At 45.7% G+C, this 144,179-nt stretch overlaps 1 protein-coding gene across 1 annotated transcript; it reads right to left on the reverse strand.

Moving 5' to 3' along the window:
• Positions 1 to 33,140: 33,140 nt before the first annotated feature.
• On the reverse strand, positions 33,141 to 81,359 carry LOC146869728 (uncharacterized). The gene is made up of 4 exons (XM_085640217.1): positions 81,347 to 81,359; positions 41,612 to 45,208; positions 35,461 to 35,567; positions 33,141 to 33,335 (listed from the first exon to the last, which is right to left on the reverse strand). The coding sequence occupies exons 1-4, from the start codon at positions 81,357 to 81,359 to the stop codon at positions 33,141 to 33,143; spliced, it is 3,912 nt and encodes a 1,303-aa protein (XP_085496343.1).
• Positions 81,360 to 144,179: the final 62,820 nt, after the last annotated feature.

Raw genomic sequence — 144,179 nt, forward strand, 5'->3', positions numbered from 1 at the left:
TGTGGAGTCCCACAAGGATCGGCTTTGTCCCCGACGTTATTCAACATCTATGTGATGCCGTTGGCTAGACTTGTCAGGAAACATGGTTTCACATTTGTCTCTTATGCTGATGGCTCACAACTTGTGATATCTATGTCAGATAAGCCAGAGACCACAGCTGCTAGCATTTACACCTGTTTAACAGATATCATGAATTGGATGAGCCTAAGTTTCTTGAAGATCAACACAGAAAAAACTGAAGTGATAGAGTTTGGCAATGGTAAATCCTTGTGGAACAACTCCCGGTGACCGTCAGAGGCAGGTGAATGTCCCCACCCTGTCTCGAAGGTCAGAAATCTTGGAGTCTTTTTTGACGACAAGTTTAAATTCTCAGCGCAGGTCAATAGGCTAACGTCTGCCAGTTTCTTTCAATAAAAGACCTTACGTAAGATCTTTCCTTTTATCCCTCCCAAACTACTGAAGACGGTAATGGTGGCCCTCCTTCTGGCCAAGCTGGACTGTTGCAATGTGCTGTTCTTGGGTATCGATAAAGTCCAGATAAAAAAACTGCAATCTTTACAGAATGCCGCAGCACGATTACTCTTGAACCTTCCCAAGGGCCATCCTACGTCGCAGGGTATAAGGGCATTACATTGGCTCCCTATCCAGCAGCGAGTAGAATTTAAGGCTCTCTGCCTGTTGCACAAGGCACTTTATGGAGGGGGCTCAGATGACATTCAGGAAATGTTCACACTTTACATTCCTTCCCGAATCCTCCGATCAGACAGTCGCGGCCTGATTTGCACCCACAAGACTCAACGGGCAAGATGGGGTGGCAGGACCTTGTCCAGCTGTGCAGCAAAGCTGTGGAACAAAATGCCAGTGGCTTTGCGACTGCAATCCAACCTATTACTTTTCAGGAGAGCTTTGAAAACTCGGATATTCGATGGTGTTTTACTAATCCAAAGCTGTAATACTGTGTTTGGAATGGTGGATGGCTATTGCAATTATTCCATCTGGCGTGGATGGCAATAGCTAATTCTGTGCTTTAATACTTTGCTGTGAAAATGGCACAAGGCTTAGTTGCTTTCTAGCTTAGCATGGAGGGCACTTTGCTAATCCTATGCTTAAAAACTCTGCTCACAGACATTTGAGGTAAACATATTTGGAGTGACTGTGTTGTTGTCGAGTGCACCATATAAAGGAGCCGCACCCCACCTTAAAATTTGAATCTACTCAGTGTTCCCTACTTCCTTCTTTGCCCCTAAAAACCACCTAAAGTGGCCAAATGAGGAATATCACAGTCATTGTTTAACTTGTTAATCAACTTGCATACTGACACCTGGATCCAAATAAAGTTGGGAAATGGATCTGGCACCAACTCTTTTCAATCTGTTCCTTGCCGACCTTGTTCCGCTACTAAATGCAAGCAACTCACACGCCCCAAGGCTAGGGAACTCAGCACTACCATGCCTACTCTACGCAGATGATTTACTTATAATTAGCCAGATGAAAGTGGGTTTCAACACCACATTCGAATATTCCAAAGTCAACAGTTTGAACATCAATCTGGAGAAAACTCTGGGCCCGATTCACAGAACTAACTTAAGACAAAATCCTAAACTTACTACCATTTCGGTATTCACAGAAGTTAGGAGTCCTAACTTTACTACTCCTAAACTGAGGAAAATCCTAACTTTAAGACTTTAGGTATTCACAGAAGGCATTTAGGAGTCCTAAAGTTAGGACTCCTAACTTCTGTGAATACCGAAATGAGTAAGTGCCTTCTGTGAATACCAAAATGATAGTAAGTTTAGGATTTTGTCTTAAGTTAGTTCTGTGAATCGGCCCCTAAGACTATGGTAATCAAAAATAATCTAAAGGAATCACCGGTTCTGGGGGCATACCCGCATTGACTCCGTATCAGAATATAAATATCTAGGAGTGGTTATCGATAAAGGCGGCCAATTCACTGCTCAAAGGTGTCAATTGGGAGGAAGGGCACAGCCCAGGCAGTCTCAATAAGGAATCTCAACTCTAAACTAAATGGCCCATCACTCCTTCCATTAGTCGAAGTCATACGGGCAAAACTCTTACCGATAATAACCTATGGTAGTGAAGCACAAAGGAGCAGGGACTCTAAACTACTGGATAGTGCGGTTGTAACAGCGTTTCGAATAATCTTTGGCCTACCTAAACACACCTCTCTTGCACAGATCAGACTAGAGTTTGGCAACCAAAAGCAGACCCTGACTAGACAAGGAGCTTATGCCATTTTTTGGAACAAGGTACAAAAATCCAGACCAGGAACACTCAACTGGCTCTTGGGGTTAGAGCTACAACAGCAAGCATCATCACTAGCCGCAAAATATTCACAAACAAGTCAGACCACATTGAGCCTAACTCAACTCTGGGAAACACCTACCAACCATTGTCTCTTTAAAAAACTAGTATGGAAAACAGTAAAATATTTATCATGGGTCGAGGATAAAGCATCCTTATCAAAACGGTGACATGGCTGGATGACTTTGAGTACCTACTCAGCTCCTACTGCACAAAAATATCTAGCCTTGGGGTACTCTAGAGCCATCAAAATTCAATTTTTGAAGTATCGATTAGGTCTGCTACCCTGCACAAAGCACTTCCCATATTGGCTGACTCCACCTGCCGTTTATGTGGCACAGCATCTGAGGCAATCAGTTCTAACAGAGAATCCCGGGACCACTCTACGTGAGATGATAACCCTAACTGTGATTGACAGCGGTATCCACAAACTCTCTGAAGCCCATGTAAAGTCACAGCAATGTCACTCTTTTTTGTTTTAAGAGAAGGAGCTGCTTTTCATCCCTCTTGGCCATTTCTTGCTCAAGGGTTTAGTTCCCAAAATGCATTCTGACACCTGGCACCGGGCCCAATATTTGAGGAAGAAGGTTGCCCGGCAGGACATTTCGAGGTATTATTACATTAAGTGCCTCTGGTTATGTTACCAAGCGGTGGAGAGAAAGGTTAATCTTCTCACATGCTGTGTAATTTACACCATTAGTGTTTATTCCTTACCTGGTTTATAGTAACGTGTTACAATGGACAAATCCCACAACTTTCAGGGTGTAAGTTGGCTGAGTTCCTATTACTCAGTTGATTTGAGCAGAATAGGATTATAACATTCCTTCATGGCAAAACTTAGTTTTCAGCCCTTGGCCTGTGTATTTACATTTAGTTTCACTTGGAACGCAGCCTCCTTTGCAGTCATGCGCTGCAATAGTCTCAGCTTGAGGTTCCTTGTTATGCTTAACACCATGTTTAATAGGAGCGAGTACTTCTGTCCTTCCATCCCAATGTCATATCACATCATTCATTTCAAACTGTAGAATATAGTCCTTTGTCTGCTTTCCTGGATTCTGCAACTCTAGTCTGATGCAGGCGCGCAGCACCCATTGGACTCAAAGGGCTTCAGCCCCCCCCCCCCTCCCCGTCGTGTGTGGCAGCCCGGGCTGAGACAGCTTCCGGGCACACACACAGCCGCACCCGAGCACTTCACAGGTCTTTAAAAGACCATTTGTATGTTAACGAGGCCTCGCTGTTGTTTCACCCCTTCTAAGAGCCCCTGCAGCTCCACTCTGCCTATTGCTTAAAGTTTCAGCCCCCCCCCCCCCGAAATTTTTTCTTAGCCCCCCCCCCCCGAAATTTGTCTCTAGTTGCGCCTCTGGTCTGATGGACCTATGTCCTGTTGACACTGCACAGATTCTGCACTTGAATACCTGGCGCAATGTAGTATGCTCTCTTCACCTTCAGAGCATGGAATGAAATCTCAGGAACAGAAGATTCATGAAATGTAGTATTTATTTTCAGAGCAAAGAACCCACGACATATCCCATCAACATCCTGTCTTCATCTGACTTCCCTCAGAGATTCTAGATCCCCTGTAACATTCTACCTACTGCTCACCTAGTTACATTCCATAAAGTAACACTACACATTTAGTATTACAATACAATCTACTTACTACACATCCTCCCCTTTTTACACAAACAGAAATTTAAATAATTCACAAAACATAACAGATGATACATAGAAGAAATAAAGCAAAATAAGATTACTCAAGTCATGACATAATCACGAAAGCGAATAGGTGCTGAACGTAATCTTGCACCGCCAAGATTTCTACCACTACCCTCACCTTCTCCCCTTTCAGATGTTACACAAGGAGAAACTGAAAGTGGTAAAATCTCCCTAGAATCTCCCCTATCACCCTGACACAAATTAGTACAAGAATGATGAGAGAGATCTGAATGTGTACCAATATTGTCACAAACACCAAACCAATTCTGATCTGAAATATCTGTAACAACAGGACTAGTCTTACTTTTCAAAATGATAGCTGCTTGTTTATTGGTAATTTTTATAAGCGCATTTTTGTTCCACCAACCTCTATCTTGCAGCATAGCAGACCCCCGAGACACACCCACAACTTGAACAGGAGATGAAAACTTTGAGTGACCTTTAGAAACCTTAATGGGTTTCCGAATCAAAACCCAATCACCTACAGACAAAGGTTTCTCAACAACATGAAACCTTTTGTCATAGTTTTGTTTGTAACTACTTTGTTTCTTCATAACACAATCTCGAATCTTATTCAAATCTAGAGGAACATGAGATTGTTTTTCAAGCAACCATGAAGGATTAAGTTTGGAAGTTGGTATGCGGCCCCTTAACAATGTGAAAGGTGAAACACCAGTAGTAGTGTGTGGTGTGGTATTGTAATTCCAAATCCTCTGAAATAAGAAAGAAGGAATATTTAACCCATTGCTGACTGCAGTTTGTACTGCATCTTTCAGCACTCTGTTGGCACGCTCAACCAACCCGTTTGTAGAAGGACTATATAAAGGAGCAAGAGTGTGCTTGATATCTAACTTTTTCAGAAACAATTCAAAATCACGACTAATAAAATGAGATCCATTGTCAGTTACAATATCATCAGGTGTACCTTCTGTGTAAAACAAATGTTGCAAAAATAAGATAGCAGTGTCAGAATCTGCATTTTTGACAATAGAAAAATAAATCCACTTTGAAAAATAATCAACAGCTACAATAAGGTATTTTTTATCTGAATTGAAAACCGAAAATGGCCCAGAATAATCTAAACCAATTTTCCTCCACGCTGCAGAGGGCCATTCAACAGGACACAACGGGGAATTAGATGACTTCCAATGTTTGTCAGAGCACAAGCACTGAGCACACTGGTTCACATGAGTTTTAACCTGATTATCAATGCCAGGCCACCAATATGAGAGTTTAATTTTGTTAACTGTAGCTGTAGTACCAGGATGTCCCTCATGAGCAAGCAAAATAATTTTATCCCGGATACCTCTAGGAGGAACAAATTTATCTTGCCGCATTAAAATTTCATTACAACAAGATAATTCTGAAGCAACCTGTGCAAAATTTTTCTCCTCTAATGATAAACTCCGATCCAGTGGCCAACCTTTAACAAGAAACTTTTTGACATTTTGCAAACAATCATCTTGTTGAAAACTTTGCACCCAATCATCTTGCGTGATCTTGTGAGTTTGAATGACATCCTCCACAGAGAAGACACATTCAAACTCATCATCCGCCTGAAAAGTTTCTTGAGTATGAGGAAGCGGAATACGTGAGAGGCAATCCGCCCGAACGTTTTTGCCACCAGGAAGATATTTAATATCGAAGTTGAACTCTTGGAGTCTAGCTAGCAACCTGACCAACCGAGAAGATGCCTTATTGGAAGAACTATCTGAAAGCATATACATCAAAGGTTTATGATCTGTGTATAACTGAAATCTAGTCCCCCAAATGTATGTGCGAAATTTTTCTACAGACCAAGAACACGCTAAGGCTTCTCGCTCTATGGTGCTATAATTGATCTCAGCACTAGTAAGAGTACGAGAAGCAAAGGCTATTGTACACTCTTGACCATTGATCATCTGACTCAAAACAGCCCCTAAACCTTTTGCACTGGCATCAACCGTAATTATGCTTTGAACACCATAGGTAAATGGCTTTATTGCAGGAGCATTAACTATCAATTGCTTGACTGATTCAAATGCCTCATCCACATCCACAGACCACTCAAACTTAGCATGTTTTTTTAACAAGTTGCGAAGAGGTTGTACCACCAGAGCATACCCTTGAACAAAGCGAGCATAGTACTCACTCAAACCAAGGAATGCTCTTAGTGAGTCCTTGTCTAGTGGGGCAGGTGCATTTTTGATTGCATCCAGCAACGAATTCTTTGGCTTGATACCTTCCTTAGACAAATTATGACCCAAATAGTCTACGTCTTGTGTCAGGAATTTACATTTGTCGATATTTACAGTCATACCATTTTTTTGTAATTTAAATAAAACTTATTCAAGACGAGTGTGATGCTGTTCCAACGTTTCTGAGTGTACCAAGATATCATCCTGAAAGGCCTGAACACCATTACAATTATCAAAAATCGTATCCATTAACCTCTGAAATATACTAGCTGCAGACGCTAACCCAAAAGGAAGTCACTTGTACATAAAAACACCAAATGGTGTAACAAACGTCGTCAAAGGTTGAGACTTAACAGAAAGCGGGATTTGATGATACGCCGAGCGTAAGTCAATGGTGGAAAAGAATTTGCTGCCACCTAATTTGGCAAGCATATCATGAATTTTGGGTAACGGGTGGGCATCTACAACAATATTGCGATTAAGCATCCGCAAATCCGCACATAAACGAATATCGCCAGAGTGTTTATGAGCTACCACAGCAGCTGAAACCCACTCTGACGAATCGACGGGACAAATGATATTTTGTGCACACAATTGATCGAAGTGTATTTTTAGATCATCCCTAACGGAAAGTGGAACAGGGCGAACTTTCTGAACAACCGGGGATACTTTCTCTTTAAGTTTGATGGTATGTTCAAAATCCTTAACCAACCCAATTTCATTGCTGAACATCGATTTATATTTGTTAAACAATTTGTCCAGAACAGGGTCATGTATTTTATCATCATTAACTAATAGTACTGGAAAGTCACCAAGAACTACAGGTTCCGGATGACCCGGTTTCAAGAAAATACCCAAACTGGCTTGATCACGCCATCCCAAAATGTCTCTGCCATCCAAGGCCACATACATTTTGGTATTGATGACTCTACCTTTAAAATTAATAGTGTCATTGAAATACCCTCTCATTATGATGTCGTACTCCCCGAAGGCTTTCGGGTTGACATCAGTGGCTATCAATTTTGTGTTTGACCATAGCCTGTAGAATGTTTTTTCATCTAAAATCGTAATCGGAGAACCCGAATCAGCCATTACTTCCATTTCAACTTGACCTATTAACACCTTACAATTAGGCCCTTTAACCTTATTCCCTTCAAGAGAATTAATATGAATCGATAAGGAAGACACATTTAACGCATCACATATTTCGTCATCATTGTAAATGTGGTTCACCTTACTTTTGTCTTTTGGTAACCGACACATAGTAAAGAAATTACCAATTCTTTTGCAATTATTGCACCTTTTTCCTTGAGCAGGACATTTTGGATTGTTACCAACATGAAACTTGGACCCACACCTATAACAAAAAATGTTATTTTTACGCTCAAACACTTTTGTGTTCTTTAAACGATTTGCAACAGCATTGACTTCTATTTGATTACCCGCATCCATATCTACATTCATGACCTTGGTATTACCGGATGCATTAGAAGTCTCTGCTAAAATCTTGGATGATGTGACAGAACATTCAATACTCTTAGCAATAATTACAACTTCGTCTTTAGTAGGATTTTTACAAGTTAATATACGTTCCTGTATTTTTTTGTTGTAGCAATTAAAAACAAGTTGGTCTCGAAGCGCTGTCTCTAAATAGGACCCAAATTCACACTTTGTAGCCAACACCCTCAATGTAGCTAAGTAATCTTCAATGGATTCTTCCGCAGACTGCTTTTGTTTAAAAAACACATGTCTTTCAACCATTATTGAGGGTTCATCTTTATACTGTTTACCCAAACGAGCTAAAGCCTCTGAATAAACGTTCCAAGAATCGTCAGCTGAAGGATTCGTGACAGTAGGAAGACTATCAAAAACTTGTTGACCAGCATCTCCAAGATGATTAAATAAAATGGCTCTTTTCCTAGACGGAGAATATTCAAGTGCATCAATGGCTTCCAAATAGTTTGTGAAAACTCTTAACCATTTTAGCCAAGGAGTGGGTGGCTTACCCGCAATTTTTAAAAAACAAGGTGGAGCCACAATACATTCATTAGATTTTGCCATATTATAACAGTTTTGTTAATCAATTGAAAGAGAAGAAAAAGAAAAAAAAACTTGAAAATAGAAACACACCTGAGTATTAATCCGTTTTGTAGTCAATGCTGATAGTGATGACAAGTGCAACAGATTTTTTTTTTTTTTTTAAACGAGAGAAAAACGATGTTTTCTTGAAATGCGCGAACAAAACAACGTGGCTGTAATGTTTTGCAATGCAGGCGATCCCAACTTTACAAAATGGCAGCCAAAACGTGATGATGCGATCGCGCATGTACGTCACTTCACTGTTGCCACTTCCGATTGAGCAAGCTGTCGGCAGTTGAGATGCGAGCGCGGACCCCTCAGAGAGTCAACGCGCAGTTTGAAAGATGCCGAGGCATAACGGGTAAGACAGCCCACAAAAACAACTATGTACTGATACTGTCGATGTACTCACTGCCTCGCACTCGAACTTCACGCAGGATATCACCGTCGGTGGGTCTTTTCTTTCCAATTATGACACAATGCCACTTTTTCAAAGTTCAAAATGCTCGATTTACTACAAAGTTTCACCAATCCCATCCTCGTCGCCAAAATATGTAGTATGCTCTCTTCACCTTCAGAGCATGGAATGAAATCTCAGGAACAGAAGATTCATGAAATGTAGTATTTATTTTCAGAGCAAAGAACCCACGACATATCCCATCAACATCCTGTCTTCATCTGACTTCCCTCAGAGATTCTAGATCCCCTGTAACATTCTACCTACTGCTCACCTAGTTACATTCCATAAAGTAACACTACACATTTAGTATTACAATACAATCTACTTACTACACGCAAAGGTCTGGGATCGGTGGCCTAATATAGGCATGCTCTGTCCAAGGTGGCGCCCGAGACTTAAACGACCTCCAGCGAGAACCGCGAGTCTTTGCGTATAGAAGGAACACAGGAAGCGAGATCACAGGTTAGCCCCTTGATCATCCCATAAAATGGCAATTGTGACCCATGATAATGACCACTAACCCTCAGGAAGGTGAATGGTGTTTTACTATGAGCGCATGTTTAACAGTCACAGCGCTATACGTTTAGTAGCTCTCGCGAGAAGGGGACAAGCTAGGATCTGAAGCATGTTGGCCACGCCTGTTGGAGAAGGACAGCATGGAATCTCACATGTATTTGGAGACAGGTCTGGATACTACACATGTTATCTTCACGTGGCTGTTCATGGAAAAAACAGATTGGTAGGGAATGAAGAAGTGACGCAGAGCATTATAGGAAATGTAGGGGCATGTGCAGCAGCAATGAAAGGTTTGTATGGTAAGAGTAAGGGTAGACGGTCTTTTATAATAGAATCATGAAAGAGTCATACAAGCAAGCACGCAGGGGCTGCTGGGACACATTTTCTCTTGAACTTGTTCAGCACCTTTGCAAGTTACTTTTACACCTTTTATTCTATGCGCTGTTACTTCACGAACTTAGTTATTATATTCACTTGCTATAATTTGCTGTTCGTTCCCCTCCCTCATCCTCGCCGCCTTCCTTCCCCTGATCCCTTTTATAGTTTTCGCATTGATTCTAGTTGATATGTGTAGGTATTTAATTTATTTATGACGTGTATTCTAGTTGTTAACTACAAAGTTTTGCATATGCATTGTCACATAATTCTTCTCTTTTAAACTAAAAAAACAATGTTTATAGGGCCATGTGCTTCTGTGGTTCTGCTTATGTTTATACATGAAAGGGAAATAAACTGTAAAGACGCAATGGACAGCACAAGAACAATGCCACGTGTACCCATAGAAAACTCAGAGGGCAACCGAACCCCTGTATTTATTAACAGCCCGCGAGGGCACCTCTCTGAACTCTGAGACTTTCGATAAAATGATTCTTATAGCCCAATATTTTGACTCCTTGGACAGTGAATCTCCTACTGTTGTGAAGGCCTTGGATGGATCAACAATACCGAACTTACGGTACATTTCGACTGTCCAGAAGAAGAAAAAACGATAAAACTTTTGAGAAAAGAATTTTCTTTTACAAATGATTTGGAAGACTGTAGGAAGAGAGCTTGACAGGCACACTTGATGTGCACAGACTATGAAGACACCTTACAACTGCATTCAAAGGAAACTGAAAGCAAGCAGCATTATAAAATGGATGTTGAAGCACAGAATAAGTCAAGTATCAGATTTATTAAATGGTTAATAATTAATATAAATAATGAAAAGGAGGAGGGCGATCAGACCATCTGTCCTTGTTGTAAACAAGACACGTTCTCACTTTACCACCTGCTTGTATTAGCACCGTGTTTGGACACCAAGAAGGAGGGTATTGACTGTTTTCAGAGATCTTTCGTAACTATAATGTTATGGAGCAATACTGGGTTATGTTAGAGTGTGGGTAAATTCTTGGAGGAAGTCACGAATAGCTTGGGTTGATGGAAGACCATACTGTACAATGTATTATGGAATGAGCTATTGTGATATCCCGAAGTCTACTTGCTCAATTAACAGCATTGCTAAGGAATAATACAAAATGGATTGTGCTGTAAATAGTTGAGTACAAGGGCGTTCAGTTGGGTCTGGTTAAGGTTGTCGGATTTCACCTGGGATTTTCACATGGCCGCACTGACAAAGACACTCTGGTCTCTGTTTTGAAGACCTTAAAAAATGTTGATTGGCTTGAAAAATGTTGTTTTGAGTGCCCCTAACAATCCGCCCCCCACTCTCTTTCCACTACCGCTCAAGCCCCCCCCCCCTATTTCCTGCTTCTAATATATTGTGTTTTAACAAGATGACCCAGGGGGATTGCTGTAAAATCTGAAGACCCCCCCCCCCCCATCTTACTGGCCAGGCTGCGCCCCGGAACCTTGTTTACACAGTGCGCGCCATGTTGACTTTGCGCTCTTTGCGACACAATACTTCACAAGGGATATGCGACTCTTGGTCAGTGCCTCGGACCCTGGAGTAAGTACACGCCTCCTTATGTATCTTTACAAATGGTGTCAAACACCTACGTCATAGGTCACCCTTGGAACATGGATACCCACAAAGAGCCGTTTATATATCTTAAGGTGCCCCTAATACCTGTTCTAATGTGACCTCGAGACTGCAAAAGAGGCTGAAACATTGTCAGCACTTAAAACACACCCAACCTCAAATCAGAGATCTAACCGAATGACTCTTCGTCTTATGCCTCAACAAATCAACATAGTGCACTTGTGGGAGGCAAGGTTTACACCTCGTTAACTACCTGTTCACCGCCTCCTTTCTGCATTTGTTCCTTCTCGCTGAGGGCACATTTGCACTTTCTTTCTTAAGTTTCAATAATGCCTCTGGTGTAATCCTCATGTTCCCTTTGCATAATAATACATTAACATCCTTGATTTTTGTGTAAGGCTGAATTATGTGTATGTATGCATTTAGTGTATGCAGTGACATCACTGCCTAAACCGTTTTCTCTAAATGAGTTTCAGGTGAACCATTGAGTATAATTCTATATCCAAGTCCCTATTGCCATATGGGTGACTCTTAATAACATTTGTGTGCAATGGCTTATGTCGCGTTCGATTCTTCACACCGATGAACGGCAAACATATGGAGCAAATATCACATGCGACTTTTGTATGCAAAGGTATACCTCACAGTTTTCAAGCATTATGCATAGCTTTGTTGAAAGGTACCTACATTACACTTGGTAAGAAAAAATGCCTTTTTTGCCAAATGGTGCATTGAACTGAACATTGGCGCACTCCAACAGGTGAGGAGTGAGTGAGCTATGCTTGACGTCTCCGTTGACCCAAAAAGAACATAGACATTGCTTGTGGGCTTAGCAAATCCTGCTTAAGGATCTTGGCATGTCTGACCGTGTTGTCCCATGGGACTCAGTTTAGAGAGCCCCAAGGCTGGTGCATTACATCCCAAGTGGCACAGAAAGCATATTGAGTGGCAAGGCCTGGTTGTAATGGTAGGCAAAATGGTGGCCCTGTTCGAGGGGCAAGAGATTGGAAACTTATCTGCTAAGTAGGCTCTTTTTGTGTTCTTTTGGGAATCTTCGTCAGTTGAGTTGGATTTGCAGAAATGCACATAAGGATTTTCTCTGCACAGAGCTGTGTGCCTTTCCCCCATGTCTACACTCTGTAAACTGTGCTTTACAGATTCAAGAAGTGGAGCTGGATTGGAACAGTGTAGTGTGGCACATCGGGAGAGACAAGCTTTTACAAACATGCCCGGCTCTTGCTTCAGAAAACTTGGGGGCATAGCATCAACGAGGCGATAAAAAATTATCGCCGCTTTTGCGTCCGTTTTTGGGCAAAAAGCGGCGATAATTTTATTGCCAAATCAGCAAGGTCACACTATCGCGTGAAACCTTGCATTAGCGCCCAGATTCTTAACGCCCAGTTTTGCATCTCTAATGAGATGCAAAGTGGGCGTTCCTGACTTGACATGATTGGAGAAATGTCGCTAAGCGACATTTCTCCTATCATCAAGCCCCACGCTAAGAAGCATAGCGGCAAGAAAAGTAGCGATTGCTGGAGCAGAGTTTTCTGTTGAAAATTTATTGAGTTTTAAGCTCCAGTTCTGTCTATCTGTTATGTTTAAAATTACTAATTTATAATCATTAATTATTTGTTTTGTTGAAGGTCTAAATTAATCAACATTACTAATGAGAGAAACTACACGTGGGATGCATATATGTTGCTTAATAATAATGTGCAATTTTATTAAATGAGTGTCGCAAAGTGCTATTTGTTTCGTGTTTGCGCTTTTAAAAATAACGTGTGCTAATGCTTTTCTGTGTTGCAAACGGCTAGGTAATTACATACACATAAGGGTATTAGTGGGGATTAACACTGTATAATCATTATGATGTGGTAACGTTGTTTTGTGTTTCTTTTAATTAAGATGGTCCGTTTTGGCCTAAACAAAGATGGCTGCTATTTACAGCCTGCGCTCGAGTGATTGAATTTTGACGAGAGGCCTTGCTGAACATGGTTGAAAGTCACCTGACCACAGCCTCTTCCTGAATTAAAAGTTTCCGTGAGGACAGCAGCTCTGGGCATGAATCCAATTGTCCTTGGAGAAGGATTAAGCCACAATGAACAATGATAGATGTGCGGTGGCTCTGCTATGGTACCGAGGAAGAGCAATCATAAAAGTATCACTTGCAAACTCGAGTTTCCTTCTTCCGTGTTTTTTATTTTTGTGATTTTTCCTGAGCGGAGGTTTTCTAAATGTTACCAAGTGACATCTTTCCTGCTCGCTCTGCTCAGCGGCTCAACGGATATTCAGAATTTATTTGTAACTTTTATTTTGTCATTTTTGTTATAAATATGCTAGACTAGAGAGGGTCTGTGTTCATTGCGTTCATCGTGTTCATTGCATTCTTTGCGGTCATTGCATTCGGGATTTTGAGGCCACATCTTCCTGAACCTATGCTGAGGACGGCAGCTCGAGAGACTTTACTGAGAGACCTGTCCTGACCCATTTAGCAAGAATAGGTAACTATGAGAATAATGATTTTGCTATTGATTGACTTTCATTTCATTTGAACTAATTTCTTACTGAGAGACCTGTCCTGACCCATTTAGCAAGAATAGGTAACTATGAGAATAATGATTTTGCTATTGATTGACTTTCATTTCATTTGAACTAATTTAGATAAACAATCATTTGTTTGAATTCCAGTGTCGGGTGGTTATTTCTTTGTCATTTATTGAGTTTCTAATGTTTTCCCTATGTTTAAAATCATGACAATAACTTTATGGTCGCATTGACCTCGTTTAGATGCAGATTGGTTTAGGTTTCTCTTCTATATTCAGTGTGGATAGAGTAATAGTGTGAATCATAGTATGATGGGCCCTAGCGTATGATGATTGTATGTGTGTGCGACTGTGGATTTACTCTGTCCGAGGAAGTAGGGAGATTTTATATGCGCCGATCTGCAGCAGTTTCCTGGTAGCAGTATGATGGTTTTAGATTATTGTCTTGATCTGATAGATTGCTTGTACATAGCCTTTTGATTCGTTGATTTATTGGTTGATGTTGGTATATGTACTAATACTATATGTTGAGGTCGTCGTATTAAGTTCTATGTAGTGTGTACGGCTTCTGGAACTTGGGAGCTGGTGACGGTTCCGTAGTAGGGCAGAGGGAAGTAAGTGCTGCTCTCAGGAAAGACGGGATTGTTGGCCCTGTACGTATGCGGGGAAAAACGTGTGACAATTGAAGTTGCGCGTCACATTGTCTGGGTTTGGAATTAGTGGCATCGTCGTGTGTTACTATTAGAGACATATTTTCGGTATAAAAGGAGTGTGTATGGTAGCGAAGGTTATCTGTGAAACTCTGGTCTTAAGTCCCAGGGATCCGTAAGGTTCGCCGTTAAAGCTTATCGCTGGAGAAGTAATAGGTATTCTCTGAGCTTGTCTGAAGGACTGGGCAGAGGTAAGTGCTGCTTGGTTAACGTGTGTAATAATTCTGTAGTGGGACAGACTGTTCGCTGTTCTCGGGAAAGGCAGGATTCTGTGTGGTTGTGCTATATTTTTCTGGTGTGAAAGTGCGTGAATGTATGAGCATTTAGTTGATTGTAAGACTCTTTGGAGCAGTCCTAGAGGAAACAGTTAATGGATGCATGTTAGAAGGGCAGAGTAGAGGGATGTGCTACTGTGTCAACGAAAGTAATTATTCCGTAGTGGAGCAGAGGTAAGCGCTGTTCTAGAGAGAAGCGGGATTCTTGTGAGTAAGATTTTCTGTACTATTCTGTGGTTAACGAAGCAGACAATGGAGATGTTTATATGTTGTAACTAATAAATTTTGTAGAATCTGAAACGAAGTCTACTGAGAAGGCTTTGTAAAGGAGGGGTAGACGAGTGACAGGAGACAGAGCAGAAGCTGCAGTCAGCGACCACTGACGTCATACAGACCGCGCTGTGATTGGGTAGTGGATCAGAACAGTGCTCGCGCTGGGATTGGTGCGTTAGTGTGAGCCGCGCAGGGATTGGAAGGAGTACAGGGTGACGTAGACGCTCCAGGATTGGTGCGTTGGTGTGAGTCGCGCTGTTATTGGACAAAAGATCGTACAGTTGCGGAAGAGACTAGAGAATATTGGTAAACGTTAAAATGTATTACCAACCAGAGGAAAAGAAGAAGAAATCCTTGTTCGGTAAAATTAAAAGATGGTTCGACAAGGAAATAAACATAATAACTAGAGAAGGCGAATTGCTACCTCCAACGAGAACTCCTGCATCCTTCATGGTTGCGAAATATGGGTATCATACCTGTATTTGGTTAGATAACTGGGCTAAGTATACTAAAGAAGATGGTGTCTTAGCGTTCCCGGAACATGGTTCATTTAATCTGGCCGTGTTGAGAAATTTACGGGAGAAAATGATGTGTCTAGAGCCTAGACCAAGGCCGACACAGTTCGAGGCGTTGGTAGAATGGGAAGATGAGGTGCATGAGCGAGAAAAGCAGAGGAGTGGAGGCAACTATAGGTATATGTTCGGGAGGAAATATGATCGTGAAACTCATCATGATCGAATGAGGAGATGGCGAGATGCTAGTATGTCAGAGGGATTATATCCTATGAGGACAGTTGACGAGAAGGAAGAGAGGAAGGGTACAGAAAGGGTGCCTGATGCAGAAGTGAGAAGGTATGGGGCTAATGATTACGAGGATGAGGTCTTGGATGACATGATTTACAAGAGACCACCTCCGTATAGACCAGAACCAGAAGAAAGTACGCCAGTTGCTGCTCCTGTAAGAGATACTTTGCGGATTATTAAAACTGAGGTTGTGACACCTGATCTGAAAAGTGGTAGCTCTTCCACGGAAAGGGAAAGAGAGAGAGAGCGGGAGAGATAGAATCAAATCAGTGATGAAAAAACAAGGGAATTAGCCAGAACGACATCTGAGCTCACTGAGAAAATTAGAGAGCTGACGAAAAATCTAGAAGCTGTTACAGTGCCTGTAACCATAGGTCCGGTTGTGCCTATTTTTGATAAGCAAAGAATGGGTGAAAATGGTTTGACAGTTCCTTATGTTGGAAATGGTTTGGTTGGTACTTGCACTTTGGAGGAATCAGGAATGAGAACAGAAGGAAATAATTTGAGACAGTCGAGACATGACACCTGTAGTGGAGGATTAGATGTGCAGCCTAATTCAGGATTGAATACTGGTTGTTTGGGAGGAACGATATTGGAACCACAGAGGTTGGCAGAACAAGTGGGTGCAGTGAAGAAGTCTTCTGAAATAACAGCTGAGGATTTGAATGATTGGTTGAAAGTTCTTCAAAAGAAGGATAAAGATTCACAGGCAATTGATGTAGCCAGGTTGCGCATAGAATTGGAGGAGCTTATTGCGGGAACAATTCCTACAGATATACTGAAAAACCGTCATGATGGGGAGTTGTTATTTATGTGCAAGAGTATCACCTGGAGGGCTAAGAGTACACATGACAGATTAAGGGCAATAGCGAGTGAACAAGGAGTTGACATGGATAAGGTGAAAGCTTTGCAGAAGTCTTACAGGATGGATTTTACGGATAAGGATATTGAGAATCTAAATGGTGCTGGCAGAACAGGACAGATTAAGGAAATGATTGCCTTATTGCGAAAATGGGGTGATGTGGAAAAGTGGAAGGATAGATGGTACAAGAAAAGGGAAGATTCAGTGGACAGGACTTACTCAGCTTTTCCCATGAGAGAAAAAGAAAAAACAGTGGATGCTTATCCTATGAGAGAGATTCCTGGAGGACGATATGTACATGTCCCATGGACTAGACAGGATATTTTGTCATTTACAAATGATTTCCCTCGACTGAGAGAAAAGCCCGTCGAGTGGTATAGGCAGGTAGACAGGTTTGTGAAATTGTCAAAAGTGCTGTGGATTGACCTGAATAGTCTGTTTGATATAATTGTTCCAGCAGACTTGTGGGCAGAGTGTAAAATAGTTGTAGATTGGCCTGCTAAGGAGTATCCAAGAGATCCGAAAACAGGAGCACCAGACCCAGAGGTGATGAAAAAATATGATCAGGTTATTGTGTTCCTGAAAAAAAAAGTACCCCCGAAAGAGACAGACTGGGTTAAGATAGATCGAACACATCAGGAAGCGAAAGAATCAGTTCATGCTTTTTACGAAAGGCTGATACTGGCTTTTAAACAGTTCAGTGGAGATGAACACCTGGGTGATAAGGATTTGAGTCATTTTGTATACAGATTTGTATATGGCTTGAGACCTGAAATCAGTGAAAGAATACGTGAACATACAGTTGATTGGCAGAGTAAAAAAATTGATGAAATCTTGAGACATGCAAAGTACTTCAGTGATGAGATTGAAGCAAAACAGAGAAAGCTGAAAGAAAAAGCAATGTGGGCACAGGTGAAAGTTGCTGAAAGACAAGAAGCACAGTTGGTGGAACAGGCAAATAATCAAGGAAATAGGCCCAGATATGCGGGAAAAGGAAAGGGGAATCTTGAGGAGGCAAAGAAAAAGTTCCCTTGTAACAACTGTGGACAATTGGGGCATTGGAGATCCGAGTGTACCAATCCACCATTAGTGAGCAATGAAAATAAACCCTTAAATCAACAGGTGCAGAACGAGTGGTGTAATCATCAGCAGCAACAGCAGAAGGTTGTCAGACAGCAGAGTCAAGAGCCAAAACCGCCCTTGCCGCAGAATAGAGGGTCCCAAAAGTATAACCAGGAATCAGGATTCTACAATGATGAGCAGGTAAACAAACCGAGACGTTCAAACCCGGTACAACAGTACTGGTTAAAGAATGAGGGGAGTGAGTCTGAAGGGGACTATTAACGGTGCCGAAGAGAGGAGGAAGAGTTCATACTTGGTGCAACTCTAGAAATAGACCAGGCAGGACCATTTGTAGATGGGAAAATAAATGGGGAGAGTGTTACTTTTTTGGTAGACACAGGAGCGACGAGATCAACTGTCAGGTCAGCAGATATTAGAAATCTTCCTCTCTCGGACGAAGCAATCCAAGTAGTTGGTGTAGCCAATAAACAGATTAAGACTCGTCTTACTGAACCAGTAAGGGTAAGAATAGGGAAATTCTCAGACATGCACAGGTTTGTAGTCTGTGACACTAGTCCAGTGAACTTGTTAGGTAGGGACCTATTGTGCAAGATGAATTGTACAATTTTTTGTACTCCGGATGGAATAGCTTTTGAGACACCAGATGAGGATGTTTTGTACCGGATGACTCTAGATAATAGAGAAAGTGAGATTGTTGGTACATATGCAGTGTTTAACCCAGATGATTTTCCTCAGGAGTTGAGACACACAGTGAAAACAGCAGTTTGGGATTTTACTGGAGAAGATGTGGGATTGATGAATAATGTAGATCCAGTGAAGATTTCAGTGAAAGAGGGGATTGTTTATCCTAATATTCCTCAGTACAGATTGACACCAGAAATAATTGAGGGAATAACTCCTATAATTGACAAGATGATTCAACAGGTTGTTTTGAGAGAGTTACTGAGTAGCCCGTGTAATTCACCGATAATGGGGCTAAAGAAACCTAATGGAAAGTTCAGGATTGTACAAGATTTGAGAAAGGTTAACAAAATTGTGGTGGCATGTTGTCCCATTGTGCCAAATCCTTCAGTGATTTTGTATCAGATTCCTCATGATGCTGAGTGGTACACGGTGATTGATTTGTGTCATGCTTTCTTTTCAATTCCATTGCATCATGACAGCCAGCCGATTTTTGCATTTCGGTTTGGCCAGCGTTTTTTAGCATGGTGTCGTATCCCACAGGGGTATACAGAGAGTCCTTCGATATTCAATCAGTTATTGAAGAAATCATTGGAGAGTTTGATCATGCCTGAAAGCTCAGTACTAGTGCAGTACATCGATGACCTACTTGTGGCATCGAAGACACGTGAAGCTTGTGAAGTAGATACCATAGCTTTACTGAATCATCTGGCAGATGGAGGGTTAAAGGTATCTCCAGCCAAATTGCAATTTTGCAAGAAAGAGGTGCATTATCTTGGACACAATATTGAAAAAGGTCTGAGAAAGGTGACCGATGACAGGATCAAAATTATCAGAGGAATGAGAGCCCCAATGACCCAGAGAGAGGTGAGGATGTTTCTGGGGATGGTGGGTTATTGTTGTCAGTGGATAAGTAATTTCTCCCTGATAGCAAAGCCACTGATTAAGTTGACTAAAAGTGAAGTGAGAGACCCATTGGAACTGGATGAACAAATGGCAGCATTTGAGGAGTTGAAAAGCAGAATGTGTGAAGCTCCTGCTTTGGGAATGCCAGACTATGAGAAAGAGTTTGAGTTGTATTGCAGTGAGAGAAATGGGTGTGCACTTTCAGTGTTAATTCAGAAGCATGGACAACTGAGAAGGCCGATTGCGTACTTCTCATCGACACTTGACCCCGTAGCTGTGGGTTTGCCAGGTTGCCTGAAAGCAGTAGCTGCTACATGCAGAAGTTTGGAACAGAGTGAGGGTATAATAATGGGATATCCTGTAAGGGTATTTGTTCCTCATGATGTGGCAATTCTTTTGACAAGAAGCAGGACTCAGTATATGTCGCATAGTCGGCTGACTAAATATGAGAAAATCATTTTGGGAGCATCAAATGTGACTCTCGAGAGATGTGTGAATGTGAATCCAGCAACGTTGTTACCAGATGCTGAAAATGTGAATGTGGGAGATGATGTTGATCATGATTGTTTGGATGTGCTTGACTACTGCACAAAACCAAGACCAGACATAAGAGATTTGCCATTGCCTGAGAGTGATCATGTGCTGTTTGTGGATGGATCATGTTTGAGAACTGATGATGGTGTACTAAGTGCAGCATATGCGGTGTGCAAAGTTTCAGATGTTATGGAAGCTTCGCCTTTGAAAGGAGTAAGATCTGCTCAAGTGGCTGAATTGGTGGCATTGACAAAAGCTTGCAAGATTGGGAAGAATCTGAGAGTGACTGTGATGACTGATAGTCAGTACGGATTTGGAGTCGTTCATGACTTTGGCCAGCTTTGGCTACAGAGAGGTTTCTTGACGTCGAGTGGGACTCCAATAAAGAATGCTGAAGTGATTGGGAAGTTGCTTGAGGCGATACAGCTGCCTAAAGAATTAGCAGTTGTAAAATGTGCTGCTCATGGACAAGGAGATGATTTTGTTACTCTTGGTAATCGTTTTGCCAATTATATAGCGCAGTATTGTGCAAAGAACAATCATTCGATTAATAGGGCACGAGAAAGGGAAATGTCTTTTTGTTCTGTGATGTTTACTAATGTCCTAGAAACGTGGGATGAAGTGAAACAGTTGCAGGATGAGGCAGGAGATGAGGAAATGAGAGATTGGATCAAGGCAGGTTGTGCCCCAAGAGAGACAGATCATGTTTGGATCTATAGAGATGGTAGACCAGTCATGCCCAATTCCATGCTGTCGACAATGGCAAGAATGTATCATGGCCAGGGACATCTGGGGAGGGATGCAATGATTAGGTCCTTCAAACAAACCTGGTACAATGCAAAGTTCAGGTTAATTGCAGAGAGCATCTGTCAGAGATGTTTGATTTGTCAGCAGTTCAATACTGGAAAAAAGACAGTGGTGAGTCTAGGAACAATAGGCAGAGAAGGAGGTCCTTTTACCAGAATGCAAATAGATTTCATTGAAATGCCCCAAGTGAACAGATTGAGGTATGTTCTAGTGGTAGTCTGTTTGTTCTCAAGATGGGTGGAGGCCTATCCGACTAGGAGGAATGATGGAATAACAGTGGCAAAGTTACTGTTAAGAGAGTTGATTCCTAGGTACGGGTTCCCAGTGACAATTGAGTCTGACAGAGGTGGACACTTCTATAATGAGCTCATTGGTTTAATTTGTGAAGCATTGAGCATACAGCAGAAGCTACATTGTGCATACAGACCAGAGGCTTCTGGCGTCGTTGAACAGATGAATGGCACAATAAAAAACCGAATTGGTAAAATGTGTTTAGCCACTGGAATGAAATGGCCTGATGTCTTGCCTCTAGTGTTGATGACTATTAGGTCTACTCCAGATAGAGCCACAGGTTTGAGTCCGCACGAAATCTTAATGGGACGTGCGATGAGACATGCTTTCGTGCCTGTCAACAAGTTGATGACAATAACTGATGACATGATTTTGGATTACTGTAAAGGCCTGGCTGACGCAGTTCTTTCTGTGTTTCACCAGGTTGGAGAAGACGCTACCACACTTGAGAAGAAGCAAGCCCATGATCTGAGTCCAGGGGACTGGGTGAGGATTAAGGTGCACAGAAGAAGAAATTGCTTGGTTCCAAGGTGGGGAAGGCCAAGACAAGTCATTCTGACTACAACGACTGCAGTAAAGTGTGCTGGTGTGAAAAACTGGGTGCATGCGAGTCATACTCTGAGAGTTCCAAATCCAAAAGATGGGACTGGTAAGGAGTATTTTGAAGAGTCAGATTCCAGTGATGATGCAGAAACTGAACCAGTGAGAAGAAAAAAGAATCCTGAAAGGGGTGAAGGAGAAAGAGAGTCAGGTGATTCTTTTTTCTTTCCAAGAGAGGCTTCAAGAGAAACATTGAGATTCTTTTTTCTTTCCAAGAGAGGCTTCAAGAGAAACATTGAGAGTCTCAGAGGAGAGATCGGATTCTGTAAGAGTGCCTGAAGTTCCAACGAGCAGTGGAGAAGAAAGAAGAGAAAAGAGCAATTCCACAGAGACTACTCCTGAATCAGATGAGGAGGTTGAAAATCCACTTGAGATTACACCTGAAGAAGTAGGGTCCGAAGAAGTTAGAGAGGGACAGTTTGCGGAAGACCCCCGAGGAGGTGTAGGGAACATTCCTGATAAGCCAGGTGAAGGGACAAGTAGACAGCAGGAAGATTGCGTGTCGGAGACCCGAGGAGTGACAGAAATAGGGAAATCTCAATCAGTGGTGGAAAAGACTGTGGAGCGAAAGAAAATTGTTGAAGAACAAGAGGCAAATGAGACAGAATCAGATGAGAGTGAAAATGAGAAATCAGAGGGTTGAGTTCTGAGAAAGAGAACTTGGATCGGAGAAAGAAATAATAAAGAAGTGAGACCGAAGAGGGTTGTAAGAGGAGATCTTTGGCCTAACAGGATAAAGAGACTGAGGTACAGACTGACACAAGCAAGCGCAAGTTCAAATTCATCGAAAGCTGAACAGGTGAACGAAGTGTCGAGTCAGAATCAAGCAAAGAGTGATAAACAAAAGGTCTCAAAAGAACCAGAGGAGATCAAGAGAATCAGAAAACCTAACCAGAAGTATAGGTCACCGGAATGGACGTACGTGGCACTGTCTGAAGGTGAAGAGGCAGAGAGTCAAGGAAATCCAGAGGGGACCGTACGTGAAGTGGTTGAGGAGAAAACTGTTGGAATCCTGAAAGTTATCTTGACTGACATTGGAGAAGAGTCGGATGCTCAGGATGTTGTTGAAGATCTGATACAATTTGATGTTGCTGAAGAAGAAGTGAAAAGTGATGAAAATCCAAATTGAGTGAACTAAAGGAGTCACTTGGAGAAAAGTGAAAAGAAGAAAGTCGGAAATTAGCTGTTTGAAATAATCTAGTGTTCTAGTGTTTCAGTAGTGGAGTAGAAGAGGCTAAGTCAAAAGACACTGCCAAAGTAGTAAAATGGCTAACACAGAAAATAATCAAAGTAGATGTGCCTTCTTGAAAAGATGGTGTAGAATGTGCTGCTGCTGTACTGGATTATTAATGCTATTATGGGGTGTACTAGCTTTACTAGTTACTTTTAGAGTTACAATAGACACTTTTTGAATACATACTGAAAATGTGACCAATATAGAGAAGAGTTCACAGAAAGTAGTTCCAACTAGAATTAGTAACATTTACATACATAAAGATAGGTCAATTAATGATTTTTCTAGCAATGTTTTTTCAAAGTTGTTGTATGAATACGTAAAGACAATGGAAGTTAGGGATTGCTACGTCTGTATGCAATTACCTGCATCCATTTCAGAGGGTGTTACTTATCACCATTTACCAGCTACGTATGGAATTTCATGTAGTGTGTTAAGTAGTGTTTTTTATTTGTTAGGGAAAATAGATTATGAGATGTCTAACAAAGATAACATTTTTGGGCAATTGCCTATGAATAAAAAGCTGAATCCAGCTAAAGAAGCTAACATTTTTGGTGAGATTTTTATTGAGAAAGAAGAATTAACATTGGATTACATTTTTAGAAACAATTTAACTTGCAGTTTGAAAGGAGAGGAGAAGGCTTTCCTAAACATGGTAGAGGAAAGGAGAATGAGCATGCATGAAAAGTCAGGGAAATATAAAGTGAGTGAGACAATATGGGATATTGAGATGGGAAAGGAATTGAGGAATGGAGCTAGTCCAACTTTAGCTTTAGATGCACCACAGAAGGGTAAATTATGCATTACCAGAAGGAAATCCCAATATGATAGGTATTTTGTTGGGACTAGTGAGTGTCATGATACATACTTCATTGCAACAGGATGGGGTTTTAAAGGTGGAGAAGATCCAGTTTTCCCAGGAGTGTATTATGTTTGTGGGAACAAGGCTTATTACAAGTTGCCTGACCATTGGTATGGCACGTGTTATGTGGGCCTGGTCTTTCCAAAGATTTTTCATATAGATAGAATAGAAGATGTAGAACATATTAATTTACTAACACGTTTTAAGAGAGAAACTTGATCAGAAATCGTAGGTGATATTTTTGGAGCTTTAATTCCAGCAGTGGGAATTTCTTTAAATGCATATGGGATTCGGAAACTGTCAACAGTGGTAGATCGCTTATCGACAAGTACCGCTGGAGGGTTTCTTTTGGTAAATACAGAGATGATTGCCGTACGTGCCATGTCTATGCAAAATCGACTTGCCCTTGATATTCTATTGGCCAAGGAGGGTGGAGTCTGCGGAATGCTGAAAGTTCAACATTGTTGCACTTACATTCCTGACGAAAGCAAAGATCTAAAGGTCTATATCAAAAATATTACTGATTTGCATGAGGAATTAGTACCACTGGAAGCTGAAAGTATCTGGACTAAAATAGCTAATAAGATAGTTGCTGTTAAGAGTTTTATTGCTAAGATAGGTAGTACCATTATTGGTAGAGTATTATTTCCATTGACATGTGTAACCGTTGCTTTATTGATACTAAGATTGGTGTGTTTGTGTTGTAAAAACAGGGGAGGGAAAAAGAGAATAATTAGAGGAAATGCTGAAAAGAAACAAAAGAGGTCAAAGAGAGACCCACAAGAAATAGAATTGGAAGAATTGAGGGAGAGTGTTTACTTGGAGTCGAAGAGGGATGATGTGAGAGAGTCTGGTGTTTAATGTTGTGTCATAAAAGACATTTTCAATTTCTCCTAAAAATTGGGACTAAAATTATTTTTTTTTTTTTGGGTTGGTTTTTGTGGTGATAAGATATCACCAAAGGGGGGATTGCTGGAGCAGAGTTTTCTGTTGAAAATTTATTGAGTTTTAAGCTCCAGTTCTGTCTATATGTTATGTTTAAAATTACTAATTTATAATCATTAATTATTTGTTTTGTTGAAGGTCTAAATTAATCAACATTACTAATGAGAGAAACTACACGTGGGATGCATATATGTTGCTTAATAATAATGTGCAATTTTATTAAATGAGTGTCGCAAAGTGCTATTTGTTTCGTGTTTGCGCTTTTAAAAATAACGTGTGCTAATGCTTTTCTGTGTTGCAAACGGCTAGGTAATTACATACACATAAGGGTATTAGTGGGGATTAACACTGTATAATCATTATGATGTGGTAACGTTGTTTTGTGTTTCTTTTAATTAAGATGGTCCGTTTTGGCCTAAAAAAGATGGCTGCTATTTACAGCCTGCGCTCGAGTGATTGAATTTTGACGAGAGGCCTTTCTGAACATGGTTGAAAGTCACCTGACCACAGCCTCTTCCTGAATTAAAAGTTTCCGTGAGGACAGCAGCTCTGGGCATGAATCCAATTGTCCTTGGAGAAGGATTAAGCCACAATGAACAATGATAGATGTGCGGTGGCTCTGCTATGGTACCGAGGAAGAGCAATCATAAAAGTATCACTTGCAAACTCGAGTTTCCTTCTTCCGTGTTTTTTATTTTTGTGATTTTTCCTGAGCGGAGGTTTTCTAAATGTTACCAAGTGACATCCTTTCCTGCTCGCTCTGCTCAGCGGCTCAACGGATATTCAGAATTTATTTGTAACTTTTATTTTGTCATTTTTGTTATAAATATGCTAGACTAGAGAGGGTCTGTGTTCATTGCGTTCATCGTGTTCATTGCATTCTTTGCGGTCATTGCATTCGGGATTTTGAGGCCACATCTTCCTGAACCTATGCTGAGGACGGCAGCTCGAGAGACTTTACTGAGAGACCTGTCCTGACCCATTTAGCAAGAATTGGTAACTATGAGAATAAGGATTTTGCTATTGATTGACTTTCATTTCATTTGAACTAATTTAGATAAACAATCATTTGTTTGAATTCCAGTGTCGGGTGGTTATTTCTTTGTCATTTATTGAGTTTCTAATGTTTTCCCTATGTTTAAAATCATGACTCAGGACAATAACTTTATGGTCGCATTGACCTCGTTTAGATGCAGATTGGTTTAGGTTTCTCTCCTATATTCAGTGTGGATAGAGTAATAGTGTGAATCATAGTATGATGGGCCCTAGCGTATGATGAGTGTATGTGTGTGCGACTGTGGATTTACTCTGTCCGTGGAAGTAGGGAGATTTTATATGCGCCGATCTGCAGCACGATAACCCCTGTTATCGCTACTTTCCTTACGCCTGCTTCAGGACTGACTTAGCCATGATATCCTATGTAAGGTGGATGTCATGGCTAAGTTTGCCTTGCCCTATCATCAAGCTAACGCCAAACTTTGTGAGATTATCGCTGGAGTTCCAGCGATAATCTCACGTTTGGCAGTTAGCGCTTGGATTTTTATCGCTTTTGAGATAAGGGTTGCTAATAGCACGCTATCTCAGCGATAAAAATCCACGTTAGCCGGCGATAATTATCTTAGCGCTAAGTGCGCTTAGCGATAATTATCGCCGGTCCTTGATGATATGCCCCTTGAAGCATTGCAAACCATGAGTATTCCGTTTCCTACTGAGAGCTGTGGACGGTAGCTCGTCTGGTTTCTTCAAGATTGATGCACATTATTGTTGCTTGGGTTTGAATATTTTCTTGTTTTTTGATCTGGCATTGGGTGAGCTTATGTAAGTCTTTTTGCTAATTAGCCCAAGTTTGAGTTAATCGGGAACCCAGTAGGTTCCCTACAGTGTCTTGGACCCCAGCAGGGAAGCATGTTCAGCTTTACCGTTTCTCTTTGAATGTTCAGATATAAATATTATATCTAGGTTTTTAGTTTTGTGCTTTGATCTAGGGGCATCTTCCAAGGATTCCTTCCATGAAGCACCTTTGTTTTAGATCTGTAGAAACAAAGTAAACGCCCCACAGGAGTGGTCCAGGCACTTCAAGATGGTGCAGCGGTTGCAAGTTGGCTTTCGATTGCAGATGTTTCTAGAAACACTTCTTGTACAGCTGAAGTTGACGTTGGTGGGTCAGGTGGGCTATATGTCACTTATAAATGTTAGCCTGTGGATTTCTTTAAGTCTGGTTGGAATCCATTTCAAGGGTTCTGCCGAGACTTTCACCCTGTTGCATGGTTGACCTCAGGAATGGTGCAGGAGCCTCTCGTGATCTGTGGACTATTGTCTTGGGATTGTGCCAGTTTAATAGGTTGCAATGGGAGATGCGAGGTGGTCCCTTATCTGCCTGCTTAGAATTGGTCCATACACCCGCTTGATGCCAGATGGGTGGCTGAGAAGGGGGACATTGGGTTCTACATGATCCTGCAGCTGTCACATTACTGCTTTTACCCACCTTTCTCCAGAATTGTGGCTTCAATGATGGCAAGGGCATCGCTGTTGGCACGCAGCACCCCAGGGTGCCAGGGCACCCACTGTTAGTCACAGCTACTTGGGTGTCTTCAGCTATCCTGCCATGGAACAAGGCCTGAACGACAGCTTCAGAACAGGTTTGTACTTCCTGAGATCCGGACTCTCCTCTGTCTGATTCTTCAGAAGAAGTTCTTGGAGGTGGTTTCACGTGTAGCCCTGCACTTTTTCCGAAGTGTGTTCACTCGTTCTTTGAGGTCCTTGATTTCTGTGCCAAGTGTGGCGATTTATAATATGCTTCCCTATTGTCGGGAAGGATGCCAAGCGCTGTAAATGAATGGTGCCAGTGTAGTTAATTTTTCTAGTAGTTTTTTTTTAATCTTGTATATGTTTTTGCTTTTGTTATTTTGGGATATAACCTGAATTCAGCCTGTTTATCATGGTGCATGGATTGTATTGTTATTGGTTTCGTTTTTTGCTTGTAAGCGGTAGTCATTTGCCCAGGATCTGGAAAGGTTATATGGTTGCTATATTGTGGAGGGCACTGATCCTTTTCGCACCATCTCATGAAGAAATTGGATAAAAGTGGCAGCGGGCTTCCTAAGTGGCGGTGCACCTCACTTGGTACCAGAGTTCTAGGCAGATAATATGTGAGTCACTACAAATCCTACATTTTCCCATATGACACTCGCCATATAAAATGATCTAAAGGTCATGTGGGAGGTACCCTTCTTTGGAAAAGGGATGGGTATATGGACTCAAAAAAACAAAAGAGAGGCCCATGAGGAGATAATCTCTTCCTAATCACATCAACAGCAGAAGGGAACTTTTGTTTTTTTGACTCGCCATATAAACACATCGGCCCCTCATAATAGATACATTTTCCTTGGGGCCACATCTCCAATCGAGCCCTGAGTCAGGACAGCTCGGCATGAAAGCCTGGTTGCACGTGAGCGCCGCGGATACACACGGGGATGGGATTCTGCGGTTCTCACTTTGTTTATCCTGTGTGTATATTTAACACAATGGCATCAGATGCCAGGAAATCTATATGAACACAGTGACCCAGACACACCAAAACATTCAGAATTGTTTTCAACATCTTCACATGTTTGTGCTTTTTGATGCAACATTATACGAGAAGACATCTTGTCTGTCTTTGGAACACTAAAGCGCATAAGGCCCTACCAAGGTGGTGTCCTATTGGCAATAAAGAATAAGTCTCCAAACAGGAGCTGTTGGTGCTTCTGTCCTGTGTGTTATTCCACATTCTGCACCACATCCTTATATGCCTATTCGTAGGCGCACAGTAGGGAAGTGCTCCTAAGATTTGTCACGTGCCCATAGGGACATTGTCGTCTTCACTAAGTTAGCATGAGCACATTGCAGCCTGCCTACTGCTTCGCACACGTTACTACTACATGTCTTTATTTTTCATCAAACCGGAATTCACAGGATCGGTACCTGTGGTGTTCAGGGAAGTGATACCTTCACTCCAAAGGAGCTTCTTGGATATTCCTTGAAGGCTGGAGGTGCTCCAGGGTTCTTGGAGTCCTTTCAGGTTTCAGGACGACACAGCAGCAGAGACTGTGGAGTCCTGGGAGCAGCAGGCAGGATTTGGCACCTTTTTCTTCTGCAGCAGGGGTTCAGTTTGTGTGCAGTGGCCCTTCCTTCTCCTAGTCTTCTCTTGTCCATCAAATCTGATATTCAGGTCTTGTGGTGCCACCTAAATAGTGAATTTAGGGGTGTTACAAGGGGAGACAGATAGTAGCCAATGAGTGACCTACCTTTAGGGTGTCTACACCCTGTAGTGGCCATTTCTTATGGGAAGAGGCACTATGCTGGTAGGTTGTCATTCCACCATCCCAATATTGTGTAATTTCAGGAGAGAGGTTCACCTCGCCTTCCCGCCCTAGGGGTGGTGTAGGCTAAGTGGGAACCCTCCTCCCAATCTAGCTAATTTTCCCACCTTTCCTCCCACCACAGGAGCAGCAAAGGGGGCTTGGCTTTCTCCCCTATCTGGAGGCATTGCCTTTGAAGTTCCATGTTCAGGAAGGTCATCCTGTCATGGAGGTGGTGTCCTCTGAGAGCGCTTGCTCTCACCTCATGGGGTCAGAAACACGCCTGGTAGTGAAAGGCTGGCGAAAACAAGTCAGGAACTACACCAGTGCTTGGTAGGTTTTCAGGCAAACCTCTAAAAGGGTCACCTGTGCAAATGTATTAATAAATCCAACACTGGCATCAGTGAGGATTTATCAAGACAAGATGTTTGGTACCAAACACCTTAGGAATCAGTGAAGTCATCATGGGGCTAGGAAACTCGTGCTGACAGGTATCCAGTCCATGGACTCTGCATGGAGTTGCTGTGCACTTGCAACATCTCAGAACAGACTGGACGTTATAAGGGCTTATCCGCTCATGCTGATCAGCACTCACATAGGATATAGGGCCAAAGTGCAGTAGGGGTGACTTACCTGTACCGTATGCAGTGTATGGGAGGCACGTCACACAGGGTTGTGTGCCATGTCAACTATTTGGTTTCTCTGCACCAAGACATGCAGCCTGAAATGGCAGTGGGCATACCCTTTGTGAGGGGTCCCTGAGGAGGCACAATACATGCTGCAGCCCCAGGGAACCCTCTTCAGTACCCATGCCCAAGTTAACAGGGGTACCATTTAGTAGGGACTTATGGGGATAGCTGAAGTTGCCAATCACGGTACAGTATTTGGTAAAGAGATCTGGCACTGGAAGCCCGGTTAGCAAGGAACCGAGTGCACTTACAGTTCGAAATCACATCAGGCATCAGGTAAAAAGTGTGGTTTAACCCTGCAAAAAGAAGCACTTTCCTACAATTTGACAGAAGCTGCATTGAGGGTTATCGTGGAGCTGCTCTGCTTGGGTACATGCCAAGAGTTGTAGAGCCACAGGTCATGCTTTAGCTTTACCAGTACAAGATAGATAAGATAGATCAGGTTTAGATGTGGCAAAGAACCGAGCTCGAAGTTGTGTTTTTAATCAGGCTGAGGTAATTTGGGTAGAACTCAGCAGGTCGGAGAAGGTTCCCTTGTTGACAGAAGCTCTGATCAGGATGCAAGGTAACATAACAAACAGATACAAATGAGATTTGATGGTATTGGCTGGCAAGAGGTGTAGATGACAGCTGATTGGCTGGAGATGTTTAGTGTTCAAAGTATGCTGCTTTCTGATGTTAGGGGTGAAAGCCCACCAGATGGGGCAGCTCTGAGAGGACGTATTCTGTGGGTGGGTGTTCATCTCTGACATAAGACATATGAAAAGGAACAGACATTCACTGTACGCGTCAGCTCACACAAAAGGCAGGGGAGTGAGAATGGCGTGCTCTTCAAGTGGATGAACTTGGCCTTTGCAGCAAGGGATAAATTGTTTATTACTTCTTCTCAGCGGTTTACATTCTAGGGAAGTGTGGTGGTCTGGTGAGGGAGTGTGACCATTGTAGTCTTCAGTAGGCTGTCACTTTCTCTGGTTATTTACACTTATTTTATCTTGTAGGGAAAATGTCCTCCTGCACCTTATGTTTTGTCACCGCCCTTTCCAAATGTTACAGAAGGGATATAAGAGCCGTAAAGGCTTGGCATGTTGTTGTCTCAAACCAAAGTTAAAATCACCAAACGAGCAGTGCTTAATTTGAGCCGGTAGTCGCAGTGCGGCACTGGCACAGATTTTTGCAACTAAAACTCATTCTTTCTTTTCAGGCTTTGACCCAGAGCATGAGAGAGAAAAACACAAAATGGGTAAAGAAGGGTGAATCGAAAGACAAAAAAATAGTAACAAAGTCAGGAAGATTAGAACCTGTAAGAGTGAGCTAAAGGGTCATGGAGTGTCTGGTGGTGGACATAAAAGGCTTGAGGTGTAATCAAGTCTATGGGCCTGATCTGGAGTTTGTCGGACAGGGTCACTCTGTTACAAACGTGTTGGATATTCTGTCTGCCGTATTACAATTCCATTATATCCCATGGCACTTCTAAAACAAGGGACGGTATTTCCATCATGTTTATAATGGAGTAAATCGTCCGCCTAACTCTAAATTGGGACCTACGTCTGTTTGTTATCCCATCATTCAATAGCGCTGGTCGGGGATTTTGAGCTGAGCTTTGGGAACCGGCACTTACTCTTGTACAAACTGAGAACTTCACACCAGATGTTATTCAAAGACAGTATTTGGTTCATGACAGCGTAGCCTGAAATCTGAGCTATAAAGTCGCTCTGCTCTTCGGTGGATGGTGATTGATATGAAGATATGAGGTGTGAGGAGGAGAGACTGTAATGTCAACTTTGAGACCTTTGGAGGAGTTGGGTGAGGGGTGGAGGTTGTGGCCAGGTTACTGAGAAAGGTGACAATTCCACCCCTTGCATACATTGCCTTCGTGCACCTAGATGATATTGGTAGGATTACCTGTTCACAAAAAAGGTAGTAATGGATCAGCACGGAAGGGAGCCAGTGGTACACCACTGCCACTCACTGTATTGCAGTTCAAGTCTTGTGGGCCAATAATAAATAGAAGTAACATACATTTTATTTTCCTCTTAACAATAAAATGTTTCATCAGAATTCACAAAATATTCATAATCATAGCAATGACATTTTTTAAATACTTTTTCTAAATAAATAACAGTTCAAAATATTGTGTAATGTATTGTTCCACAGAGAAAGTCACTCTCTAGTGGTGTAGCAAGAGTACTTCATGCATGCTATCACTCAGCTGCAGTACACCCGTTCGACCACCAGGAGTGAACTTACACCGCTGCCTTCTTGGCTTCCTATTGAAACCGGAAGCTTCCTTTGTATAACATAACAGGTGTATTTGTAAAGCGCACGATTACCCGTGGGTGTCCTGGCGCTGAATAACTGACGTTTATTGTTACCCAACTCAATGGTACTCATTTTATCGACCTCAGATGGATGAAAGGCTGAGTGGACCTGCCGGGATTTGAACCTGTGACCGTGAGGTCAAACACAGGCCCCTGCAGTGGCTGCTTTAGTCCACTGAGCCACCAGACCCGGCGATATGAGAATACATCAGGCTTCCCTGGCAGTGCTTTCTTTAGATGTATGTAAACCTGATATCTGTTCCAAATACCTCAGATACAGCTCAGTAAAGTCCACAGGTGCTCTGTGCAAAAACAACATATTCCTCTTGCATTAGTGACCGTTGTGAAAGGAGGGATGCAATGCAGGTAAAAAGCACAGATGTAAAGCCGGCCAGTGTATCTTTGACTCTTGTGTTTCTTGTGTGTGCCAGTGTGACAGTTCATGAAAAGGACCCTAGACAATGATAAATTACACTAGCAGAGACTGGATGGAAGACTGAATTGATTGACAGGTGTATGCACTGTTGAATGAATACATAATGAATGTGTTACTCTGTGGAAAGAGCTGCTTAGTGCTTGCTTCACTTGAAAGAAAAAAGTAAGGCGGTCTCCTAAATAGAGGTGCTACCACAGTTTTCAATCAGAACGTAATTGCCACTTTGTCAGGCAAGTCTTATGATGTCAGTGCGAGGGGGTACCCCTAGGAAAGAGGTCCACTGACTCCGCTCCCTGCAGCAGGGAGAAGACTTGGCTGACTGCGGTGACGATCCTGAACCTTTGGACAGTTCTCGATACTAGTCCAACATTTATTTTTGCACCACTGAGGACAGCTTTATCTGCTTCCCATTCAGCGAACGCCCCTCAGTGAAAGGCTCACTCAGTGTGTTCCAGAATAAAGATTGCTAGCACCAAACAAGGTTCAGTGGTTATTCAAAAGTGAAGCTTTCTACAGGGTGAAGGTTGAGGCTTGAAGGTTTTTGATGGATGGTATGGTTTGGGCTCCGGTGAATGCTCCTGATGCTATGCCTCGTAGCCGACACAGATGGAGACCGTGAAGGCACAGGTGTTCCTCACTTAGGTGACTCAGGATATCCAGTCGGAATCTGCACACTGGGCTTCCAGGTTAAGTTTGGTTATTCTATTTTTTTATTGGTGGGCTCCATGAAGCCAGCCTGGGCCCGGGCCTGGACCGGCAACGATGCCATCTCCTGGTCATAATGCCTCTGAGACAACCTTCTCCAGCTCTCACGGAGGCTGAAGGCCAGGTGTGGGACATAGACACTGGTGTTGTAGGTTCCAGTCTTTACAGCTAGCAATGTTGAGACCAGCTGTGGGAAGAAACGAGAGACACTTGTTAAAGGGTGAGAACATAACATGAGTATCAGAGTTAACAACAGAAGCCAATAGAATTTTCTAAGAAACAGTGGAGCGGGGGATGGGCTCGATAATGATCTTTGGTATCCGGGGTCAAGATGGAAGGGACAGGAAAGAAAGTGAACATGGTTCTTTTTGTTAAATAATTTAAAGGGATTTTAAAGAGCTAATCAATACAGAAATAAGACAGCAAGAATTAATTATTTACTAAATAATAAAGAACACATGCCTGTTAGCCATAAATTAAGAAGTCAGAAAGCTGGTCAACATAGTCCAGTCCCTGAATTTATCAACATAAACCTCATGGCACAAAAGGACTTATTTGCTTGTTGCGGGTCATTGTTGTCCTCTCTTCCGCCCTTCATGTTGTGTAGGTGTGATGGCCTGCCCTTAGCCTATCAGCATCCAAGGGAAGGTTATTGAGGGTTTGAAGGGTCAAAGGGCCTGAAATTACACCCCCAGGTAATATGTTGATTTGGACTCTATAGTAGTGGGAGAGCGGGAAGCAATTTGTCAGCAAACGTATTAATTTGATGGGACCTCACATGAACAGTGTGGGCACCGGCACATACAAATAGGGCCCAATTCACAAAGGTTAACTTAGACCAAAAGTCCAAATTTAGACCTGAAGTCTAAGTTTAGGCCTAAAGTCTATCTTGACTAGAAGTAAAGGTGGATTTTTGGTCTAAGTTTGGACCAAAAGTCTAACTTCCACCAAAAGTCGAACTTTTTACTAGTAAATTTAGACTTTAGGTCTAAACTTACTTGTTAATTTAGACTTTTGGTCTAAGTTACTCTTTTTATCTAAACTTAGACTTCAGTTTTAAAATTAGACTTTAGATCTAAGGTTGTTTTTGCGAATCATGCCCATAGTGTGGAACACATACTGGATGGTGTGTGACGCATATGAGTGGGGAAGAGGAGTGTGCTAAAGTGAACCTCTAAGAACAACCGGGCGATCTGAACCCTGGGAGCGGATGAGGTGGATCCCGGCATTCTGTACTAGGGCTTGGGGTACGCTGTGGCCAGAGATTGCTTTAGCACTTGATGTAAACGAGTAAATGTGATTCCTCTTCTGCTTCACTTATGAGAGAGGAGAATGAGAGAGAATGTGCCAGTCAGGCAGCAGCTCCTGAGTGATCTTTACATCTGTTCCCTGGCAATAAACCCCCAGAAAGATATCAATACAAAAGTTTAGGCGGGACATCACTAAGTTGTTGAAGCTCTAAACAAATCTTAATAGAGTCTCTTGTTGCTCAAACTGGTGTAATCTTACATTTCTATGTTTTTCCTACATCTTCATTGCTAGACTTTTGCTTGTGAGAAAGTGTCACTCATAGTCTTTGAATGTCACTCATAATCACACTGAAATTATGAAAATGTCACACATAAGCAATCTGAAACCTTGGCAGCTATGTGCGTGTGTCACCTCCTCCATCAGTGTATAGCATCTTGGCAATGAAAGCCAAAGTGTGTCTTTGCACTAGTGGAACCCCACCAAAATACCCCATAAAGCTGCATCATGGCGCTGTTATCTACAAAGAGAGGCGGCTCAACCACGCCTACAACAGGGATCCACCCCTTAAAGGAAAAGTCATCTATTACCCATATTAAAATATGAAATTATAAGAGAGAAATACTATACTCCGACAAACAAGGAAAATCCAAGATGTTTTAAAGAAAAACTTATATGAAGTTCAGCACAAGAAGAATTTCTTTAAAAGGCCATCACAAATAAATAAACAATTAAGTATTGATAGGTTGCAATTAAAAACTGCTCAAATTTAGATAATAAATTGACAATCGTTGTACTATTATTTTTTTACATTCAACTCAAGAAGAAACGTGTTTTGTTGATAACCACACATGGGACTAGTTTGTCAGGGGATCCATGGGTCAGTGTCACTAGGGAGATTTTTCGCCTCAAGGATGGAAGTGACATCATAGACAACTCAGCGTCACCCAGAACCCTACATTGAAACCACCTCCCACCATTCAGACTACACACCTACAATTGAATAAGCACAGCATGGGTTCACACAAAAAAACCGAGAGCGCAGGTTCTTGGATGGGACTTACCACGCCGGCGACGCAGAGCAGCAGGAATATGCCAAGAATGGAAGCCAGGGCTATAAGGATGATTGCCCAGGCAGGAAGTGCGTCACTGGACTCATCCACAGTCGGAGCTGCAACAAACACAACAGCGACAACTTCATACCTCAGTTTATGACCAGTGTGTACTTACCTGCAACTCTCTGCTAGGTGAACAGAAACCATTGAGACTGCAGGCTAGCACCTCAATTACCCATTTATCTATCACTCACCATCATCTGATAGCTCACCCTCAGGTTTGATGTCTCTGAAAACATTATTATAAACTATGCGTGGCAGAATGCAATATTATCAAGTACCTGAGACTATTGGTGGCCAATGGAGATGGGGTCGGTGTTCTTAATGACCTCATGTGGTCTTTGTTTTTATGGAAATGTGAGGTTATGGCAGTTCTTGATTGCTTTTACAACACCGTTGGCTCTATTCACGAAGGTACTTTTCACTTTTGAGTAACTTTACACTTTTGTGTAAGTTTACCACTTTTTAGTATTCACATACTTCATGGGTAAGTTACTGCTAAAAAGGAAAAACAGTGGGTAGTCCAGCACTGCAGTTGGCCAACCACTGTTTTTGCAACAGCCTCCCATAGAAAATAATAGAGATAGGGAATTCAAAGAAAAAAAGGTTACATGATTAAAATATTTAATATAATTAAACATATAAATAAATACAAATTAATCTAAACAAACATATATCTGAAAACTATTGCATATTAATTGTGTAATTATGCTATATTTCAATAACCTAGTTTGGATTTAAAACAATATAGTAATAAATGTTATAAAAAATAATGACATTAACTTCAATTGCACTATAATCATGTTTAATAATTATTAATGCACATATTTTCTTGTCTTTAGGTGTGAATTTAATTTTTAATTTATACTTCAAAAAATTACAATTAATTTAAAAGGGCTGTAGCATTTTTGCTAGTGTGTTCTACTTCTAAAATTAATACATTCACATTAATATTTAACATGAAAAAAGAAATATTGGTTTTCAAGTTAAAAAATGTTGTTTCATTTTCCCTACACTGTACCATAACAAAACTCCACAGAGTGAAGATTTCTGCATTGTAACATATAGAGAAAAATAAAAAACTTTGATTTAACTCAAAAATAAATAATGAAGATATTTTTATATTAAATAAACATTACTTTTATATATTTACTTCAAATGTAGAGCAAAATAAAATAAGGCTGCCGCACTATCAGATTAACCGTGAATTAAAACTTCAACTAATGTAAATATATTAACTTTCATTTTCTGAAGTTTAAATTAAAATATTAATTCCCACCGAAAGAGTAACAATTTTTTATATGCATTAATAAAGATTAAAAGTAATATATAGAATTATTTAAAATTAATTTTACTATTTTAATCAGCACAGGCACTGGAAAAGCAGAAGGTCTATGCATTATGGGTAGGCAAATACCACCAAGTTAAACAATGTCTATGTACAGCCTTAGTTATCCCTGGAAGCTGAAATATAGCGCTAGATGCCATCCCTGGATGAAAAGGTGGTATTTGTATAAGGGATGGTGACTTCATTCCATAGGTTTCAGGATCTGAGAAGCTGCCTCATTCACTGATGCTCCACTCAATGATGGGGTGAAGAAGAAACCTCTGTGCCCCTATGAGGCTGGGAATGGGCAGAAATGGACTAGCTTGGGGCCACATCCTCAGCCTAGGGACGCTTCCAGCTCTCTCCCTGGTGAGACCGCCCTGTGTGCCGGTGCTGGCAGCATCTCATTTATATGTCCAGGCAGGGAGGCCTGGAAGAGCAGTGTTTGTCCCCTTTTAAGGTCTCTGGCAGAAAGTGATATCCAGGCAGAAGAGAAGCTTTGGACAGTCAGTTTCTTCTTTGGAATAAGGAAAAACATTGAGGTCTGAACAATACAAACATTACCATTGAAATAAATGTAATGAGTACGGGTTGGATCTCAATCCGAAGTGTCAATTACATGAATCAAACAGTTGATTGAGTACAACAAATGGGTACTCCTTAGGTGATCAGTGGAAGTGCTCGTCCGTGTCAAATGATACGATCCAGTAGATGATGTAGTAAATTAACACGCCATCACTGTTGGACTTGAGGCAGGGTCTATTTTTATCATATAGTACCCCAGGCCCGTTCTGCCCACACCTGAGGTATGAGACCCTTATCCTTGCCCTGCCAGCCTAATTTGTAGGCCGTGTTAAATTGAGCAGAGGGTCCGGTTTTACTATATAACAAATGCCCTGGGCCATCCTTGTCACTCAGCCAGTATGAACCCATCCGTAGGCCCTGCCAGCCTAATCTGTAGGCCTTTTGTTAAATTGACCAGAGTTCTGCACCCATTTTTCTGAACAGCAGGCTTTAAGCCTGTCTGACTAAAAATCATAGCCAGCTTCTCTCTGCGAGGCCTCCTGCTCCAAAGCCCCCACCTTTTCAGTGTGCGCAGAAGTTCACTGTCGCAAAGTTCACTGTGTCACTGTCTCTCTTTCTACCCTGTTGAAATATAGCCCACCACATCCTGGTTATGAGAACAGAGAAGTTCCCACCGCAAGGGCGTCAGACTAGGGTGATGGACGTGGCAACCCAGAAGTATAAATATACATATATATATTTTATTTCTTTACATTACATTTTTCCACTTGCCCTATGTAACTTAAGACGAGCGCTTAGCCTGAAACCATAACCTTTCACCTAGTTTATGTTCCGCATCTAGTAGGATAAGCATGACACTTTTGATAAATGTGCGGCCCATTGTGTAATTGATGTAGGTAGGACTGGCGTGAGATGATGTTGCTGTAGGCACTTCTCACTGTGTTAAAGGGTATAAAAGGACACCTCACAGACTTCTTGTCGGACTACCCCCCGTCTGTTGTAGATGGCAGGCGGGTGTGGGTACTCCCCAAGAGCTCTTGTTTTTTTTTTAAGTATATATTCTTTTCTGCTATATAAAATGCCATATCTGCTATGTTATATTAATTGTCGTTTTCTCCTGTTTGAAATTTAAATGTTTATACTGCAGTTGCAAGGCTGTTTTCTTTTAGGTTTAAACGTGAGTATTCTCAGCATTTTAGACCAAATGTATTGTGCATTCTGAGAACGTTTTACTTGATTTAAATTATGTTTTTCATAGTGCATTTATAATTGTGTCTTTGAGGTGTTTACTCTGCATACCTTATATTGCGTTTTCTGAAGTGTCTCTCTCCTAACGATTTCAATGCTTCCATGGGAAAGTGCCTTCTGACTCGTGTGACTATCTGTGAATGCGAGGTCACTATATTTTGTATTTTGTATTTTAAATGCCTTTTTCTTGAAGCTGAGCCTTCTAAATAAATCAGTTAAACCTTTTGGCTTAGTTTCCATGGCTCACATATTTGTTCCCTTCATTTTAGTGTGAGCGTTCCCTTCGCACCCCCCACCCAAGTTAAGTTGCCCCTTGCCCCCTAAATCGCTCCCTCGAACATTCAGTGAAGGTATCCCATGCCCCCTAAAACGCTCCCTGTAACATACTTGGGTTTCAAATGAGCTATTCACGCTGATATTATGGATGCAGAAAAAATTCTCCCAATTAGACACACAGGCAAATCTTTCCCTAGTGAGTCATGTCCACATACATCATCACAACGTTTTCAGGTGTGGTCATAACTAGTCCTGATGAAGACCCACCATGATGCATTAAAAGCACATGAGGGTTCGAAACGTCAACCATCTTATATCCAGCCTGGGCTAATGTATTGTGGAATATGGGCAATTTAAAGACTTATATACTCAGCCCTTCTATGGTGAACCACATATTTGTGCAGATTGGACAGGCGTATGTGAAATCTGTAAGATTTGTGGACAAGTCTTACAGTATTTTCTTTTCTTTGGAGCACCTATTTGTTGTACTTAATCATTGGTTAATTCATGTAATTGTTTGACACTTCAAACTGAGATGCACTCCGTACTCATTAAATTAATTTAATCTTTAATTGAAATTTTTGTTTGTTTCAAACTGAATAATTTATTCTTTACCCATCGGACAGAACCAATTTTCTTAGAATTGTATAATAAATCCAGGTTCTGAGGGACTCAGGGTTACCCCAAGATGTTCTAAGTTGAGTAAATCAAAGAAAGAGTTGAGTTGCCATGTGTAAAGGTGGAGTACTCTGACCTGAGGGAGCACTGCGGAGAGCAGGGAGCGATGCTTTCTCCACTTTCTTCAGGCATGGCATCCCTCCTGCAGTGTTCCTGATTGTTTTGAAGGGGTTGCTAAGAACTGACTGCACCTGCAGGGCAATAAAAGCTATTAATCACCCGGGCCCGATTCACAAAAGTAATCTGAGACAAAATCCTAACTTTACGATTTATGGTATTCACAAAAGGCACTTAGGAGTACTAAAGTTAGTGTTCCTAACTTTACTACTCCTAAACTGAGACAAAATCCTAACTTTACGACTTTTGGTATTCACAAAGGGCATTTAGGAGTAGTAAAGTTAGGATTCCTAACTATACTACTCCTAAATGCCTTTTGTAAATACCTAAAGTTAGTATTTTGTCTCAGATTAGGAGCAGTAAAGTTAGCAATCCTAACTTTACTACTCCTAAATGACGTTTGTGAATACCGAAAGTCAAGAAGTTAGGATTTTGTATCAGTTTAGGAGTAGTAAAGTTAGGAATCCTAACTTTAGTACTCCTAAATGCCTTTTGTGAATACCGAAAGTCGTAAAGTTAGGATTTTGTCTCAGATTACTTTTGTGAATCTGGCATCCCTCTCCTTAGCTATTAGCCATCACCTGTGGTTCGGCCCATAGATATAGGGGGGTAATTAACAGCCATTACAACGCCTAATTATTAACTCCAATGGGGCAATATTTTTGTACATGATATTATGTACTGAACATATATGTCAGATAATAATCAACTAGTGATATTCCAGCAGCAGTCCGAGCCTCCATAAATTGATGGACTGGCTGCCGCCTGCGTCCTTTTACTCTCCAGGCCCACTGTGTAATAGCAAAAGAGGCGAGACATATCAAGGCACCTTTGATACATTTGAAGCCCTCTATGAAGCGCTTTTTGATTCCATTGAAGCGGGGAATTTAAGCGCTATAGTAAGAGCATTGAAATATACTATCACTGCAAGACCTGTGATCCTTGCACCCACACAAGTCAGTTCATCTCACAGTATTTTAACCTGTGTGCTTTACCACGTCATAACTATATAAAGGCCTTCGATTGCACCTAGACCCCAGATGACGGTAATACCACTGCTTTAAATTGGGGCGGTGGTGTCGGGCTGTGAGTACATACACCTATCGTATTTGATTGGTGGAACACCAGCTTTTCTCAGCAGAAAGCAGGTACCCTTAGACGGTAAGTACCTGCACTTCTTACTGTCCATTTCAAGTATCAGGGAGACATTTTGCTTTTATTAACTTCATTTTTTTCTATTCTATATTTTGTGGTTGTAAATACACCTATATTTTTATTGATATATTTATAATTGTTCAATGGACATTATTTGTGTTATTTATGGGCACAGCGGCTATTATTAAAGTCACGCACATTAAAATGGAAGGTTTTGTGGGATTTGGAAGATGTGGTCACTTGTTGCCTACCCAGGCCCTTTTTGGAAGTCGCTTGACCACAGACAGAATGAGAGGTCTCTGCAGTCCCTGCAGTCCCTGCCCCAGCCAATCCTTCCTTGACGCTGATGAATCCTGCCATGCCTGCTTGAGACCAGTCGACTCTGCAAGCCAACCATGGTGCCTGGCACCGCCCCTGTCCTCCCACCTTGCTGAGACAGACTGACATCCTCATGATTTCTGGGAGGTGAGACAGCACAGCTTTCCCTCATCCAGTTCTTGCTTCAGAATATCTTGTGCAGAACACCCTGCAGCTGGAATAGGGACTTTCCCCACACATGCATATGGGTACCAAAAGGGACAAACTTTGAATAATTCTCATATCTGATATGTGTCCCATTTTGGCGCACTACTCATGCGCAGATCTGCTATGCACTGCCTTCGTGTTATACTTGTGTCGCACAGTATCTGAGTTCCAAACCCTCACCCCTTCCTTGGCCGCCTGGACATGTGCACTGTACTTGTAAAAGACATGATTATGTCAGGAAAGACCCACCTGTGCTGCTGCTCTTGGATGTGGCTGCTCTGGTGGCTGTGGCAGCAGATGGAGCTCCTTGGGTCCCTTGGAAAGGTGTGGATCCCCCTGCCACCAAGGTGGGGCCTCCTCCAGGTGCAGAGGTGGTGGTTCCCTCTATGGAAGTGGCTGTGGCTCCCCCAGCTGCAGTGGTGGTGATTCCTCCTATGGCAGTGGCTGTGGTTCCCCCAGCTGCAGTGGTGGTGGTTCCATCCATGGCATTGGCTGTGGTAACCCCAGCTGCAGTGGTGGTGGTTCCATCCTTGGCATTGGCTGTGGTAACCCCAGCTGTAGTGGTGGTTGTTCCTTCTGTGGTGGTAGCTGTATTTCCCCCAGCTGCAGTGGTGGTGGTTCCTCCCATGGTAGTGGCTGTGGTAACCCCAGCTGCAGTGGTGGTTGTTCCTTCTGTGGTAGTAGCTGTGGTTCCCCCAGCTGCAGTGGTGGTGGTTCCTCCCATGGCAGTGGCTGTGGTTCCCCCAGCTGCAGTGGTGGTGGTTCCATCCATGGCATTGGCTGTGGTAACCCCAGCTGCAGTGGTGGCGGTTTCATCCATGGCATTGGCTGTGGTAACCCCAGCTGCAATGGTGGTGGTTCCTTCTGTGGTAGTAGCTGTGGTTCTCCCAGCTGCAGTTGTGGTGGTTCCATCCATGGCATTGGCTGTGGTACCCCTAGCTGTAGTTGTGGTGGTTCCTTCTGTGGTAGTAGCTGTGGTTCCCCCAGCTGCAGTGGTGGTAGTTCCTCCTATGGCAGTGGCTGTGGTCCTCTCATCTGCAATGATTGTAGTTGCTCCTACGGCATTGGCTGTGGTACCCCCATCTGCAGTGGTGGTAGTTCCTCCTACGGCATTGGCTGTGATATCCCCAGCTACAGTGGTGGTAGTTCCTCCTAAAGCATTGGCTGTGGTTCCCCCAGCTACTGTGGTGGTGGTTCCTTCTGTGGCAGTAGCTGTGGTTCCCACAACTGCAGTGGTGGTAGTTCGTCCTATGCCGGTGGCTGTGGTCCTCTCATCTGCAGTGATGGTAGTTCCTCTTACAACAGTAGCTGTGGTTTCCCTAGGTGCAGTGGTGATAGTTCCTCCTATGGCAGTGGCTGTGGTTTCCCTAGGTGTAGTGGTGGTAGTTCCTTCTGGTGTAGTAGCTGTGGTTCCCCCAGCTACAGTGGTGGTGGTTCCTCCCATGGCAGTGGCTGTGGTTCCCCCAGCTGCAGTGGTGGTGGTTCCTCCCGTGGCTGTGGTTCCCCCAGCTGCAGTAGTGGTGGTTCCATCCATTGCATTGGCTGTGGTACCCCCAGCTGCAGTGGTGGTAGTTCCTTCTGTGGTAGTAGCTGTGGTTCCCCCACCTGCAGTGGTGGTAGTTCCTCCTATGGCAGTGGCTGTGGTCCTCTCATCTGCAGTGATGGTAGTTCCTCTTATGACAGTAGCTGTGGTTTCCCTATGTGCAGTGGTGGTAGTCCCTCCTACGGCAGTCGCTGTGGTTTCCCTAGGTGCAGTGGTGGTAGTTCCTCCTATGGCAGTGTCTGTGGTCCTCTCATCTGCTGTGACTGTAGTTGCGCCTACGGCATTGGCTGTGGTACCTGTGGTACCCCCATCTGCAGTGGTGGTAGTTCCTCCTACGGCATTGGTTGTGATACCCCCAGCTACAGTGGTGGTAGTTCCTCCTGCAGCATTGGCTGTGGTTCCCACAACTGCAGTGATGGTAGTTCCTCCTACGACATTGGCTATGGTTCCCTCAGCTGTAGGGCTAGTGGTTCTTCCTGTCCCAGTGATGGTGTTTCCTCCAACTACATTGGCTGTGGTTCTTCCAACTGCTGTGATTGTGGCTGCTCCAGTAGCAGCTGTGGTGGGTCCACCAGTAACAGTGAGGATGTTTCCTCCAGTTGGACTGCTGGCTGTACCTGTGGTGGCTATTGATGTGGTATCTGGGGTCATTGAAAGAGAGGCTGTACTAGCCGAGAGTGTGGTGCCTGAAAATGTGGATCCAAGGGCTGTGATTGCTGAGGCTGTTGTGGATGGGACCGTGGTGGCTGAAGCACTAGTGGCTGAATCTGAACTGCCTGAGGCTGCATTAGTTGAGGACATGGTGCTCATGGCTGTGCTAGAGTGAGCTGTGGTGGCTGAGATGACAGTGACTTGCCCTGTTGTGGCTGGAATTGTGGTGGCTGAAACTGTGGTGGAGGAATCCGAAACTGTTGTGTCTAAGACTGGGGTGGCAATGATGGCTGAGTCCATGGTGGGCTTAGTGGCTGTGGTTGTGGTGCCTGAAGGGCTGTTGAAAGGGGTGGTGGAAGTTGAAGGAATTGTGGGTGATGCTGTGATGGCTGAGGTTGTACCGTTTGGGGCTGTGGTGACTAGGACTGCTATCGCTGATGTTGCGGTGTCTGATGCTGTACTGGCTGAGACCGTGATGACGGTGGCTGTTGCGATGCCTGGGAAGGAGCTACTTGGGGCTGTTGAGGATGAGACAGCTATGCTTGGGGCTCTGGTGGCTGTGGAGGTTGTTGCGTCTGAGACTGTGGTGTCAGAAGATGTGATGGCTGAGGGAGTGGTCCCTGAGTCAGGGGTGGCTGAGGCAGATTTAGATGAGACTGTTGTAATTGCGGATGTTATGGATGAGACATTTGTGGCTGAGGTTGTTAAGGCTGAGGGTGGGGCTGAAGGGTCTGAGCTGACTCTTGTGCCTGAGGTCATTGTGCCTGAGGCTGTGATATTGGAGTTTGGGGCTGTTGTGACTGGTCTCGTGGTGTCTGAGGCTGTTGTGTTGCCAGAGGCTGTGAGGCTTGAGGCAGTTATGTCTGAGGAAGTGGAGTTTGGGGCTGTTGTGACTGCTCTTGTGATACCTGAGGCGGTTGTGTTTCCAGAGGCTGTGATGTTTGAGGCTGTGATGCCTGAGGAAGTGGCGTTTGAGGCTGTTGTGACTGCTCTTGTGGTGTCTGAGGCTGTTGTGTTGCCAGAGGCTGGGATACTTGAGATAGTTACATCTGAGGAAGTGGAGTTTGTGGCTGTTGTGACTGCTCTTGTGGTGTCTGAGGCTGTTATGTTGCCAGAGTCTGTGATGCCTGAGGCTGTTGTGTTGCCAGAGGCTGTGATGCCTGAAGCAGTTGTGCTTGAGGCAATGGAGGGTGAGGCTGCTGTGATTGCTGTTGTGTTACCAGAGGCTGTTGTTACTGAGGTTGTGGTGTCTGAGGCTGTTGTGTTGCCAGAGGCTGGGGTGCCTGATGTAGTTACGCCTGAGAAAGTGGAGTTTGGGGCTGTTGTGACTGCTCTTGTGGTGTCTGAGGCTGTTGTGTTGCCAGAGGCTGGGATGCTTGAGATAGTTACGTCTGAGGAAGTGGAGTTTGGGGCTGTTGTGACTGCTCTTGTGGTGTCTGAGGCTGTTGTGCTGCTAGAGGCGGTGATGTCTGAAGCAGGTGTGCCTGAGGCTGCTGGGATTGCTGTTGTGTTACCAGAAGCTGTTGTTACAGAGGTAGAGTTGTCTGACAATGTCCTTCCAGAGGCCATGGTGGCTGTGTTGATGGAGGTCATGGTGCCTGAGGCTGTGGAGACAGACCTTGATGAATTTCCAGGAGTTCCAGTACTAGTATCTAAAGAAACAAGAAAAGAAAAAAAGAATACTTTTAAAAAGAAAAAGTATCATATTTCAGTCTTAAACACAGATAGGTAAAAAAACATGAGGCCCCAACATCACCTCCACCCACAAAGACAAACTGGTCACCCTGCACTCACACCTCAAATTTTTGGTAGTGAGATCTGCCCAAAAACCTGCTTGAAGAGTGTGAAATTGAGTTGTTGGTTGACTGGGGTGTAAGCCCTGGTCAAGCAGCAACCACAGTCCTTGTGTTCATGGTGAGACTCAAGCCAACCCTAAATTAACCTTTGCTCAATGCTCTGGTAGCTTGGCACAGACTCAGGCTTAACTCAGGGGAATGTTTAAAGTATTTGTGCAACACTTCAAACAGCAACAAAGTGAAAACACCCCACAAAAAAGATCCCACACCAGGTTACAAAAATGTAGTTATTTAATTTTTTATAAATAAAACAAGATCAAAACCAAAAAAATCCGATCAATAGATTCAGAGATATGCAATTTTAAAGGGTTTAGTGCATCTAGCGGCCCAAAGCGCCAACTGTGGATACCGGGTCACTCCAGACTGGAACAATGTAACAAGTTCAGCCTGACCGTGATGGAGTGCGGGCCAGCTACAACGACCCAGTTAGGCTCACTGAACAGAGTACCTTAAATCCTGGTTTGGAGAGTGTTGTGAGGGTCCGCGTCAAAGCTACGTAATGCAACCAAAGCAATGCGTAGTTTTTGAGATGCGGTGAGGCTGCGATACGAGGGCCTGTGTCGCCATCAGTGATTCAGTAAAGGGACTTGTGAAACAAAGACCGTCGTCATGGATTCATTGCACAGTCGAGGAGATACATCGGTTCCAAGGAACTGCACGGCTGCTATGCGGAGTCTGGCATCATGGTCAATGCTGCCGCCAACGAGGGCCTGATCTGAGAATGTGTCACGCAGCGGTAGTTCCGATGATGCTGCAGGCTGTGATGTGGCTCTTTGTGATGGGTGAATCTACGCAGCTGTGGCAATGGGTCGTTCTGGTCGGGGTTGCGCTGTGCAGTAGACGGGATGTGTCAGTTCTGCTGGATGCACAGGAGCTGGCAGAGTACCTTAGGCCCACTTCTAAGAGTCTAGGACTAGGACGGCACCACTTGATAGGGTAGACTAAAAGATAGCTGAGGTTGATGGAGCCTCCTGTCTCTGAGCCTCAGGTCAGAAGGCCAGCCAATTAGCCCTTGGAGTCACTCGGGTCCTGGGTTTTACAGATGCCGGTCCAGTCCTTCTCACCCAGGCAAGACACAGCAGGCAGCAGGTCTGAACAGCAAGGCTGCAGTCCTTTTACCAGCACAGCAGTCCTTCTTCCTGGAAGAGTATCCACATGTCCAGAAGTGTACTGAAGAATTGGTCTCTAAAAGGCAGAAGAAGCTTCTAGAGGTTTCTTGTGAAGTCCCCAGGCATCCCTCCTTCTCTGTCCTGGCTCCAGACGAACTACAGGAGACATGCAGCCCTTGTGTGGAGGCAGGACACAGCCTATTCAAGTGTAAGTAGGGCTGTGCCCAACTCCGTCCTCCCAATCTGCAGTGATGGCCCATCATGGCACATGTAAGAAATACGGTTCCTGGTTGACTGGGGTAAAAAGTCCTGGTCAAGCATTAACCACAATCCTAGTCAGGGTGAATCACACACACACCCTAAATTAACCTATGCTCACTCTCTGGAAGCTTGGCACAGAGCAGTTAGGCTTAACTTAAGAGGTAATGTGTACATTTTTTGTGCAGCACTTCAAACAGTAAAGCAACGAAAACACCGCACAAACAGATTCCACACCAGGTCCGACAAATAGCCCCTAATTTAATAAATAAAACAAGACCAAAATGACAAAAATCAAGTAAGTTGAATGGAAGTTATGAATTTTTAAAGATGAACCTGTAAAATAGCTATTAGAAACAATAAGCGACTCTTTGGGATATCTGGTCATGCCAGACAGGGACAAAGTAAAACTTTCAGGCTAACCATGATGGAGCGTCGGCTGGAAACAGGGACCCCATGAGGCCCACTGACCAAAAATACCTTGATCCTGGTTGTGACAACGATGATGCGGGTTGCATCTGAGCAATGCATCGGTGTCGAATCCGCAGGGAGATGATATGTCGATTTTCTTCACACAACGATGGCTATGGGTGTGTCCTGAGGACAATGCGCCGGTTCCGAGATGCGACGGTTCCAAAGATGATGCACCTGATTTCTCATGTAGTAGCTTCAATCTTCTCCATGCAGTGGCGGCAATGTGTTGGTTCCAAAGTGGCGGTTCTGATAGCGATGCGCTAGTTCCGAGTGCAATGCTCTGGTCCTGTTCCCACAAAAGAGGTGATGCATCGATTCTGCTCTCACAGAAGAGAATGTGTTGATTCTGCTGAAGCAAGCACCTTCGGTACATTTCCAATGGTCCATGTGCAGGAGCAGGGCGGTATGTTGTTCATGGGACTTTAGATAAGGAGGCAAGTGAGCTAGCCCTTGGAGTCACTCTGAGTAAAAGTGATGGAGATCCAGTCTTTACCCAGTCATAGAGAGCGGCAGGCAGTAGGACAAGTCAGCAAAAGGCAGCAGTTCTTCCAGAGCAGCAGTCCACCAGAGTAGCAGCCCGTTAGCACATCAGTTTTTCTTCCTGGCAGAGTGGTTACAGGTCCAAAAGTGTACTGAGCTGGTGGTGTCAAAGGTCCAGTACTTATACCCAGTTGTGCCTTTGAAGTGGGGGGGATTTCAGCGAAGCATCTTTGAAGTCCACAGAGGTCCTTCCTTCCTGCCCTGGCTCTAGACTCACTAGGGAGGGTATGCAGCCCTATGTGTGTAGATAGGACACTATCTCCCAGCTCCTCCCTCCCATCCTCTCAGAAAGACCCATGAAGTCACACCTAAGTTCCCTTTCTTTGTGGCTGTCTAGAGGAAATACACAAAGTTCAGTTGTCTCCCAGCCTGGCCAGGGATCACAGACCGGCAGCAGGCACCAGCAGCAGGCACCAAATGACTCGAGCAGGTTTCTAAAAGTGGCATTTTTAAAATAGTAACAATAAATCGGACTTTGCCATTAAAAAGGATTTATCATTACCATTCCATAGCTACTAAACATGACATATCTACGTTCCCCCATGAGGATTTACAGCTTATTAAATATAATAAGGAATCCTTCTTATGTTATCAAGTGAGATTGGTAGCCCTCATAAGAGTGAAAAAAGAGTTTAGGAGTGCTTGTATAGCAATAAACATGGAGGATTTTTTCTTTCATTAAAATATATTAGTAATAGTTATGTAGTGTTTTCTGGTGTTCAGAAACCTTTTACATTTTCTAAGGTATCTTTCTCTGTGAGCACTCCTCCACCTCCTAGGCTTCCTTCAGGGTCCTTCTTCTGGAGCCAGTTCTTGAAATGAATCTTCTGGAAGTCAGCAAGATCTGCGGTCTGGTGTCTGTGCTTGATGGGTTAGTAAACTTTACACAGCATGGAGTGTGACAGTCGTTGTGTGTTTGTACCCAGCCCCATTCAAGAGGCTGGTGCAGTATTAATGTTAGATTTAAAGTGGAAGTATGAGAGATACACAGAGATATGTAGCTGTCTCCCTCAATATGGTTAGGCCTCAATTATTTAGTGTGCTGGGCTGCACTCCAGGAATCTACTTCTAGGGTACTAGCAAGCAGCCAGTAGGTTTCAAATTGGAGATGCATGCTTGATAACAACAGCTTCTGTGCAGTCACCTTTAAAATGTGTGATGGTGCACCAAACATGCACCCAAGGAAAATATGCCTGTGCAGGCCAAGCAGGGGACCACCAGCCATGCCGTCTCACCTCATCAGAGTACAGATACTTGTACTGACTTAAAGAACAGTATTATTATGTCACTATTTGACTGTGGGCCAGATGTATCAATATCGGGAATAACGATTACCTAATTATGAATCTCTGCGAATCACAATTGGATAATCTATTCCTAATGTATGAAACTAATAGAGTTTCATTTTGCGATTCCTAGTGTGTCTCAAATCGACCTACCTCATGAATATTAATGAGGTAGGTCGCAATTTGCGACCCATTAGGAATCGCTAAAATCACTGGCATGGTGGCCTGCTCGATTCACCAGTCCAACATGTCCGTGATTGCTTTTAAGTAAAGCAATCATTTTTTTTTTAAAGGCAGTCTGTTTTCCTTCAATGAAAGCAGGTTGCTTTTAAAAAAGAAAATGAAAAGTTGTCTTTTCATTTGTTTAGAGCAGGCAGTGTTCCGTGGGACTACTGCCTGCTCTGAAAAAATGTTTTTGCTGCCATTACCAAAGTGGAAGGGGTCCCTTGGGGACAACTTTCCATATGCAAATGGGTTACCACCCACTTGAAGTAGGTGGTAAAATGCAAATGTTTTGCAACCACATTTGCATCGCAAAACATTCTTACATACCGCTGCAATTCAGTATTAGTAAGGAACTCCCTAAACACGCTTATTCCTAATATCAAATCGTTATGTATTCGCAATTTCATATTTGTGATTCAGTAGTAACATGTTACCAAATCACAAATTGGAATTCATACATACCAAAATGCATTTTACCAATCGCAAACGTCCCAATTTGCAGAATCGGGCCATTTGTGACGGGTAAAATCCATAATACATATGGCCCTAAATGTTTATGTGTGCATGTGTGCAAATATGTATACATTTGTGCGTGTGTTGTGTCTCTCCTTGAAAGACATCGTCCCTGCTAGAAGCCATTCCTGCTGTAAGGGAACACCAAATGTATCTAGTGCCCTCAAATAAGAGGTTTATTTCTGCAACATATATACCTACTTCTGGCACAATGTTGACATGTACTTTAAGTTTTACATGTCCTCGTAGTGAAAAACTCACAAACGTATTTTTCACTACTGTGAGGCCTACCTCTCCCATAAGATAAAACTGGGTTTCCTTATTACATTTAATAAGTGGTAACTTTTGTTTGGGTACACGTAGAAATGTCATGTTAATATTAATGTTAAATGTTCTTATAAAGAGCTTGCATGCTCAAGGGGTGTCTTTTTGCTAGCTGAGTGAACAACTGCAGGAATAGGTCGAAGGGAGGTTTGCATGTGGAGAAAAGCCATGGACCTGATTCACAAAGTTAAACTGAGACGATAGTCTAACTTTACTATTCTTAAAAGGCCTCTGTGAATACCGAAAGTCTTAAAGTTAGATTTTCTTCTCAGTTTATCTTTGTGAATCAGGCCGCATGTTTTTAATGCCTTCCTAAAAGCCAAAAGATTAGGCATGTGTAAAGGAAGGGCAATCCATGCTTTAGATGCTCTGAGAAAAAAAAAATCTACCTCCCCAATTCGCATATCTGAATAGGGGTATTACCAGCAATTTGGCTGAGGCAGAGCGTAACGACTAACTTGGTGAGTACTAAGTAAAACTCCCCCTCAGGAAGTTTGGGCCTGTCCTGTGCCATGCCTTAAATACGGTGAACAAAGTCTTGAAGGTGACACTCTGTCTGACGTGGAGCCAATGGAGTTTAGTGAAACATTTTTAAATAGACTGATATTTGGAAAATTTGCATAGCACCCAGGCTGCAGCATTCTGTAAGGTTTGCAACTTAATGAAAGCCTGCTGATGAGCATTAAGATGAAGCCCATTGCAGTAACTGCCCTTTAAGAGAACAAGCGTGATCTAAAATAAGATCTTCTTTAATGGTATTTTAAGTCAGAATTTGGAAATTGACACTTTTAGAAAGCAGAAATATTCTTGTTCTCACCATGTAGTGCAAACTGCCAGTTGGTCTTTGTGTATTCCTCCCAAACTGCCACAAAATAGAATGACTGAGTGTTGGCAGGATCAGTCATCCAAGCAGGATGGTGTGGCGGAGCTGTGCACAGTCTCACTTGCATTTGAAAGACCTGCCTCAGCTCACAAATAAAGAACTTCACACTGCCCTGTAGACCCCCAGGCAGGCTGGGACCACGACAGGGAGGAGGAAGTTCCAGACACTTCTGTAGAAGAAAACTCCAGATGTTTCTTCTGCTTCAAAGCTAACACCTGGTATAAAAATAGGACCCTCAGACCCACTCGTCAGTTTACTTCTGGACCTGCAGAAGGATTCTCAGAGGACTGCCCTCTTGCCTGTGGCATGCTGTGTACTTCAGAGGACAGCCCTGCTCCACCAGGCCAGGATAGTGTCTAGTTTGGCCTGAAGGGGCCACACCTTGCCCCCATCCATGTGGTGTCCCAAATACACCATAGTACCCTGCTCTATCTGGCACTTGCAGGCTTTGGTAGTCAGGCCTGCCTGTTGCAGGGCCTGAAGCACCCTCTAGAGTTGGTACAGGTGGTCCTTGCAGGTGCTACTGTAGATAGCTCTGTCATCCAGGTAGGCAATGCCGAATAATTCCATCCCAGCCAGGACCCTGTTTACCAGTCGCTGGAAGGTGGCAGGACCATTATTTGCTTTGTAAGTTATGACTTTGTCGTAACTTCACAAGGGGTGCTTTCCCATCCACGGGTGATACGGGTGAACTTGGTTCAATGCACTAGCGATGAATGTGAAAGACAGATATTGCAACCCCACAGAACAATGTTAAAAAAGTATTGCCTTTGGGTTACTAACAATCCAGTAAAGGGATCAGGGGCACAGTGGTAACAGCAACTAACCTTATTTTGTTATTCACAGTATCACACACACTGTACCAAGAAGAATGAACACTTTTAAGTAAAAATAATGTATTACTACAGGAATAATCTGTTTCTTAGTACATATAAAACAACTGCACATAATATTATAAAAAGAACAAGAAGTCACGTTATAACCAGTGTGAATAACATGAACATGTCTAACATTGTTAAAATGTGATCTAAAACCTCCTTACATCTACTTCTAAACCCTATATTAAAAGAGCATTGAAGGCAGAGTAACTTGCACTCAAGAGTTTCTTAGGGAGAAAAGAGGCACTGCATATCTTGTTGCCAGCAAAGGCTGCCTTTATCAGAAGAGGCACAAAGACAGTGTTCCCCGTGAAGGGCAAACGCACGCTGTGGTCTTGTCTTTCTCCAGGACTCAGCTTTATCGGATTCGGGCTTCATGCAAGCTGTAGCATCTGTGAAGTGTAAAGTGTGCTCGCAGTAGGTGAGACAGTCTCTGGCAGAAACTCAGGCAATAATCTGGACAAAGGACCTCCTGACAAGTGCTTGTCATGTTAAATTCTAAAACGTATCAGAAACTAGAATTTCTGCCATAAGTTTAGGATTGTCTGATATAGATTATATGCATCAAGGTGTGTGTCCCAGACATATCCTTTTGAACATATAAGGTAAAAGGACATCAATTCAGACTACATTATTTCAACTATAAATCGGTATGGGTTCTTAGTTAGCCTTGACATGGTGAAAAGTAGACATTTGACCCTGATGAATGTCGCATCAGGTGTGGCATTTATGTCATTGGTTGAATGACATGAAACTATCGCAGTTCTTAGAAAGATACAGTCAGACAACATCTGCATCAAACAGCAGACATGACATGAGAAAGATGGTGACTTCCATTGTTTCGGAATTAGAAGATGGCAACCTCCATTAGCCAAGGTGGAGTCAGGCCTACATGAAATGGAGTTGCACCTTAGGGGCTTTACATCACTTTAATCCAAAGAGCGTCACCCGAAATTGGAAGTGGCCCTCTGGGATAAGGAATGCTGACCTCTCGTTTGCCCTCTCAGTCACAGCAATTTACCAGCACCCTGATGTAAGTGGTGCCCTTTGGATTGGTACTAAATGTGCCCAGATAGCCAAAATCCCAAACATGGGACTTAGAAAATTTTCTGTCACAAAAGTGCCCCAGGAACTGAGAGGAGACCAGTTCCTACCTGCTCGCCTTTCCACCCAAGGTGCATCGCCGGGCGGCTTGAGTTTGTGTCAGTTCCCCGTTACGTTCTTTTACGCATTTGCAAATCCTGTTCAGTGGCTCCTCACAGAAGGGGTACCTGGCCTCATGAAGCCCTCGGCAGCTACAGCCTGCAGCTTTGTCCTACTGAAGATTTTTAACTTCCATTAAAAGAGACTAAGTAATAATATAAAAATCTTTACCGTGACTTTGTCCAGAGGCTCCATGAGGACAATGCCTCCTTCTCGGACACTGCCGGCTGCCTTGCCCCACTGAACGTTACCTTCTCCTTTTACCCTCCATGTTGTTTCAACATTTATTATAAGTCCGAAGGTAAGCGGAGATCGGGCCCAATCCACTTCATATCCAGACCGTGCTCCATTGCGGTTGGCCAAAACTTTTGACTATGCCCTGGTCTTGTGTAACTAACTATATGTCCGTTTTTGGGGTTTTAATCTGTTACACAATGTTTTCCCTTTAAACTTAAAAAATCCATAACTCCAGTCCTACTAACTGAACTGTGTCATTTTGGTGTCAAATATTTTGTTAAAATTTACTCTATTTGACTAAATTGATGTGAAATTTTCTTGTATTGTATTTTCACTTCATTATTGTACAAGTGCTGCAAAAATATTTTACACATTGTCTCTAAGTTAAGCTTGACTGTGATGGAAATCAGGACCTGTTTTCAGTGTCCACTACTTTTTGCCTCACTTTAAACCCCTGGATGCTGGTTTTCTGATTCTGAGAGTGCCCTGGGCTCTGCTCTGGCCAGGCCAAGGGCCAATGCTATGCAGTAGACAATTGCATTAGGGTGCAATATGGGTTAGGGCATACCTAAGATTGGCATGAACTACCCTATAAGTCCCTAGTGGATAATAAGGCAGGGGGATTAAAACTGCCTTTAACTCATTAGTACATAATATGGCATGGCAGTTTAGAGGCCAGCAGCCTGTTCTGCACTTGCATGAGTGCCCTGCTGAGAGGCTGAGGTCCGGTTAAAAGAAGCCCTGTGTTGAAGCACTGCTTTTAAATGTAAATTGTGGTCAAACTCGACTTTGGTGGTGGGGGCACTTACAAAGTGATAAACTACAATATTTTAGTATGTTAGTTACCCCCAGGGTCTCCCCTAGGTGTCCCAGGGGTGGGGGGGTCATTTCATTATAAGGAGGGCCGTTATAAAAGATGTTTTATGTGTCCTGGAGATAGAGAAAATGCACATTTCACCTCCCCCTTTAATAAAGTGCCTCTTAAAATCATCTTTGGTGATAGGGTACTGTGGAGTGAGGATATACACCAATTTGGCATATTCAGGACCACAAAATCTCCTTCAGGTGGGGTTTCCTGTACGTATAAGCAGGGACCTTATAAAAGATGTTTATATGCCCTGATGAGGAGAAATTGTGCATTGTAGATTCCCCATTATAGACGACTAGCCTCATAGGATAACATGGCAATAGTTTGTAAATGCATAAATATTTCTAGGAATTAAATTAATATCGTTCAAGAATGTAAAATAATGGTATTGATAAATCCAGCAAGATGCTATTGTTGAATTTATCCTAAATTATACAGAAAATTATTTATAAGGCTTTCTTGTCTGTATGCCACAGTTCAGCCTTTCAGTGGTCTTTCCTGATTGGACAGGATTAGCCAGGCTGCTTTGATGAAGTGATAAGTGGCTCACCCAGGGAGAGGCTATCTGTTAGAGAGGGCTCTGCAACACAGGAATGCCAAAGCAGGGGGAGGGGTCATAAAGCTTGGAGCTTCAAAGGGCGAATGGGACAGGCAGGGAATGCCAGGTCCTTCTACCACCCAGTCCCTGTGATCCAGCCAGATGGCAGGCTTACGGCATGAATTTGCAGATGTTAGTAGGAGGAGAGGTACGGAAATGATCCATACTGGAGGTTGGTTAAACTAGTTCTTGCTCCTCTGCTGAGATTTCAGCCACACTGAAATTTGTAGGGACAGTGCTGTGTGGGAGAAGATTATGCCACACTTTGGAGGAAGTGGTCATGCTCTGGGGTGTTGCCCTGCACCTCATTGGACTCGAGTCCTCACCTGCTTGACCCCAAAGAACACTGAATAAGTATCTGAGAGGGTCAGTGCCTCTCAGCTCTGCTGCTTGAAACAAAAAGAAGAATAAGGATTGCCAATCTGGGAACTTGTTTTGCACCACCAGGCCCTGCATTGACTGACCGACTGCATCTGCTGCATTATCTGGAACTACATCTCTTTGGATGCACCTTGCTTCAAGAGGAATAAAGAGTGCAAACTAAAGGTTAACAGAGCTAACCTGCATCAACATCACCAAGAGTCCCCTGCCTGGAGTGCATCCAGTGAACATTTAAGGGTTTTGGCCAGGTGCATTGTGGTAATTTTGGTCTTGAACTTCCAAGGACCATCTTGGTGCTTCCAGGTCCTTGGCTTGTGTTTTGGACCCTCAAGAGAAACTTCAGGAAGAAATTCCAGATGTTTGGAGAAGTTTGGATCAACTTTGGAAAAAAAACTTCATAAGGCTACTAAGTACTAGCAAGTGTTTATTCTTTAAAAAAAAAATCATATCTCCCGTTACCTATATTGGAGTTTTGCTTTTGCCATGATGGTGTCATGTTAAGGGTAACAATATTTTCTATTTTTATAAATTGGGGTTGGATTTATATTGTGTGTTGTGTCTTAATTATTTAGTGAATTTTTGTTTTTAAATGCTTTACATACCTGTCTCCTAAGTTATGCCTCCCTGCTCACAGCTAAACTACTAAGGGTTGAGCATGGGAATAAGTTATTGACACCTGTTCTGAGCCCTAGACTGGGTTAGTGGCCTTTTTGCCAGTGATAGATGCATATCTACCACTGCTAATAACCACTTTCCAACAACGTTCTTGATATGGTATTACGCAATATTTTATTTCGGCATCACAAAATATTGTGGTACACATCTTGGTGTTCACTGCTAGTAAATATGCAACATGTGGTCACTATTGTGATGGTCTCTGATGTGGTTACTAGTTCATCAATTGTCCAAGTCATTTGTGGCTCGGGACTGTTTTCATCAACCACAAGTAGGAAATGTTATAGAAAAGGTTGGAGACCCGTGTTATAAATGGATCACCTGCCGGGCACATGACTTTGGCAGTCAGTAGCTAGAATGCCAACAAACCAAAGGACATATTTACAAGAGAATGGCAAAGCGTGGCGTTAAGCAAATATTGCTAACGCCACGCTCCGCCATTCTGAAAATGCCGGGATGTGCCGTATTCACAATGGCACAGCACGTCCCTGCGATTTTCCTAGCACTGGCGCTAAACTCAGCTGCCTAGCACCATCGCAGGCACTCTTGCACAAGGGTGCCTGCATTGAGGGAATGATTGTTTATGTGCAGGAAGATTTCCCTTCCTGCAGATAAACAATCACTAATGGTGATTTGTAACTCTCATGCTGTTATTGTGCAGCACACATAGAAGTTTCAAATTGTATTTATTTTTGATGATTGTTTATGTGCAGGAAGGGTCCCCTTCCTGCACATAAAGAATCATTCATGGTGATTTGCTGTGTTGATGTGTGCTGCACAATTTAGCACACATAGAGACAGCAAAAACAGGGAGAAATGAAATATTACTCCTCATTTCGCCATGTTAATACCAGGTTTTACGCTACCCTTGAAATAGAAGGGCAGCATCAAAATCGATGGTTGTTGTGGCGGAGCTCCCACTGCAACACCCGTTGCCCCCAACTTTCACACTAAGTGTAGCATGAAAGGGGGCCTTATTTACAAGTCAAAGTTAAGCCACATTAAGTGGTTTAACTCCACCTTGTAAAAAAGGCGAAGGGATTATCACAAAAAGTGATGTTCCAGGGACGATAACCCTTGTAAATATGCCCCAATTGGTGGTAGTGTGCTGGCAGTTCCAGGCCATCCACCAAACAGTGGTCCACGCTGACTGCCCCACACAGAGATTGTGAAAACATTTATGACTCCTTAACATAAATAAATTCTCTTACTGTAAGCAAAGGATAACAAGACAAAACAGAAAACTCATGGACTCCTAATTACAGCGGTGTGCACTTGTCAGCAACACAGTCGGCATGTTTTAGCAAGTTCAGCTTCAGATTAGCAAAGCTTCAAAATCAAACAGGTTAATAGTCAAAGAAGTCTATAGAATCCTTCTCTGGTCAAGGCGAGAGTACATTGGTAGAGGGGGCATAGTGTGACAATGGTAAGAAAGAGTCCATGCAACCACCTCTCTTGCATTTCTTGGTCCTCCTTCACTTAGGCATTCCTTCTTCGTTCTCTACCTGGGCGTGCCTCCTCTCTCTACCCAGGCGTGCCCCCTTCCCTCTCTACCCAGGCATTCCCCCTTCCCTCTCTACCCATGCATTCCCCCTTCTCTCTCTACCAAGGCATGCCCCCTTCCCTCTCTACCCAGGCGTTCCCCCTTCTCTCTCTACCAAGGCATGCCCCCTTCTCTCTTCACCCCGGCGTGCCTCCTTCTCTCTCTACCCAGGCATGCCTCCTACCCTCTCTACCCAGGTGTACTTCCTTTCCCCTCTACGGAGGCGTGCTTCCTTCCCACTCCACCCTGGCGTGCCCCATTCCCTCTCTAACCATGCGTGCCTCCTTCTCTCGCTACCCAGGCGTGCCTCCTTCACTCTCTACCCAGGCGTGCCTCTTTCCCTCTCTACCCAGGCGTGCCTCCTTCACTCTCTACCCGGGCGAGCCTCTTTCCCTCTCTACCCAGGCGTGCCTCCTTCTCTCGCTACCCAGGCGTGCCTCCTTCACTCTCTACCCAGGCTTGCCTCCTTCCCTCTCTACCCAGGCATGCATTCTTTCCTCTCTACCCAGGCGTGCTTCCTTCCCCCTCTACTCAGGCATTCCCTCTTCCCTCTCTACCCAGGCATGCCACCTTCTCTCTCTACCCAGGCATGCCTCCTTCCCACTCCACCCTGGCGTGCCTCCTTCCCACTATACCCAGGCGTGCCATCTTGCCTTTCTACCCAGGCTTGCCTCCTTCCCTTTCCACCCTGGCGTGCCTCCTTCCCTCTCTACCCAGGCATGCCTCCTTCCCTCTCTACCCAGGCATGCCTCCTTCCCCCTCTACCGACGCGTGCCCCCTTCTCTCTCTACCCAGGGATGTCCCCTTCCCTCTCTACCCAGGGATGCCCACTTCCTTCTCTACCCAGGCGTGCCTCCTTCCCTCTCAACCCAGGCATACCTCCTTCCCCCTCTACCCAGGCATGCCTCCTTCCCCCCTTCCCACTCCACGAAGGCACTCGTTGGTTCCCCTTTTCCTCTCATAGAAGTAGCCCAGGATGTCCTCTCTTGCTAAGAGTTGTAATGCACTCTCCTCCCATTGGTTCAGATCATAGCTACCAACTGTCCAGTGTTTGCTAGGACAGTCCCAGTAAGTTGGACACTGTCCTGGGTAATTCCCTATCCTGAGACAGTCCTGCCAATTGCACTTCCAGCCCTGCCAAGTGTGACACATAATAACACCGTAGGAGCTTCAATTTCCAATACAATTAAAGTGAATTGAATTGAGTGATTCCAGCACGCAAAATGTGTTTCTCAGAAGACCGTTTGAACACACGTCCCTTTCATTTCATGGAAATCGACCAATCAAGAGCCGCGAAGCATGCTGAAAGCTGCACAGCAAGGGCTAGGGAGAGCAAACGGTGGCTCCTGCTAAAGTCCTCTGGAAGCAAGGTTGTGGTACCTAGAAGATTACTTGGAGAGTAAGTGAGGGCCCGGAGGGGAGGAGGGTTGTGGGACGCATGGCACGACCAGCGGAACCTGACCGCCATGTCTTTTCTCTCTCCCTCTCCAGTGATCCAACAGTTGCCCATGGATCTGCGCGACAGGTTCACGAAAACCAGGGAGATGGACATGTATGTTGTAGGAGAGTAGGTTCTGCTATCCTATGGTCACCCCAAATTTTTGCTTTTTGCTTCACTGGTTTTTGACATATTGAGGCTGTGGGCCTGCTAATCAGACCCCCAGCCTGCTGTTCTCTCTAACTAAATTGACACTATGCACCCTAGGTGCATAACTAATTGGAAGTGGATCACCCTGTGAGCCCCTGTACCAGTGTACACTAGGTACCCAGGGCATTGGTGTATCTAAAGGCCTGCCAGGGGCTGAAGGCTATTATGCCACCCCAGGCTTGGCCTAACAAATTTGACACAACTGGCTGATCAATCAGCTGGGGTAAGTTGGTGTAACCACCTCTTACTTAGGTGTAGCATACCTATACCTAACCTTAAATGGGACACATGTTAACCTATAAGTCACTCCTATGGCAGGCCTTAACAATCCTGAAGGCAGAGTGCTTGGTTCCATGTGAGATGGTGCTCTGGCATGAGCTGAGCCTGTCTGCAGTGGTCGGAACAACTTCATTCTACCGTTTCCAGATATCGTCATAAAATATACTCTTAAGTGCAGTATGAACCTCGCGGTTAAATGCTATCTTTGGTTTGGCTTTATCAAAACATGTCGAGTAAGGTGTCATACGAATTGGAATACTAACCCCTCGCCAATTCTGGCGACGGGGTTAGCATTCCACCCTTCTAGAGGGACACGACATGTACAGTACCTGAAACCCGGGTAAAATCAGACATAGCCTCAGCTCCACAAAATGGATGCTGCCACCACAGACACAAGTCTGCCCTCCTGCTGCTGGGAGTCCTTCCAGCTTGGGAGACGTGGACAAAGGGTTTCCTGCCAGGGGAGGTGCGAGCACCACCCCAGACAGGATTTTGTGTATTGGTCAGGTAGGGCTTGAAAGAAACCAGATATGCCTGAGGCTCACAAGGAGCCTCGGTGCATATGCCAGTTCAAACCGGTCCTGGGGCACACCAGCCCTGGACCTGGGGCGAGCTGGACAAAGGATTGGGGGTGTAACCACCCCCCTTCCTGGACCCACCCTTAGGGAGGGACCTAGCAGGTAGTCCGGCCCCTAGAATCCGCTTAAAGGTAGGAGCTGTGTCCTAAGACTTCAGACATCCTGGAATCAACTTAACAACAAGAAGAAGACGGGAACTTCGACGCTCTGCTGCACAGAGGACTGAAGGAAATCTCCCCTATGGTCAGGGAGTGACCATCTTGCTAACGCAAGCACCAACCAGCTATTGAACGTTTGCTTTGCCGCCGCCTCCTGCCGGAGCCCGAGCCCAGAGCCCGACAAGACCTGGACCTCCAGACTTCTCACCGCCCGATCCACAGTCCCTGGAAAGAAGGAACCCGTGGAGGCACCGAGACACGTGGAGCCAGCCATCTTGGAAGACCGACGACAAGCTGCAAGCGCAACGACAGAGGCTCCCTCCAAGTTGTGCTTTGGATCCTGAGAAGCCCAACCCCCGAGCAGCATCTGCACCGAAGGTGAGCCCTCCAGCATCTCCACGATCTGCGTGGGCCCCTCTGCACTTTGCATCTCGACGCGCCTGCCCGGTCCCTGGCCGTTGGCTAGTGGCCATTTTGGCGACCTCTTTGAAAATCAACGACACTGGTCTGGTTGCTCCAGTCTGACCCTAGCTGCTCTCCAAAAGAGCAGCCCCTCTGACCTTGCTGGTCAGAACAATCAGCTTGCATCTCTGTCCACGACTCCTGCCTTTGCCAAGGCTTGTTTGCCTCTTTTGAGTCGCCGACACCGCCGACAGCGAGAGCCTGCGTGGGACAGCTCGTGACTCGACTCCTGGACGTTGTCGACCTTCAGGGACCACGTGGCTGCGGAGACAAGCTACACCTCTTTGCCTGTTTGCACCCGACATCGCCTGGTACCTACCTGGTGCCACGCCGGTCACTGGCTAGTGACTGTGAACACTGTCCCCTCTGCTTTCAGGTCTTCTACAACTCCGATCCACCCTTGGATCCAACGCAGCTCTTCTGGACCGACCGCCTGCAGCATCTTTGTCATCAGGCTCCATTGAATCGATAGAAGAAACCCGACGCACTTCGAGACCTATGCACCCGCTTCCTGTGGGTGAGGTAAAGCTGGCACTCCGGTGCCCAAGTGTAGAGAATCATCTCTAGTGTCTGTGTTTCGAATCTTGAGATCGTAGTCCACCCAGAAGACCCTTTCTGCAGTAACTTTTTAACTTTTACGCACCCATTGAAAACCTATGGGAGCACGCGTGTGACTTTCCTCACTGCACACGCAACCCGTGGACCTCCTGGTCACTAACTGAAGTTAGCTCCTTGTAGGCCCAGCGATTCTAGAGGCCCTAGGCCTTTTCCCTTTCCTATTCGTGGTACTTATACCACTATTTTAGTATATGGTTTGAGTGGCCACCAGGGCTCATCCATATAAAGTGCAACTTCTGTATATTATAACGTTGTCTTGTTTAACGATTTGTGCTCCTGTACTCATAAAGAGTCTAGGGGATACTTTGAGAAATAAATACATATATATTTTCAATATATATCTGTGTGGTGTCCTTTCATTGGTATAAAGGGGGGTTACATTTGGTAAAACAGCCTGCTTAACACGCTTTAACGAGTTTAGCCTCAAAGACTGCTTAGCCTACGCTACCACTAGGGCAGCTAGTCCGAAAAGGTTGACTTACAACCACACCATAAGGGTTGCTTGGCATGGTACAAGGTGGTCACTTTAGTGAACATCATATACCAGGCCAACTTCTCACATTGGTGAGCAGCGGTTAGATTTGAGCTTGCTGTGTTTTACCATTGTAATCTCTTGGTTACCAATTGAAAGATCACATAGGTACCTGTAGGTACATATAAAACAAGATAGATATACTTAAGTTCTACTGAACTTAGTTGTTGTAGAGCAAAGGGAGTAGCACACCCTGACTACAACTACTAGATAGGTTTAGTAGGTAAACCCAAGTGTAGGTAGATTGCAACACATCCACCCACACTTAAGAGCAATGGAGGGGGCAGAGGGGTCCAAGGTACCCATCTCTGTCGAGAGTGACCCCCAGAGGGCACCAACTCTCTTTGCTACCCTAAATCAAAATGAGCTCAGGCAGTTGGCAAATATCAGGGGCCTTAAACAGCCCAAGAACCCTACTTCTGCTGAACTCAGAGAGCTTTTACAGGCGGATGAAGATCAGAAAGCTCTCAAGAAAGCCTCCCAGTTAGGCCCCTTAGGGACTGGAACAGGAGGCCCCCTTCTGAAGATGCTACTGAGGTACCCCTTTCCAATAGTCACCCCTTAGATGAGAACCATACTACAGAGGATGAAAGTGATAAGGGTACTGATACAGAAGGTAGTGAGGATGAAGGGAGAATTAGCCCAGTGCCAAGTGTTATACGTGGCCCAGCTAACCTAAGGCTATTGGGGACTGACAATGGGATCATCCCATTGGATCTCCCCAGTGGACTTAACCAGGGGCTTGGGAGGCAAAGGAATCACTCAGGTGAATCTAATGCTTCTCATACCTCTAGAGGCTCTCAAGGTCACTCCAGGAGAAGGATGACCACCCCTCAGAGGAGAGAACATGAGGCCAGAATGAAGGAAGCTCAGCTGAGAATCAGGAGCCAGGAGCCAGAAGTAGCTCTGATGGAAGAGAAACTGAGTAAGGCTAGGAAACCTAGAGAGAGTGGGTCTATACCCACTGGTGGCAGCATTGTCCCTAAGGACAAAGATAGGGTCTTTGATAATAGGAACCTGTCCAAGGTTGTGCCCCCCTACAAAAGTGGGGATGACATCCACAAATGGATAACTGCTCTTGAGAGAGCCTGCAAAGTGCAGCAGGTTCCTGAAGACCAGTGGGCAGCAATCTTATGGCTCTCCTTTGAAGGAAGAGGCAGAGATAGACTCCTCACTGTTAGGGAGGAGGATGTCAGAAATTACAGAGCCCTGAAGAGTGTCCTAGTTGATGGGTTAGGCTTAACCACTGAACAGTACAGGTTAATGTTCAGAGACACCCAGAAGACACAGACTCAGGACTGGTCTGAATACATTGAATGTGCCACTAAGGCTTTGGAGGGTTGGTTGCTGGGAAGTAAGGTATCTGATTATACAGGATTGTACAATTTGATGATGAGAGAACAGATTTTAAATAACTGTCAGAACCAGCAACTGCATCAACACTTGGTTGACTCAGATCTGACCTCTCCCCAAGAATTGGGAAAGAAGGCAGACAAATGGGTCAGAACCAGGGTTAAGCAAAAGAACCAGAACCAGGGCCAAGGGGGTGATCAGAAGAAAACAGACCAAAAGGGTGGAGATCAGAAATCTAAAGACCAGAAGTCTTCAACAGGGCCCCAAATTAGTACTAACGAGTGTGGGTCCCAGCCTAAAGGGAAGAAGAAAGAAGGTCCAAAGAAACCCTGGTGCAAATCTTGCAAGAATACAACTCACTGGACTAGTGATTGTAAGAAGGGTGGAGCCCCCAACACTGTTGCCCCTAAGGCACCTGCTCCCAGTACTACTGTTAGCAGTGTTGGTCCCCAGACAAAGGGTGTAGTGGGAATCACGATGGGAACTGAAGGAGATTCTGACTTAGACAGAACCCTGACACAGGCAGTCTTGATCTGTGATGGGGACATGGATTTGTCCCTGACTGTGAGCCCCAGTAACCTGGGCAAGTACAGACAGACTCCTTTAATTAATGAAAAAGTGGCTCAAGCCTACAGGGACACATGTGCCAGTGTCACTATGGTGACACCAGGCTTTGTGGACCCTGGACAGTACATACCAGGTGAGAACTACCTGGTGACCAATGCCAGCAATGCCACTACTTCACACAGTGTGGCAGTTGTTAACTTCTCATGGGGAGGGGTAACTGGCCTCAAAAGGGTTGTGGTTAGTGCAGACCTCCCAGTAGAATGTTTGTTGGGCAATGACCTAGAGAGTTCTCTATGGTCAGAAGTGGAGTACAGGACACATGCAGAGATGTTAGGTATATCACCACATGTCCTTGCTGTGACCAGGTCACAGGCCAAAACGTGCCTTACTGAACCACAGGTCTTGGATCCTGGAACAATGGACCAAGCACCTACCAAGAAGAAGAACAGGAGGGGTAAGGCTGTGCCTTTCCCCCTGCCTACAAGTGATGATCAGCCTTCCCAGGAAGATGATCTAGAGGACCCTGAAGGAACTGTCCCTGAAGAGCTTGAACCTGATCAGGTTGAGTTTCTGGGGACAGGGGGACCTTCCAGGGCTGACTTGGGGCAGGCTCAGTTATCCTGTCCCTCTCTTGAACCCCTCAGACAGCTGGCTGCTGCTGAGGCTGCTGGGAATGCTCAAGGTACCCATAAAGTGTATTGGGATGATGGGCTCCTTTATTCAGAGGCTAGAGACCCAAAACCTGGTGCAACCAGGAGGTTGGTTATACCTCTGCAATTTAGGGGCTTCCTTCTTACCTTGGCCCATGATATTCCTCTAGCAGGACACTTAGGCCAGAACAAGACCTGGGACAGGCTTGTCCCTCACTTTCACTGGCCTCACATGAATGAAGATACCAAGGAGTTTTGTCGCTCCTGTGTGACCTGCCAAGCCAGTGGCAAATCAGGTGGCACAACAAAGGCCCCCCTCATACCACTACCTGTGGTGGGGGTCCCCTTTGAAAGAGTGGGAATAGATATAGTGGGTCCCATGGATCCTCCCACTGCATCTGGGCACAGATTTATACTGGTGGTAGTGGATCATGCCACCAGGTATCCAGAGGCAATTCCCCTTAGGACCACTACAGCTCCTGTTGTGGCCAGGGCCCTGCTAGGAGTATTCTCCAGAGTGGGGTTTCCTAAGGAGGTGGTTTCTGACAGAGGTACCAACTTCATGTCAGGATACTTGACAGCTATGTGGAAGGAATGTGGTGTCAACTACAAGTTCACCACCCCTTATCACCCACAATGCAATGGGCTTGTTGAGAGATTCAACAAGACCCTAAAGGGTATGATCAAAGGATTACCTGAAAAGCTCAGGCGAAGATGGGACATCCTTCTACCCTGCCTTCTGTTTGCTTACAGAGAGGTCCCTCAAAAGGGGGTTGGCTACAGCCCCTTTGAATTGTTGTTTGGGCACCCTGTAAGAGGCCCACTGTGTTTAGTGAAGGAAGGATGGGAGTTACCTCTCAAAAAGCCTAAACAAGACATAGTGGACTATGTACTTGGTCTCCGCTCCAGGATGGCTGAGTATATGGAGAAGGCATCCGAAAACCTTGAGGCAAGCCAGGCCTTACAGAAAGCTTGGCATGACCAAAAGGCTGTCTTGGTTGAGTTTCAGCCAGGTCAGAAGGTATGGGTGTTGGAGCCAGTGGCCCCAGCAGCACTCCAACACAAATGGTCTGGGCCCCATACAATCCTGGAAAAGAAGGGAGAGGTTACCTACTTGGTGGACCTAGGAACTCCCAGGAGTCCCCACAGGGTACTCCATGTTAACAGGTTAAAAGCATATGTTGACAGGGCAGACATGGGCTTGCTCATGGCTACAGATGAGGGACAGGAGGAAGAGAGTGACCCTCTCCCAGACTTGTTGTCTCAGAACCCTGAAGATGGTTCAGTTGAAGGAGTGACCCTTGGAGGCAACCTCACTGATCATCAGCAGACTGAATGTAGACAGGTTCTACAATCATTTCAACACATGTTTACCTTGATGCCTAGCCAAACTGACTGGTGTACCCATGTGGTGGACACTGGTGACAGTCTGCCTGTGAAAAACAAACTTTACAGACAACCTGACCACGTCAGGGACTGTATAAAGGCTGAGGTACACAAAATGCTGGAACTGGGTGTCATTGAACCCTCAGAGAGCCCCTGGGCTAGCCCAATGGTTCTGGTCCCCAAACCTCACACCAAAGATGGCAAGAGAGAGATGAGGTTCTGTGTGGATTACAGAGGACTCAATGCTGTCACTAGGACAGATGCACATCCTATTCCAATGGCAGATGAGCTCATAGACAAACTAGCTTCTGCTAAGTTTTTGAGCACATTTGACTTGACAGCTGGCTATTGGCAAATCAGATTAGCTGAGGAGTCTAAGGCCAAAACAGCATTCTCAACCCCAGGTGGGCATTATCAATTTTGGTGATGCCCTTTGGTCTGAAGAATGCACCTGCCACCTTCCAAAGGTTGGTGAATCAAGTCCTTACTGGGTTGGATGACTTTTGTGCAGCATATCTTGATGACATTGCTGTCTTTAGCTCCACCTGGGAGGATCACCTGATCCACCTGAAGAAGGTACTTGAGGCTCTGCAAAAGGCAGGCCTCACTATCAAGGCTACTAAGTGCCAGATAGGGCAGAGTAAGGTTGTGTATTTGGGCCACCTTGTAGGTGGAGGCCAAGTTCAACCACTGGAGAGTAAGATACAATCCATCAAGGACTGGTCTCCTCCAACCACCCAGACTCAAGTTCGAGCTTTCTTGGGCTTGACTGGGTACTACAGGAAGTTTGTTAAGAACTATGGGTCCATTGTGACTCCTCTTAATGATCTGACATCCAAGAAGATGCCCAAAAAGGTTCAGTGGACAGTAAGCTGTCAAAAGGCATTTGATGACCTGAAGAAGGCCATGTGCTCTGCACCTATCCTGAAAAGTCCTGACTACTCCAAAGAGTTTATTGTCCAAACAGATGCTTCTGAGTTGGGTGTGGGAGCTGTGCTGTCACAACTTAATGTAGATGGTCAAGACCAACCCATTGTTTTTATTAGCAGAAGGTTGACCCCCAGAGAGAAGAATTGGTCAGCTATTGAGAGGGAGGCCTTTGCTGTGGTGTGGGCCCTGAAGAAGCTGAGGCCATACTTGTTTGGCACTCACTTCAAGATTCAGACCGACCATAAGCCCCTCTTGTGGCTAAATCAGATGAAGGGTGAAAACCCCAAACTGCTTAGGTGGTCCATTTCCCTACAGGGGATGGACTTTACAGTGGAGCACCGGCCAGGTACAGACCATGGGAATGCAGATGGTCTCTCCAGGTACTTCCACTTAGGACATGAAGACGAGACTGGTCAAGGCTAGTTTAATGTCCCTGCGTTTGGGGGGGTTTGTGTAGGAGAGTAGGGTCTGCTATCCTATGGTCACCCCAAATTTTTGCTTTTTGCTTCACTGGTTTTTGACATATTGAGGCTGTGGGCCTGCTAATCAGACCCCCAGCCTGCTGTTCTCTCTAACTAAATTGACACTATGCACCCTAGGTGCATAACCAATTGGAAGTGGATCACCCTGTGAGCCCCTGTACCAGCTTACACTAGGTACCCAGGGCATTGGTGTATCTAAAGGCCTGCCAGGGGCTGAAGCATGTATTATGCCACCCCAGGCTTGGCCTAACAAATTTGACACAACTGGCTGATCAATCAGCTGGGGTAAGTTGGTGTAACCACCTCTTACTTAGGTGTAGTATACCTATACCTAACCTTAAATGGGACACATGTTAACCTATAAGTCACTCCGATGGCAGGCCTTAACAATCCTGAAGGCAGAGTGCTTGGTTCCATGTGAGATGGTGCTCTGGCATGAGCTGAGCCTGTCTGCAGTGGTCGGAACAAATTCCTTCTACCGTTTCCAGATATCGTCATACCATATACTCTTAAGTGCATTATGAACCTCGTGGTTAAATGCTATCTTTGGTTTGGCTTTATCAAAACATGTCGAGTAAGGTGTCATACGAATTGGAATACTAACCCCTCGCCAATTCTGGCGACGGGGTGAGCATTCCACCCTTCTAGAGGGACACGACATGTACAGTACCTGAAACCCGGGTAAAATCAGACATAGCCTCAGCTCCACAAAATGGATGCTGCCACCACAGACACAAGTCTGCCCTCCTGCTGCTGGGAGTCCTTCCAGCTTGGGAGACGTGGACAAAGGGTTTCCTGCCAGGGGAGGTGCGAGCACCACCCCAGACAGGATTTTGTGTATTGGTCAGGTAGGGCTTGAAAGAAACCAGACATGCCTGAGGCTCACAAGGAGCCTCGGTGCATATGCCAGTTCAAACCGGTCCTGGGGCACACCAGCCCCGGACCTGGGGTGAGCTGGACAAAGGATTGGGGGTGTAACCACCCCCCTTCCTGGACCCACCCTTAGGGAGGGACCTAGCAGGTAGTCCGGCCCCTAGAATCCGCTTAAAGGTAGGAGCTGTGTCCTAAGACTTCAGACATCCTGGAATCAACTTAACAACAAGAAGAAGACGGGAACTTCGACGCTCTGCTGCACAGAGGACTGAAGGAAATCTCCCCTATGGTCAGGGAGTGACCATCTTGCTAACACAAGCACCAACCAGCTATTGAACGTCTGCTTTGCCGCCGCCTCCTGCCGGAGCCCGAGCCCAGAGCCCGACAAGACCTGGACCTCCAGACCTCTCACCGCCCGATCCACAGTCCCTGGAAAGAAGGAACCCGTGGAGGCACCGAGACACGTGAAGCCAGCCATCTTGGAAGACCGACGACAAGCTGCAAGCGCAATGACAGAGGCTCCCTCCAAGTTGTGCTTTGGGTCCTGAGAAGCCCAACCCCCGAGCAGCATCTGCACCGAAGGTGAGCCCTCCAGCATCTCCACGATCTGCGTGGGGCCCCTCTGCACTTTGCATCTCGACGCGCCTGCCCGGTCCCTGGCCCGTTGGCTAGTGGCCATTTTGGCGACCTATTTGAAAATCAACGATGCTGGTCTGGTTGCTCCAGTCTGGCCCTAGCTGCTCTCCAAAAGAGCAGCCCCTCTGACCTTGCTGGTCAAAACAATCAGCTTGCATCTCTGTCCACGACTCCTGCCTTTGCCAAGGCTTGTTTGCCTTTTTTGAGTCGCCGACACCGCCGACAGTGAGAGCCTGCGTGGGACAGCTCGTGACTTGACTCCTGGACGTCGTCGACCTTCAGGGACCACGTGGCTGCGGAGACAAGCTACACCTCTTTGCCTGTTTGCACCCGACATCGCCTGGTACCTACCTGGTGCCACGCCGGTCACTGGCTAGTGACTGTGAACACTGTCCCCTCTGCTTTCAGGTCTTCTACAACTCCGATCCACCCTTGGATCCAACGCAGCTCTTCTGGACCGACCGCCTGCAGCATCTTTGTCATCAGGCTCCATTGAATCGATAGAAGAAACCCGACGCACTTCGAGACCTATGCACCCGCTTCCTGTGGGTGAGGTAAAGCTGGCACTCCGGTGCCCAAGTGTAGAGAATCATCTCTAGTGTCTGTTTTTCGAATCTTGAGATCGTAGTCCACCCAGAAGACCCTTTCTGCAGTAACGTTTTAACTTTTACGCACCCATTGAAAACCTATGGGAGCACGCGTGTGACTTTCCTCACTGCACACGCAACCCGTGGACCTCCTGGTCACTAACTGAAGTTAGCTCCTTGTAGGCCCAGCGATTCTAGAGGCCCTAGGCCTTTTCCCTTTCCTATTTGTGGTACTTATACCACTATTTTAGTATATGGTTTGAGTGGCCACCAGGGCCCATCCATATAAAGTGCAACTTCTGTATATTATAACGTTGTCTTGTTTAACGATTTGTGCTCCTGTACTCATAAAGAGTCTAGGGGATACTTTGAGAAATAAATACATATATATTTTCAATATATATCTGTGTAGTGTCCTTTCATTGGTATAAAGGGGGGTTACATTTGGTAAAACAGCCTGCTTAACACGCTTTAACGAGTTTAGCCTCAAAGACTGCTTAGCCTACGCTACCACTAGGGCAGCTAGTCCGAAAAGGTTGACTTACAACCACACCATAAGGGTTGCTTGGCATGGTACAAGGTGGTCACTTTAACTACTGAACATCATATACCAGGCCAACTTCTCACATATGTTTAAAGTACATGCTTGCTCCATACCAGCCGCAGTCAGACGCGCAGCCCGGAGGAGGAGCTCAAGGGGCAGAGTCTGCCTACTTCATGAAAATTACACCTGTCACCAACGACACATGACTGTCAGTAACTCCATTGGTAAGTCAGAGAGAACATGTTGTTTTATGTTCTTGCTGGAGAGAGATCGGAGTTTTGTCTAGTGCAAGGTTTGACTCACCAGTAGCACAGAAGGTTAACACGCCTGCTGCAAAGTCTTGTGTATCTGCATATCACAGAACCTAATGTTGCTAGAAGGGGTTCATTTGGGTACAAATGCATTGTCTCTGTGTAATGTGTCTGTGATGTTAAGTGCTCTGACACCCTGTACTGGTAGGAGCAGCGCTATAAAACAAGTTAAATATTTGTGAGAGAGGGACTATGAAGGGATGAGGGGCACTGTTGGCCACTGGTTGCGAGGGAAGCCGTGGAGAAAAACGTCACGGTGCACTAAAAAGAGTGTCTCGCTGAGCCCCGTCTGCTGGTCCTGAGAGAGAGAGTAATGTCTGCCACCGTGCTGTCTGAGATTGAAAATTGTCTCCGTTGGGAAGGTGTTGTTTTCGGTCTTGACTATATGTATTTATGAACTTTAAAAGCACATTTCTTAATTAATTACGGAAGTGACACTCCCTGACAGTATTATAAGTAGGCGGGGTTACATTATGCTAATTATGTGGGCTAGGCACAGAGGGCGGAGCCTTGAGCAAGTGGGTGTGGTAAATTTTCAAGTAGGTAATTGATAGCTGTGCTGCAAAGTGTCCCTGTATTTGTTTTTCAAATATCGGCAACTATGGTTCAGATCCCTTCTGTTATCAGCACCTCCGACCTTCCTCCATCAGTTACTGCCCCTCCTCATTCTCCAGCACGCCTTGCCCCTCCCCCTCTCCCTCTCCTCCCCCAGTTCTTGGTCTCCTCTCCTTGCTTGCCTCCTTCTGCAGTTATTGCCCCCACAAGACCTTGCTTGAGTCATCTGCAGCTGTACTGCTGCCTCCCAAGAACTGTGCTGGACACGGACAACACACACAAACTCTCAACACCACACTTTAGGCAGAACACTGCTGGCACAAATACACATATCTGGTACAATAAAACTTGCACACAACATACAACACTCTGAGACAGAACACTCTGTAGACCTCCAGCACAGCACAGATACACAGATCTCTTATTGCACAACACACAACTCTGAGATAGAGCACTGCACGTATATCCAACACAGCACAGGTACTTAAATGTACCACACATCTCTTATCACACAACTCGCACACAACATACAACACTCTGAGACAGAACACTCTGTAGACCTGCAGCCCAGCTACGCAGATCTCTTATCGCACAACATACAACTCTGAGACAGAACACTGCACGTATATCCAACGGATGTATGACGTTACAACGCATGCTATTACAACGCATACCTTTACAACGCATTTTTTACAACGCAAGTACTATTACAACGCAATACTTTACAACGAATTCTGTTACAACGCCAAACCTATTACAATACTGAAAAGTGCTGTTACAACGAAGTATATTACAACGCATACCATTACAACGCGATTTTTTTTATTAAATTAAAAGTACAATAAAATCTGGCACGGGATGCAGGGAAATTAGGGGTTTTAGGGTGGGGAAGTGTATTAAAACGTGGAGAAGAACTGTACGTAAATCGTCTGAAACGCATTACCAAATTAATACTCGGGTATTAAAATTAATACTCGCGTATTAAAATTAATACTCAAAATTCCCCAAAAAAATCCGTTTTCACAAATTACTAAGCTTTTAAAAAATAACGAAACAATAAATAACATAACAAACACATTATTAACATGATTAGATCGCAAAGTAAGTAAACCAACTGAAACATAACACACATACACATAGGCGCCATTTTACCCATCTCACTTGTTAAACTTGTCCTACCACAGTTTCTATGTAAACAATACCAAAAGACATGTTCCAAAATGGATGCCAAAACGGAGCAAATGAATGAAAACAATATTTGTTAAAAAGCATTTTTAAATTATCATTTTCCACAGTAAAACAAAGCATTAAAAAAAACACATCGAACGCAGTTTTTTAAAAAATTAAAAGTGACACACAGTAAAACTTATAAATACAAGTGAGACACCATTTTGCACTCAGTTGATTATCAACTAGCAGAGAGAGCAGACGTAATAAGCTGACCCTCTGTCACCTGCACTGCGACCTCCTCAGAGAGAGCACGGAATTCACAACAGACCAAGTACTAGTAAGTTATTAATATATATGTAAACGATAGTTTTTAGAAAAATATATTTTCTTAAACCACAAAAAATATTTTTTCACTTAATAATAAAAACTTAAGAAATGAACTGTTTCCAATATATTATCAATAAAATAAAACTCAAAATTAAAACAAGTAATTTATTTTCCTCAACCAGAAAATCGGAAGATTTTTACATTCAACAGCAGCCGAACCTATTTGGACATCCCCACCACGTAAACGACTGACAAACTCAATTGTTTAGGTAAATGTTATTTTTGTGTCATGGTTTTACTTGTAAAATTTGTTTATAAAAATTTCATAAAGTCATGTATGCCAATGGTGTTTTTTTTAAATACTCATTCACACCGCATAAAAATCAAAATTTTCTTTTTATAACCAACGTTGACAAAGGAACAATTTTTTTTTTTTTTTTCTCCACCAGTGAACATCTTTTCACAAAAACCTTTTAACCTCCAGCAAACATCAGGATAAAGGCACGATAACAAAATACCTACTAGAAAAGGTATGTTTTCTTTCCCATTTTATTATAACGATACATTAGAAATCCTTTCTTTTGCAATCATTCCTCCTGTCTCGTACCTAATTTGAAAACTAATGGATAGTTTTGAGAAACAATATTCAATTTCTTCTGTACGAAAGAGCACCATCAGTGATATTTTTGTGTAGGGTAGGGGTACATATCTATATTTCTACTACAGTAATATGTTTTAATTAGGACAGTATCATGTAGTACTAATTATATTGTATGTCTGTTTAATTTTAAAAAAACTCAAGTACTACATTTCTACCCACCGTTAATTATCTTTTTTTCGCCTTTTTTCCAGAACAGAAAAGATTTTTTTTCTCAAAACTAAAAGTTTGAGCCAACAAAGAAAAACATCCTCTACCACCTCATCCACAAAAGCAAATTCTCAAAAACAAGGTATTTCTTTACAGCACGGATTCTTTACCTTCAAAATATTTGACTAACTATCACATAGCTAAATTTCAAAGAAATAATCAATGTAATTATGATTACATTTTCAAATTTTAGATTTATATTTCATGTCTAAAGAATGTATTTTTCATTACGGAAAAAGTTATGTGCAGCAACTTATATCACATGTGCAATTTTTGTGGAATAATTTTACTAAACACATTTCTCAACATCGTTCTGTTTTCAAAGTTTTTTCTTTTTTCACTTTTCCAGACATTTATTTATCCATTCCCCAACAAATCACCTCAAAAGTGTCTACACAAACCGACTCAGCAATACCACTGAACAGGAGTCTGCCACAAAACCAAATCGGAAAAAAAGGTAATTTAGACAAACATTGTAAGTTGCAAAAATTTTTAAAATGTTCCATGCTGTAGAGGTAACAATTTACTTTTCCAAAATCTGGAAGGTGCAGCAGTAGGGTAAGTGTTGGATAGTGTAGGGGTATTAATTTACTATTCTAACTCCAGGGGGTGCAACAGTAGGGTAAGTGTTGGATAGTGTAGGGGTATTAATTTACTCTTCTAACTCCAGGAAGGTGCAGCAGTAGGGTAAGTGTTGGATAGTGTAGGAGTATTAATTTACTATTCTAACTCCAGGAAGGTGCATCAGTAGGGAAAGTGTTGGATAGTGTAGGGGTAACAATTTACTATTCTAACTCCAGGAAGGTGCTGCAGTAGGGAAAGTGTGGGATAGTGTAGGGGTATCAATTTACTATTCTAACTCCAGGAAGGTGCTGCAGTAGGGAAAGTGTTGGATAGTGTAGGGGTATCAATTTACTATTCTAACTTCAGGAAGGTGCATCAGTAGGGAATGTGTCGGATAGTGTAGGGGTAACAATTTACTATTCTAACTCCAGGAAGGTGCAGCAGTAGGGAATGTGTTGGATAGTGTAGGGGTAACAATTTACTATTCTAACTCCAGTAAGGTGCATCAGTAGGGAAAGTGTGGGATAGTGTAGGGGTATCAATTTACTATTCTAACTCCAGGAAGGTGCTGCAGTAGGGAAAGTGTGGGATAGTGTAGGGGTATCAATTTACTATTCTAACTCCAGGAAGGTGCATCAGTAGGGAAAGTGTTGGATAGTGTAGGGGTATCAATTTACTATTCTAACTCCAGGAAGGTGCATCAGTAGGGAAAGTGTTGGATAGTGTAGGGGTATTAATTTACTATTCTAACTCCAGGAAGGTGCATCAGTAGGGAAAGTGTTGGATAGTGTAGGGGTATCAATCTTCTATTCTAACTCCAGGAAGGTGCATCAGTAGGGTAAGTGTTGGATAGTGTAGGGGTAACAATTTACTATTCTAACTCCAGAAAGGTGCATCAGTAGGGAAAGTGTGGGATAGTGTAGGGGTATTAATTTACTATTCTAACTCCAGGAAGGTGCATCAGTAGGGAAAGTGTTGGATAGTGTAGGGGTATCAATTTACTAATCTAACTCCAGGATGGTGCAGCAGTAGGGTAAGTGTTGGATAGTGTAGGGGTATTAATTTACTATTCTAACTCCAGGAAGGTGCATCAGTAGGGAAAGTGTGGGATAGTGTAGGGGTATCAATTTACTATTCTAACTCCAGGAAGGTGCTGCAGTAGGGAAAGTGTGGGATAGTGTAGGGGTATCAATTTACTATTCTAACTCCAGGAAGGTGCATCAGTAGGGAAAGTGTGGGATAGTGTAGGGGTATCAATTTACTATTCTAACTCCAGGAAGGTGCATCAGTAGGGAAAGTGTTGGATAGTGTAGGGGTATCAATTTACTATTCTAACTCCAGGATGGTGCAGCAGTAGGGTAAGTGTTGGATAGTGTAGGGGTATCAATTTACTATTCTAACTCCAGGATGGTGCAGCAGTAGGGTAAGCGTTGGATAGTGTAGGGGTATTAATTTACTATTCTAACTCCAGGAAGGTGCATCAGTAGGGAAAGTGTGGGATAGTGTAGGGGTATCAATTTACTATTCTAACTCCAGGAAGGTGCTGCAGTAGGGAAAGTATTGAATAGTGTAGGGATATCAATTTACTATTCTAACTCCAGGAAGGTGCATCAGTAGGGAAAGTGTTGGATAGTGTAGGGGTATCAATTTACTATTCTAACTCCAGGAAGCTGCAGCAGTAGGGTAAGTGTTGGATAGTGTAGGGGTATTAATTTACTATTCTTACTCCATGAAGATGCATTAGTAGGCAAAATAAAGGATTGAGTACATGTTATGTTTTGTATACAAATATTAATAAATATCAAGCTAAATGTTTTATTTTTTCTCCTTTTTTCAGATAATGTCTAGCCTTGGAGCAGCCAACTTCGTTAAATCCAGGAAGGGCAAAAATCTGTTAAACCATGGTGGATACATATATAGTAAGGAAAGAATAAGTTTAACTAGAAATCATTGGAGGTGCGTGCAATACTACACTACCCATTGCAGTGGCAGAGCGGTTACTGTTGATAATTTGGTTGTGAAAACCACAGAACATAACCACTCTGCCTCTGCAATGGATGTAGAAATTAGAGAGACAATTAATGAGATGAAAGCTATTGCAAGCACCTCCAATGATTCTACAGGATCCATTTTAAGGGAGGTTGCACAGCATGTCCCCAGTCATGTTGCTAGCAACATGCCTATAATACCCAATTTGAGAAGAATTATTCAGAGACAAAAGCAGGCAAGTAATATTCAATTGTCTACACCACATACATTCTCTGACATTAGAATTCCTCATGATCTTTCTATTTCTTTTTCTGATGAACCTTTCCTTCTGCATGACAACGAAAACCCTCAGAAGCGTATTTTAATTTTTAGTACCCCCCGTAACCTTGCTAAGTTAGAAAGTAGTGAAATTTGGATGATGGATGGGACGTTTAAAAGTACACCCCATCCTTTCACTCAAATTTACACTATACATGCTAAGATTAACAATAGTGTAATTCCCTTAGTGTATAGTTTGCTACCTGATAAGACTTCTGCAACATACACTGAACTTTTATCAGTGATTAAAAGCAAAACATCTGCAAGTCCTCGAAAAATAATAATCGATTTCGAATTGAGCATGATCAATGTGATCACCAAAACGTACACGGATACCCAAATTCAGGGATGTTTTTTCCATTTTTCGCAGGCATTTTGGCGTAAACTACAAAAAACATCCCTAGTTGCAGAATATTCTCGGGATAGCAAATTACAGTTTGAACTAAAAAAATTAACTGCACTTTGTTTTGTTCCTCCCGAAAGTGTGGACGAGTACTACACTGCAATTATAGAATCTGTTTATTATACGAGTAACGAGGAAAAATTGGCACCCATTCTAAATTATTTTGAGGACACATGGATTGGACACCTAAGCAGATCGGGTCGCAGGAGGAAGCCACGATTCCATGTGGAGTGGTGGAACTGCTACACGAGTTGTTTAGAGGGAGAGGCCAAAACAAACAATGCCATTGAGGGGTGGCATAACTCCTTCAATCATACAATTGGAAAACCACATCCGAACTTCTACTCATTTTTGGAAACTTTGAAGAAGGAGCAAAGTTTCCAAGAAATGAGATTAGCACAAACACTCGCAGGTAGTCTAAACCCACGAGTAACAGTCAAAACAAGGGAAATGTCTGAGAGACTATTGGCAATTCTACAACAGTTTTCGTTGTGTGTGGCTATAGACTACCTCGAAAATCTTTCTAACATTCTTTCTTTTTAAAACAATGAATTTGCTTACTTTCCTGCTTTGCTAAAAATTATAGTAATTACAATGATTCAATTGGCATACAAAGATTTTATTTAAAAAATTTTTTTCAAATTAATAAGTCGGGTTTTTTCCATTTTTTCAAACAAATCTTCATTTCATCTAAACTAAACCAATGTTGAAAAATTTTACTGTTCCATAGTATTCGAACCATTTATCATTATCGGTACGCCATTTTTCAAATTATCGAAAAAATCCAATTTAAATTCCGTCAAAACCAATCACCAAAACTCAATCCGAACTATAAAATAGAAATTAAACCATATTCCTTAATACACATTGCAGCTGAATTTTCATTTGTATTTCAAAATAAGATTTACAAAATATTAAAGTACGCACAATTTTTTTACCAAGAAATGAAGATCGACAGTACATCTTTATCTTCGGAAACAAAGAAATCAACTGTCTAAACCGTAACTTTTTATTTAGAAAGAGTTACATACTTTTTTAAAATAACTAACTTACTTTCAGCGACCCGACATAGGCATGTATTAATGACATTAATGTGGACATGTTTAACAACTTTTAAAACATCTATTAGTTTTCCAGCAACCTCCCCTTATTCTTTCCTTACTATATATGTATCCCTTATAAAGGTTTAATCTATAATATCTACAGAAAATATTTCCTACCTGGACGCAGATCAGCTTCCTGCTGCTTCCTCCTCCGATGCTCTGCAAAATGGCGTATTACGTCGACGCACACGTCCTTACGTCATCGCGTGCTTCTCTATTTATGGCGGACTACTTTTTTACATTCAACTGTAATTAAATGTTAATATATGTAAATAAAATATTTAAAATTTGTTTAAAAAATGAAACTTACTTTGAAAAAATAAAGAAAAATATGTTTAATTTTTTCATGTTTTTTAAATCAAATAAAATAGTGAAATAAATATTTGTTTCCTATCATTATTTTTAATTAAGTTTTTAAATCTCCAATATTGTTTTTTAATAACTGTAAAATTACTTAATATGTTCCTTACCTTGGCTCTATTGCCTTTTCCTTTCAAAACTTCCTCTTACTTCACTTTCTGTACCTTCTTTTCTTGTTCCGCGGGCTGTATATGCTGAGGCTGCCAAAATAAATAAAGGACAAACACGCTCATAGACTTCAATGGAAAACCGTGGGAAATAAATTCAAAAAGTAAGTTATAATTGTTATTTCTGATTTCTAAATTTTAAAAATGTTAAATTGGTATAATTATTACTGTAAATAATTTTTAATGTAGATTTTAATATTTTAAATATATTATTAATTTATTTATATAATAAATTAATCAAAAATACACTTCCATTTATTTATAAAAGGACACTTTCTTTTAAACATATAAATACTCTTGTCTTTTCATATGTGATAAAAATACTCTAGTATTTAAAAATAGGTACTCAATCATTTTTCTATATATTTAAATATTATATACTCTTTAATGTTTAAGAAAACTTATTTTTAATTAGATAAATACTCAACATTTAAAATAAGTTTATATTAAGTATCTATTTTTTATATTTTAAAACACTAAACTAAATGTTCAAGTATTAAATTTTAAAAACTCAATTATTAATCATTTCTACATAATACAATACACATGCATTAATATTTTGATTATCTACTGACTTTTTTGAAACTACTATAGAAACTTAAAATACTAAACTATTATTTTATCACCAAACAAACCAAACTTTTCTACCAGGCACAATACTCAAGTATTATTATTTTTATAAACTACTCACTTTTTTCAAATAAATATTGCATTTTTTAAAATTTTTTAAATACTCAAGTATTTTTTTTACTGCTAACCAACCAAACTTTTCTACCAGAAAAAATACACAAGTAATAATTTTTTTATTAAATACTGCCCTTTTTTTATTTAGAATTGCTATATTAAAAAAAAAAAAAAAATTCTCAAGTATTAATTTTAATGCTACCCAACTATTAATATTTAGATAAATATTTTGCAAAAAAAAATGCGTTGTAATAGTATATGCGTTGTAAAAGTACTTACATTATAATATCTTGCGTTGTAAACACATGCATTGTAAATACATGCGTTGTAAAAGCATTTCCACCAAATGCGTTGTAAAGGTATATGCGTTGTAAAGGTACTTACCATATAATGGAACGCGTTGTAAAAGCATGCGTTGTAAAAGTTTTAGCGTTGTAAAAAATGCGTTGTAATAGCACAGCGTTGTAAAAGTTGCGTTGTAAAGGTAGTTCCCCATATCCAACACAGCACAGGTACACAAATGTACCACACATCTTTTATCACACAACTCGCACACAACATACAACACTCTGAGACAGAACACTGTAGACCTGCAGCCCAGCTACGCAGATCTCTTATCGCACAACATACAACTCTGAGACAAAACACTGCACATATATCCAACACAGCACAGGTACACAAATGTACCACACATCTCTTATCACACAACTCGCACACAACATACAACACTCTGAGACAGAACACTCTGTAGACCTCCAGCACAGCTACACATATCTCTTATCACACAACATACAACTCTGAGACAAAACACTGCACATATATCCAACACAGCACAGCTACACAAATGTACCACACATCTCTTATCACACAACTCGCACACAACATACAACACTCTGAGACAGAACACTCTGTAGACCTCCAGCACAGCTACACAGATCTCTTATCGCACAACATACAACTCTGAGACAAAACACTGCACATATATCCAACACAGCACAGCTACACAAATGTACCACACATCTCTTATCACACAACTCGTGCACAGCATAAAACTCATTCTGAGACAGAAGACTGTGAACACCTCCAGCACAGATACACAAATCTCTTATCACAAAACTTACAACTCTGAGACACAACACTGCACATATATCCAGCACAGCAACGCTACACAAATGTATTACACATCTCTTACCACACAACTCAACCATAACAAGCAAAACATTCTGAGACAGAACACAGTGAACACCTCCAGCACAGATACACACATCTCTTATCACACAACATACAACTCTGAGACAGAACACTGCACGTATATCCAACACAGTACAGGTACACAAATGTAACACTCATCTCTCATCACACAACTCGCACACAACATACAATACTCTGAGACAGAACACCGTACACACCTCCAGCATAGCACAGATAGACAGATCTGTTATCACACAACTCACTCACAACATACAACAGACTCTGAAACAGAACGCTGTGCATACCTCGAGCACATCACAGTTACACAGATCTCTTATCACACAACATACAACTCTGAGAGAGAACATGCACAGGTACACAAATGTACTCCACATCTCTTATCACACAACTCAAACACAACATACAGCATACTCTGAGACAGCAGACCGTGCACTCATCCAGCACAGCATAGGTATACATATCTATTATCACATAACTCACATATAACACACACTGAGATAGAACGCTGTGCACACATCCAGCACAGCATTAACACACAGATCTCTTATCACACAACTCGTACCCAACATACAACACACTATGAGACAGAACACTGTGCACTCATCCAGCACAGATACACAGATCACGTATCACACAACTCGTACACAACAAACAAGACATTCTGAGACACAACACTGTGCATAAATCCAGCACAACATAGATACACAGATCTCTTATCACACAATTCACACACAACATATAGCACACACTGAGACAGAACACTGCATGCGCATCCAGCACAACAGAGATACAAAATGTACCACACATCTCTTATCACACAACTCACACACAACATACAGCACACACTGAGACAGAAAACTGTGCAGGCATCCAGCACAGCACAATTACACATGTCCCTTATCACACACACCACACACAACATACAACACACTCAGAGACAGAACACACCTCCAGCACAGCATAGATACACATATCTCTTATCACACAACTCCTACACAACATACAACACACTCTGAGAATGAACACTGTGCACTCATCCAGCACAGATACACAGATCTCTTATCACACAACTCGTACACAATATAAAACACACTCTGAGAATGAACACTGCACACATATCCAGCTCAGATACACAGATCTCTTTTCTCACAACTCCTACGCAACATACAATACACTCTGAGATAGAGCACTGCACATTCGTCCGGCATAGATATGCAGATCTCCTCTCACACAACTAGTACACAATACACTCTGAGACACAACACTGCACACTCATACAGCATAGCACAGATACACAGATCTCTTATCACACAACTTGTACGCAACACACAATACTCTTTGAGACAAAACCCTGCCCCCACCACTGACACAGCACACATATAACCCATTGGTGGTTGTCACTGTGCATTCAACTGTACTTTCCACCAGGTCACACCATGGACTATCATACAACAGAAGGTGCTAGGACAGAACTCCTAACATTTTCAACACTGCCCAAATATGCAGCAAATTGTATATTACACTTCCCGCAAACATTCACTACTACCAATTATATCACACACATGGACTTTTTTCAGGTAGCATGCGTGCTAGGCATCCTAGAAGTGTGTATCCCGCTGCCTCACCCTTAACATTCATGGCAACCACATCAACAGCACTTTGTAGTTAAAACATTCACCTGACTCATTACCATGCTTCTTCAAACTACTGATAACTCATCTTTGCAAACTGAATCATCCGATGAGAAAGGTGATTGTGTTCTACAGAAAGGGAGTGATACAACTGAACCAATTATATATCCTGGTTCTATGATCCCTACTCTGGTAAACATGTCATTGATTCCTTTGATTGCTGTTCCGGTGAACATGTCTCTGACTCCTTTGATTCCTGTTCCGGTGAACATGTCTCTGACTCCTTTGATTCTTGTTCCGGTGAACATGTCTCTGCCTTCTTCAATCCTGACTCTGGTGAACATGTCTCCGCCTCCTTCAATCCTGACTCTAGTGAACATGTCTCTGACTCCTTTGATTCCCGTTCCGGTGAACATGTCTCTGACTCCTTTGATTCCTGTTCCGGTGAACATGTCTCCACCTCCTTCAATCCTGACTCTGGTGAACATGTCTCCGCCTCCTTCAATCCTGACTCTGGTGAACCCGCCTCCTTCAATCCTGACTCTGGTGAACATGTCTCTGACTCCTTTGATTCCTGTTCCGGTGAACATGTCTCTGACTCCTTTGATTCCTGTTCCGGTGAACATGTCGTTGACTCCTTTGATTCCTGTTCCGGTGAACATGTCTTTGACTCCTTTGCTTCCTGTTCTTGTGAACATGTCTCTGACTCCTTTGATTACTGTTCTGGTGAACATGTCTCCACCTCCTTCAATCCTGACTCTGGTGAACATGTCTCTGACTCCTTTGATTCCTGTTCCGGTGAACATGTCTTTGACTCCTTTGATTCCTGTTCTTGTGAACATGTCTCTGACTCCTTTGATTCCTGTTCCGGTGAACATGTCTCTGACTCCTTTGATTCTTGTTCTTGTGAACATGTCTCTGACTCCTTTGATTCCTGTTCCGGTGAACATGTCTCTGACTCCTTTGATTCCTGATCTGGTGAACATGTCTCCCCCCCTTCAATCCTGACTCTGGTGAACATGTCTCCGCCTCCTTCAATCCTGACTCTGGTAAACATGTCTCTGACTCCTTTGATTCCCGTTCCGGTGAACATGTCTCTGACTCCTTTGATTCCTGTTCCGGTGAACATGTCTCCGCCTCCTTCAATCCTGACTCTGGTGAACATGTCTCCGCCTCCTTCAATCCTGACTCTGATGAACATGTCTCTGACTCCTTTGATTCCCGTTCCGGTGAACATGTCTCTGACTCCTTTGATTCCTGTTCCGGTGAACATGTCTCTGACTCCTTTGATTCCCGTTCCCGTGAACATGTCTCTGACTCCTTTGATTCCTGTTCCGGTGAACATGTCTCCGCCTCCTTCAATCCTGACTCTGGTGAACATGTCTCCGCCTCCTTCAATCCTGACTCTGATGAACATGTCTCTGACTCCTTTGATTCCCGTTCCGGTGAACATGTCTCTGACTCCTTTGATTCCCGTTCCGGTGAACATGTCTCTGACTCCTTTGATTCCTGTTCCGGTGAACATGTCTCCGCCTCCTTCAATCCTGACTCTGGTGAACATGTCTCCGCCTCCTTCAATCCTGACTCTGATGAACATGTCTCTGACTCCTTTGATTCCCGTTCCGGTGAACATGTCTCTGACTCCTTTGATTCCTGTTCCAGGGAACATGTCTCCGCCTCCTTCAATCCTGACTCTGGTGAATATGTCTCTGACTCCTTTGATTCCCGTTCCGGTGAACATGTCTGTGACTCCTTTGATTCCTGTTCCAGTGAACATGTCTCTGACTCCTTTGATTCCCGATCCGGTGAACATGTCTCTGACTCCTTTGATTCCTGTTCCGGTGAACGTGTCTCTGACTCCTTTGATTTCTGTTCCGGTGAACATGTCTCTGACTCTTTTGATTCCTGTTCCGGTGAACGTGTCTCTGACTCCATTGATTCCTGTTCCGGTGAACATGCCTCTGACCCCTTTGATTCCTGTTCTGGTGAACATGTCTCTGACTTCTTTGATTCCTGTTCTGGTGAACATGTCTCTGACTCCTTTGTTCTGTAGTCTCTTGAACATGTCTCCGACACTTTCTATCCCTTCTATGATGAACATGTCTCTGACTCCTTCGATCCCTACTCTGTTGAACATGTCTCCGACACTTTCTATCCTTTCTATGATGAACATGTCTCTGACTCCTTTAATCCCTACTCTGGTGAACATGTATCTGACACTTTTTATCCCTTCTCTGATGAACATGTCTCTGACTCCTTCGATCCCTACTCTGGTGAACATGTCTCTGACACTTTCTATCCCTTCTATGATGAACTTGTCTTTGACTCCTTCGATCCCTACTCTGGTGAACATGTCTCTGACACTTTCTATCCCTTCTATGTTGAACATGTCTTTGACTCCTTCGATCCCTACTCTGGTGAACATGTCTCTGTCACTTTCTATCCCTTCTATGATGAACATGTCTCTAACTCCTTCGATCCCCACTCTGGTGAACATGTCTTTGACACTTTCTATCCAGGGGCGGCTGGTGGAATTTGAAACTGCTGACGCGTATGCAAACCAAATCGACGCACGCGAGCGAGCGTAGCGAGCGTGCCCAACCGCAATCAGGCGTGTGCAGGGGGTTCACCCCCACAACGGTTTTTTTTTTAAATTGCCATCTTTTTGGTGCGATTTTCAGCACTGTTTCTGTGATAAATGGACTAAAAATTCAGAACTTCTAGGCATTAATAAAAATAAACTCATACATTATTTCAGAGAATTTCTGGGTTGCCAAGCAAGTCTGACTTCGTAAGAGGGCTAGGGTACAAGCAAGACTGCTTTGGCTCTACCCTTTCCAATAGAGAACACTAGTTAAACACTAGTTAGCGATGTGAACAAGTTCAATGGACAAATCTGGTGTCTACTCTAGGGAGAGTATCTCTCCTGAGAAAGAAATTTAAAAAAGATTGCAAATGGTGCATTTTAAAGCAAATGAATGCAACGATAAAGCAAGGCTTATTAAGCAGTGGGAACGTATAGTCTTGAAATATTAAACACATTAAAAACTGCCCCAGACGACTAAAGTAGAGCAGTACGCACCATGATAACAAACACCCCCATCTCCCACAATCACCCACCCACAAGTTTACAAAACTGTACCTCCCCCACCCTTCTGTGACAATCTGCCTTAACACCCCCAAAAACATTCACAACTAAACTTCAAGACTGTGGAGAAGAGACTATCCAAGCAAAACTCTAATATAGAATTGTTGTTTGTTTCGACACGGTAAGCTACCACTACAGTCAGAGACTGCTATTCATTTGGGTCCCTGCTCTCTTATCACCTTCATCATAGGGGTTAAGAAGTGTACTTAAGGGTTATTTTGTTCCCTTTGCAGTACTTGACATCGACGAGCAAGCCCGGACTGGCCTTACATGCCATCGGGCATTTCCCCGGTGGGTTACAGCTACTGGTAGCCGGTGGGTGCCTTTGTCACTTACCCCACCACCCTCTGAATTGTTGGAACACAAAGTAAGTAACCATCACCCCTGACCAATCCGGGCTCTGTTCCATTGGGGGGTGGGGGGGCGCCAAGGCCCTTGAGCATGCCTAAACTCCACCCCTTCAAGAGGCTGCCAGTTTGTGAGCTAGGATACATCCTGTATGAGGATAAGTGATACATAAGGTAGCAGCCAATAGTGACTGTGCCTTGTTGTGTGACCATAATGGTGTTCAGCCTACATGCTCATTCATTCCTTGGCCTCTCTGCTGAGGGCACTGCGTGACGCTGACCATACATTCAGTCTATTGCTCATATCTGCTGGCCGCAGCCCAAGGGCCACCAAGAGTGCATCATCACCACTCATGGCTGACATGGCGGAAATAATCATGCTGGAGTGAGGAAGGCGATGAGCAATAAGGATGCTTTTACATTTTTTGGGCATCCTGTAACAACTGCTGCAATTTCAAAGACAAAGGTCAAATTTTAGGCTGTGTCTGCTGAGAAATTGCTGCTTATTTGTAAACTGGAGTGAACTTTTATTCCTCTGACTGCAAATTGAAAGGAGTTTGTAAAAGCGACCTAGGTGCCACTTATGCTGGGGTACAGGGAGTGCAACAAAGCCTGTAGGATGCCAGTTTCATTCTAACACACAACACCATTTAAATATCAGGAAATTAACTACTCACATATTTCAAATTATATCAGCAGTTAGGAAAGCACACATGAAGCTCTTTTGGGACCTCTGAAGTGTGATGGAAACAGAATTTATTAGAATCAAAGGAAATTGAGACACTTTACTTGGTGATTCACACATGAAACCGAATTTCCACACATATTGGTTTTTGTGCTAAATACATTTACCTGTAAAACGACATGTCTGTGCAAATTTAGTGGCCATTCCAATGGGAAATATGCTGTCTGCACATGACTGTGCAATGCCTCGCCAGAGCTCTAGAATGCACTTGCGGCGCGTGCCACACCCTTGCCACACCCATGCCACTCTCCTGCTGAATGGGCGTGGCACATTTGCCACACTTATTTCTTTATATGAGGCTTGGATCTTTCACAATCCCTGTGACTTCAGCGATATTAATGGCAGCACCCACACCCTGAAAACTGTTCGGGCACCACTGGTCCTGACTGCCCGCTGGCACTTCGAAAGAGGATCAAAGAAGGACTATGAGCTGGACCCTCCTCGTCCATCTGGGCTCGGAGAAGAAGTTCTGCTGCTGAAGATCAGGGGGTGCAGCCAATGTTGGAAGGAACAACACCGGACCAAGACAGCTGTACGGATGAAACACCTCACGCAGTGTCAATGTAACAACCGAGGTGCATATATGAGCCAGTTTGTATCATGTATGCACCACGCAGCGTGGTACATGCATAACACAAACCTTCCTTGAGATTTATGAAGCCATGCTAGGCCACCTTGCGTAGCCTTCAGTGGTTCCATAAATGTGGAATAAAGCAACGCAGTGCACATGCAACGTCCATAGTTTTTCCTACATTCCCAGATTTACCCAGAACTGGTAAACCTGGGTGTTTGCCAAAAAGATACGCCTTCCCAAGGAAGGCAGAGCGAGGTTAAATATCTTTATTTCTCTTTGTTACTTCCTCTCGCTATGCATGCAGCAGAATGCAGCACACTTAGAGTAATATGCCTCACAGGATTGTTTTTGTGCAGGAATGTGTCCCTTCCTGCATAAAAACAATCCTGCTTGCAACGGAGGCACCCTCACACCATGACAGAACAGTGCCTGCGTTGGCGCCTGGCAGCCTGAAGTGTAGCAGAGCTAGGAAGGGACAGGAATGAGCCGTATTCTTTTAACCTCGGCACATTCCTGCTTTTTCCCTGTCACGTAGTGCAGCGCAGCAAGGTGACTTACTGCACTGCACTGTGTGACAATGTCCTAAAGCTGTCTCCTAGTATCCATTTGCTCATTCTGCCCTACCCAGTATTTTATCTTGTGCAAGTGAGCTGCAACGGAGTCTCCTGACAAGCGCTCTACACAAATGTGACATCTTACTCATGATCCTTGCACTCCACTCTGTTGGGTGATAGGATCCACCCATAATGGGACTCCTTTTACCATGGGTGACTACAGCCCCTCTGAGTAGTCTGTAACACTACTTATGGGTAGGCACATTTACATATTAACCACACGGTACAGGTCTTTTCGCCTGAACCGCATTGGGGAGACTGCCTACAGGCTGACATTCTATGAGGTTAGATAATCTTGACAAACCTCTTGATTTTATGTGTTGAGTATGGGCATGCATGGGGACATGGGTTCCCTCTGTGTAGAATGTACCTCTAAGGTTTTGAGATTCTATAGGGTTTAGAGGGTGACAATACTGCTTCCCATCTTCTCTGTCGGTGATGATATGTAACCGTCTCCCTGTACAGTGAACAAAAATGAAGTACGCTATTTAAGAGTGTGAGAAATTCCCAAAAGGCAGGTAGAGGTAAAAGTAAATAAAACTAACTCTATTTTTGTGGTAATAGGCAATAAATGAGACACACACTCAAGAATAAATCTGAGACCAGTTTGTAAAAATAATGTTGATTTTTCTATAATTTTTAAGACCATAAGCACAGTTCTAAGGTAAGTACTTTCGGAGTTATGATTTTTCAAAGTTCTGCAAATATATCACTTCTATGTGCAATTACACACCATAGAAAACAACAGGTGAAAAGCACAAAATACATAGAAAATCAGGCAATGCTTTTACGAAGTTCATCTTCTCATTTTAGGCTGATGTCGGGACCAGGTCCAAAGTTCCAATAGGAGAAGTTCGGGAGCGTCACAGATCGGCCGGGAGCAGAGGTGCTGAGGTCTTGGAAACCCGTGCGCAAAGACCAAGGTGGGGCACTTGAAAAGGCACTGCACAGAGGGACTTACAGGTAAGTCCAGTGGGTCTTCTTTGAGGGAAGAGATTCCAAAGACCTGGGGACCATGGGAGCAGGGCTGGTTGTTGGTGCAGGGACCGGGTGCAGAGCGGATATGTCAGTTGGGCGTCGTGGTCAGGATCAGGCGACTTGGAGAGGCGATCTCGGGACAGCTGGTGCCACTCAGGAAGTTCTTCTTGTGTGCCTCGAATGTCCCTTGAAGGGTGCTTTCTTTTGATGCTTTGGGAGTCTGGAGTGGGTGTTTGCCTTTGAAGGTCGGGTACCCCGGGTATTGCTACGCCACAGTTCCAATAGGTCCTGGTGCCTCCAAACTTGGCGCAGAGAAAGATATGACCCTCCAGAGCTGTTGTACCTATTCTTGCTTCGGTGCTGCATCAAGGTCTTTGGGGATCAGCAAGTCAACAAACTGTACTTCGCGGGATTGGTGCCTGCAGTGTGCAGGGGAGTAATAACTTCATTCCAAAGGAGCATCACAGTGATTTCATGAAGACTGGAGGTGCTCTGGTGTTCTTGGATTCCTTTCAGGTTGCAGGTCAACACATCAGCAGCAGCAATTGTCGAGTTCTAGGAGCAGCATGCAGGGTTTGGCTCCTTTTTCTTCTGCGGCAGGGGTTCAGTTCTCGAGCAGTGGGTTCTTCTTTGTCCTACTCTTCTTTTGTCCATCGAATCTGATGTTCAGTTCTCGGGATGCCTCCTAAATATTGAGTTTAGGGGGGTTGCAAGGGGAGACAGGTAGTATCCAAAGGGCTGCATACTTTTAGGGGTTCTACACCCTATAGTAACCACTTCCTGTGGGAAGAGGCACTACCCTAGCCCTGATAAGAGGTTCTCAGACCATCCCAGGATGGTGGAATTTTAGGAGAGGGGTTCACCTCACCTGCACCGTCCTAGGGGTGGTGACGGCTAAGTGGGGACCTTCCTCCTAATATAACTAAATTTCCCTCCTTTCATCCCGCCAAAAGTGGAGCAGGAAAGGGGACAGCTAGTTGACGTGATGCATTTACCACTGGAGAGTTGTTAACAACAAAACTTTGTTCTGCATCCTTAGATTTTTCTTAAAATGTTCTTTGTCTTTTTCCTCTGCATATTTTTTGAAGCACTTAAATCCGGTGGACGTCCTGTATCTCAGCAGCTGTCTAAAATAGTCAAGGTAGTTGGTCCTTGAGAAAATCACTTGTTTGTAAATTAGGCATTTAGTTTGGAACAGCACTATGTTAGATTTGGGGGTCTCTAGTTGGCAGAGGTAAGTACCTTTGACCAAATAGGGGCCCTTGCGTCTAGTCAGGGTAAGGGGTACACACCTAAAATAACCCCTGCTCACCCCCTTGGTAGCTTGGCACGAGCAGACAGGCTTATCTCAGAGGCAGTGTGTAAAGCATTTGTGAACACATACAGTAACCCAGTGACAATACTACAGATGGACACCACACAAGTTGTATTATAAAAATAAGTATTCTTTATATAGACTTATCACAAGACCATAAATGAAAAAATCCACAATACTGTACTTAAAATGGTAGAATTAGCTTAGTTCTTTGTAGCTGTTAAAATGCGACACTTTGAGTTCAATGTACCTTTGGATGCGTAACGCTATAAAATGAAAGTGTTGCAGGGAAAGTGATGCGTCGGTTCCTTACACTCAGGAACGGTGATGCGTCGTTTCTTACTGCGCTTCCGCGGCGATGTGACTCGCAACGCCGTGAAGCGATGAAGATCCGGTGCGATGAAACAAAGATGGCATCTTCTTCTTGATGCAACACGATGCGTGCATGGCCGATGGCCGCGCGGCGACTCAACGATTCTTCTGACCCGCGACAGGACCTGCGACACGCTTCTCCGGTGATGCGACACGCTTCTGCGATGCGATGTGACAGCTGCAGCAGCGACACCCTTCTTCAGTGATGCAACAACAGCAGCTGCGGCGGCGACACGCTTCTCTGGTGATGCGAGACACTTCTGCGATGCGACAACTGCAGCGGCGACACCCTTCTTCAGTGATGCGACGACAGCGACTACGGCGGCGACACGCCCAGTCAGCATGGCAGTACCAGACTGCACACAGTCTCTGCAATGGCAGACCTGAGATACACTTTTACAGGCTGCTTCTGTGGGTGGCACAACCAGTGCTGCAAGCCCACCAGCAGCATTTGGGTTACAAGCCCAGGGCACACTCAGTGCACTGTACTAGGGTCTGACAAGTAAAGCAAACCAGCCAATCATGGAATCACTAACCCATACATCAATTTAACATAGGGAGCACTTGCACTGTGGCACTGGACAGCAGTGGCACAGTGTCCAAGGCATCTATAACCAGCAAAAACACATGAGGCAACAGAAAAAAATGGAAGGGAGACCCACGCCAAGGTGCCAGGTCTACCACGTGTCCCCTCCAGCTGAAATGTGAGGAGAACTACCCTACCTCCTGGGAGTTCTCATCACTAAGGCAGTAAATTCTGGACAGACCATCATTCATTTCATGCTCTGTACCAGGGCGGTGTTCCACCATGAAATCCATCCCCTGTAGGGAAATGGACCACCTCAACAGCTTTGGATTCTCACCCCTCATCTGCATCAACCATCTGAGGGGCCTGTGGTCTGTCTGAATCCGGAAGTGAGTCCCAAACAGGTATGGTCTCAGCTTCTTCAGTGCCCAGACCACAGCAAATCCCTCATGCTCAATCGCACTCCACCTCTGTTCCCGTGGAAGTAGCCTCCTACTGATGAAGGCTACGGGTTGATCTAGGCCCTCCTCATTCATCTGTGACAAAACAGCCCCCACACCATGCTCTGAAGCGTCTGTCTGAACAATAAATTCTCTGGAGAAGTTGGGTGCCAGGAGCACAGGCGCCATGCACATAGCAGTCTTCAGGGCCTCAAAAGCTTTCTGACAGGTGTCAGCCCAAATCACTTTCTCGGGATGCTTCCTGGAAGTCAGCTCTGTCAAGGGTGCAACAATGCTGTCATACCCTTTAACAAACCTCCTGTAATACCCAGTGAGTCCTAAAAAGGCTCTCGTCTCTGTCTGGGCTTTGTGAGGTTCCCAAGCCAGGATGGTTTAAATCTTGGGCTGTAGGGGCGCCACCTGGCCGCTCCCAACCTGGTGTCCCAAGTACGCCACGGAACCCTGTCCGATCTGGCACTTACTCGCCTTGATCGTGAGGCCTGCCCTCCGCAGCGCCATCAATACTTCGCAGAGGTGGCGCAGATGTTCCTCGCAACTGGCGCTAAACACTGCAATGTCATCCAGGTAGGGGGCACTGAACTCTTCCGGTCCAGCCAACACCTGGTTGACCAACCTCTGAAAGGTGGCAGGGGCATTCTTCATCCCAAAGGGCATAACCCAGAACTGGTAGTGCCCATCTGGTTTGGAAATTGCTGACCTCTCTCTTGCCCCATCAGTCAAGGCGATCTGCCAGTACCCAGACGTTAAGTTAAATGTGCTGAGGTACCGTGCAGCCCCTAACCGATCTAAGAGCTGATCAGCTCTGGGGATGGGGTGCGCGTCAGTCCTTGTGACTGAATTGAGCCCTCGGTAGTCCACCCAGAACCGGAGTTCTAGCGTGGCACCCGGTGTGGCAGCCTTTGGGACCAAGACCACTGGGCTGGCCCAAGGACTGTTAGAGGACTCAATCACCCCTAACCCAAGCATCTTGGAGACCTCCTCCTTGATGCAAGCTCTCACCCTGTCAGTCACCCGGTCAGTTTTGTGCTTCACAGGAGGCCTATCTCCAGTGTCCACATCATGGACGCACCAATCAGTGACACTGGGAATCAGGGAGAACATATCAGAAAACTGTCCCAGCAACTGGTGACAGTCATTCTGTTGCTCAGGGGTCAGTGTGGAAGAGAGGTTTACACCATCCACTGACCCGTCTTGCTCTGTCGTCGACAGTGGGTCAGGAAGAGGCTCAGTCTCCTCTTCCATTCCATCATCTGTCGCTAAGAGCATGCCCACTTAGGACCTCTCCAACTGGGTCTTCAGGCAGTTGACATACAGGACCCGCAAGGGGTTCCTGGGAGAACGCAAGTCCACCAAGTAGGTAATAGGACTTTTGCGCTTCACCACCTCAAATAGTCCGGTCCACTTATCCTGCAGCGCACAAGGCTCCACTGGGGCCATGCCCCACACTTTCTGACCAGGCTGAAGCTCTACCAGAGTGGCATTCTGGTCGTACCACCGCTTCATCTCCTCCTGGCTGGCTTCCAGATTCGCCTCAGCGAGTTGCCTGAAACGCCTAGTCTGGTTCCTGAAGTCCAGCATGTAGCTATATACATCCTGGGGAGGTTTCCTGGGAGATTGCTCTCAGCCTTTCTTGACCAGACTCAGAGGTCCTCTCACAGGGTGGCCATAGAGAAGCTCAAAGGGACTGAACCCTAGAGATTTCTGTGGCACCTCACGGTATGCAAACAGGGGGCATGGTAAGAGGACGTCCCACTTATGCCTCATAGGTTCCTCAAGACCCATAATCATGCCTTTTAAGGTTCGGTTGAATCTCTCAACCAACCCATTTCCTTGGGGGTGATAAGGAGTGGTAAACTTGTAGTTTACCCCAAACTCCTGCCACAGGGACTTCATATACTTGGAAACTAAGTTTGTAACTCGGTCAGACACTACCTCTCTAGGGAATCCCACTCGGGAGAAAATGCCCATCAGTGCCCGTCTCACCACGGTGGCCATCACTGTCCTCAGAGGTATGGCTTCCGGGTACTGGGTGGCATGGTCCACCAAGATCAGGATGAACCTGTTGCCCATGGCTGTCTTGGAGTCCAGTGGCCCCACAATGTCAATACCCACCCGTTCAAAGGGGGTGCTGACCACAGGGAATGGCTGGAGAGGAGCCTTTTGCTTACTCCCACTCTTTCCACTTGCCTGGCAAGTCTGACATGTCCTGCAATGAATGTCTGAACTCTTGCACATTTGGGGCCAAAACAGTGGGTGACAAGCCTCTCAAAGGTCTTGTCCTGCCCCAAATGTCCTGCCAACAGCACATCATGAGCTAGCCCCAGTAGAAAGGCTCTGAAGCACTAGGGTACCACTAGCACACAGGCTGACCCAGGTTAAGCAACCTTAGGCTCACTATACAGGAGACCATTCTCCCAGTAGATTCAATGTGATCCAGACTGATCACCTGCTGTGAGGCTTGCAGCCTGCTGCCGCAAACCCACAAGAGAAGGGCATTCCTTCTGCTCCTTGCAGAACTCTTCCCTGGAGGGTCCTCCTTCTTGCTGCCAATGGGTCAGCTCAGGCAGGCCCCCCAGTTCAGCTACCTGTTCCCCTGTAGGTTTCAGGGCATCCCCCTCAGGGTCTACCTCTTCCTGGACCGTGGGAACTTCGGGGGCCGGTTTCTCACACCCCCTGCCTCTTCTCTTTAAGGCAAGCACCTGGGCCTCCCTCTCGGGCTCCAGGTCCTCTTGAGCACCCTTACTGGCTGCCACGGACCGTGTGGTCACACACGCCTAGTCAGGCATACCCAACATCTCCAAATGAGCTCTTCACTCCACCTTCGCCCAAGGTGAGCTCTCCAAATCGTTTCCTAACAAACAGTCAACAGCCAAGGCAGGCCTCACAGCTACCTGAAGAGTACCAGAGACCCCCCCACTCAAAGGGAACCTGAGCCACCTGGCAGTGACTCTCTGTGTTGTCAGCGGCAACAACTGGGTAAAATGCATTGAGGACAACCAGCTCTTGAGACACCAGGTGACACTTGACAGCTGTCACACTGGCTCTTGTGTCACTAAGAGCCTCCACTCTATGGCCATTGGTGGTCACCCACTGCCTGTACTTCTTAGTGTTATCAGGCAGTTAGGTCCTGGGGACCACCTCACAGTCTCCTAAGAGACAAGGGACATCTCCGTGGGACCCCACCCACCTTGGACACCCCTCGCCTCCTCCAGGGCTACACTCGCCATCTGCCGGGGGTGGAGCACCAGTGGGTGCTGTCTTTCCAAACTGTGGGCACCGGGAATCATTAGACTTATGGTCCATTTCGTCACACTTGTAGCACTTCAGGGGTACCCTAGGAACAGGGTTACCTGTCGGAGCCCCGTGCTTCTCTGGGGGAGGCTGGGAACCTTTCCCTTGAGAATTACTGTGGGGCCCTCTCTGGAACTCCCTCTGTTTACCCTTGTCCTCCCCACTCCTCTGCTAGGGACCCTGCCCACTCTTGGCTGAGTCTCCCACGTGACCCTTGTGGACCCGGGTGCCCACCCAGCGGTCCACCTCCTCAGCAAGCTTCCTAGGGTTAGTCAGCCTGCTATCAATCAGGTGCTGGCATAGCTCTGGAAAACAATTACTTGACAAGTGCTCCCATGCAATTAAATCATAGAGCCCCTCAAAGTCATTCACTTTGCTACCCTTCACTCAACCATCCAATGTTCTGCAAAAGAATGTCACATAGTCTACCCATGTGCTTGACTCCACCTTCTTGCAATTTCTAAACCTCGGTCTATACAATTCAGGAGTCAACCCATACCTGGATATCAATGCTTCCTTCATGTGGCTATAAAAATTATGGCTTTCAGAGGGAAAGTCTAACAGTGTATCCTGCCCTTCACTAAGGAACCGCCCCCACAACCCCGCTCCCCAATCCTTCTCAGGGACCCGGTGGGAAGATATGGCTACCTCATAGGCCTTAAACCACTGCCCAATGTCATCATTCTTATAAAACTCTTTCATCACATCTTTAGGAATATACACGCTAGCTTCCACAGGCATTGACGGTGTGCTGCCACCAGAGGGAGTAATTTCTAAGCTCCTTGCTTTCAATTCCATCTCCCTCAAACTATTCTCATGCTCCAGTTCCATCCTTTTTTCCTCTAGGGCAAATTTCCTAGTTTGCAATTCAAATTCTAACTGCCCACTCAACTTGAGTTTGGTCAGCTCAATCTCATGCATCCTACACTCCTTCCTGTCCTCCAACTCCTCTTAGGACAGGCCTTTGACAGAAACACTGCTACCTACTGGGGAAGTTGCCCTCCTCCCCCCTGGACCCAATGCCCCCTCCAGCTGCTCCTCTGCATCCTCATCCCCTTCCTCATTCTCAGGGGTATTTCTTGCTTCTATCCAGGCCCTCAGCGCCTTTTGGAGCTTATCCTTCTTGGTGAGACCGGTCATTGCAACTTTAAATTTCTTGCAGAAGTGCTTCAGCTGTCTCACATTGTAGCTTTCCAGTTTCTCCTCTTCCCAATCAAAATCAACAGATGCTATGGATGCTGCTTTCTCCATGGTGGTTAAACTTGGCAGTTCTTCGCAAAAATTGAAAATCCCAGGAAAAACAATCTACAAAAAGTGTGTGGTTGCGTTTTGGTCTGCACTCACTAGTAGTGTTCACCAATCACTGTATATGAGTCACAAATGCAAGTCCAGAATCCTCACCGCTGACCACCAATGTTAGATTTGGGGGTTTCTAGTTGGCAGAGGTAGGTACCTTTGACCAAATAGGGGCCCTTGCGTCTAGTCAGGGTAAGGGGGTACACTCCTAAAATAACCCCTGCTCACCCCGTTGGTAGCTTGGCACGAGCAGACAGGCTTATCTCAAAGGCAGTGTGTAAAGCATTTGTGAACACATACAGTAACCCAGTGAAAACACTACAGATGGACACCACACAAGTTGTATTATAAAAATAAGTATTCTTTATATAGACTTATCATAAATGACAACAATCCACAATACTGTACTTAAAATGGTAGAATTAGCTTAGTTCTCTCTAGATGTTAAAATGCGACACTTTGAGTTCAATGTACCTTTGAATGCGTAACGCTATACATCGAAAGTGTTGCAGGGAGGGTTATGCGTCGGTTCCTTACATGCAGAAACGGTGATGCGTCGTTTCTTACTGCGCTTCCATGGCAGTGCGACCCGCAACGCCGTGATGCAATGAAGATCCGGTGCGATGAAACAAAGATGGCGTCTTCTTCTTGATGCGACACGATGCGTGCACGCCCAACAGCCGTGCGGTGACTCAAAAATTCTTCTGAGCCGCAACAGGCCCTGCGACATGCTTCTCCTGTGATGCGAGACGCTTTTGCGATGCGATGCGACAACTGCAGCAGTGACACCCTTCTTCAGTGATATGACGACAGCGGCTGTAGCGGCGACACGCTTCTTCTTCTTGAGTCGCGCTTCCGGGCTCCTTGCGACATGCAGTTCCTCAAAGCACACCTCAACTGCAGGCACTTCCAAAGAACTCTTGGGGAGCTGGTGGTTGAAGTCTGTTGTCCCTAAGTCTTCAGCAGGAGGCAAGCTCTTTCTCAAGCCCTTGGAGATCCTTCACAAGTGGAATAAAGTACACACAAAGTTCCTTTCTCCTCTCTTTGGCAGTCAGGCAACCACTGCAGGTCAATCCCTCAAGCTTTGGGATAGTCTCTCTGGTTCCTCTCCTCAGCAAAGGCTTCTTCTTTTTTCCCAAAAGTGATCTAAAGTTCTGGGGTCTGGGTCCCCCTTTTTATACACAGTTTCTCTTTGTTCTCTGAAGGCAGAGAGGCCTTTGCATAGTCCAAACCAGTTCTGGCCAGTCCTGGAGCAATCTGTTTACATGACTCCTTCTTTCCTTTCACAGTGCAGGCCAGGGACGTCAGACGCACCACAGGAGGTGGAGCCAGCATTGGGGAGGGAAGGCACAGCCCTATTCAGGTCCCAGGTGCATCTCCTCCCACCCATCTACATGCAGATCTCTCTATTCAGCCCTGTGCTGACTCACCCTGTCTCCTGGAATCCCCCAGCCCCTGTCACTCAAACGCCAGACAAGGAATACACAACCTAGCAGAGGCAGGCTTGGATGGTTAGACAAGAAAATACCTACTTTCTAAAAGTGGTATTTTCAAACACAGAATGTTAAAGCCAACTTCACTAAAAGATGCGTTTTAACACTGTGTTCCACTCATCGAGTGAATTCAGGCCATGGGCCACAGAATTGCAGCATGTGATCCATCTACACTCACATTTGTTCAGTAGGAGTTGGAGGTTGCCGCCACGGATGGGTAGTAGTGGACTGTCTATGACCTGCCATGTCATGTCTGTCTCAGAGTGATTGTGTTCTTTATAATGTGTTACCAGTGGTGCGGTAGTAACATTGCATCTGATGCGACTCTTGTGTTGTGAGATGCGTGGCTTCACCATCTGGGTGGTCTGACCTATGTAAAGTAAATTGCAAAGGCAATGGATTGCATAGATGACATTGTTAGTGCGAAAGTTGGAGAATTGTTTGAGTTGGTAGGTAAGTTCTGTGGTGACAAAAACCTTGGTGTTACTGGTAAGGTCACAAACATTACAATTCTGGTATTTGAAGTGGCCTATGATGAGTGGGAGACCCCACATGGCTGTTCCCGATTGGTCATTCCTTTCTTTGGGAGGCCATGTAATGGCATGGACCAATTTGTCCGAGAGATTATCTCCTCTTTTGTATGATAGTAAAGGGGGTTCTGAAAAGTGTAAGAAGGTGCGGAGCAATGTCCAGTTTCTTTTGATTATTTTGTCATCCTAGTTGCTAGAGGGACTATAGGTTGAGACAAAAGGAATACGCGTGTTTTGGCATTTGATCGAGGGTGCCAGGATTATCTCTTTAAGACTGTACCATGCACGCTTGAGAGCCCTTTTAACCAGGTGTTTTGGGTAGCCTCTGTTAGCCAATTTTTCTGAGAGGATGGCTGCCTCACGGAAATAGTCCTTGCGCTATTTACAATTCGGCCGGATCCGTAGGAACTGCCCATATGGTAGGACATCACGTAGGCCGAGTTGGTGATAGCGAGACTATAATAGCAGTGTATAACGTTCTGTGGGTTTGCGGTACAAGGTTGTGCCAATGGTACCATTTTCTACGTGTAAAGTGAGGTCTAGAAAAGGAAGGTCATTTCTTCTGATGTCAGAGGTAAAAGTGAGGTGGGTTTGGTTGTTGTTAAGCCAGGTGACAAAGGAAGAAAGGTCTTCTTGTTGTCATTGCCACAGCATAAGGATGTCGTCTATGTACCGACGCCATAGGGTAATGTTATTCAAGAATGGATTTTGGCTTGACAAGATAAGTGTCGATTCCAAGTGATGGACATAAAGAACAGCAAAATTGGGGGCGAAACAAGCGCCCATGGAGACACCTTTGATCTGGAGGTAGTACGTGTCTTTGTATAGAAAGTAGTTATTGGTCAATGTAATATGAAGAAATTGAATTATGAAGTTAGTAGGAATACGCATGGGTCTTGATCGTGTATTCAACAAATGTTCAATAATCGCCAGACCCTCTGTCTGGGGATTGTTTGTATACAACGAATCTATATCGAGGCCTGCCATGAGGTCAGTCTCGGTGTTGAATGGGAGATCCTCAATGATATTATTCAAGTGGGTGCTGTCTTTGACAAAGGTGTCAGTGAGTGGGACAAACTCCTTCAGGATGGCATCAATGTATTTGCCCACTGGTTCCAGGATGGAGCCGCAACCAGAGACTATTGGTCGGCCTGGTCGGTGTGGATGGGGTTTTATGTATTTTAGGTAATGTATAGATCACTGGTGTTCTGGGGTGTGGATTATTGAGGAAAGCATGTTCTTTTTTGCTGATGATGTCACTGTGAAGTGCCTGGGAGGTGATAGCGGATATTTTCCTTTGGATAGTAGTGAGTGGGTCTGAAGTCAGCTTGCGGTAGTGCGTGGCATTGTTGAGCTGGCGAAGAATCTCGCCGTGATATATGTCATGATCCATTACAGCTATACCCCCGCCTTTTATCGGCGGGTTTGATGACTATATTCTTGTTATCACTCAGACTATTTATGGCCAGTTTTTCGGTGAGTGGCAAATTGTAGGGTACAAATTCGGATTGATGTTGGAGTTCTTTGACTTCGTGTAAGACAAGTTTCTCAAAGGTCAAGATCTCTGGTGGCATCATCGAGGTGGGTGGCAAAAAGTTGGAGGCAGGTCTAAATTGATTTTCAAAGGGCCTGTTAGTTTCAGGTTTATCCGAGACAAATGCGTCTGAAGAACAAGAGTAAGTCTTCCTGGAGTTTGAAGAAATTACTACGTGCAGTGGAGACGAAGAAAAGGCCTTTACTGAGTAGAGAGATTTCGTCTGAGGATAGAAGATCGGTAGATAGATTGAAGATGGGTATGGTCATGTCAGGGGGAGATGAAGTCTGAGGTGGTGAAGGAGATGCATGAAGGGTAACCTCATTATTCATGAGTGGTTCGAGTAGTCCTATGTGGGTAGTCATGGTTGGCCTGGGGATGGTAGGTGGAATGCTATTCGCAGTACTGAAGTCGGAGGTGGTGGGGGTATCCATATGTAAGAGTGTCGTACTGTTGGAACGTGTTCGATTTATCATTGCTGGCGCCCCCATTGATAAAATTTGTGGTGGGTCTGCCTCTCGCCTGCACATTTGTATTGGTAGTTCTCTTTCTTGCGGCTGCGTCCACGACCACGGTCGACTCCTAAAAAACCAGTAGCTAGGAGTGGTACTGGATGAGGACGTCTATGTGGGCCTGAGCATGTGCCCTCTCCACCGTCTGAGTCCTCGATAGATGTGTTGGAGGAGTCAGAGAAGGTTATAAGCTGATTATTGTGGTATCTACCCCAGTTCTTGTTTCTAGGTGGCTGGTAGGGGGTATTGTAGAATGTGTCAAGTAAATTTGGATACGTCTGGTCTCTATTGTAGTTCTTAATTTCCTTCTGAATTTTGTTTATTTTCTTGTTCTGTTCAAAGGTATGGAAGGTCGCAATTGTGGCGTTTACTCTGTCTAGAAGGCCTTTGGCGTCAGTAATGGTAGTGTCAGCTAAGATAAGCTTTTCTAACTCGGCTATCTCTTTCAATTCTTTCTTACTGTGTTCTATCGCCGTGTCGATGACAAGCACCATCCAGAGCCTGGAGCAGATGACTAAAACCAGTGCGAAACTTGGGGTCCTGGGTGAAAATAGCAGGGACGTTACGTATTTGCAGTCCTAGAGGTATGGTATTGGATTTGAGGTACTCAGTGAGCATGCGAGCATGCAGGTCAGTACGATTTTGTTTTTTCTTAAGATTTTCTAGTCTCTCAAGCAGTACCCTAGAAGTGTTGGGTGCTGAAGGGAGGGGGGTGGAGGTCTGGGATAATAAGGAGGGTCCTCTGAGGATATGTCGGATGTAGGTATCCGAGTAGGAGGGAGTCAACCTGGAGGACATAATATACAGATTAGTTACACATTATATGACAAAAGGTTGTTGTATATTTGAGATATACTCTCGCAATCCGGCGATTGCTCAATCTTAAGTAAACAGAGACAGGAGCAATCCCGTTAACCCAGCTGAGACCGGGTAAGTATTACAGCAAAAAGACAATGTCTCAGCTGGTATATCAAGCGAAGGGACTGTTCGAGACGTGTATTAATTACATAGCACAGGAAAGGGACAAGGGAGACCAAGTAGGGGTTGAAGGGTTGTTATCTGCATATAGAAGCACAAGATACAACTAAACTGCAGTAACCATAACAACCAGATGTGTACTGGGAGTGTCGTGGTGAGTTAACGGCGCAGTGACACATGTGATTAAGAAACAATGTGAAGCGGCGAAAAGCAATAATAATAATCAGTAGGGGGTCAAACAAAAGTATTTACAATCACAACCATAAATTCATTATTTGGGAATGACCGTTTGGTTGTCGCGAATGACGTTGTAGGGTCGATGGCATTTCGACCTCTTTAGCTTGAGGTCATCATCAGGACGATGGTTACACGATTTAAAAGAGTGCTCTATAGGATTAAGTGGGAAGGGAAGGATAGTCAATTGGACTGAAGCCCTGAGAAGGAGAATAAAACACGGGAAAAAGAGTCGTTGGAATGGTGGGGAGGAAAATACCTGGTAGCACTTGGAGGGGAGAATGAATGGAGCATCCAGAGGGAAAATTTTGCTTGTCTGGAGGCGCGGTGTAGCGTCACTCGAGGCAGCGTTCAAAGGTTGGGACGTGGTCTGGGCAAGAAAGGAAGGACACAAGAATGGCAATAACTAACAGAGAACGATGACCGAGTTACAAGGAGGCCAGTGTAGAGCGGCGCCGTGGTCTTACCAATTGAGGAAGGTCCTACGTCGAGGACAAGGAGCGTGCCGATGGCTGGACAGCGCTCTGAAAGGAATGGAGATGAAACGGGCATAGTTAAACCCGGGTGAAAGACTGGGAGTCTATCGTGAGTGCGTAAGGCCTTAATAGTGCCATGTTCTTACCTGAGACGTTAGTCTAAAGGCTGAAGGGCGTTGAGTCCGGCGGTTACTTGTGGTCAGATGAGTTGTGGATCAGGGTGCCAGGATTAGTCCGGGGGCAGGGAGGGACGAGTGAAGCATCTCAAGCGTGCTGCTCGGCATATCCAGGATATATAAAAAAGCCGGCAGTATTACGTGAGAGTGCTGGGTCACACGCGAGTGTAGGGGATGGGAACTAGAACGTGAGGGCAGGGAACAAAGTGCCCCAGGGGGACAGGAGAGAATGCTGTTTCTTAATCACATGTGTAACTGCGCCGTTTACTCACCACAACACTCCCAGTGCACATCTGGTTGTTACACTTTGGAGGAAGTGTCATGCTCTGCCTTGTGGCCTTGCACCTGATTAGAAAGGAGTGCTTTCCTGCTTGACCCCAGAGAAAAATAAATAAATATGTGAGAGGTGCAGAGCCTATGAGATCTGCTGCTTGAAACTAAGAGAAGAAGGATTGCCATGCTGGAAACTTGAACCATCAGGCCGTGAAATCTGACTGACTGCGCCTGCTGCATTATCTGGAACTACAGGCCTTGCTTTTAAAGGATTAAAGGGTGGGCTCTTTGCAAGTTGCAAGTTAATAGAGCTCACCTGCATTATCACCACCAAGAGCCCACTCCCTGGAATTTGTCCAGTGGACTTTTAAGGGGTTTATCGGGGTGGATTGTGGGAATTGTGGTCCCAACCTTTCAAGGACCATCTTGGAGCTTCCAGGCCCTTGGAATGTGTTTTGGACCTTTAAACTTATCAAGAGAAACTTCAGAAAGAAGTTCCAGAAGTTGGGTGAAGTTTGGAGCAACTTTGGAAAAAAGCTCCATAAGGTGAACGGTCCCACCCCACTCGGAATGATACTCCTGGACGCAGAAAAAGCGTTTGATCGAGTGGGGTGGGACTATCTTTGGTCAACAATGACTACTCTGGGCTTTCACGGTCAATATCTTAAATGGCTACAGGCTTTGTATGATCATCCAACGGCTAAACTCGGCTACGCCGGGCTAACTTCGATTAGCTTTCCTATTAACCGCGGTACACGGCAAGGATGTCCATTATCACCTTTGTTATTTGCGTTATCGTTGGAACCTTTCCTTGCTGCTTTACAAGTTCACCCCAATATCACTCCTTTTAAACATGGTCAGAATTCGTTAAAAATCACAGCCTATGCCGATGACATAGCGGTTTATTCAACTAACATACCGGAAGCTATATTGGGTATCATCGAGGAGGCTGATAAATTTGGGGCCGCTTCCGGTTATAAACTTAATTCACATAAAACGCAAATCATTATGAATTACAAATCGCCAGTCCCGATCATAGGCACTTGTAGAACAGCCATTTATCTTGGCATTAAAATTTCTTCTGATATAAACGAAATAATTAAACTTAATTATGAGGCTCTTATCAAAGAAACTGTTACAACTTTAAAAAAGTGGCATAAGGTTCCTCTTAGTATTATCGGTAGGATTAATTTAATTAAAATGAGTATATTACCTAAATTTTTATACTTATTTAGGTCCATACCACTCTTCGTTAATAACATGTACTTTAAACGCTTAGACGGGATCTTTAGTAGTTATATCTGGGGCTACAAGGAGGCTCGCCGATCAATCTCTCTGCTTAAACTACCTCTTAACCAAGGTGGTCTCAACTTCCCCGATTTCAGACTGTACTATTTCTCAGCTTTTCTCAGTCGTCTTCGCAGCTTGTTCATTCGCAACAAGCAAGTGTATTATTGCTACCAATTTTCGTTGGGAGAGGATTCTAACATGTTTTTAGCAAAAGTGAATGACCCAAACTACTTCAAGCGGGTAAAATTTAAGACCATTTGAGATAGCGTCAAAATATGGCAACTTATTTTGACAAAAAGTGCAATACGACTCTTTTTCATCCTCAATTATCTTTATGGGATAATCCTGGTCTTCCAGGGATATTCCATGATAGGACATTCTTATTGTGGAAAGCGGCCGGAATAGAGACACTCGGCGATTTATACGGTAACGACGGCTTATTGGCCTTTGAGACACTAAGAACACTCTATAAATTATCTGAAACTTCACGTTTTAAATATATTCAAATACATGACTACTTAATACGTAAAATGAAGTTATTAAATATATCAGACTCAGATATTTGGAAATGTTTCTATTCTAGCAAGGTCTGATTACTCATCAGTTTTGGATATAGTGTCTTAGTCTCCTTTAAACTAGACGACTGTGGGAAAATAGCGGAAAAATGGAGCTCCTGATTGGGCTTAAATATCACTGCTAATCAGATCTCTTCTTCGCTCTGCAGTATAAATCGTTCCGTTCACTCTTCTAGTTTGAGATTACAGCAATATAAAACTTTTTGCCAGTTATATTATACTCCAGAAAGAATCTCAAAATGGTCCAACAATAGCTCTAACACCGAGCGGACAAGATGTCCTAAATGTGACCTTTTAGCTGCAAATTTGGAACATATGCTATTTAAGTGCCCTAGACTTGCGGAATTTTGGTCTAAAATAAGTCAAGGTATGGCTCAGATTCTGTTACAACCAATAACACTTAGTGTAACTAATGTACTGCTCGGAACTCCGATCTTAAATAATTCATTAGCAGCTTCACAAGTAGATCTGAGTAATATTTTGATTGGATGTGCTAGATTGATTATTGCACGGACATGGATCACAAGAAATCCACCGCATGAGATGGAGTGGTGGCTTCTTGGTAAAGAAATTTATATTATGGAACTCTCTCTAGCTAAGATTAGAGGTGCTAAATCTCTTCAAAAGATAGATAGAACCTGGGGGGTCCTCATTCACTTGAAGGAGCTGTAGCTGGGTAGGGGTGATGAATGAAGTTATGATACTTGCTAGAGAGGCGTCAGAGGCGAGTGACGAGGGAAGGATTGAAGCCTATCACACCCTAAAAACTCTCCCCTTTTTTTTTTTTTTTACTTTTATTAATGCTTGTTATACCTGCTCTCTTATAAGTAATATTTCTCTGATCTCTAATTCTGACTTTTGTACTTTTGCTCTGCTCGATTTATCTGATACTTTTATCTGTGAATTGTTTTGTAATGTGGAATACTTTGCCGAGCTGACCGTTTGCCCTGATCTCAATAAAAAAGTTTAAAAAAAAAAAAAAAAGGTGAACGACTCCTCCATGAAAGCCAAACTGGCCACCTTCAATCATGACCCGGCCCAGATTCCGGGTTCGTCCGGCTGAAGAGCACTGGAGGTCCAACTTCCAGAGTTTGTCCCTGAAAGTCAAACTGGCGAACCCTCACTGAATTCAGACTGGTGAAGAGCATAGAGGGACCCTGGCAGAAAAACCTCTGAAAAGTTTCAAAGTCCGAAGGAAAATCTTTGACTGATGTATCAGTGTTTCCGCGCAGAGTTCCATCGCGGTCGGCTTGAAAGCTTGACTTTGTCCCGGTCAAGCGTGACCAGATGTCCCGGAGTGGAGCTATAGGTTTCTAAGTTGTTATTCTTTAAAAATTCATATCTGTGGTTCCCTAAAATGGATTTGTTTTTGTTTTGGTGTCATTTTAAAGATCAAAATATTTCCTATTTTTAATTGGTGTTAGATTCTTATTGAGTGTTGTGTCTTAATTATATACTGAATTAGTGATTTTAAATGCTTTACATACCTGTCTCGTAAGTTAAGCCTGCCTGCTCTCAGCCAAGCTACCCAGGGTTGAGCATTGGAATCATTTATTGAGCCCTATTCTGATCCCTAGACTGTGTTAATGGCCTTATTGCCAGTGGTAGATGCATATTTACCACTACTAATAACCCACTTTCCAACACGAATGCAGTGCCTGCACACCTGTGAGAAAAATAATTTCTCTCACTAACAAACTATACCAGCACCGGTGCCTAAGGTACTGTTTGCCCACCGGTGAGATATGGAACTCTCTATAACAAACCAATCATAGCACCAGAGCCTACTGCAGTATATGCACGGCTGTGAGAGTTGAAGCTTCAATCAATCAATCCATCAGGGGAATTGTAAGCGCGCTACTCACCCGTGAGGGTCTCAAGGCGCTGAAGGGGGGGGGGGGGCGGCTTTCAACTCAGTTTAGTCGAAGAGCCAGGTCTTGAGTGTCTTCCTGAAGATGTTTAGGGATGGGGCGCATCTGATATTGATCGGGAGCTTGATCCAGATATTTGCCATGATGTAGGAGAAGGCTCTTCCACCTGTTTTGGCCCTGCGGATGCGCAGGGATTTGGCGAGGGCGAGGTCGGCGGATTGGATGTTTCTGTTGGGTACGTGGAAGGAGATCCTTTCGTTGAGGTATTTGGGTCCGGTGTTGTGGAGGCATTTGAAGGCGTGGGTGAGAATCTTGAAGGTGATTCTCTTCTCTACAGGGAGCCAGTGGAGGGTGCGCAGGTGTTGGGTGATGTGTTTGTGGCTGCATTGTTTTGTATGGTCTGGAGTTTGTGGAGCAGAGACTTGTTGATCCCAGCTTAAAGGGCGTTTCCATAGTCCAGTCTGCCGGTTATGAGTGCGTGTGTGACGACGGTCTTCCTTGATTCGGGGGGGATCCATTTGAAGGTCTTTTGGAGGATGCAGAGGGTGTAGAAGCAGTTGGAGTCGACAGCATAGACCTGTTGGGTCATGGAGAGGGAGGAGTCGCATACGATCCAGAGGTTTCGAGCTTGGCCCATAGGGATGGGAGGGGTGTTGAGGGCGATGAGCCACCAGGTGTTGGCCCTTGCATAGAGGGAGGGTCCGATGATGAGGACCTCTGTCTTCATCGAGATGAGCTTCAGCAGCTGTTGTTCATCCAGGATGCAACATCCTTCATTCCTTCATGGAAGTTAAGTCTGGTGGTAACGGGGTCCTTGGTAAGGGAGAGGCTAAGCTGAGTGTCGTTGGCATAGGATAGTATGCTGAGTCCGTGGTATCTGACGATCGCAGTGAAAGGGGCCTTGTCGATGTTGAAGAGTGTAGGGCTGAATGACGATCCTTGGGGCACTCCGCAGTTGATTTCTGTGGGTTCGGAGAGGAAAGGTGCCAGTCTGATTCTTTGGGTTCTGCCGGTAAGGAAGGAGCTGATCCATTCGAGGGTGGTTCCCTGTATGCCGGCGTTGTGGAGTCTTTCGGTGAGTGTGCGGTGGGAGACGGTGTCGAACGCTGCAGAGAGGTTGAGTAGGATCAGGGCCGTGGTGTGTCTTTGGTCGAGGAGGGTACGGATGTCGTCTGTGGCAGTGAGTAGAGCGGTCTCGGTACTGTGATTGCTTCAGAATCCGGATTGAGAGGGGTCGAGGATGGAGTTTTCTTCGATGAATTTTGTTAACTGGGCATTGACGATCTTCTCGTGACTTTGGCCGTGAAAGGGATGAGGGAGAAGGGTTGGTAGTTTTTGAGGTCCAGGGGGTCTGCTGACTGCTTCTTGAGCAGGGGTCTGACTTCTGTGCATTTCCAGTCGTCGGGGAAGGTGCCAGTCTTGAAGGTGGTGTTGATGGGGCGCCGTAGTTTGGGAGCGATGGCGGTAGCCGCTTTGTGATAGATGTGTAGTGGGCAGGGGTCCATGGGGATCCCTGAGTGGATGCATTTCATGGTGGACATGGTGTCCTTGGTGGTGACTGGGGTCCAGGAGGAGATGGTAGGCACTCCTTAGAAGCAGGGAGCTTCTCTCACTAACAGACCATCCCTCACACCAGATCCTAATGCAGTGTCTGCACCCCTTAGAGGCAGGGAGCTTCTCTCACTAACAGACCATCGACCGCACCAGACCCTAATGCAGAGTCTGCACCCCTGAGAGGCTGGGAGCTTCTCTCACTCACAGACCATCCCTCACACCAGATCCTAATGCAGTGTCTGTGCACCTGAGAGGCAGGGAGCTTCTCTCACTAACAGACCATCCTCTGCAGAAGATCCTAATGCAGTGTCTGCACACGTGAGAGGCAGGGAGCGTCTCTCAGTAACAGGCCATCCCTCACACAAGATCCTAATGCAGACGCTGCATCCTTTAAAGGCAGTGAGCTTCTCTCACTAACAAACCATCCCCCACACCAGATCCTATGGGAGTGGGTGCACACCTGGGAGGGAGTGCGCTTCTTTCACTAACAGACCATCCCCGGCACCAGATCCTAATGCAGAGTCTGCACCCCTGAGAGGCAGGGAGCGTCTCTCACTAACAGAATATCCCCCAGACTAGATCCTAATGCGGTGTCTGCACACATGAGAGCCAGGGTGCTTCTCTCACTAACAGACCATCCTTCACACTAGGTCCTAATGCGGTGTCTGCACACCTGAGAGGCTGGGAGCTTCTCTCTCTCACAGACCATCCCTCACACCAGATCCTAATGTAGAGTCGGCACGCCTGAGAGGCAGGGAGCGTCTCTCACTAACAGACCGTCCCCCACACCAGATCCTAAGGGAGTGGTTGCACACCTGGGAGGCAGGGAGCTTTTCTCACTAACAGACCATGCCCTACACCAGATTCTAATGTGGAGTCTGTACGCCTGAGAGGCAGGGAACATCTGTCACTAACAGACCATCCCCCACACCAGATACTAAGGGAGTGGCTGCACACCTGAGAGGCAGGCAGCGTCTCTCACTAACAGACCATCACCCACACCAGATCGTAATGCAGAGTCTGCACACCTGAGAGGAAGGAAGCTTCTCTCACTAACAGACCATCACCCACACCAGATCGTAATGCAGAGTCTGCACACCTGAGAGGCAGGGCGCTTCTCTCACTAACAGACCATCCCTCACACTAGGTCCTAATGCGGTGTCTGCACACCTGAGAGGCTGGGAGCTTCTCTCTCTCACAGACCATCCCTCACACCAGATCCTAATGTAGAGTCGGCACGCCTGAGAGGCAGGGAGTGTCTCTCACTAACAGACCATCCCCCACACCAGATCCTAAGGGAGTGGCTGCACACCTGGGAGTCAGGGAGCTTTTCTCACTAACAGACCATCCCCCACACCAGATTATAATGTGGAGTCTGTACACCTGAGAGGCAGGGAACGTCTGTCACTAACAGACCATCCCCCACACCAGATGCTAAGGGAGTGGCTGCACACCTGAGAGGCAGGGAGCGTCTCTCACTAACAGACCTTCACCCACACCAGATCGTAATGCAGAGTCTGCACACCTGAGAGGCAGGGAGCTTCTCTCACTAACAGACCATCCCCCACACAAGATCCTAATGCAGTGACTGGACACCTGAGAGGCAGCGCGCTTCTCCCACTAACAGACCATCCCCTGCACCACATCCTAATGCAGTGTCTGCATGTCTTAGAGGCAGGAGCTTCTCTCACTAACAGACCATCCCTCACACCAGGTCCTAATGCAGGGTCTGCCTCTCTTAAAGGCAGCAAGTTTCTCTCACTAACAGACCATCCCCCATACCAGATCCTAATGCAGTGGCTGCACACCTGAGAGGCAGCGCGCTTCTCTCACTAACAGACCATCCCTCACACCAGATCCTAATGCAGGCTATGCACAACTGCGAGGCAGGGAGCTACTCTCACTAACAGACCGACCATCCCCCACGCCATACCCAAATGCAGGGTCCGCACACCTGAGAGGCAGGAGCTTCTTTCACTAACAGACCATCCTCGGCACCAGATGCTAATGCAGAGTCAGCACACCTGAGAGACAGGGAGCTTCTCTCACTAACAGACCACCCCCGCACCAGCTCCTAATGCAGGGTCTGCACACCTGAAAGGCAGGGCGCTTCTCTCACTAACAGACCATCCTGCACACCAGATCCTAATGCAGGGCCTGCACACCTGGGAGGCAGGGAGCGCTCTCACTAACAGACCATCCCCGGCTCCAGATCCTAATGCAGTATCTGCACACCTGAGAGGCAGGGCGCTTCTCGTCCTCACCACCTGGCTAGCACCTTCCAGCTGTGCTCAGTGAGCTGGTTGCCTCTTGCCCGCACCTCTTACCTCCTGTAACTTGTGGTCACAAGCCTCGTAAATAGCAGGAGGAGGAGTCTGAAGGCAGGAGGGGTCCTGTTTTTGAGTGATGTAGGAGTGTGTCACAGCTGTATTACCCCGCACTAGTTATGTCAGAGTGCATTAATGACTGTCAGCCAGGGGCACAACTAGATCCGAACTTCGGGGGAGGGGCTAACACTCCCATCCATGGCTGGTCCTGGCACTGGTCGCACACGGTGCCCCCCCCCCCCCATTTCCTCCTTTTCCATGAATTCCCTCAGTGCCACTCACCAACAATGCCCCTCATCTCTATATAGGACCTTTCTGACAAACTTTTCAATTTTTTATAGTGCTACACATAGTACACTCACAGTCACTTCTGTGATCTGCATGGTACACATTCTTTGTAGTAGGCACATTAACCCTCTGCGCTGTGTGGTTGGCAGGAGTGCCCATGTGAGTGCACGGTGAGCGATGCATCAGTGTGAGAGCGGGGTGAGAGGAGGGACTGCAGTGTGAGTGAGGTGACCATATGGTGGGGATGTAAGTGCCCAGTGGAATGAATGAATGCATGGTTAGTGATGGGCTTGTTTGAGTGAAATTGCAGATTAAGCAGTGAGGGGGCAGGTGAGTGAAGTGTCACATGAGTGCAGGGTGAGTGGTGTGTTAGTGTGACTACAGGGTGAGGTAAAGGGTGAACAGCGCAAGTGCATCGTGAGTGCAGAGTTATCTCTGTGAGTGCAGGGTGAGCGGGTGAATGGTGTGAGTGCTGGGTGATCAGTGTGAGTGCATTGTGATTGCTGTGAGTGCAGGGTGAGCGTGAAAGTGAAGGACGAGAATGAGGAGTGAGTTGTCTGAATGCAGGGTGCATTCCCAGACACTTGAAGTAACTCAGCATGCTATTGACGGAGGCATAGAGTTTCAGATATAGGTTAAACTATTGCTACTAGGGCTTTTAGTGGGATGAAAAAACTGGGGAGTGTAAGAAGCTGGGTTTCTATTTCAGTAAACCCCCCCACTTTTTGCTAGATTTCTGATGCACTTTAACTTGATGTACCCCAATCAGGTTCCCAGGGCCTGTGTTCTTTCCCCAAACTGTACCTTTGTGCACCGAATTGGCACCACTCTGGCCACATGTAAGTCCCTTGTAAGAGGTACCATGGGTACCAAGGGCACAGTAACCATGGAAGGCCTCTAAGTGCTGCAGCACATATTGTGCCACCCTTACAGGCCCTGTACCTTAACACACACACACTGCCATTGCAGGCCGCGTTTTTTGGTTCAGAGAAAAGTGAAGAATCGACATGGTACACATTATTGTGTGCCATGCCTGCAACCCACTGTCTATGATATAGGTAAGACACCCCTCTAGCTGGGTGCACTATACCACTGGGGAGGGTACAGTTGCATGAGCACTGTACCCCTACCGTGTCTAAGTCCATTTTTAGACACTGTAAGTGCAGTAAAGCCATAACGAGTATGTGGTCTGAGAGTTTATCATTACGAACTCACAGCAGTATAATGGCATTACTGGATTATGGGAAGTTTGGTGGCAAACTTCTCAGCATAATAAACCCACACTGATGCGAGTGTGGGATTTATTATAAAATGCACTCAGATGACATCTTAGAGATGCACCTGAAAAACGACTAGCCTCTGGTGCGTTCCCTGACTAGTACACACCAGCCTGCCACCACACGACAGGTTTCTGGACTCCTGGGGTGAAAGCCTTCGCTGCCTGAGCCCAGAAACAAAGCCTTTCCTGGGCAGAGGTGATCATGCCTCCCCCAGGCCAGGAAGAGCCATCTGTGGCAGGAGAGCTTCAAAGGCCTTGGTGCTATTATAACATGACCCCCAGCCTTTCCTGCTATCGGAGCAGGCCCCTTTCCTGTCTCCCCTCATTTTCGACTGGAAGACAGGCGGGAAAAATTAGCATAGCCCAGAAGGTGTGCCCACCTCTGCCAACTCTACCCCTCAGGTGGGGGAGGCAAGGTGAAGCCCACTCTTCAGTGCTTGCCATCTTGCAGATGGCAGGCACTCTCCAATCAGGATTAGGGATTGTGCCCACTCCCCCACGTGGGGTGAACACACCAAGGGTGTAGTCACCCTGAGGTCAGTAGCCTGTTGGCTTCTGACCTAAAGACCCCTAAAACATCTCCTAAATTCAGTATTAAGGGATCTGCCCTGAACCAAGAAGACAGATTCCCGCAAGCTAAGAAGAAGGATGAAAGAAGACGCCCAACAGAGGAGACTGCAGAGAAGAACTGACTTGGCCCCAGCCCTACCGCCCGTCTGCAGTTTACAGAGAACCTGCACCAAAAGTCGCTTTGTCCTACAGCCAGTGATCTCCATAACCCTTGGGAGGACTGCCTGCCTTCAAAAAAGACCAGATCTCCTGTGAACAGCAGTTCTGTTCAAAAGAAACTCCCAAGACAGACTCAGAGCCTGCTGAGGACAACGAAACCTGATGCCTGGAACCACCACTGCATCCGACGCCTGCGGCCCAAATCAGGGTGGGCCACCAGTCCCAATGAGGTCCCCAAGTGCTCCAGAGTCTGAATCCACTGTGGGTTGATCCCTCCAGGACTCCCCAACGTCACCTGTGGCCTCTTCACGGAGACCCCCCCAACCGCGAGTGGCCCATAAGGTGAAATCTGACCTCAAAAGACACCCCTGCATCCAGCCGCCTTGTGCCCTGGATAAGGTAACCTGAGGTGCACGACGTCCCCAGCCCTCCAGCTTAACTGCCCAGCTGTTGGTTCCTCCTGGAAGTCTTCCTGGACCGAGCCTACAGCCAAAAACCAAAACAGGCAATCCCCATTGAAAACAACAGGGTATCCAATGCCAAACCAGCACCCTGCACCTGGCCACCAGTGTGCCGCTGTGGGTGCACCTTGTATGCTAACTCGGACCTCCCTTTGCCCTGAGCCTAACACAGGGAGTTTTGCTCCCACAACCTTGTGGCCTGCTTGTGAGCAGCCACCAACCGGAGGTCCCCCATCCCCTATTGGATAACATTGGGCCTCAGCACTCTGCACCCAGCCGCCCTAGTGCCGCTGAAGGTGTTCTGAGAGTGCATCCTCGACACTGGAGGAACTCTAGTTCTAACCCCAGAATACAAACTTCCACAACTCAGTACTTACCTGCAAACCAATAACTTCATTTCCTCGCATAGGATTGCATTGACTGCTTTTCCTTGAAAATTCTTCTAAGTCTGGAGTTGGTTTGTAGGAAACAATGAAAAACTGCATACGTGTAAAAACTGAAGTACTTAACTTTTGTCTAGGAAATGTCTCAGTGTGATATCTAGGCATATCACACTGATTAGCAAAAGTAACTTAAAAAGTAATCTAAAAAGTAACATGCACAGTAATCTATAAAGGAACTGAAAAGTAATTTCGAACTGTTTACTTATCTGTAAAACGACCAACTGCAGTTAAACCTGCATTCAACTGTAAATCACTGCATAAGATTTTGCAAAGTATTATTTCACTTACCTGCACCAGGTCTGGCTTGGTTTTAGAAATAAAATAACTAAATAATATTGCCTGAGTGTGTACAATAAATGCTTAACACTACGCTCTGATAAAGCCTTACTGCTCACCCACACTACCACAAATAGACAGTAAGTTGCTATCTACTTTTACCTCTGCCTACCTTTGGGGTTCCACTGGACCCGGTGCACACTATGCCTCATTTTGGTATAGTATAAACAGAGCCAGCTTCCTACAGGCGGTCTCTCGAATGAGCAATATAATTAAGGGCGTGGCTTAAAACATTTATACTAAAAACCTGTGCTCAGGATAATGTGCCGTCTGACTGGTATTTTGCTGCTTCTGTTATTGCCTCCACATAAGTAACATTACACCTACAAAAAGCCAAGACTATTGGCTTGTCAAAGGTTGTTAGTTGCATAAGATAAATATACTGCATGTATACATAGAACTATGGCTTTGTTGTATATTACATTGGAAATGCTTTAGTTCTTGTGCATGTGGTTGTTGCGTAATGGCTAGAGCTGCCAACTTTGCAGCTGAGGATGCAGGTTTGAGTCTCAGCGTTGGCTCAACATCCTGTGTTTCTGGGCAAATCACTTAATCGTCCGTGCCTAACAAAAAATAAATGAAGATGTCATTGTTGGTGCTCATGTAAAGCACTTCATGTTTAGCAATGCAGAACTGCAAAAAAATAAACGATACATCAAAACAGTGAACTGCTGCAGAGTTAAGATTTTTTTCCAGTCTGAGTGTGAAGGTGAAAATGGAGAGCCTGATCGGGACCCGTCTCGGTGCCTGCTTTTACAAACTGCTGGTGCTGAGCACCGGCAGGACCCGGCCCTCTTAAAGCCCTGCTATTATGGCATCAATCGGGGATTAAGGGTGAGGTAATAAATAATGTGCTGATCCTGCAACAAGCTTCCAGTCTTATGACCAGGGTTGCCAGCTTATTCTTTTGGATGTCACAGACAGTACAAAAATAAGCAGTCACCTAAAGCCGTATTTTCAGCACTTATATGTGCATACTTCGAACAGCAAATATACATAGAAAGCACTTTTAATTGTGTTCCTGGGCTGCCAGAATCATCCAAGACTGATAATTAAAGGGAACAAAGACAGAGAAGTTTCATTACAGATGATTACATACTTTTTTATTTCTAACTCTATTTAGTGTCAAGACGAGGTCTTTGCAGGCTCTTTAAACAACGCATGGCTGGCATTTTTCTTTTGGCAACCCTACTTTATATTCCTTTTCATGAAATGCATTCTCACACTAGGGCAGTAAATGTAACATACAATGTAAGGAATAGGCAAAGTAGGGGCCCGGGGGGAACTGAAACAAGGGAAAAAAACGAAGCCTCTGTAACCAGTTTACAAAGGGATGTAAATATGCAAATGGTCTTTAACCTCTTCAGCGCGGCGCGGATTTCCGCGCCGCGCTGAAGATTCCGCGCAACCGACGTGCATGACGGAACCGTTCCGTCATGTGCGTCGAAGGGGTTAAAGAACTGTGAAAAACCGGAGCGTGCCGGAGATAAGACTCCAGACACTGCCCAGCTGAGCCCCCAGCAGCTCGAGCAGCAGCAGCCCGGGCTAAGACACACGATGGGGGGGGGGGGGAGGGGCTGAAGCTCTTTCTGCCCTATGGGCGCTGCGCGCCTGCTGTCAGCCCCCTGGAGCGCAGACGCACTGCTGTGATGGGAGCCCAGCTCTGACAGCAGCCCACGCAGCCAGTATTTCTGCTTTTTAATGGGTTTATTTATATAGCTCCTTGATTTTTATGGGTTAAGTTATAACCGCTTCCAGGGATGAGAGGAAAGGTGTGATTTATTACCTTGGATGAGACACCGGGAGGGACTTGTGGAGCGGGTTCTGGGTGAGATGAAAACAGAGCAGGTGTTATGGAGGGATCCGCGTGTGTCAGAGGGTTGGCCAAATGCCAGTCCAAGGTGAGCTTTATTGAAGAAGTTACAACACTGCATCCAGTAAAAAGATTCTACTTAACTGTCCTATTTATATATCTATGAGTCCTTTTACGCCATGTGTGCGCACTGACGAATTTCACCGGGAATCAAGTCCTGTGGAGAATCTATGGACAGGCAGATTTACCTCTGGAATCAGTGGGTTCGTCATTTATCATGCAATCTGTGGTAAAAGGTGCGCACGTATCACTAAATGATCACTGGTAAAATCTGTAGGGGTGCACGTCTTCATAGAATCTGTAATAGAATCTGGAACCGCGCCACACCAGACTGAAGAAAGAGGTGGGACTTGGGTTGGTTCAGTTCTGGTTCAGAGAGGACCTGGCAGGGCAGTTCAGTCTGGACTGTTCCCATTGGATCAGGGTCAAAACAGATTTGCATATGGCTGGGTCCAAACTGAGGTGGCCTAGTGGGCAAAAGAACAATCATTTAGAATGCTACCCGAGTGATTGCCAGCAGTGAGATTTACTCCATTGCATATGGCTGGGTCCAAACTGAGGTGGCCTAGTGGGCAAAAGAACAATCATTTAGAATGCTACCCGAGTGATTGCCAGCAGTGAGATTTACTCCATTGCATATGGCTGGGTCCAAACTGAGGTGGCCTAGTGGGCAAAAGAACAATCATTTAGAATGCTACCCGAGTGATTGCCAGTGGTTAGACTTACTCCAAGCATCCCCCATCAGGCTTTGTGTGTTTGTGTGTTTGATTTAACGCCCTAAGTGGACAAGGGTGAAACCCAGAGATGAGTCCCTGACCCTCTGTGGCACTGGAACCAAGTGATGCCGAATTAAGAGGCTCAATCGACCGAAACTGGGGTTTGTGTTCATGATCAGAGTGGGTCTGGCCCGGCAGTTCGGTGTGGATTGTTCCTATTGGAGCAGGAACAAGACTGATTTACTAATGAACGGGTTTTATCTGAGGTGACCTGATGTGCAAAACAGTCATGGGTTGGAATGCCACAAGAGATTGCCAGTGGTTAGAAAAGTTGCAAGAATTTCTCCCATCACTTTTTGTGTGTTTGTGCACGCACAAATCACCCGTGGGATCAGTGGCAAAACCTGTAATCATGGTTTCTATGGTAGAATCAATGTATAGATACAATTCACCAAGGCATAGGTGGCAGATCACCATGGCATCAGTGACAGATTCATTGCATCAGTGACCGAATCTGTACGTATGCTGCATTCACCATGGGATGAGTAGTAGAAGCTGTGCGTACCCAGAATTCACCACAGGATCAGTGATAGCATCTGTGTGTATGCACCATTCACCACGGGATCAGTGGTAGCATCTGTGTATGCACCATTCACCACAGGATCAGTGGTAGCATCTGTGTGTCTTCACAATTTACCGCAGGATCAATGGTAGCATCTGTGTGTAAGCACCAGTCACCACGGGGTCACCATTCAACGCAGGTTCAGCGGTAGCATCTGTGTGTATGCACCATTCACCACAGGATCAGTGGTAACATCTGTGTATGCACCATTCACCACAGGGTCAGTGGTAGCATCGGTGTGTATGCACCATTCACCACAGGATCAGTGGTAACATCTGTGTATGCTCCATTCACCACAGGATCAGTGGCAGCATCTGTGTATGCACGATTCACCACAGGATCGGTGGTTGCATCTGTGTGTATGCACCATTCGCCACAGGATCAGTGGTAACATCTCTGTGTATGCTTCATTCACCACAGGATCAGTGGTAGCATCTGTGTGTGCACCGTTCACCACAGGATCGGTGGTTGCATCTGTGTGTATGCACCATTCACCACGGGATCAGTGGTAGCATCTGTGTATGCACCATTCACCACAGGATCAGTGGTAGCATCTGTGTGTCTTCACAATTTACCGCAGGATCAATGGTAGCATCTGTGTGTAAGCACCATTCAACTCATGATCACTATTCAATGCTGGATCAGAGGTAGCATCTGTGTGTATGCACCATTCACCACAGGATCAGTGGTAGCATCTGTGTGTCTTCACAATTTACCGCAGGATCAATGGTAGCATCTGTGTGTAAGCACCATTCACCACGGGATCACCATTCAACGCAGGATCAGCGGTAGCATCTGTGTGTATGCTCCATTCACCACAGGATCAGTGGTAACATCTGTGTATGCACCATTCACCACAGGGTCAGTGGTAGCATCGGTGTGTATGCACCATTCGCCACAGGATCAGTTGTAACATCTCTGTGTATGCTTCATTCACCACCGGATCAGTGGTAGCATCTGTGTGTATGCACCATTCACCACAGGATCGGTGGTTGCATCTGTGTGTATGCACCATTCACCACGGGATCAGTGGTAGCATCTGTGTATGCACCATTCACCACAGGATCAGTGGTAGCATCTGTGTGTCTTCACAATTTACCGCAGGATCAATGGTAGCATCTGTGTGTAAGCACCATTCAACACATGATCACTATTCAATGCTGGATCAGAGGTAGCATCTGTGTGTATGCACCATTCACCACAGGATCAGTGGTAGCATCTGTGTGTCTTCACAATTTACCGCAGGATCAATGGTAGCATCTGTGTGTAAGCACCATTCACCAAGGGATCACCATTCAACGCAGGATCAGTGGTAGCATCTGTGTGTATGCACCATTTACCACAGGATCAGTGGTAACATCTGTGTATGCATCATTCACCACAGGATCAGTGGTAGCATCTGTGTGTATGCACCATTCACAACAGGATCAGTGGTAACATCTGTGTATGCTCCATGCACCACAGGATCAGTGGTAGCATCTGTGTGTAAGCACCATTCGCCATAGGATCAGTGGTAGCATCTGTGTATGCACCATTCACCACAGGATCGGTGGTTGCATCTGTGTGTATGCACCATTCGCCACAGGATCAGTGGTAACATCTCTGTATATGCATCATTCACCACAGGATCAGTGGCAGCATCTGTGTGTGCACCATTCACCACAGGATCGGTGGTTGCATCTGTGTGTATGCACCATTCACCACAGGATCAGTGGTAACATCTGTGTATGCTCCATTCACCACAGGATCAGTGGTAGCATCTGTGTGTAAGCACCATTCACCACAGGATCAGTGGTAGCATCTGTGTGTAAGCACCATTTACCACAGGATCAGTGGTAGCATCTGTGTATGCACCATTCACCACAGGATCGGTGGTTGCATCTGTGTGTATGCACCATTCGCCACAGGATCAGTTGTAACATCTGGGTGTATGCACCATTCACCACTGAATCTGTGGTTGAACAGGAACATTGGAAAAATCTGTGTGCATACAGAATTCACCGTGGGGTCTGTGGTACAATCTGTGAGTATGTACAGAATCAGAGGTAAAATCGATCCAAATGCACTATTCACCACAGGATCTGTGGTAGAATCTGTGTGCATACACAGTTCATCACGGAGGCTACGGTGGGATCCTTGGAGTGCACATCATGACCACTGTGGCACTGTAGCAGACTCTGTATGCACACATTTCGACTATGGAACCTGTGGTAAAACTCGCACACATTGTCTTTGCAATTACATTCATAGAGTGCTTTGCACATTTTCACCAGTGATAGAATCTACGTGTATGCCAAATTCACCACACAATTGGTGGTAAAATCGGTGCATATGCACAATTCTCCACAGAAGTTTCATTCCACCAGCACAAACAATTTGACTATGGAATCTGCGGTAAAACCTGCACATTCTGTATTCCAATTCCATTTGTATAGCATTTTTTACGTTTTCACCATGAAATCTGTGGCAGCATCTGTGGCTTGGCACATTTTCGTTGTGGAATGCCCAAAGTTTAGATTTTCTAAAGTGCTAGTGAAGATTGATGTCACAATCTACAAACAGTCACATAAAAAGGGTTTTTGTCAGCTATAGACTGGCATCTCTCACACATGCTGGGCAGTCCCTGACATATTTAGAGCTCATTGGTGTTCAGCACTGTAAGGATTTTGTCATTTCCGGATCTGATGTGAGATAATCCGAATGATATCAAGTATAGACTTAAAATGGGAAATCCTCGAAGCCCCAGAGTGCCCCCTGGTGGTGAAGATGAGGTGGTTTCATTTCAGTGTTTGTCAAGTGCAGACGCCTCCTGGGAAGCACATCCTGGACCTGTCAGGGCAGGGAGCCTCTGGGGTGTGGATGTTATGAGCAATTCCAGGACCTTGGTTAACTGCTCTGAGCTTGGCTCTCTGCCTGAGCTCTGTTTCTAACCTTTAACTCCTTGCAGCTGCGAAGCCGGCGGGGCTGGGGCCGTTTGAGCACAGAGCAATCAGTGTCAGTGAGGAGCAAAGCAAAGTCAGTGAGGAGCACGGAGCAATGTCAGTGAAGAGCGCAGAGCAATGTCAGCAAGGAGCATGGAGAAATGTCAGTGAGGAGCACAGAGAAATGTCAGTGAAGAGCATGGAGCAATGTCAGTGAGAAGCACAGCAATGTCAGTGAGAAGCACAGCAATGTCAGTGAGAAGCACAGCAATGTCAGTGAGAAGCACAGAGGAGCACGGAGCAATGTCAGTGAGGAGCACAGAGGAGCATGGAGCAATGTCGGTGAAGAGCATGGAGCAATGTCAGCGAGGAGCATGGAGCAATGTCAGTGAGAAGCACAGCAATGTCAGTAAGTAGCACAGCACTATCAGTGAGGAGCCCAGCAATGTCAGTTAGGAGCACGGAGAAATGGCAGTGAGGAGCACAGACATGTCAGTGAGGAGCACAGAGGAGCACGGAGCAATGTCAGTGAAGAGCACAGAGCAATGTCAGCGAGGAGCATGGAGCAATGTCAGTGAGAAGCACAGCAATGTCAGTGAGAAGCACAGCAATGTCAGTGAGGAGGACGGAGAAATGTCAGTGGAGAGCACAGAGCAATGTCAGCCAGGAGCATGGAGCAATGTCAGCGAGGAGCAAGGAGCAATGTCAGTGAGAAGCACAGCAATGTCAGTAAGTAGCACAGCACTATCAGTGAGGTGCACAGCAATGTCAGTGAGGAGCATAGAGGAGCACGGAGCAATGTCAGTGAAGAGCACAGAGCAATGTCAGCAAGGAGCATGGAGCAATGTCAGTGAGAAGCACAGCAATGTCAGTGAGAAGCACAGCAATGTCAGTAAGTAGCACAGCACTGTCAGTGAGGAGCACAGCAATGTCAGTGAGGAGCACGGAGAAATGTCAGTGAAGAGCACAGAGCAATGTCAGCGAGGAGCATGGAGCAATGTCAGTGAGAAGCACAGCAATGTCAGTAAGTAGCACGGAGAAATGTCAGTGAGGAGCACAGACATGTCAGTGAAGAGCATGGAGCAATGTCAGTGAGAAGCAAGGAGCAAAGTCAGCAAGGAGCACAGAGCAATGTCAGTGCTGAGCACAGCAACGTCAGTGAAGAGCACAGCAATGTCAGTGAGGAACACAGCAGTGTCAGTGAGGAGCACAGCAATGTCAGTGAGAAGCACAGAGCAATCAGTGTCAGTGAGGAGCACAGCAATGTCCGTGAAGAGCATAAAGCGATGTCAGTGAGAAGCACAGCACTGTCTGTGAAGAGCACGGAGCAATGTCAGTGAGAAGCATGGATCAATGTCAGTGTGGAGCACAGCAATGTCATTGAGGAGCACAGAGCAATGTCTGTGAGGAGCACATCAATGTTAGTGAGGAGCATGGAGGAATGTTATTGAGTAGCACAAATCAATGTCCATACAGAGCACAGAGCAATATTAGTGAGGAGCATACTCCTTGAAGAGCATGGAGCAATGTCCGTGAGGAGCACAGAGCAATGTCAGTGAGAAGCACAACAATGTCAGTGAGAAGCACAGAGCAATGTAAGTGAGGAGCACAGCAATAGCAGTGATGAGCACGGAGTAGTGTCTGTGAGGAGCACAGAGCAATGTCAGTGAGAAGCACAACAATTTCAGTGAGAATCACAGAGCAATGTCAGTGAGGAGCACAGCAATAGCAGTGATAAGCACGGAGTAGTGTCTGTGAGGAGCACAGAGCAATGTCAGTGAAGAGTACAGCAATGTCAGTGAGAAGCACAGAGAAACGGCAGTGAGGAGCACAGAGAAATGTCAGTGAGGAGCACAGCACCGTCAGTGAGGAGCACACCAATGTCAGTGAGGAGCACGGAGCAATGTCAGTGAGGAGCACAGTGCAATCAATATCTGTGATGAGCATGGAGCAATGCGAGTGAGGAGCACAGCACTGTCAGTGAGGAGCACGGAGCAATGTCAGTGAGGAGCACAGTGCAAACAATGTCAGTGTGGAGCACAGCACTGTCAGTGAGGAGCACATCAATGTCAGTGAGGAGCACAGAGCAATGTCAGTTAGGAGCACAGCGAAATCAGTGTCTGTGATGAGCACGCAGCAATGCCAGAGAGGAGCACAGAGTAATGTCAGTTAGGAGCATAGCACTGTCAGTGAGGAGCACAGCAATGTCAGTGAGGAGCATGCAGCAATGTCAGTGAGGAGCACAGTCCTTGAAGAGCACGGAGCAATGTCAGTGAGGAGCACTGAGCAATGTCACTTAGGAGCACAGCAATGTCACTGAGGAGCACATCAATATCAGTGAGAAGCACGCAGTGGCATAGCTAGGGGGGGTGGTGGGGGCGGTCCACCCCAGGCGGCACTATTTTGGGGGCAGCAGGCAACCAGACAGTGCCGTGCAGCTGCCACCGGCACCCCCAAAATAGCCAGCCCAGGATTTATTGGGGGGCACAGGTCGACAGGACAGTGATGACACTACACCCACACGTGCGGCGGCTGTCTCTGAGCAGCCAGTACACCACAAGTGTATCTGTAAGTGCAAGCGCACCTGCTTGCAAGCAAATGCTGCACCACCTAGCATAGTGGTGGTGGGGCGCCAGCGCGCCACGCGGCGTATCGTCTATGTGGGTCGCAGGGCCGTCAATCTTGTAGCGAGCAAAAGCGCTACCAATCACGGCTCTGGGCATCATTAAAAGCCAGCCCAAGTGCTGCAGCAGTGACGGGCACTGTCGCACACACCACCACGCGCGTTCTCTTCAGTGGAGGAGGCCTGTGCTGGGCAATGCAGATTTGCTGCAGAAAGTCTGACAGGACTTCTGACTTACTCCGAGTCAGTCTCACACTGTCTGGACTGTCTCTACTCAGTCTCTCTACCAGAGGAAACCGACCTGCTGGTGGTTGTGTATGCGCTCACTGGGCCTGGCCTGTCACCTGTACTGCTGTGGCCCGACCCCCTCCTCTGCCTCGAGTCGACTCGAGAGTCCAGAGAGACACTGACAGCCAAATTAAGGTAAGTGAAAATGAATTACATTTGAATTTGTATTCCTCTGTCCTATACAGCAGCAGAAGGAACTTAACGTAAAGGTGGCTGTCAATTCAAGGTATCTCTTGTTGGATATGGGTGACACTGACAGTTGAAAGGATCTCTAGTTTTGACCTGGGGGCCCCAGGTGGGTCGGTGGTGGTGCTCTTCAAAGGAGTCTCGAATGACTGCTGGACTGCAGTGCTGGCTGACTGACACCATGTGAAGTTACCGGAGGCGAGGGCCCGGGGCAGGCCTTTTTGGAATGCATGTGATGGATGAGAAAGCATGAAACTGCCTGCGCAGTGGGGAAAAATATGTAAATTGTATTTTTTCACGCTATGGACTTTCTTGCAGCCCCAGCATGTGGGGGGGGGGGACTAACCTAGTTAGTCAGTATGCAAGTGACATCATAGTGTATGCCATCACAGCCTGTGATGTCACAATGCATGACATCACACGTGGCTTCACAGTAACTGACAACAGATTTTATGAGTGCATTTAAGCGCATTATGAGATTTAACAAATTAGATTTTGCTTTGGGGTTGTGCTAAAAAAAAGTGGCGCAATCCCGATGCAAAATCTGGGCCTCAACTCATTTTACAAATTTTTTTAAACCTGCCACAAAGATATTGGCTACAAGGTAGATCTTTTATGCTTAGTTGGTTACAAAGTCTGCATTTTCTTATATATTTATGGGGAAAGACATTTGCTGCAGAGGTGCCCAGTATATATCATGGAATAATAATTGATGAGATAACCCAGGTGGTTAAAGTATTTCTTGGAGAGATTTCTGTTTCATGCAGTCAAAGATCTGACTCGAAGTAGTACAGAAGGTTAATGTGCTTGCAAAGCACATCACGTAATATGCAGATGACAGATTTTTTTTTTATGTAGCTAGGTAAGTGGTTTACTGCTTTGAACACAGATCCTTTCGTTACTTGCAGTCCATAAATAGTAAGCCTTTTAATATAGCACAGTGAGCTATGTTGGATATGTGACTGCTACACCTTTTAACCCTCACAGACTCATGCAACATATCTTGTACACTGATTTACACACTTGCATGATTTATCTCTATGTTATGTAAATCGCCCTGACACCCTGCATTGGGATGCGTAGCGCTATAGAAGAAATTAAATAGTGCTATTTAAATTGTGTGTAAATACTGGGACAGACCAACACATGTGACATTCTTACAGTTCATGCACTTACATAAAGTGACCTAAGCATGCCTCTCTTAAGTACCTGTGAAGAGATAACACGCTGTGTGCTTTTGCTTCACTCTGTTGCATTTACATTTTAGTGTGAGGTTCCAGGCCACTCCATCAAAGGGAGGCCTAATGGCCCCTTAACTTGGCCTTTATCTTTGGCCCAGCTGGAGGTGAAGATAAAAAAGCCCCCTTCGCTGCCAGCACATTGCTGATGGGAATAAAAAGCAAACAATGTGCAGGTGCTGCCGAATGTCTCCAGGAGTATGAAAATAACACCGGGATAAGTTCAGCTTATTTCTGTGTGGCCCAACTTCTTGGCAGGGTGGATGGCGTTCACCCTGTGAAAATAGTGGGTGGACGAACGCAGCACCTCGGCTCAGACCTTTGCTTTCACCTGCAGTGGAGTAGAGAGTGCAGTTGTAACGTAAACCCTGCAAATCCACCCCTGCTGCTTGCCATCCTTATTCCCCAGCCCCCCGGCCATGGGCGGCAATCTGAGGGATAGGCCCGGGCACTAGAAGCTCTAGCTATGCCACTGGAAGCCTGGAGCAATGTCAGTCAGAAGCATAGAGCAACGTCAGTGCGGAGCACAGAGCAATGTCAGTGAGGAGCACAGCAGTGTCAGTGAGGAGCATAGAGCAATGTCAGTTAGCACAGAGCAATCAGTGTCAGTGAGGAGCACAGCGCAATGTCAGTGAGGACACAGCAATGTCAGTGAGGAGCACAGAGCAATGTCAGTGTTAGCACAGAACAATCAGTGTCAGTGAGGAGCAGAGCGCAGTGTCAGTGAGGAGCACAGCAATGTCAGCGAGGAGCATGAAGCAATGTCAGTGAGGAGCATTGAGCAATGTCAGTGAGGAGCACCGAGCAATGTCAGTGAGGAGCACCGAGCAATGTCAGTGAGGAGCACAGCAGTGTCAATGAGGAGCACAGAGCAATCAGTGTCAGTGAGGAGCAGAGCGCAATGTCAGTGAGGAGCACAGCAATGTCAGTGAGGAGCACGGAGCAATGTCAGTGAAAAGCACAGAGAAATGTCAGTGAAGAGCACAGAGTAATGTCAGCGAGGAGCACAGAGCAATGTCAGTGTTAGCACAGAGCAATCAGTGTCAGTGAGGAGCAGAGCGCAATGTCAGTGAGGAGCACAGCAATGTCAGTGAGGAGCATTCAGCAATGTCAGTGAGGAGCACAGAGCAATGTCAGTGTTAGCACAGAGCAATCAGTGTCAGTGAGGAGCAGAGCGCAATGTCAGTGAGGAGCACGGAGCAATGTCAGTGAGGAGCATTGAGCAATGTCAGTGAGGAGCACCAAGCAATATCAGTGAGGAGCACCGAGCAATGTCAGTGAGGAGCACAGCAGTGTCAGTGTGGAGCACAGGGCAATGTCAGTGAGGAGCACAGCAGTGTCAATGAGGAGCACAGAGCAATGTCAGTGAGGAGCACCGAGCAATGTCAGTGAGGAGCACACCAGTGTCAGTGTGGAGCACAGGGCAATGTCAGTGAGGAGCACAGCAGTGTCAATGAGGAGCACAGGGCAATGTCAGTGTTAGCACAGAGCAATCAGTGTCAGTGAGGAGCAGAGCGCAATGTCAGTGAGGAGCATGGAGCAATGTCAGTGAAGAGCACAGAGCAATGTCGGCGAGGAGCACAGAGCAATGTCAGTGTTAGCACAGAGCAATCAGTGTCAGTGAGGAGCAGAGCGCAATGTCAGTGAGGAGCACAGCAATGTCAGTGAGGAGCATTGAGCAATGTCAGTGAGGAGCACAGAGCAATGTCAGTGAGGAGCACAGAGCAATGTCAGTGCTGAACACAGCAACATCAGTGAAGAGCACAGTAATGTCAGTGAGAAGCAGCGAGCAATGTCAGTGAGAAGCACGGAGCAATGTCAGTGAGGAGCATTGAGCAATGTCTGTGAGGAGCAGGAAGCAATGTCAGTGAGAAGCACGGAGCAATGTCTGTGAGAAGCACGGAGCAATGTCAGTGAGGAGAATTGAGCAATTTCAGTGAGGAGCAGGAAGCAATGTCAGTGCAAAGCACGGAGCAATACAGTGAGGAGCATAGCAATGTCAGTGACGAGCGCAGAGCAATGTCAGTGTTAGCACAGAGCAATCAGTGTCAGTGAGGAGCAGAGCGCAATGTCAGTGAGGAGCATAGAGCAATGTCAGCAAGGAGCACAGAGCAATGCCAGCGAGGAGCACAGAGCAATGTCAGTGTTAGCACAGAGCAATCACTGTCAGTGAGGAGCAGAGCGCAATGTCAGTGAGGAGCACAGCAATGTCAGTGAGGAGCATTCAGCAATGTCAGTGAGGAGCATAGAGCAATGTCAGTGTTAGCACAGAGCAATCAGTGTCAGTGAGGAGCAGAGCGCAATGTAAGTGAGGAGCACAGCAATGTCAGTGAGGAGCATTGAGCAATGTCAGTGAGGAGCACAGAGCAATGTCAGTGAGGAGCATGAAGCAATGTCAGTGAGGATCATTGAGCAATGTCAGTGAAGAGCACAGAACAATATTAATGAGGAGCACAGCAGTGTCAGTGTGGAGCACAGGGCAATGTCAGTGAGGAGCACAGCAGTGTCAATGAGGAGCACAGAGCAATGTCAGTGTTAGCACAGAGCAATCAGTGTCAGTGAGGAGCAGAGCGCAATGTCAGTGAGGAGCACGGAGCAATGTCAGTGAAGAGCACAGAGCAATGTCAGTGAGGAGCACCGAGCAATCAGTGGCAGTGAGGAGCACAGCAATGTCAGTGAGGAGCACAGAGCAATGTCAGTGCTGAACACAGCAACATCAGTGAAGAGCACAGTAATGTCCGTGAGAAGCAGCGAGCAATGTCAGTGAGGTGCACAGCAATGTCTGTGAGGAGCAGGAAGCAATGTCAGTGAGAAGCACGGAGCAATGTCTGTGAGAAGCACGGAGCAATGTCAGTGAGGAGAATTGAGCAATGTCAGTGAGGAGCAGGAAGCAATGTCAGTGCAAAGCACGGAGCAATAAAGTGAGGAGCATAGCAATGTCAGTGACGAGCACAGAGCAATGTCAGTGAGAAGCACGGAGCAATAAAGTGAGAAGCACAGAGCAATGTCAGGAGAATAGAGCAATGTCATTGAGGAACACAGAGCAATATCAGTGCTGTGCACAGCAATGTCAGTAAAGAGCACAGCAATATCAGTGAGGAGAACAGCTATGTCAGTGAGGAGCACAGAGCAATGTCCATACAGAGCAACGCGGCCGCCAGGCTCATCCTAGGGACACCGCGCCACGAACACATGACTCCACACCTGCGAGAACTCCACTGGCTCCCCGTCGAGAAGAGGGTCACCTACAAACTACTCACACATGCCTACAAATCCCTCAACAACATCGGACCCAAATACCTCAACCGAATGAGCTTCCACCCACCCAAGCGGAACCTCCGTTCAGCCGACCTTGCGCTAGCAGAGGTCCCACGCATCCACCGGAGCAGAGCTGGAGGGAGAGCTTTCTCATACACCGCAACCACAGCTTGGAACACTCTCCCACCCTGCACACCTTCAGACAGGCTCTCAAGACCTGGCTTTTCGACTGACCGGAGCAGCCCTACCTTCCCCTCCCCCAGCGCCTTGAGACCCTCACGGGTGAGTAGCGCGCTACCACCAACCCCTGATTGATTGATTGATTGATTGATTGATTGAGAGCACAGAGCAATGTCAGTGAGGAGCACAGCAATGTCAGTGAGGAGCATTCAGCAATGTCAGTGAGGAGCACAGAGCAATGTCAGTGTTAGCACAGAGCAATCAGTGTCAGTGAGGAGCAGAGCGCAATGTCAGTGAGGAGCACGGAGCAATGTCAGTGAGGAGCATTGAGCAATGTCAGTGAGGAGCACCGAGCAATGTCAGTGAGGAGCACAGCAGTGTCAGTGTGGAGCACAGGGCAATGTCAGTGAGGAGCACAGCAGTGTCAATGAGGAGCACAGAGCAATGTCAGTGAGGAGCACCGAGCAATGTCAGTGAGGAGCACAGCAGTGTCAGTGTGGAGCACAGGGCAATGTCAGTGAGGAGCACAGCAGTGTCAATGAGGAGCACAGAGCAATGTCAGTGTTAGCACAGAGCAATCAGTGTCAGTGAGGAGCAGAGCGCAATGTCAGTGAGGAGCACGAAGCAATGTCAGTGAAGAGCACAGAGCAATGTCGGCGAGGAGCACAGAGCAATGTCAGTGTTAGCACAGAGCAATCAGTGTCAGTGAGGAGCAGAGCGCAATGTCAGTGAGGAGCACAGCAATGTCAGTGAGGAGCATTGAGCAATGTCAGTGAGGAGCACAGAGCAATGTCAGTGCTGAACACAGCAACATCAGTGAAGAGCACAGTAATGTCAGTGAGAAGCAGCGAGCAATGTCAGTGAGAAGCACGGAGCAATGTCAGTGAGGAGCATTGAGCAATGTCTGTGAGGAGCAGGAAGCAATGTCAGTGAGAAGCACGGAGCAATGTCTGTGAGAAGCACGGAGCAATGTCAGTGAGGAGAATTGAGCAATGTCAGTGAGGAGCAGGAAGCAATGTCAGTGCAAAGCACGGAGCAATAAATTGAGGAGCATAGCAATGTCAGTGACGAGCGCAGAGCAATGTCAGTGTTAGCACAGAGCAATCAGTGTCAGTGAGGAGCAGAGCGCAATGTCAGTGAGGAGCACAGAGCAATGTCAGCGAGGAGCACAGAGCAATGTCAGCGAGGAGCACAGAGCAATGTCAGCGAGGAGCACAGAGCAATGTCAGTGTTAGCACAGAGCAATCACTGTCAGTGAGGAGCAGAGCGCAATGTCAGTGAGGAGCACAGCAATGTCAGTGAGGAGCACAGAGCAATGTCAGTGTTAGCACAGAGCAATCAGTGTCAGTGAGGAGCAGAGCGCAATGTCAGTGAGGAGCACGGCAATGTCGGTGAGGAGCATTGAGCAATGTCAGTGAGGAGCACCGAGCAATGTCAGTGAGGAGCATGAAGCAATGTCAGTGAGGAGCATTGAGCAATGTCAGTGAGGAGCACCGAGCAATATCAATGAGGAGCACAGCAGTGTCAGTGTGGAGCACAGGGCAATGTCAGTGAGGAGCACAGCAGTCAATGAGGAGCACAGAGCAATGTCAGTGTTAGCACAGAGCAATCAGTGTCAGTGAGGAGCAGAGCGCAATGTCAGTGAGGAGCACGGAGCAATGTCAGTGAAGAGCACAGAGCAATGTCAGTGAGGAGCACCGAGCAATTAGTGTCAGTGAGGAGCAGAGCGCAATGTCAGTGAGGAGCACAGCAATGTCAGTGAGGAGCACAGAGCAATGTCAGTGCTGAACACAGCAACATCAGTGTAGAGCACAGTAATGTCCGTGAGAAGCAGCGAGCAATGTCAGTGAGGTGCACAGCAATGTCTGTGAGGAGCAGGAAGCAATGTCAGTGAGAAGCACGGAGCAATGTCTGTGAGAAGCACGGAGCAATGTCAGTGAGGAGAATTGAGCAATGTCAGTGAGGAGCAGGAAGCAATGTCAGTGCAAAGCACGGAGCAATAAAGTGAGGAGCATAGCAATGTCAGTGACGAGCACAGAGCAATGTCAGTGAGAAGCACGGAGCAATAAAGTGAGGAGCACAGAGCAATGTCAGGAGAATAGAGCAATGTCATTGAGGAACACAGAGCAATGTCAGTGCTGTGCACAGCAATGTCAGTAAAGAGCACAGCAATATCAGTGAGGAGAACAGCTATGTCAGTGAGGAGCACAGAGCAATGTCCATACAGAGCAACGCGGTTGCCAGGCTCATCCTAGGGACACCGCGCCACGAACACATGACTCCACACCTGCGAGAACTCCACTGGCTCCCCGTCGAGAAGAGGGTCACCTACAAACTACTCACGCATGCCTACAAATCCCTCAACAACATCGGACCCAAATACCTCAACAACCGAATGAGCTTCCACCCACCCAAGCGGAACCTCCGTTCAGCCGACCTTGCGCTAGCAGAGGTCCCACGCATCCACCGGAGCAGAGCTGGAGGGAGAGCTTTCTCATACACCGCAGCCACAGCTTGGAACACTCTCCCACCCTGCTCACCTTCAGACAGGCTCTCAAGACCTGGCTTTTCGACTGACCGGATCAGCCCTACCTTTCCCTCCCCCAGCGCCTTGAGACCCTCACGGGTGAGTAGCGCGCTACCACCAACCCCTGATTGATTGATTGATTGATTGAGAGCACAGAGCAATGTCAGTGAGGAGCACAGCAATGTCAGTGAGGAGCATTCAGCAATGTCAGTGAGAAGCACAGAGCAATGTCAGGGAGGATCATGTCAATGTCGGTGAGGAGCACAGAGCAGAGACAGTGAGGAGCACATAGCAATGTCAATGAAGAGCACAGCAATGTTATTGAGTAGCACAAGCCAATGTCCATACAGAGCACAGAGCAATATTAGTGAGGAGCATACTCCTTGAAGAGCATGGAGCAATGTCCGTGAGGAGCACAGAGCAATGTCAGTGAGAAGCACAACAATGTCAGTGAGAAGCACAGAGCAATGTAAGTGAGGAGCACAGCAATAGCAGTGATGAGCACGGATTAGTGTCTGTGACGAGCACAGAGCAATGTCAGTGAGGAGTACAGCAATGTCAGTGAGAAGCACAGAGAAATGGCAGTGAGGAGCACAGAGAAATGTCAGTGAGGAGCACAGCACCGTGAGTGAGGAGCACACCAATGTTAGTGAGGAGCACGGAGCAATGTCAGTGAGGAGCACGGAGCAATGTCAGTGAGGAGCACAGTGCAATCAATATCTGTGATGAGCATGGAGCAATGCGAGTGAGGAGCACAGCACTGTCAGTGAGGAGCACGGAGCAATGTCAGTGAGGAGCACAGTGCAAACAATGTCAGTGAGGAGCACAGCACTGTCAGTGAGGAGCACATCAATGTCAGTGAGGAGCACGGATCAATGTCAGTGAGGAGCACGGAGCAATGTCAGTTAGGAGCACAGCGAAATCAGTGTCTGTGATGAGCACGGAGCAATGCCAGTGAGGAGCACAGAGTAATGTCAGTGAGGAGCATAGCACTGTCAATGAGGAGCACAGCAATGTCAGTGAGGAGCACAGTCCTTGAAGAGCACGGAGCAATGTCAGTGAGGAGCACTGAGCAATGTCACTGAGGAGCACAGCAATGTCACTGAGGAGCACAGTAATATCAGTGAGAAGCACGCAGTGGCATAGCTAGGGGGGTGGTGGGGGCGGTCCACCCTAGGCGGCACTATTTTGGGGGCAGCCGGCTACCAGACAGTGCCGTGCAGCTGCCACCGGCACCCCCAAAATAGCCAGCCCAGGATTTATTGCGGGGCACAGGTCGACAGGACAGTGATGACACTACACCCACACGTGCGGCGGCTGTCTCTGAGCAGCCAGTACACCACAAGTGTATCTGTAAGTGTAAGCGCACCTGCTTGCAAGCAAATGCTGCACCACCTAGCATAGTGGTGGTGGGGCGACAGCGCGCCACGCGACGTATCGTCTATGTGGGTCGCAGGGCCGTCAATCTTGTGGCGCGCAAAAGCGCTACTAATGACGGCTCTGGGCATCATTAAAAGCCAACCCAAGTGCTGCAGCAGTGACGGGCACTGTCGCACACACCACCACACGCGTTCTCTTGAGTGGAGGAGGCCTGTGCTGGGCAATGCAGATTTGCTGCAGAAAGTCTGACAGGACTTCTGACTTACTCCGAGTCAGTCTCACACTGTCTGGACTGTCTCTACTCAGTCTCTCTACCAGAGGAAACCGACCTGCTGGTGGTTGTGTATGCGCTCACTGGGCCTGGCCTGTCACCTGTACTGCTGTGGCCCGACCCCCTCCTCTGCCTCGAGTCGACTCGAGAGTCCAGAGAGACACTGACAGCCTAATTAAGGTAAGTGAAAATGAATTACATTTGAATTTGTATTCCTCTGTCCTATACAGCAGCAGTAGGAACTTAACGTAAGGGTGGCTGTCAATTCAAGGTATCTCTTGTTATGTTATTTTTAATTTATTCAGCGCACAGCTACTCGGAAGTGTCCCGGCGCTATAGACTGTTGGGGAACCCGTCCTGGCTATCCCTGTGAGATGGTCCCTTTCTGGGTATCTCCAAGGTGAAACCAGGCATCCCCGGTGTCTGTGGGGGGCCGTTGTAGAGATGAGGCAAGCTTAATGCCCAGAGTTGCCGAGTGTGTTCCTGGTTAGAGTAGGTACCGAGGCGAGAATTATCGAGTCCGTTTTGACCCTGGTCCACGACCCTGCCGTGTCGGGAATTGTATCCTGGTCCCTGGCCGATTCTCTGCTTACGGGTCTGCTGCCTCTAACCAGTGAGCCACACCTCTCCACCAGTGTTGTTGGATATGGGTGACACTGACAGTTGAAAGGATCTCTAGTTTTGACCTGGGGGCCCTAGGTGGGTCGGTGGTGGTGCTTTTCAAAGGAGTCTAGAATGACTGCTGGACTGCAGTGCTGGCTGACTGACACCACATGAAGTTACCGGAGGCGAGTGCCCGGGGCAGGCCTTTTTGGAATGCATGTGATGGATGAGAAAGCATGAAACTGCCTGCGCAGTGGGGAAAAATATGTAAATTGTATTTTTTCACGCTATGGACTTTCTTGCAGTATCAGCATGTGGGGGGGGGCTAACCTAGTTAGTCAGTATGCAAGTGACATCATAGTGTATGCCATCACAGCCTGTGATGTCACAATGCATGACATCACACGTGGCTTCACAGTAAGTGACATCACATATTATGAGTGCATTTAAGCGCATTATGAGATTTAACAAATTAGATTTTGGTTTGGGGTTGTGCTAAAAAAAAGTGGCGCAATTCCGATGCAAAATCTGGGCCTCAACTCATTTTACAAATTTTTTAAAACCTGCCACACAGAAATTGGCTCCAAGGTAGATGTTTTATGCTTAGTTGGTTACAAAGTCTGCATTTTCTTATATATTTATGGGGAAAGACATTTGCTGCAGAGGTGCCCAGTATATATCATGGAATAATAATTGATGAGATAACCCAGGTGGTTAAAGTATTTCTTGGAGAGATTTCTGTTTCATGCAGTCAAAGATCTGACTCGAAGTAGTACAGAAGGTTAATGTGCTTGCAAAGCACATCACGTAATATGCAGATGACAGATTTTTTTTTTATGTAGCTAGGTAAGTGGTTTACTGCTTTGAACACAGATCCTTTCGTTACTTGCAGTCCATAAATAGTAAGCCTTTTAATATAGCACAGTGAGCTATGTTGGATATGTGACTGCTACACCTTTTAACCCTCACAGACTCATGCAACATATCTTGTACACTGATTTACACACTTGCATGATTTATCTCTATGTTATGTAAATCGCCCTGACACCCTGCATTGGGATGCGTAGCGCTATAGAAGAAATTAAATAGTGCTATTTAAATTGTGTGTAAATACTGGGACAGACCAACACATGTGACATTCTTACAGTTCATGCACTTACATAAAGTGACCTAAGCATGCCTCTCTTAAGTACCTGTGAAGAGATAACACGCTGTGTGCTTTTGCTTCACTCTGTTGCATTTACATTTTAGTGTGAGGTTCCAGGCCACTCCATCAAAGGGAGGCCTAATGGCCCCTTAACTTGGCCTTTATCGTTGGCCCAGCTGGAGGTGAAGATAAAAAAGCCCCCTTCGCTGCCAGCACATTGCTGATGGGAATGAAAAGCAAACAATGTGCAGGTGCTGCCGAATGTCTCCAGGAGTATGAAAATAACACCGGGATAAGTTCAGCTTATTTCTGTGTGGCCCAACGTCTTGGCAGGGTGGATGGCGTTCAACCTGTGAAAATAGTGGGTGGACCCGTCGCAGCACCTCCGCTCCGACCTTTGCTTTCACCTGCAGTGGAGTAGAGAGTGCAGTTGTAACGTAAACCCTGCAAATCCACCCCTGCTGCTTGCCATCCTTATTCCCCAGCCCCCCGGCCATGGGCGGCAATCTGAGGGATAGGCCCGGGCACTAGAAGCTCTAGCTATGCCACTGGAAGCCTGGAGCAATGTCAGTCAGAAGCATAGAGCAACGTCAGTGCGGAGCACAGAGCAATGTCAGTCAGAAGCATAGAGCAACGTCAGTGCGGAGCACAGAGCAATGTCAGTGAGGATCACAGCAGTGTCAGTGTGGAGCACAGAGCAATGTCAGTGAGGAGCACAGCGGTGTCAGTGAGGAGCACAGAGCAATGCAAGTGTTAGCACAGAGCAATCAGTGTCAGTGAGGAGCAGAGCGCAATGTCAGTGAGAAGCACAGAGCAACGTCAGTGCGGAGCACAGAGCAATGTCAGTGAGGAGCACAGCAGTGTCAGTGAGGAGCATAGAGCAATGTCAGTTAGCACAGAGCAATCAGTGTCAGTGAGGAGCAGAGCGCAATGTCAGTGAGGACACAGCAATGTCAGTGAGGAGCATTCAGCAATGTCAGTGAGGAGCACAGAGGAATGTCAGTGTTAGCACAGAACAATCAGTGTCAGTGAGGAGCAGAGCGCAGTGTCAGTGAGGAGCACAGCAATGTCAGCGAGGAGCATGAAGCAATGTCAGTGAGGAGCATTGAGCAATGTCAGTGAGGAGCACCGAGCAATGTCAGTGAGGAGCACCGAGCAATGTCAGTGAGGAGCACAGCAGTGTCAGTGTGGAGCACAGGGCAATGTCAGTGAGGAGCACAGCAATGTCAATGAGGAGCACAGAGCAATGTCAGTGTTAGCACAGAGCAATCAGTGTCAGTGAGGAGCAGAGCGCAATGTCAGTGAGGAGCACAGCAATGTCAGTGAGGAGCACAGAGCAATGTCAGCGAGGAGCACAGAGCAATGTCAGTGTTAGCACAGAACAATTAGTGTCAGTGAGGAGCAGAGCACAATGTCAGTGAGGAGCACAGCAATGTCAGTGAGGAGCATTGAGCAATGTCAGTGAGGAGCACAGAGCAATGTCAGTGAGGAGCACAGTAATGTTAGTGAGAAGCAACGGGCAATGTCAGTGAGGAGCACAGCAATGTCAGTGAGAAGCAACGAGCAATGTCAGTGAGGAGCACAGCAATGTCTGTGAGGAGCACAGAGCAATGTCAGTGAGGATCACAGCAATGTCAGCGAGGAGCACAGAGCAATGTCAGTGTTAGCACAGAGCAATCAGTGTCAGTGAGGAGCAGAGCGCAATGTCAGTGAGGAGCACAGCAATGTCAGTGAGGAGCATTCAGCAATGTCAGTGAGGAACACAGAGCAATGTCAGTGTTAGCACAGAGCAATCAGTGTCAGTGAGGAGCAGAGCGCAATGTCAGTGAGGAGCACAGCAATGTCAGTGAGGAGCATTCAGCAATGTCAGTGAGGAGCACAGAGCAATGTCAGTGTTAGCACAGAACAATCAGTGTCAGTGAGGAGCAAAGCACAATGTCAGTGAGGAGCACAGCAATGTCAGTGAGGAGCATTGAGCAATGTCAGTGCTGAGCACAGCAACATCAGTGAAGAGCACAGTAATGTCAGTGAGAAGCAGCGAGCAATGTCAGTGAGGAGCACAGCAATGTCTGTGAGGAGCAGGAAGCAATGTCAGTGAGAAGCACGGAGCAATGTCAGTGAGGTGCATTGAGCAATGTCTGTGAGGAGCAGGAAGCAATGTCAGTGAGAAGCACGGAGCAATGTCTGTGAGGAGCACGGAGCAATGTCTGTGAGGAGCACGGAGCAATGTCAGTGAGGAGCATTGAGCAATGTCTGTGAGGAGCAGGAAGCAATGTCAGTGAGAAGCACGGAGCAATGTCTGTGAGAAGCATGGAGCAATGTCAGTGAGGAGCAGGAAACAATGTCAGTGAGAAGCACTGAGCAATGTCAGTGAGGAGCAGGAAGCAATGTCAGTGCAAAGCACGGAGCAATAAAGTGAGGAGCATAGCAATGTCAGTGACGAGCACAGAGCAATGTCAGTGACGAGCACAGAGCAATGTCAGTGAGGAGCACAGAGCAATGTCAGTGCTGAGCACAGCAACATCAGTGAAGAGCACAGTAATGTCAGTGAGAAGCAGCGAGCAATGTCAGTGAGGAGCACAGCAATGTCTGTGAGGAGCATTCAGCAATGTCAGTGAGGAACACAGAGCAATGTCAGTGTTAGCACAGAGCAATCAGTGTCAGTGAGGAGCAGAGAACAATGTCAGTGAGGAGCACAGCAATGTCAGTGAGGAGCATTCAGCAATGTCAGTGAGGAGCACAGAGCAATGTCAGTGTTAGCACAGAACAATCAGTGTCAGTGAGGAGCAGAGCACAATGTCAGTGAGGAGCACAGCAATGTCATTGAGGAGCATTGAGCAATGTCAGTGCTGAGCACAGCAACATCAGTGAAGAGCACAGTAATGTCAGTGAGAAGCAGCGAGCAATGATAGTGAGGAGCACAGCAATGTCTGTGAGGAGCAGGAAGCAATGTCAGTGAGAAGCACGGAGCAATGTCTGTGAGGAGCACGGAGCAATGTCTGTGAGGAGCACGGAGCAATGTCAGTGAGGAGCATTGAGCAATGTCTGTGAGGAGCAGGAAGCAATGTCAGTGAGAAGCACGGAGCAATGTCTGTGAGGAGCACTGAGCAATGTCTGTGAGGAGCACGGAGCAATGTCAGTGAGGAGCATTGAGCAATGTCAGTGAGGAGCACTGAGCAATGTCAGTGAGGAGCAGGAAGCAATGTCAGTGCAAAGCACGGAGCAATAAAGTGAGGAGCATAGCAATGTCAGTGACGAGCACAGAGCAATGTCAGTGAGAAGCACGGAGCAATAAAGTGAGGAGCACAGAGCAATGTCAGTGAGGAGAATAGAGCAATGTCAGTGAGGAACACAGAGCAATGTCAGTGCTGTGCACAGCAATGTCAGTGAAGAGCATAGCAATATCAGTGAGGAGAACAGCTATGTCAGTGAGGAGCACGGAGCAGTTTCAGTGAGGAGCACTGAGCAATGTCCATACAGAGCAACGCAGCCGCCAGGCTCATCCTAGGGACACCGCGCCACGAACACATGACTCCACACCTGCGAGAACTCCACTGGCTCCCCGTCGAGAAGAGGGTCACCTACAAACTACTCACGCATGCCTACAAATCCCTCAACAACATCGGACCCAAATACCTCAACCGAATGAGCTTCCACCCACCCAAGCGGAACCTCCGTTCAGCCGACCTTGCGCTAGCAGAGGTCCCACGCATCCACCGGAGCAGAGCTGGAGGGAGAGCTTTCTCATACACCGCAGCCACAGCTTGGAACACTCTCCCACCCTGCACACCTTCAGACAGGCTCTCAAGACCTGGCTTTTCGACTGACCGGAGCAGCCCTACCTTTCCCTCCCCCAGCGCCTTGAGACCCTCACGGGTGAGTAGCGAGCTACCACCAACCCCTGATTGATTGATTGATTGATTGAGAGCACAGAGCAATGTCAGTGAGAAGCACGGAGCATTGTCAGTGAGGAGCATGGAACAATGTCACTGAGGAGCACAGAGTAATGTCCATAAGGAGCACAGTAATGTCAGTGAGAAGCACAACAATGTCAGTGAGGAGCACAGCACAATCAATGTCTGTCATGAGCATGGAGCAATGTCACTGAGGAGCAGAGAGCAATGTCGGTGCTGAACACGGAGCAATGTCAGTGAGGAGCACAGGAGTGTCAGTGAGAAGCACAGAGCAAGGTGAGTGGGAAGCACAGCAATGTCAGTGAGGAGCACAGCAGTGTCAGTGAGAAGCACAGAGCAATGTCAGTGGGAAGCACAGCAATGGCAGTGAAGAGCACAGCGCGATCAATGTCTATGATGAGCACGTAGCAAAGTCAGTGAGGAGCAGAGAGCAATGTCAGTGCTGAGCATGGAGCAATGTCAATGAGGAGCACACCAGTGTCAGTGAGGAGCCCAGCAGTGTCACTGAGGAGCACAGCAGTGTCAGTGAGAAGCACAGCAATGTCAGTGAGGAGCCTAGAGCAATGTCAGTGAGGAGCATAGAGCAATGTCAGGGTGGAGCGCAGCACAATCAATGTCAGTGAGGAGCACAGAGCAATGTCAGTGAGAAGCACGGAGCAATGTCAGTGGGAAGCACAGCAATGTCAGTGAGAAGCACAACAATGTCAGTGAGCAGCACGGAGCAGTTTTAGTGAGGAGCAACGTCCTTGAAGAGCATGGAGTGTCAGTGAGGAGCACAGAGCAATGTCAGTTAAGACCACAGTAATGTCAGTGAGGAGCACGGAGCAATGTCAGTGAGAAGCACAGAGCAACGTCAGTGTGGAGCATGGAGCAATGTCAGTGAGAAGCAGAGTAATGTCAGCTAGAAGCACAGAGCAATGTCAGTGAGAAGCACAGAGTAATGTCAGTGAGGAGCACAGCAATGTCAGTGAGGAGCACAGCAACGTCAATGATGAGCATGGAGCAATGTCAGGGTGGAGCGCAGCACAATCAATGTCAGTGAGGAGCACAGAGCAATGTCAGTGCTGAGCACAGAGCAATGTCAGAGAGGAGCACAGCAGTGTCAGTGACAAGCACAGCAATGTCAGTGAGGAGCATAGAGCAATGTCAGTGAGGAGCACAGAGCAATGTCAGTGCCTGATTCTTTCCTTCACAATCTTTCTGAATGACCCTTTGTTCCTCTGATGCAGATCACCACAAGACCCTACTTCCTTCTGAAACACATCACCTAATTATTCAACATTACTCTGATACAGATCTCCAAATGACACAATGTTCCCCTGATGCAGCTCACCAAATTACCTACGTTCCTATGACACAGATCACTAGAAAAGGGCGGCCGCCTTAGTGCCACAGGAAGGCACTGGGGTCGCAGGTCTAGTCCCTGGGCTTGGCCGGGGAAGACGTCCGGCCAACCCATTTCCGGAGAGGGGGGAGGTGACAGGGGTATTTAGGCTGTTCCCGCCCATCCTGTGCCCTCTTTGTCCCTCTCCGTCGTTCGCTACACGTGGGTGGACTCCAGAACACTGACCTTTTCTTATCGACTGTTAAAGGTTTAATTACCTAAACAATAAATATTTTACTTACTTACTTATCGACTGATCAAAATATTGAATTCAGAATACCGACTACCTCCAAATCATGAAGTCAAGAATATGTAGGTGAGTAAAGACTGACTATTCTTAACTCCCATCTCCATACCTTGAAGGTATATACGGATAACGCCAAGGCACCTACATATAGAGTTAAGTATACTAAATCTATATTTTCCTTCCTGCCCAGATTTAGATGTGGAGTTGAGAGTAGTGAATCTATATGCCCCTACCATCAGGGTATAGCAGTATCTGCTGTCCTGCCCTTTGTATACCTGTGGGTCGATACCTGTTACCTCAACATTCCGACACTCCACCCATCCCACCAGGGAGTTCATTTACAGAGCCGAAGTGGCTTACCTGCTTGGGAGATGCAGACCAGTGCCAGAGCTGCCAGGCCCACCACCACCCAGGAGTGAGGACGAGCCATGGTGGTTTGTGTGTGTACTCCGCCCTGGTCTAGTCCGTCCTGGGTCCTGTGTGATCTGGGCCCTGGGTCTGTGCCCGGTATTGTCTGTGCCGGCTTGAAGGACGTGGCGGGTCCTGTGTCTGGTCTGTGCCAGTGTCTAGTCTGTGCCGGGGACTATGTGTTCAGGTTCCAGGATCTGGTCACTGCTGGTTCCTATGAGTTCTGGTTCTGTCTGTGCCAGTGTCTAGTCTGTGCCAGGTCCTGTGTGTACCATGTTCCAGATCTGGTCAACACCAGCGTCCACCTGTGCCAAGGTCCTGGGTCGTGTCCGGGACTGTCCACGCCAGGTTCGGTCAGCGCCAAGTCCTGGTTTTGAGGTGTTGTTGGATCTCAGCCTACAGCCAAAGGCTTGTCCACTTCAGGGGAGCAGGGACCTTTATACCATGAAGAGCCCAGCCAGGATGACTACCCTCCCTGCTGGCACTGTCCTGGGTCTGACTCAGTCTGTACCGCCTGCCCACGAGGATCCCATTGTCTTCTGCAGCCTTTTAAGCATCAACACTCAGCCCAGGTTATCTTCAGACAATGAGACTGATAATTAGATGTAGAAAGGTGAGTTAGGTGAAGTCAGATGGGGAGATGGAAGGGCCAGGCACAGCCACACCTAGGGGGATTGCTGCACATGATCACTGCCCCCCCCCCCCCCCAGAAGAGGCAGGATGCATTTCAGTTCCACAGAGAGAGGGTGGGCAGGGGGGGGGGGGGGAATCTCCATTGCAGATAATTCTCCCTAAGGGAGAAAAGGAACATCCTGGAGTGACTGCCTTCCTGCTGATCTTGGCGGCTCACTGTCTTGCACTTAAGCTGCTGTCACTGTTAACTAATGCTGCCTGAGTGCATCTGCAGCTGTTGAAGCCAAGCAGAGCACGGTGCGCTCATCCCGACACCAGCCGATGAGTGCAACCCATAGACGCTCACACCAAGCAGAGCACGGTGCGCTCATCCTGGCACCAGCCAATGAGTGCAGCCCGTAGAAGCTCACACCAAGCAGAGCACGGTGCGCTCATCCTGACACCAGCCAATGAGCGCAGCCCGTAGACGCTCACACCAAGCAGAGCACGGTGCGCTCATCATGACACCAGCCAATGAGTGCAACCCATAGACGCTCAAACCAAGTAGCGCATGATGTGCTCATCATGACACCAGCCAATGAGTGCAACCCATAGACGCTCATACCAAGCAGCGCATGGTGTGCTCATCATGACACCAGCCAATGAGCGCAACCCAAAGACGCCCACACCAAGCATTGCATGGTGTGCTCATCATGACACCAGCCAATGAGGGCAAACCGAAGATGCTCCAACCAAGCAGAGCACCGCGTGCTCATCATGACACCAGCCACTTCACACTTGAAATGAGGGACCTGAGCATAATAAAAGGAACGAAGACCGCAGGGGGTATACGGGAACATAGAAAGAGAGACGCCTCTGCAGGTAAAGAGGACCACAACCATGAAGAGCACGGTGGGCCAAAGTCAATAATTAAAAATTAAAATTTAACTCTATCCACCATGGGAAGCCAGTGGAGAGAACGCAGCTGTTGATGGACACTGTTCCTAGCCGAGATTCCCAATAGAAGTCTGGCTGTCGTGTTTTGAACAACCAGCAGCTTCTTCAGCATGTACCCAGGGATACAAGCGTAAAGGGCATTGGCTAAGATTAGCCATGACAGAATCAGCGCACATGTAAACGTCTTCCTCGCTGCCTGAGGTAGGAGGGGGAAGAATCTTCTGAGAGTTTTAAGCAGGCCGAAGCAACTTCCAGCCAACTTCTTAATGTGTGTCGAGAAGGAAAGACATTCATCAAACCATACCCCCAGGTTTTTAGCTGGCTTCCCTGATGAGGTAGGTGATGGAAACTCAGGGGGCCAGAGCTGCTCTCTAAAGTTGAGGGGGAATTTACCAAATAGCAAGACCTCTGACTTTTCTTCATTACACTTAAGCTACACCTCCACCAGCCATTTAAAGATAGAAGATAGGCAGTGGTGAACCAATAGTACAGAGTTGGCATCTTTGTCCCAGGTAAAAAGCAACTGTGTTTCGTCTGCATATGCCATCACCTTAGCCCCCAACTCCTCCGCCAAATTAATCAGTGGAATAACGTAGATATTAAAAAGAAGGGGGCTAAGGGAGGATATCTGGGGGACACCTGTTGTTACAGGCTGAGGTGCGGAGGAGGACGGTGAAATCCAGATCTGTTCAACCCGCCCTTCCAAGAAGGACCGGAACCAGCCCCACACGGCACCCACAGACCAATACTAGACAGACGTGACAGGAGAAGTGAGTGTGGGACCATGTCTAATGCCGCTGAGATGCCGAGCAAAATTAATGCCGCTCTCCCGCCAGCGTCCAAGCACTCCCTGATGGATCTCTGCCACCTCCACCAGCTCTGTTTCTGTACTTTGGGACGCTCTGAACCCTGATTGGGCAGGGTGCAGAAGCGTCTCTCTTTCCACAAAGTCTGTAAGCTGTTTTTTAACCACCTTCTCACACACCTTGGCCAAAGCAGGAAGGAGGGAGATAGGCCGGTAATTCCCTGGGCAGAGGGGATCCAAAGACGGCTTTTTTAAGAGTGGTAGGATCTTAGCCTCCTACCACGCCTGTGGTACCACCCCTTTCTGGAGGGACATATTGATGATGGTATTCACCTCTGTATTTGTGACCTCGGCAACTACTGCCAGTGTCCTCGCAGGACAATGGTCCGAGGGCGAGCCAGACTTTAGACCCTTAAGAATTTTAAGACAATCCAATGGGTCAAATTGCCTAAATACAGACCAGGAATGGACTGGACCAGCAAAATGACACTCCAAAGGTGCCTCCGTTATGATGTCACGGGGAGTAAATGCCGCTTGGATAGCCCGGATCTTATCCCTAAAACAGCAATAGAGAGTGTTACACCAGGAAGGTGAAGATGAAGGCGCACTTGCTTGGGCCAGCGGGGACATGAAGCTCTGAACAATCGCAAACATTTCCTTAGAGTTGTTACTGGCTAATTCGATACGAGTCAAGTTAAATTGCCCTTTAGCCAGCGTAATGGCTGCATAGTATAATTTTTGCTTATCTCTGAGCTTCCGCTTGTCTACCCGGCAATAGCCACTCCTCCGCCAGGCACGCTCAAGGGTCTTGCAGTCATGCTTCAAGGCTTTAAGGGTGGGGTTGAACCAGGGCTTGGACGGTGATTCTCTAGTCAACCTAGTTGGATGACGAGTGGCCACCGTAGCTACTGCATTTGATACCCAGCTAGAAAACCCCACCAAGCGTTCCTCAAGCTCCCCCACCAGGCTAGGCCTAGAAGCTTCCAAGGCTATATTAAGTTCAAATGGGTCAATTTTACCATAGACCGATTTATAGCCTGAGCGCGGTAAAGGTTCAACATTCGACACCAACCACGAGAAGTTGGTTAAAAAATGATCTGACCAAGTGACAGGGCAGGGGTCCCTCAACGAAATAGGGAAGTTGGTGCAAATGCTGGTCAAGCTTAGCCAGGTGTAAAATATCCAGCAAGTCACGTGTATCCTTGCTGTCTGCTTGATCCGGATTGATGTTAAGGTCACCCAGGACCATACAGTGAGTAAATCTAACCACCCTGGTGATAACAGCGTCTCACCAGGCCTGGAGAAAAGGTCCCACTGGGCCAGGGGGGGGGTCTATAGATCAAAGAGCCTCCTAGTGTGAAATGGGCTGAGAAGCGGATACTGAAGTCAAGGGCCTCACATCCGCCCCACAAAGTGGCATCTCCCCTGTGGAGATCCCACTTATTTTTATAAATAATGGCAACGCCAACCCCTCTCCCCTCCGAGCGATCAGCTCTAGATATCTTGTAGCCCAATGGTGTGGCAAGAGTTACAATTGGATCTGAGGAGGGATTCAGTCAGGTTTCAGTTTAAAAATAACAGGTCAAGTGAGTTGTCCTCTAAAAGATCAAAGACATGAGCATGATGTTTCCTTGGAGAGCGAGCGTTAATAATGGCAGCCCGAATAGGAGGGAACCTGTACAACTGACCAGAGGGATTACCATTGTTATCCAATGAAGCAGGACCCTGGGACAGCTTAAACCCACAAGATTGACAAGCCTGTTTTGGAACCCCAGCTACATCCCAGCTCCCAGACTGGCAATGGGGAGTGTGGTCAAGGGCCCGTAAAGCGGCCGCAGTGTAGCTCCGTCTAATAGCAGAGGGCTGACAGGCAGCATGGCTGGTGCTGGCCGCCTCCGGGATGCTGATGGGCGCAGACGGGCTTGCCTTAGGCACGTCCGCGCAGCGCGCATTAAAATACTCCTGTGTGCCAGAGGAGCTAGAACTCCAACTCCCCAAGATGGCGGTTCCTCGTGGCAACATGGGTGACCAGGAAGTATTCAGCAACAGCAGCAGCTTCCGTAAGAAATGGCCCCAGACAAGGTAAAATATGTGCAAACAAGAGAATAAAATTATCATGACACCAGCCAATGCGTGCACCTCAAAGATGCTCAAACCAAGCAGTGCATGGTGTGTTCATCATAATGCCACCCAATGTATGCAACCCGAAGACACGCAAGCCAAGCAGCACATCGTGTTATCATAACACCACACAATGAGTGCTACCCGTAGATGCTCAAACCAATTGGTACACCGCATTGTCATCATGATACCAGTCAATGCATGCACCTCAAAGATGCTCAAAACAAGCTGTGCGCTATGTGGTCTTCATAACACCAGCCAATGCCTGCACCTCAAAGATGGTCAAGCCAAGCAGCACATTGCATTATCATAATGCCACCAATGAGTGCAACCCGTAGACGCTCAAACCAAGCAGCACACTGCGCAGTCATTATGACACCAGCCAATGTTTCCCCCTCGAAGATGCTCAAGCCAGGTAGCACAGCAGATGATCATCTTGACACCAGCTAATGCCTTCACCTAAAAAATGAGGAACATTCAATCGATCCAACAGAAAGGCACAGTGACATGTCAAAGGAGATTGTCCCAATAAAGCACACATGGCTGCAGGGGGGGGGGACCCGCATTCCCAAAACACCATAAAGTCCGATGAAACACAAGTTAGAATTACACAACCAATCATGGCCCTGCATGCAGAGTGATCACGCATAATCATCAGAAAATTAATTTAGGGCTCCAAAGGCAACAACCAACCAACACTCTTTACTATAAATTGATAACAAACCGTTTATTATCTATGATTAAATGTGCAAAAGAAGGCCACAAACTAATTGTAAACTGAGACAGTCCTCGGACCCTGTGCCTATAACTGTTATCCCAGCCTCTCTGTGTCATTAAACAAACTGTTCTTGTTTTTCCAAACGACTCTTTTCTCTTGTTTTTTAAGGTATTTTGAGTTAAAGCAACACTTTGTCGATCTGGCAGCTTTCTGTCTGCCATATTTAGATGCGGTATCAACAGACTGCTTCCCTCCACGTCGGCAGTCTTCTTTTGGCTACCAGCACTCTGTCGCCGTCCTGGTGGCAGGTTTGGGCTGAGCGGATTTAGATGTCACCTCTGTGGTGGTGTCCTGATGGCAGATTCCTGATGGAGCAAGCCCCTGGTGGTGAGGAGACAGGTAAGTACCATTCATTATTGCCTCACTACATATATATGTTGTGAATGTAAAAAGCTATATGCAAGTTATATGTGCTGCCCTTATTTTAAAAAATAGCTTACTACACCATCAACACACACACTATCGAATGTACACCTACAGGCACCACAAGGACAAGCACAACACCCACAACCACCAGCCCCAAATAAATATTTTTGTAAGTGTCAAGATAAGTGTGCATATTTTACCAAAATAATGAACTCTTATGCATGACACATAAAAACATGCATGCAAGAGCAAAGTAAAATACACAAAACAAAAGCAAATTTTAACACATGATTCACAGTGAGACATGTGTACCGATACTTACCTTTGATACCGGCGTAAACAGAGTGGACCGGCGTCGTGGTCAAGTTGCAGCAAC

This window comes from Triturus cristatus, chromosome 1_1, assembly GCF_964204655.1.
Source record: "Triturus cristatus chromosome 1_1, aTriCri1.1, whole genome shotgun sequence".
Taxonomy (NCBI): Eukaryota; Metazoa; Chordata; class Amphibia; order Caudata; family Salamandridae; genus Triturus; species Triturus cristatus.

Bases quoted from the DNA above. Each gene is read 5' to 3' on its own strand.
- LOC146869728 (XM_085640217.1), bottom strand. The intron at 35,568-41,611 runs GTGGGTCTTTCC...TGTTTGTTGCAG, and splicing joins ATCCAAGAGCAGCAGCACAG to CTCCGACTGTGGATGAGTCC. The intron at 33,336-35,460 runs GTAAGTCCCATC...TTCTTCCCACAG, and splicing joins TGCTCTGCGTCGCCGGCGTG to CTGGTCTCAACATTGCTAGC.